The sequence below is a fragment of the Vulpes lagopus genome, chromosome 19 (assembly GCF_018345385.1).
Source record: "Vulpes lagopus strain Blue_001 chromosome 19, ASM1834538v1, whole genome shotgun sequence".
Lineage (NCBI taxonomy): Eukaryota > Metazoa > Chordata > Mammalia > Carnivora > Canidae > Vulpes > Vulpes lagopus.
Window position 1 is genome coordinate 50,298,210 of NC_054842.1, and position 144,179 is coordinate 50,442,388.

Genomic DNA, 144,179 nt, shown 5'->3' on the forward strand with positions numbered 1-144,179 from the left:
CATGTTTTACTTTTAATTTTTTTCTTCTGCTATTTTGCAGGATTTTCAGAAGATCAGGAAAATATCAAAATATTTAAAGTAGCAAATTGTTTTTTTGTTTAAAGATTTTATTTATTTATTCATGAGAGACACAGAGAGAATGAGAGAGAGAAGGAGAGACACAGGCAGAGGGAGAAGCAGGCTCCACGCAGGGAGCCCAACGTGGGACTCGATCCCAGTTCTCCAGGATCAGGCCCTGGGCTGAAGGCGGCAGTAAACCACTGAGCCACCCAGGCTGCCTCCGTATTATGCTTATTTACTATATGTAGTGAATAATTTTTGAATTCTATGACCCCCTTTCATGATTGGGGACTTGATGTTAATTTTAATAATGTTTTAGAGATTCACAGATTTTTTATTTTTCTGTAAAAATTTCCCCATATCTTGTCATGTTTTATTTATTTTATTTTTTTAAAGATTTATTTATTTATGATAGACATAGAGAGAGAGGCAGAGACGACACAGGAGGAGGGAGAAGCAGGCTCCATGCTGGGAGCCCAATGTGGGACTCGATCCTGCTGAGCCACCCAGGGATTCCCTCTTGTCATGTTTTAATATACGTGGTCTTCAAAATAAGAACATAGTACACAATGCTTCAGGGAATCATTTCATGATCATGTATATTGGATACTCACAATGTGCTAGTCACGGGGCTATATTCTGAAAATAACTATGGTTATTTTGTATGGTGCTTTATCATTTAAAAAGTGCTTTCATATATATTATTTATTCTGTATAAGTTAGGGGCACCTGGGTGGCTCAGCAGTTAAGCACCTGCCTTCAGCTCAGGGCGTGATCCTGGAGTCCTGGGATGGAGGCCCACATGTGCCTCTTTGCATGGAGCCTGCTTCTCCCTCTGCCTGTGTCTCTGCCTTTCTCTCCCTCTGTGTGTCTCTCATGAATAAGTAAATAAAATATAATAATTCTATGTAAGTTAAACACAACCATTCTTTATATGTGTGTATATCTATACAGCAGCCAGTTAAAGGGCAGCGAGAAATATGAGAATGAATGATAGGAAAATAGACAAAATATGAGTTCAGTTGGCTAGGAGATGGAGAAAATTGGAGAAAGAGGTAACAAACATTCAAGGGGGAGGTTTGGAAGTGGAGAAAGCAAGAACATTGAGTGAGATTGGATTACCATCTCAGGGTTTTGTCCCACCCTGAAATTCCCTTAGGTACCCTGACAACAAACCTTCACATTTTTGGCCATCTTTTGAAATGCTAATTAAGTGGTTACCTACCTTTTTTTGCAAGTTGTCTCAGAGAAAGAATTTTACTTCGGGCAACTAATACCACCAATAGGGAAAGAAATCTTAGATAAAATGGGAACAGGTCTGGAACCGCAAACTTTGTGAAGTTTTCCTTTCAGGAAAAGCATCTATTCTCGTAGCAGGCCCTAAGTGCTTGCTTTTTCTAGTCGCCTTAGGTTTGTGGTATCTTGGTTGAATTGAAACTCTGAATGCAAAGGCGATTACTAGGAAGAGGTGGAAATTAAAACCTCAAACTATTGGTTACAAATGAAGCCCTGTGTCCGTATTATTATGAGACCTATTTTGCCAAAATACTAAATTCATGGAAGTTATGTGAAGATAAGTGATTTTAACCTGGGAAAACAGCTTAAAGTCCTAAGTTTAAAAATTGCGTGTAAAGAGTTCTCTCTTACTTGTCCAAACCAGAAAACATCTGCATTTCAAAACCTGGAGGACTTCATTTTCTTTACCCTACTGTAAGCTCTTTTATGAGTTACCATGTTTCATTCTTACATTTTTAATTTTTATTTTTTTAAAGATTTTATTTATTTATCCATGAGAGACATTGAGAGAGAGAGAGAGAGAGAGAGAGAGAGAGGCAGAGACCCAGGCAGAGGGAGAAGCAGGCTCCATGCAGGGAGCCCGACGTGGGACTCGATCCCGGGTCCCCAGGATCAGGCCCTGGGCTGAAGGCAGGCACTAAACCGCTGAGCCACCCAGGCTGCCCCATTTTTTAATTTTATTTTTATTTATTTTTATTTTTTCCCATTTTTTATTTCTAATACACAAACACTTCAACAGCAATATTATTCACCATGCCAAAAGGTGGTGACCCCCCAGATGTCCATGGACAGATGAATGTGTAAGTAAAATGTGCTATATACCCACATGTACACACAAGAGAGTATTGTTCAGCCTTCAAAAGGAAGGAAATTCTGTCTCTGGTTACAACATGGATGAAACTTGAAGACATGCTAAGTGAAAAAAAAAAACCAGTTACAAAAGACAAATACTGTAGAGTTTCACTTATATGAGATAAAGTTGTCACATTCATAGAAACAGAAAGTGGACTCGTGGCCACCGGGCCTGAGAGGAGGGGGCAATGGGGGATTGTTCCTTAGGTAGAGTGTCAGTGTTACAAGATGAAATAAGATCTGCTGCACACCTGGGGTGCCTGGGTGGCTCCGCTGTTGAGCGTCAGCTTTTGGCTCAGGGCCTGATCCTGGGATCGAGTCCCGCATAGGGCTCCCTTCGGGGAGCCTGCTTCTCTCTCTGCCTGTGTCTCTGCCTCTCTGTGTCTCTCAGGAATAAATAAAATCTTAAAAAAAAAAAAAAAAAAGGTCTGTTGCACACAGTGTGGATATATTGAAAAATGGCTAAAATGATAAATTTTCCATCACATGTTTTAATTATTAAATATATTATATAAATACCCAGTGGATTTGTGCTATGAATTTTGTAAAGGATAACCAATTTAAAAAATCCATCAAAATTATAGCCCTACAGACAGATGGAAGAAACAGTGGTAATAGGGTCATTATACTACTTTACTATTACCTGGTGATACTTGTGGCTTTAAAGATCATTTGGCAAAGTGTATTTTGTTGTTGGGTTTTTTTTTCTTTTTTTTTTTTTGGCAAAGTGTATTTTGAATACTTAATAAACATTAAAAAGGCTAGAGCCAGTTGGCCTGGTTTGAATCTCAGTTCTCTGGTTTACTGGCTGTATAACCTTAATTTCTGTTTTCTCAATCATGAAAAGATGACAAAGGGATAATAATAGTACTCATATCACAGACCATTACAATGGGGGCGCCTGGGTGACTCCGTTGGCATCTGCCTTCGGCTCAGGTCGTGATCCCAGGGTCCTAGGATCCAGCCTGCATGGGGCTCCCTGCTCAGCCTGGGAGCCTACTTCTCCCTCTGCCCCTCCCCTTGCTCATGCTCTCTCTCTCTCTCTCTCTCTCTCTCTCTCTTGCTCTCTCTCAAATAAATAACATCTTTTAAAAAGAAGACTGTTGTATTAAATGTGCTCATATATGTAAAAAATTTACAATAGTGCCTTGGCACATGATGTGCTCTACCTGATTTACCACTATTACTACCACCACTACAACCATTATTATCAATAAGAGGCTTTTCTATCACCAGTTTTAGAAACGTTTCAAAGGCAAACACTAAAAGTTGTACCCTTCTTTCTCCTAGATGTGGAGATGGATGAATGTGGGGATGGATGGAACTGGATGAGTCAGTTCTTCCTAGCAGGATGTCAATTTAACTTCTCCTCTAAGAAGACGCTAACATTTTGGACACCTGGGTCGCTCAGTGGTTGAGTATCTGCCTTTGGCTCAGGGCATGATCCCGGGGTCCTGGAATTGAGTCTCCTATTGGGATCCCTGCAGGGAGCTTGCTTCTTCCCCTGCCTATCTCTTTGTGTCTCTCATGAATAGATAAATTAAAAAAAAAAATTTTTTTTTAAAAAGGGGGGACTAAAATTTGAAAGCATAATTGGGACAGAAGGCATAAAGGGATAATAAATAAAAATATAATAATGACAATATTCAATGATCTGCTTTAATAAAACATGATTTTAAAAAATACGAATGTATCATATATGGGTGGTTATTTTTATCATATAATTATTCCTTTATGAAAGGATTAACTACAAGATTTTAAAAAGATTTTTATGTATTTGAGAGAGAGAGTGCACAAGCAGGGGTGGGTGAGGGGCAGGGGGGTGGAGGGGAAGCTGACTCCCTGCTGAGCAGGGAACCCACCCTAGGGCTTGACTTATAGTACTGTTGCCATAACAGTACAACAAGCTCCCATATGCCCTTCACTTACAGATGGCCTTCAAGTTTTGCCAATTATCCCATAATATCCTTTATAGCATGAGGAATTCAATCCAAGAGCATGGATTTTTCTCAGCAGTCATGTCTACTCTCCTTCAATCTAGAAGAGTTCCTAAGCCCTTCTGTGACCTTCATTTTCTGAGATTACTCTGCGAATTGTGTTTTTCGAGCATTGTACCACACTTCCAGTTCCACATGCCCTTCTCGAATTGTCTCAATCTAGACCAACCTGTGCCTCAGTCCATGAACAGAATATAAAGTAGACCTGTGTAACTTAGGAGGCTAGGTTACAAAGGCCATACAACCTTCTCTCTGGCTCCCTTTCACATACAAACACATACACGCCCTGGGAGTCCTGAGCTGACATATAGAAAATGAAGAGACCATAGAGAAGTAGAGGTATCAGATATGCAGCCGTTCCAACCCTCAGCTGTACAAATCTTCCAGATCAGGGGTCATAGGTGTGAGTGCAGGAGCCTTCTCATGATTCTATCTCCCAGCCTTTGAGCCACTCTAGCTGAGACCTAGTGAGCCAGACTCTGGGCTGCATCAGCTGACAGCTTAGGACTGAGAAGGCCTGTCCCTGTTGAACCTTATCCAAATAGTAGCAAAATAAACACTGTTGTTTTAAGCCACTAGGTTTTTTAGAGTGTTTGTTACAGACCAATAGATAACTGGAAAAGTTGTAGACCCATTATTATTTTTTTAATTTTTATTTATTTATGATAGTCACACAGAAAGAAAGAGAGAGAGGCAGAGACACAAGCAGGCTCCATGCACCGGGAGCCCAACGCGGGACTCAATCCCGGGCCTCCAGGATCACGCCCTGGGCCAAAGGCAGGGGCCAAACCGCTGTGCCACCCAGGGATCCCTGCAGACCCATTATTTTGTGGAATGTTTCTCCATTTGTGCTCGCTTGAGGTTCACTCACAGTTGGGTTATATATTCCAGGCAAGATCACTTAAGTAATTTTGTGCTTGGCTCACTGCATCCATCAGATAACATATGATGCCAATTTGCTCCACTACTGTTGATGTTAACTTCAATCACCTGAGTAAGGATGTGCTTCCAGGTTTCTTCACAATAAAGTTACTCTTTCTTCATGTATAATTATTTTGTAGAGAGATAATTTGAGACAATGTAAATAACACCTGTTATCCAACCATTTTTCATCCATAAGTCTTGCTATCCATTTATGATTCTTGCCTGAATTCATTATTTCTATGAGAGCTGCAAAGTGATGATTTTATAATTTAACTGTTCCTTTGACTTTTATTAGTTGACATTATAAGGAAGGGTTTTCTATTTAGTCATTTATTTATATCATCATAGGCTGATGGCCCCTAATTTAATCAATTGATGTAATTTGTTTACCGTCATTTTTATTTTGATATATTGTCCCAGATTCAGCTGGTAAAGTTCCTTTTAAAACTTCTGTGTCCTTCTGACATGTCTCCATTATTCTCTGAATATTTCCTTACTTCCTGGCCCCAAAAGGTGTTCCTGGTTATCCCGTCCCTCCTTTGCTCCTGAAATCAGCCTTTTCTCCAAGAAGACTTGTTCCTCTTGTTGAAGAATAGTATTTAGAAACTTGGTGGCTTGTTTTGCTCACTGCTACTGGGATCATAGTGCTTCCAGGGTTTTTCTGTGGACAGAGACAAGTATATACATAGAGGGTGGTGAGTACTAATGAAAAGGAAAGGAATGTGGGAGTACAAAAAAGGAAGAGATATCTAACTCAAGGCTTCAGAGTTTTGGGGAGGGGAACAGAAATATTCTAGACAGAAGATATTTATGTGCAGAAAGTCTGAGTCAAGAGAGAACATGTCATGTTTAAGGAACTAAAGTAGTTTAATATGGCTAGAGTAGAGTGGTGGAGCAGTGGTAAGAGAGCAGGATACAACATAAAGAGGGGCTTGCCAAATCTTGAGACAAAGACCCAATGAGAAATGCTAGAAATTTTAAGTTTGTCCTGAGAGCAATGGAGAATTATTAAGATTCCAAGCAAGGGATATAGGATAAAAAAATATTTTAGAACAGCTGCCTTCAATTAAAAAACAAAATTCACATACCTTCCTAAAAGGATTTTGAAATACTATGTACTTCCACATTTTAAGTCAGTATCTAATAGTTTTTATAAGTTTAAAAGTTAATTTTTTAAATAGGAGGTTTAAAATAGTTTACATTTTTTTAAAATAGTTTACATTTTTAAAAAGATTTTATTTATTCATGAGAGACACACACAGAGACAGAGAGAGGCAGAGACACAGGCAGAGGGAGGAGCAGGCTCCATGCAGGGAGCCCGATGTGGGACTTGATCCCGGGTCTCCAGGATCACACCCTGGACTGAAGATGGCACTAAACCACTGAGCCACCCTGGCTGCCCAATATTTTACATTTTGAAAGATAAAATGGCCTTGGATTATACCTGAAATAAGAATTTTATTTTATTTTTTTATTATTATTATTTTTAATTTTTATTTATTTACGATAGTCACACAGAGAGAGAAGGAGAGGCAGAGACATAGGCAGAGGGAGAAGCAGGCTCCATGCACCGGGAGCCCGATGTGGGATTCGATCCCGGGTCTCCAGGATCACGCCCTGGGCCAAAGGCAGGCGCTAAACCACTGCGCCACCCAGGGATCCCGAAATAAGTATTTTATGATATGATACTCACCAAATCTTAAAAGTCATGTGAAATTTCCATCTGTGGATTTTTATCAAATGTCATCTAAAAATCCTGTTGGTCTCAGGAACCACGAGATTACATTTATAAGTACTAACATCACTAGTCTATGTTGCCTAAGTTGTTCTGAATTCAGGGCAATTTTCACCCTTAACAAAACTATATGAGACAGGCAAAGGACTTACAGGCGTAAGATGCTTCAACTACTTGTTAGAAAAGGTTTCCAGATTTCTGCTTTTGCCAAAGATGGAGTAACAGGAACTGGATTTATCCTCCTGCTGAAACAACAACAAAAAGTCAGACAAAATATAGGAGAAAATGGTTTTGAACTATTAGATATCAAACATTAAAGGACAGTGACTTCTGAGAAACAAGAAACAAAAGAGACTAGCCCTTTGATTGCCTTGGCTTCCTGCCTTTAGAATCTCTAAATTATAGACATAAACTTAACTGTATTAATAATCACATTAAATGTAAATGGTCTAAATACTCCAAATAAAAGAAATTGGCAGATTAGACAAAAAAGCAAGACTCAATTATTTGCTGCCTATAAAAAAAAAAACACTTTAAACATAAATATAGAAACAGATTAAAGAACTGCAGAAGATATACCATACCAACAACCAGTCAAGAAAGCAGGCATGCTATTTTATTTTTATTATTTCTTTTTTTTTTTCCAAAGATTTTATTTATTTATTCATGAGAGACACAGAGGCAGAGACACAGGCAGAGGGAGGAGTGGGCTCTCTGCAGGGAGCTGGATGCAGGACTCTATCCCAGGACTCCGGGATCACGCAGATCCGTGGGCCAAAGGCAGACGTTCAATCATTGAGCCCCCACAGGCGTCCCTTATTATTATTATTTTTTAAGTAAGTTCTGGGCCAATGTAACACATGAACTCCTGACCCTAGGTAAAGAATCACATGCTCTACCAACTGAGCCAGCAGGCACTCCAAGCATGCTATTTTAATATTGGACAAATGTCAGAGTAAATGTCAGAGTAAAGAATTACCAGGGATACAGAATGTTATTTCATAATGATAAAGTGATCAATAACGATTATTATTATTTTTTTAGGATTTTTACATTTATTTATTCATAGACGCACACACACACACACACAAACACAGAGGCAGAGACACAGGCAGAGGGAGAAGCAGGCTGCAGGGAGCTGGACGTGGGACTCGATCCAGGGTCTCCAGGATCACACCCTAGGCTGCAGGCGGCGCTAAACCGCTGTACCACCAGGGCTGCCAGATCAATAACAATTCTAAACATTAATGACTTAGTAACAGAGTTTCAAAATACATGAAGCAAAAACTGATAGAACTATAAGAAGTTGATAAATTCACAATTCTAGTTAAAGATTTTAGAACCCCTTTCTCAATAACTGATAGAATAAATGAACAGAAAATCTTCAAGAATATGTGTCTTAAAAAAAAAAGAATACGTGTCTTGATCAATATTATCAACCAACTGGACCTATTTACCATTCCACATAACAGCAGAATACATATCCTTTTCAAGTACACACAGAACATTCACCAATAGAGACTATATTCTAAGCCATAAAGCAGACCCCAGTACATTTAAAAGGATTCAAATCATACAAAATATATTCTCTGATCACAATGGAATTAACTTAGAAACCAATAACAGAAAGAGCTCCAAAAAATCCTCAAATATTTGGAAATGGAATAACATGCTTTTAGAAAACCATGGGTCAAAGAAGAAATCAAAAAAAGAAATTGAACCCTGTTTAGAACCAAATGGAAATGAATATTTGATATATCTGAGTTTGTGGGATATCAGTAAAGTAGTTCTCAAGGGGAAATTTATAGAGCTAAATACCTATATTAGAAAAGAAGAAAGATCTCAAACTGATGATCTCAGATTCCAGTTAAGAAAGATCTCAAACTGATGATCTCAGATTCCGGTTTTAAAAAACTCGAAAAAGAGCAAACTAAACACAAAGTAAGAAGAAGAAAGGAAATAATAACGATTAAAGTGAAAATCAACGAAATAGAAAGCAGAAAAACAATACATAAAACTAAAAGCTGTTCTTTCAGAGGGTCAATAAAATTGGTAAACTTCTATCTAGCCAGACTGTTGAAGAAAAACAGAAAACAAAATCACCAACAGGAATGAGAAATTTGATATCATCCTAGAGTCTAGACATTAAAAGAATAAAAAGAGAATATTATGAATAACACTTTGCCTATGAATTTGACAACTTAGACAAAACTGACAAATTCTTTGAAAGACACAAATTGCCAAAGCTCAGTCAAGGAATAAATAGATAACCTGAAGAGCCCTGTATCTTTTTTAAAATTTATTTTGGAGTTAAAAACCTTACTACAAAGGAAACTTTAGGCTCAGATGGCCTCATTGGTGAATTCTACGAGACATTTAAGAAAGAAATGAAACTGAGGCACCTGGGTGGCTCAGTCAGTTTGGCACCTGCCTTCAGCTCAGGTCATGATTCCTGGGTCCTGGGATAGAGCCCCACATTGGGCTCCCTGCGCGGCAGGGAGGCTGCTTCTCCCTCTGCCTCTGCCTGCTGCTCCTCCTGCTTGTACTCTCTCAATCTGTGTCAAATAAATAAGTAAAGTCTTAAAAAAAAAAAAAGAATAAAAGCAATTCTATAATACCAACTCTTCTGGAAATAATTCTACACAAAATTCGTCTCTGAGGTCAGCATTACCCTGATATCAAATCCAGGTAAAGACACTACAAGAAAATGGGAAGTGAATATTCCTCATTAAGATAGATGCAGACATTTGAAGGCAAGATTTAGAAAATCAAGTTCAATACATAAAAAGGAAAATATATCGGGGTGCCTGGGTAGCTCAGTTGGTTGTGCATGTGACTCTCGGTTTTGGCTCAGGTCTTGATCTCTGGGCTGTGAGATGGAGCCCCATGTTGGGCTACACACTCAGCAGGGAGTCGGTTTGAGTATTCTCTCCAAACCTGCATGCACAGGCATGCTCTCTGTTTCAAATAAATACATCTTAAAAAAAAAAAAAAAGGGAAATATATCATGATTACTTTAAGCTTATCCGGAGAATGTAGGGCTGGTTTGACATTTGAAAATCAACCAATCGGGGAGTCCCTGGTGACTCAGGGGAGGTCCCTAGGTGGCTCAGCGGTTTAGTGCCTGCCTTAGGCCCAGGGCTGATCCTGGAGTCCCTAGATCGAGTCCCGGGTCTGGCTTCCTGCATGGAGCCTGCTTCTCCCTCTGCCTGTGTGTCTGCCTCTCTCTCTCCCTCTCTCTGTGTCTCTCATGAATAAATAAATAAAATCTTAAAAAAAAAATCAATCAATGTAACTTGCAACATTAACAAACTGGAAAAAGCAAAGTCATATAATAATCAAAAGACAGAAAAAGCACTTGGCAACATTCATTCCTCATCAAAACAGGAAGGAATAGAGGGGAACTGTCTCAACTTGAAAAAGGGAATCTATGAAAAACCCACATGGTATGTATATATTATGTTTTCCCTCTAATACCATGGTTCTAGTGATATCGGACTCAGAAATTTGGGAAGTTTTGTTCCCAAAACTTCTTGAGTTTGGGACCCAACATGCCATCTAACATCTAACTGGGGATTTGCAGAGCAGTATGGATCTGGAGCTCAAAAGAGAGAGCTGTCATAGAGTCTATTGAAGGATATTTTAAAACTATTAAAAAAAATAAAACTAGTTTTTATTTTTTAAGCAAGTCCCGCAAGGAAACATAGGTGAAGAGTAAGATGAGAAGAGGATAGGGAATGGAAATATTGAAGAAAAGCAATACTTAAGCCTCCACCTGGAGGATATAGAAAGAGGAACAAGAAAAGGTGACTTAGTGTCAACTATCATAAAAAAAAAAAAAAAGACCAAGAACAATCTTATAGTGAAAGGACACCTCTTTGATACACTGTAAGAGAAATCCAGTTTCAAGGAAGAAGGAAGGGTCAACAGAGTCCAAAGTTGCAGAAGGGCTTTAGATATAAGGACGTTCTGGTTGTTGGGGATATGCTTAGCCATAAACACAGGTGACCACTAGAATATATTTAAAATAGGCATTATCTGGTATAGATGGGCTTTGGCCAATCTTTAACGTGGGCCCATCTCATTCCATTCCATTGCACTCTGGGTGGATAGTGATGCAAGCTGAGGCTCTCCTATTGGTTACTGCATTGTTCTCCCCGATTGCTCATAGAGACCTACCAAGAGAGCACAGTATCCATGGCCTTAGAAACCTCAAGTGTCCATTTCTCAGCTCAAAAAAGGGTAAGTGAAATACTTTCGTTGACCGGGAGGCCCGCTAGGATTCGGGGCCTTTGTTCCTGACAGTAAGAACTGTCTATCCTTTCCCCCATCAGGTACCTGCCACCTCCTATTCCGAGAGGCCGAATGAGCCTCGATTACTTTATTAGCGAAAAGGTGAATAAGAACACAAGTCCTGCCTCACTACCTCCGCGAAATAGCTTAGAATAAAATGAAAAAAAAATTTTTTTTAAAAGTCTGAGTCGTCTTACTCCGGCTCCTTGATACCTGGGGCCTGACACACAGCGTGGGCTCCGCAAGGGGCCGCATCATAGTAATTGAATATTTGTTAAAAGGCTTCTTTAATCTGGAAGCCGTGCCAAGTGTCATTCATTCCCCCAACCCTCATTTAGGTTCCCAGGCCGCCAAATTTATTTTATTTTATTATTTTATTTTATATTTTATTTTATTTATTTTATTATTTTATTTTATTTTATTTTATTTTATTTTATTTTTTTTTTTTTATTTTTATTTTATTTTTTATTATTAATTTTCTTTCCAGGCGGCCAAATTTAATCTCTCATCTTGGCGGTCTCCAAAGAGTAGCTGGGGGCTGCAGCCCATCTAAATAACGCTGGGTGCTGTGCAAGCAGAGCCTCGGGCCAGTGCCCCGGCCCAGCGCCCCACCAGACCGCGGCGCCCAGCCCCCTTCTCGTGCACATCCCGCCCCCGCCGTAGAACTTTTGCAGAGACGCGATCACATCTCTCTTCGACGTCCCTCGCGGTGTCACGATGACACTGTCCGTAGCAGCCTTGGCCGACCCCACGCCCCTCCACCTGGGAGGAGGCCCCGCTCCCCGGAGGCTCCCCTCTCCGCTCGCCCAGCCTCTCCCCGGGGTCCAGGGCGGCGACCAGCCCCGCCCCCGCATGCTCCCCGAGGCTCGGGTCGTTCTCAGAGGGGGAGCCCTCGCGGCGGAGGTGGGGCCGCCGCCCGGTGCGGGGGCGGGACGGGAGCGGGGCTGTAAGTCGCGGGCTCCTCCCCTCGGGGCGGGCCGGAGGCGGTGGAGGCGGGGCCTGGCCTGCGGGGGGGCGGGCTCGGCCGGCGAAGGCGGGGCCGTGCCGTACGGGGGCGGGGCCTGCCGCGCGGGGCGGGGCCTATCGTGCGGGGGGCGGGGCCGGGCGCCGCAGGCCCTTCCTCCCGCGGGCGGGCAGGCCGGAGCGACCGCAGCTTGTCTTCCAGGAGGCGGAGTCGGCGGCGGGAAGGGACCTGGGGGCGTGGCCTGCCGTGCGGGGGCGTGGCCTATCGTGCGGGGGGCGGGGCCGGGCGCCGCAGGCCCTTCTTCCCGCGGGCGGGCGGCCCGAGCGACCACAGCTGTCTTCCCGGAGGCGGAGTCGGCGGCGGGAAGGGACCTGGGGGCGTGGCCTGCCGTTCGGGGGCGTGGCCTATCGTGCGGTGGGTGGAGCCGGGCGGGCAGGCCCGAGCGGCCCTGGGCTTCTCTTCCTGGAAGCGGACCTCGGCGGCGGGAAGGGACCCGGGGGCGTGGCCTGCCGCGCGGGGGCGTGGCCTATCGTGCGGGGGGCGGGGCCGGGCGCCGCAGGCCCTTCTTCCCGCGGGCGGGCAGGCCCGAGCGACCACAGCTCGTCTTCCCGGAGGCGGAGTCGGCGGCGGGAGGGGACCGGGGCGGGGCCGGGCGTGGAGGGCCCCTCCCCGGAGGCGGGCTCGCTTGGCGGCGGCGGCCCCGCGGTGTCCGCGGTCTGGCTGCGGAGCCCGACGCGCTGTGGCTCCGCCCCGTGGCCGGCCGGGGCGGAAGCGGGAGGCGGGGGCGGGGGCGGGGGCGGGGGCGGCGTGCGCGCTGTGGCCTCCTCTCCCGCGGCGCTGGGGCCCGCGCTCCGCGGCGGCTGCTGGATCCGGCTCCTCGCGGCGCCCGCCGCTCCCGCACAGGCCTCGCCCCCGAGCCCCGGCCCGCGGCGCCCGCCCCCGGCCCCCCGCCCGGCCCCGATGGCTCTGTGCAACGGAGACTCCAAGGTCAGTGTCTGGCGCCGAAGCCCCGCGCCCTCCCCCGGCCCGTCCGCGCGGCCCCGCGAGCCCGGGTCGGGGCCTGGGGCAGGTGCTTTGTTGATCGCCGGCCGCTCGGGGTGGCTGCGGCCGCCGGCCCCGGCGTCGGGAGGGCGTCAGCTCCCCGCGGCCGCCTCGCCGGCCCTCGCCGGCCCTCGCCTCCCCCGCTGGGCGGCGGGCGCGGAGCCCGGGAGCGCGGCCGCAGGGCGGCGGGCGGCGGGCGGCGTGTGCGCCTGGGGCCCCCTCGGGAGCCTGGCGGCCTTTGTGGACGGCCCGCGCCCGCGGGGAGCGCCCGCCTCGGGTCTGCCCGCCTCCCGCTTTCCCGCCTGCCCTCGGCGAGGCCCTCCGCGTCCCCGGCCGCCGGCCTCGGGGTGCTCGGCGGCGAGGCCGCGTGAATGCACCCCCGCCCCGGGGGCCGCGCGGGTCAGTTCCCGGGGGCCCGGCTCGCCCGCGCCGCCGCCCTCCCCCTCGGCCTCCCAGGCCGTGCATCCCCCCCAGCCCCCGTGCATTCCTCTGCTCCCCCCGTGCATCCCCTCGTGGATCCCCCTCCCGGCCCCGGTGCATCCCCCTCCTCCCCACGTGCATTCCCCCCCGGGCCCCCGTGCATCCCCCTCCTCCCCACGTGCATCCCCCTCCCCCCCACGTGCATCCCCCTCCCCCCCGTGCATCCTCCTCCTCCCCCCGTGCATCCCCCTCCTCCCCACGTGCATTCCCCCCCGGGCCCCCGTGCATCCCCCTCCTCCCCACGTGCATCCCCCTCCCTCCCGTGCATCCCCCCTCCCCCTCGTGCATCCTCCTCCTCCCCCCGTGCATCCCCCTCCTCCCCACGTGCATCCCCCTCCCTCCCGTGCATCCCCCCTCCCCCCGTGCATCCCCCCTCCCCCTCGTGCATCCTCCTCCTCCCCCCGTGCATCCCCCTCCTCCCCCCGTGCATCCCCCTCCTCCCCCCGTGCATCCCCCCTCCCCCCGTGCATCCCCCTCCTCCCCACGTGCATCCCCCTCCTCCCCCCGTGCATCCCCCTCCTCCCCCCGTGCATCCCCCTCCTCCCCCCGTGCATCCTCCTCCTCCCCACGTGCATCCCCCCCTCCCCCCGTGCATCCCCCCGCCCCCCGTGCATCCCCCCTCCCCCCGTGCATCCCCCTCCTCCCCACGTGCATCCCTCCGCCCCCGCGCCGCCGCCGAGGCCCGGGGAAGTGGGGGGCCCCGGGCTGCTGGGAAAGTCGCTCATTGCCGCGGGCGCTCCGGAGCGCGGTGGGGTCGCCGGAGCGCCCCCCCCCCCCCGCCCCGACCCTCTCCTTGCGTCTCTGCTGCACCTTCGCTTTCACTTGCGTTTTTCAAATTTCCGTTGGGTCGGAGTTTCCAGACCGTCCCAGCGGGGGGGGTGCGCGGGGTCGCCTGGGCCCACGGGCGGGGCCGGGTCTCCGGGGGGGCCGCCCTGAGTCGCCTCCAGGTGTGCGGCGTTGGACGGGCCAGGTGGGAACCGGCGCCCTAAGGTCGTGGTGCCGGGTTGCGGCGCGGCCCTTTCCAGCTGGGCCGTGGGCGCCCCTCCCGCCCCCGCTCGCTGGTGCCCCCAAACCTTCCCGAGCCGTGGGCCGGACAGCTGAGAAGGCGGTAGGAGCGATCCGGCTCCTTTTAAACCGAGAAAACTAGAGTTTGGGCTCCGTGACGCTCCCTCCTCGGGGCTGTAAGGGGCTGAGGACCCCCGAGCGTGCAGCTTCTGACCCCAGGGGCAGTGTTCAGCTCCTCGTGCGGCTCTTTCCTGTACGCGAGCTCCCTTGCAAAGCACTTTTCTCCCTTTTGAGACCTACGAACTCCTCTCCGTGCTGGTAGAGGAAATGACTGTGCTCCTGGGAGGTCTCAGACCTAATTTGCAGGCTTTGAAAAATATGAAGTGAGTGATTCGAGAAAGGGTATTTTCACCGAATTAACCGGCAGCAGAAAGTTCAAGGCTCAGTTTCCAAATTTATTTGTCTCAGGAGTATGGAGCATAAAGTTTTTTTTTTTTTTTTTCCCTAGTTGATATTTTTGTCTGTTTTGTTTAACCTGCGTTGAGCCTTGATCAGTTTGATATATTTGAGCCTCAACAGAATTGCTGGTTAATTTTTTTTTTCTGGTATATGAAAATTTATTGTCCTGTTTTTACCACCAAAACTTATGATCTTGGTCTTTCCTTCTTGCCTTTGTACAAGGCCAGGAGAGAGACATTGGCTACTTTGACAACTTTAAAGCCAAATCCAGGAATGTCACCTACAGCATGACCTTTGCGACCAAATCCAGCCACCAGAACCTCATCATTTTCCTCAATAAAGTTCAAACAACCATCATTGGGTACAAAGGCTGTGATCTTTGCCGTTCAAGGTCCTTGATGTTTTATAGCCTACTCAAGCATGTGTACTTTTTTTTTTTTTTGAATAACAATTAGATGTGAACTGAATTGGAAGCACCTTCAGGAGGAGTCATCAGGGAAATAACCTGTTTCATCAAATCTATTATTATTTAATGTCCTTAATATTAAACCATGATATGTCATTGATCCTAAGAAACATTTCCGGTAAAGAGGTGGGTAAACATGGGATAACGTGCATAATAAAGTAGGTGAAATGAGATACTTCTGAGAAGTCCATCTGGAAATCTGAGTAGGCATCTCTTTTCCATAGTTTACCACCAAACCACCCTTCCCTCTGGAGTGAAGTACACTCACTGTTCCCAAGCTCACTATGTGCATCAGTTGTGGCTCTGACAGTTGTGTGTAAATCCTGGTTCATAAATTAAAGCGGAAGGAAAGAGCTGATTTTGATCCCTATTCTGGTACATTCAGTTTGTATCAGGATTTTCTAAAATGACATTTCTGCATGATACAAATTAGGAAGAGACCTAATCTATAAAAGCATTTGGGCTAATTGATTAACCAAAGCAGAGGTTATTGTTTGCTTAGTTAAGTTGATATAATGTTATTAAGAAGTTAAGATCTTATTTATTTTATTTTTTTAAAATATGGAACGCTTCATGAATTTGCGTATCATCCTTGCGCAGGGGCCATGCTAATCTTCTCTTTACCGTTCCAATTTTAGTATATGTGCTGCCGAAGTGAACACAGTTAAGATCTTATTTAATGGTTTATTTATTTATTTATTTATTTATTTATTTATTTATTTATTTATTTTTTTATTTATGATAGTCACAGAGAGAGAGAGAGAGAGGCAGAGACACAGGCAGAGGGAGAAGCATGCTCCATGCACCAGGAGCCCGACGTGGGATTCGATCCCGGGTCTCCAGGATCGCGCCCTGGGCCAAAGGCAGGGGCCAAACCGCTGCGCCACCCAGGGATCCCTAATGGTTTATTTAAAAACTTTTTTACAGCTACTCAATGTTATTATAAATACCATATAGGTCAAATATTAGACGTAGTAACTACTTTCTGTTTTATTAGAGCAGGATTATCAGAATAGTGTTCTTTGGGCTACTGGTCAACTCCCACTTTTTGGCCTTATCCAAGCCTCAGACTCTTGGTTGGAGAAGTAGGACTTGCTCCATCACTTTTACTGAGATGTTGACTACAGTAAATCATACTTGGATTAGAGATGTTTTATAAGTTGATTACATGTGATATAGAATCTTTAATGACTTGTGTTAAACTTTTTTTTTTCTTGTGTTAAACTTTTAAAGTTGGCATTTTTTACACTTAAGTTTTTGAATCCAGTTGAAAGATTACGAGATTTTTTTTTTAGCCTGGGATGCATAGAGTATTAAACAACTGTACTTTTATGGTAACCCTATAGAACATATTTTTAAAGATCAAAGATGATTTTTTTTTTGCTTCATATTAATATATTCATCTAGGGGTTCACTCAGTGAAGCACCTGACTCTTGATTTCTGCTCAAGTCATTCAGAATTTCAGGGGTGTGAGCCCTGCATCAGGTTCTACCCTGGGCCTGGAACCTCCTTCAGATTCTCTCTCTCTGCATATTGCTACTGATTAAGTGGCTCTGGTATCTCAGAAAGATAGTGCCTTAAGATGTGATATTAATATAAATCAGAATTCATGAATACAAGAAAAAAATCTCTTCTTCTTCCCTTCCCTTCTTTAAAAAAAAAATCTTGGGATCCCTGGGTGGCGCAGCGGTTTGGTGCCTGCATTTGGCCCAGGGCGCGATCCTGGAGACCCGGGATCGAATCCCACATTGGGCTCCCGGTGCATGGAGCCTGCTTCTCCCTCTGCCTGCCTGTGTCTCTGCCTCTCTCTCTCTCTCTCTATCATAAATAAATAAAATAAAAAAAAATAAAAATAAATCTTCATCTAGAATGTAAAAGCTGTTACAGACAAAAGGAATAGTTTTTATGGTTTCCTGTTCTTAAAAGATTTTGAAATTCCTCCAGGAACCTCAGATAGCCTTGTCTTTAGCTGGGCCAACTTGTTACTTAAGGAAGATAATTGTTTTTTAAGTATTTTTTTTTAAATGTAGGCTTGTTCTGTGCCTATTCAAATGTATTTTTTTTTTAAGATTTTATTTATTCATGAGACACACAGAGAGAGAGAGAGAGAGAGAGAGAGAGAGAGAGAAAGAGGCAGAGACACAGGCAGAGGGAGAAGCAGGCTCCATGCAGGGAGCCTGACCTGGGACTCGATCCCAGGTCTCCAGGATCAGGCCCTGGGCTGAAGGCGGCGCTAAACTGCTGAGCCACCTGGGCTGCCCTCAAATGTATTTGATACTTTTTAAAAGATTAATCATATTCCAAATTATGCTGTTTAAAGTGATGAATAATTATTTGCTAACCAGAATTACCTCTGTTATGGTGCTTACAGTGTCTTCACATTTCCTTCTAACCTAAACTGTTTAGATGCTCAAAATGAATGAAGTTCTTAGGGGTAAAACATAATTCTGAAGCACTTTGTGAATCAGCAGAAGAGTAATCCATTCTTAGAATTTCGAATCTTTGTATAGCATATGTAATTCTGGGTTGTGCTAAATATTTTTTCCTGCTCATTGTGAAGTAGAGCTGTTTCTATATTTGCTTAAGAATCACAGTGGTTTGGGACGCCTGGGTGGCTCAGTGGTTGAGTATCGGCCTTGGGCCCAGGGCATGACCCTGGGGTCCTGGGATCAAGTTCCGCATCAGTCCCTCCTTACTCCTGTTTCCCACTGATCCAGCCAATGGTTAGCCTAGAGGTTTGGGGCATCTTGCAAGCTGAGCAATGGTTGCGGCACTCAGGACTGGATAGAATTAGCTACCCCTGGATGCCTGTGTCCAAGATCAGGAAAGGATCTGGAAAAAGAAATGGGATATCAGTGGTTGCCTTTCAGATTGAACCTGAAGTTGGAAGTGAGAACTCTGTTCATTGCACCTGTACTATCCACAAATCTAGACACGACCATGGCAGAAGTAGAAGGATAAAGCGGAAGTGTAACAAACCCATCCTATGGTACTTTACTGCACTGACTCATAAGAATATGTTAAAAAATGAAGAATATGATATAAATGGGTAAGTGTGGGAATAATAGGTGTAAATTAGGACAGTTCTGGGCAAACTGGGCCATGTGGTCACTCTAGATACAGAGCACATATTGCCCTGAGTTTGGATCTTGATTTCAGCAGTGACATCTATTTAAAATTTGGCTGAAATTCAATTCTAATATATATATTAGAATAATTATTTCTGAGCTAATAACTTGTGTTTATAAAATTCTTAAAAATTGTCAGATTACTTTTTTTTTTTTTTTTTTTTAAAGTGAGAGCAGTGTTGAAATCAAAAGGTAAAATAATTTGCTCTAACCTACCAAAACCTTTGCAGGGGATATTTCCCAAACTTCTTCTTTTTTTTTTTTTTAAAGATTTTATTTATTTATTCATGAGAGACACAGAGAGAGAGAGAGAGGCAGAGACGCAGGCAGAGGGAGAAGCAGGCTCCATGCAGGGAGCCCAACATGGGACTCGATCCCAGGTCTCCAGGATCAGGCCCTGGGCTGAAGGCGGCGCTAAACTGCTGAGCCACCCAGGGATCCCTGGACATTGGATTTTGTTTACTCTTTGTATATTATGGATAATGCTGCTGTGAATCATCTTGTGCTAGTTTTTGTGTAGACCTAAGTTTTCATTTTTTTTTGGAGATATACCTAGAGGTGGAATAGTAATTTAACCTCTTGGTGAACTGTCAGACTTTCCAAAGTGGCTGTAATACTTTACATTTTTGTCAGCAGTGTATTAGGTTCTAATTTCTCCACATTTTTGCCAACACTTGTCCTTTTTTAAAAAAGGATTCTATCCATTCATTTGAGGGAGAGACGGAGAGGGGGAGAGAGCCAGTGCACACACATTTACAAGCAGGGAGAGGGAGAGGAACAGGCAGACTCCCCAGTGAGCGGAGCAGGAAGCTGGTTGTGGGGCTTGATCCCAGGGTCCGGGGTTCATGACCTGGACCTTAGTCAGGCAGCTAACTGAGCCACCCAGGCACCCCAACACTTGTCTTTTGGGTTACAGCCATCCTAGTGGGTGTAAAGTGGTATCCCATCGTGATTTTGATTTCTCATTTCCCTAATGACTGATGATGTTGAATATCTCTTCATGTGCTTATTGTCCATTTGTATATTTTCTTGGGGGAAATGTCTATTCAGATCATTTGCTCATCTTTGTTGTTGTTGTTTTTTTTAAAGATTTATTTGTTTATTCATGATAGAGAGAGAGAGAGGCAGAGACACAGGCAGAGGGAGAGGGAGAAGCAGGCTCCATGCAGGGAGCCTGATGCGGGACTCGATCCCGGGACTCCAGGATCACACCCTGGGCCAAAGGCAGGCGCTAAACCGCTGAGCCACCCAGGGATCCCCATTTGCTCATCTTTGAAAGCGGGTTACTTGTCTTTTTATTGAGTTGTAAGAGTTCTTTATTCTACCGACAAGTTTTTTTTTCTTTTTTTTTTTTTTTTTTTACCGACAAGTTTCTTATCAGAAAGTACACTTTGCAGATATTTTCTGCTATTCTATGGGTTTTTACTTTCTTAATGGTGTCCTCTGATGTATAAAAGCTTATAATTTAAAAAAAAGGCTTATAATTCTGATGAAGTTCAACTATTTTCCTTTGTTACTTATCTTTATCTCATCCAAGGAGCATTTTATCGGGGAGGGGGGAATTTCAGGTTTTTATTTAAATTCTAGTTGTTAGCATGGAGTGTGATATTAGTTTCAGGAGTAGAATTTAGTGATTTGTCACTTATATATAATACTCAGAGCTCATCACAGCAAGTGCCCTCTAATACCCATCACCCATTTAGCCCATCCTGCTCACCTCCCCTCTAGCAACCCTCAGTTTGTGCTTTATAGTTAAGAGTCTCTTTTACGGTTTGCCTCCTAAGGAGCATTTCCTAATGATCTTGAATCTTCTGTAATTGCCTTTACTTTCTTCTAAAAGCTTTATAGCTTTAGCTCTTATATTTGGGTCTTTGATCCATTTTGTTGAGAGACCCTAAGTTACACTTTGGTGGAACATTTTCATACTGTTGCATTATTGTCATGAACTGTGAGAGATGCCCCCCCCAACTCTGACATATGAGGGGTAAAATGAAGTACCAGACTTCCAGCTTTAGGCTGCAGAGATAACTTTTTAAAAGGTAATTAAAGGTGATTAGGAATAAAAGTGTAAACTTTTAATGGGTGGTTAATTGGATGCTTAACCCACTTAAGCAGATTTAACCTGATGGAGGCTGGTTCTGTAATGGAGTGACTCCTAGGTCGGAGAGGACGACTCTTAGGTCGGAGAGGACGTGGGCCTGGTTTTGACACTGGCAGCGCTTGGCCGTCTGAGGCCCTGAAGGCCGAGGGCAAACAGTTGCTTATTGCCGCTTTGTTTCAGCTTGTGGAGACGGTTTGAAAAAGGTCACTAATGGGTATTTTGTTTGCTTGTTTTTACTCAGTTTAGCAGAATGTCCATAGCCGAAGTGTCCCAGGTCTTCAAGTGTACGGTGGGGCTTTTGGCAAACGTGTACACCTGTGTTCCTGCGTGTCCCTTGGCTCCGCCAGCAGCAACCACTCTTCCCTTTTCGGTAGCCAGACATTAGTTTTTCTGCTTTTGAACTTTATATGAATGGAACCATACAGTGATTTTTTTGGCTTCTTTCACTCAGCATAATGTTTTTGAGATTTATCTAAGTTGTTGTATCAGTAGTTCGTTTGTATGGTTGCATCGTATTCCACTGTAGGATACACCAGAATTTGTTTATCCATTCGCATGTTGATGGCCGTGTGGCCTGTTACCCAGTTTTGTGGGCATAGATATTTAATATTCTTGGATAAGTACCAAAGCGTGGAATTGTTGGGTCAGAGGACAGCTCTTTATAGGTTTTGATATTTTCTGTTTTGTACAGTTGAGAATATTTAGGTTATAATAATCTACTCGATGCCTGGAAGAGATAAACATTGGTCAAGTAAAATAAACTTTTAAAACATTGCATCATGACACTTTATCCTTAGGAGTATTTTTAAAAGTACCTTGTTCAGCTGTATTTTAATGGAAATAGGATGTGGTTTGTGGGCAAACAGGCTACTTTTAGATTGGCTTTATAAACATGTGCCAGTAGAAATGAACAACTTCTTCATTTGATGATAGCAATCTGAATTTTATTTTTTAAATATTTATTTATTTTAAAAGATTTTATTTATTTATTCATGAGAGACAGAGGGAGAAGCAGGCTCCCTGTAGGGAGCCTGATGCGGGACTCGATCCCAGGACCCTGAGATCATGAGCTGAGCCAAAAGGCAGATGTTCAACCGTTGAGCCACTCAGGTACCCCAGCAATCTGAATTTTATTTTTATTTATTTATTTATTTATTTATTTATTTATTTGTTTATTTATTTATTTTTAAAGATTTTATTCACTTATTCATGAGAGACACAGGCAGAGGGAGAAGCAGGCTCCATGCAGGGAGCCTGATATAGACTCGATCCCAGGACCCTGGGATCACGCCCTGAGCCAAAGGCAGACACTGGGCGACTGAGCCACCCAGGTGCCCCTATATTTTCAGGTGTTTAATAACATTCTTGTCAGCTTGTCTGTGAGGCATGTTACCCTGGTATGGTCAATTAGGGGTTTACCAGGCCTAGCTCTCCAGAGGTTAATAGTGCCCCTAAGTGGTTCCTCTTTCCTGATGTTTTTCCTTTATTAATTACACCTTGGGAAAAAGATAAGTATGCATTTGTGTTTGGAATTTCCAAAGCTAGAAAATCAGTGTAATGTGTATCTTAAGGACAGTGTCACAGAGAACTATATAGCCATTTTGTGTAATTTTGCCCTCCGTTCTTCTGTACTTCTCTACATGTGGCCGGGGAATGCAAAATCCCAGTAGGTTACGGATTTAGAACCTGCCCTGGGACGCCTGGGTGGCTCAGTGGTTGAGCTTCTGCCTTTGGCTCAGGTCGTGATCCTGGGGTCCTGGGATCGAGTCCCACATCGGGCTCCCCATAGGGAGCCTGCTTCTCCCTCTGCCTCTGTCTCTGCCTCTCTCGTGTGTCTCTCATGAATAAATAAATTTAAAAATAATAATAATAAAAAAAAGAACCTGCCCTGGATGCTTGGGTGTTAAACAGTTTTTGTAAAATTTCACTTTAGCTGGTATGAAACATCTTCAGAAGGATGTGCGATACCGATTTGTTGCTGACCAGGGTGTGAGTCCGCTCAGCCTTGCTGAGCTCCTCTACTTTCACCCTTCTGGGGCCTGCGAGGCTCGTGGTTGCGCGACGGCGGAGGCGCAGGATGCAGGTGGCGGAGGCGCAGGATGCAGGTGGGGTCGATCCGGTGGCCTGACGCTCTTCTCCTTTCGGCCCTCGTTCCGTCGGTCAAACAGTCTCCTGGTTGAGCCCAGTGTCAATGAGGAAATATATTCTGCCTAACGCGGGATGAGCTGCAAAGTCACATAGAAACGGCAGAGAGGTGGGGAACAGTGAAGAGTTAGGGCCACTGGTGGAGTCTGTGACACACGGAGCATTAAGAACAGGCGTCAGGAGAGCGCAGAGCGCAAGGCCCTGACCATAACCAGCGCACCGGGTACAAGCGCGGTCAGACTCCCTTCATCTGCTGGCGTGTGCTCGCAGGGACAGTGACTTCCATACTCTCTATTTTGTACATTAAGATCAAGTGTTGCCCACTTATCCGTTTATTATCAAGTTTCTCATTAGTCTTTCCCCTAATGATCTTAACAGCCGATGCCTAGTTCAGTGCTTTCCACCAATCTGCTGGAAAGAACCATTTTTAAAAATTTCAGTTCACCAGTGCTGCTAATGCAGTAAATTTTTAGACAAATGATTGGGATCCCTGGGTGGCTCAGCGGTTTGGCGCCTGCCTTTGGCCCAGGGCGCTATCCTGGAGACCCGGGATCGAATCCCACATCGGGCTCCCGGTGCATGGAGCCTGCTTCTCCCTCTGCCTGTGTCTCTGCGCCTCTCTCTCTCTATCTCTCTCTCTGTGACTATCATAAATAAATAAAAATTAAAAAAAAATAAAAAAAATTTTTAGACAAATGAGGGATCCCTGGGTGGCTCAGCGGTTTGGCGCCTGCCTTGGGCCCAGGCTGTGATCCTGGAGTCCCAGGATTGAGTCCCATGTTGGGCTCCCTGCATGGAGCCAGCTTCTCCCTCTGCCTGGGTCTCTGCCTCTCTCTCTCTCTCTCTCTCTCTGTGTCTCTCATGAATGAATGAATAAATTAATAAATAAATAAATACTGAAAAAATTTTTAGACAAATGAAATTTAAAAATCTGTATGTGCTGTCGAAGTGAGCACTGAAATTTAAAAATCTAAAACATAGTACATAAAAGCCCCAATTCTTTTTTTCTTTTCTTTTTTAAAAAGATTTATTTATTTATTTAATACAGATACAGAGAGAAAGAGAGAGGGAGGCAGAGACACAGGCAGAGGGAGGAGCAGGCTCCATGCAGGAAGCCCGATGTGGGACTCGATCCTGGGTCTCCAGGATCACGCCCTGAGCCGAAGGTGGCGCTAAACCAGTGAGCCACCCGGGCTGCCCCAAAGCCCCAATTCTTATTGTAGATTGGGCAGAAATAAAGGTATTTTATCAACTTGTTATATAACTATGTGAATGCTTACAGAGAATTTATGTACCTTTTTTTTTTTTTTAAAGATTTTATTTATTCATGAGAGACACACGGAGAGAGGCAGAGACACAGGCAGAGGGAGAAGCAGGCTCCGTGCAGGGAGCCCGATGTGGGACTCGATCCCGGGTCTCAAGGATCACACCCTGGACTGAAGGCAGCACTAAACCACTGAGCCACCCGGGCTGCCCTTATGTACCTTTTATTATGAACTAGTCACAATCTGCATATCAGTATGGGTCCTTTCGTGAGCCATACACAGTAGCTTAGGTCTATTATTTTATTAAGGGTTGCAAAATGGTGATACTCTAATTCTGTTTTTCCTGGAATTATTTTATTTATTTATTTATTTATTTATTTATTTATTTATTTATTTATTTATTTATAAAAATTTTATTTATTTATTCATGAGAGACACAGAGAGAGAAAGAGGCAGAGACACAGGCAGAGGGAGAAACAGGCTCCATGCAGGGGAGCCTGACATGGGACTCGATCCCAGGTCTCCAGGATCATGCCCCAGGCCAAAGGCGGTGCTAAACCGCTGAGCCACGGGGGCTGCCCCTCCTGGAATTATAAAGAACTTTCATCAACTATACAGTTACTTGTGGTAGAGTTCATACTGGAAACACCGGATGCATGCTTGATTCCTTCCCATTACTTTCACCAGTTTTTAAATTTAAAAAAATCTTTGAAAGGATTTTATTTATTCATTTGAAAGAGAGACAGTATGAGCATCTGGGAGAAGCAGAGGCAGGCGGAGAAGCAGACTCTCCACTGAGCCGGGAGCCCTGCTCTGATGGGCTCTGTCCCAGGACCTGGAGATCATGACCTGAGCCAAAGGCAGATGCTTAACCATCTGAACCATCCAGGTGCCCCACTTCACCAGTTTTGTGAGTAGTTTTTTCAAGTTTTATTATTTGCAACACAATGTAGTTCAGGCACATATTACAGTAGAAAGGGCCACATATAGAGGGGAGATTGGGTTCATGAAGTAGAATAGTAGCATCTTGAAAAATGAGCCATGTGCTGAATACCTGGGTAATTGTGACATTTGCTTAAACTTAATGTTTTTTCCTTAAAAAATGTATAGATTTTTCCTAAGCTAAAATTCCTTTAAGGTATTTTAGGAGTAATAATTATGTGAGATGCAAAATTGGATCTCTTCACAAACTCAGTATATTTAGCTCTTTGATTATCTTTCATTTGCACATGAAAAGTGTTGTCTTGAGGTCCTCCAAAGAGGGGCGCTGAAATTTGGGAATAAATCTGTGTTATTTCTATTTCTCTGTTTACATTTTTGCAAAGAACCTTTGGGGCTTGTTCATGTGACTAGGTCCACATATGTGCACACATTTAATCACCTTCAAAAGAAGTAGTTTTTGTTGTAATGATTGATTGAGTCACAATAGGAATGCAGTCAGTAGAGAAAACAAAGGGTCAGTATAAAGAAAAAACTTGGGAGGAGTGTAAACTGAGATCCACACAATTCAGAACTTTTCCCTCCAGGCTTCCTGGGTGGGTCAGTTGGTTGAGCATCCGACCCTTTGTTTTGGCTCAGGTCCTGATCTCAGGGTTGTGAGATGGAGCCCTGCATGGAGTCGGCTCGGGATTCTCTCCTTCTCCTTGTGGCCCTCCTGCTCATTCTCTCTCTTTCTCAAATCTTGAAAGGAAAAGTTCTCTTTTAAAAAATATTTTACTAGTATGACAACAGTTGTCGCTGAACGTTGTCTGTGTGTATGTGTGTACACAGCCAACTTTTAGAAAAACACAGATTGATTTGGGCTAATTAATAGTGGTTTAGATTTAGTTAGAGATAACCTTGTTCATTTCTCAGTTACCTAATGTTCACCAATGAATGGAGAAACTACTGTAGTAAAACTTTAAAGGATTTAAAAATCATGAGGTAAGGAATAATATACTTTGATTTTTCACCAACGGTGCCAATTTTCTTAGTTGTTTAATTTAGAATTGGCTACATTTGTCAGATAACATTGCCATAACTTTCTGAAAAGACTTCTTTTAGGATAAGTGAAATCCAAGGGGAAAATAATTAATGATTTCAAAATGTTTAAGCATTGGTATTATAAATTATAATGTTGGACTAAGTTTTTATTTCCCTGCAAGTTAGATAAGAAAGAGAATATAATATAGCCTTGTGGTTCTATTTTCTTACGCGATGTTCATGTGTATAAATTAAATCCATTAGAACTATATTTAGTTTATCTGAGAAAATGGGCTTCCTCAGTCATTCCTGTGGTTAGGGTTTGTGTATGGGGGTCTGTCTTTAAGTGAATGCTAGAAGTAATATTGGAGTCCAAGCTAAACTGCTTTTTAATTCATTGATTTAGAGAGTTCATTCAAACTGTGTTCATTCTGTTTAGCCCTGGTGCCCTTGAACTTGAGCTGTTGGCACTTTAAATTTGTAGAAGATGATTTGCAATGACTTTAAAGAACCAAGAGACAGTTATTCAAAAGCAGATGAAGAAAAAAAAAAAAACCCCAAAAAAACAAAAGCAGATGAAGTTCTAATCAGAAGTACAAATTGATTCAGTATGAATGAAGATGGTGGTGGCTTGGTTCCATAGAACATGTAGAAACAAAGTAGGAGTGATGAATGTACCTACTAAGTGCGTGGAGTCGCATTAGGGAAAAGAATTTTCTCAATGTATGAAGTCAGTAGCAGACCAAGGGCAGTAAGATGCTAAGACAGTAGTTTATGTCACTAGGGACTTGTATTTCCCAGACCTATTGAACACTGAAAACTTGATTGATTGATTGATTGATTGAGAGAGGCAGGAGAGGCAGAGAGGATCCCAAGCAGGCTCCATGCCCAGTGTATGAGCCTGACACAGGGCTCAATTTCACAACCCCGGGATCATGACCTGAGCCGAAATCAAGAGATGGGTATTTGACTGAGCTCCCCCGGGGGCTCTGAGAACACTGAAAATTTAAAAACATTCTAATTCATCGAGGGAATTCCAACAGAAGCTCATAGGTTACATACTCAGATTGAAGGAGATAGAGAAAAATGAACTCACGAATTGAGTGATCATAATTTTTGTTCACAGTGTTTAATGTCTACAAACGTGAAATTCTAGATAAATAGAGCAGAAGTCCGTGATCATAATTTAGGCAAAATGAAACAGTTGAAGATTGGTAAGCATTGCATATACCACTAAATGTGTACGTATAGTATCGTATATTATTGTACCAGGGGATACACATATATATTATACAGCATAGGAGACTTTGGCTCTTTTGAGAATCATCTACCACTTACAGACCCCAAAAATATATGAAATGAATTAGTTTTGGTATGTTTAAGCTTTCTTTTGTGTTTAGTCTGGCTCTTCTAAATTATTTTTTTGACTCGAGTTGTCTAAGAACTGTTTTTCCACACATTTTCTATGCCACCAAGCGCTTTGATGATTCAGCATTTCTTGAGAATGCTCAGTTACTTCTGGAATTTTTTTCCAGGCCATTGACAACTCATTCTGCAAGTTTTGATGCTAGTACTTCCTTGATCTTACCAGAAGATGTCAATGGAAGTTTTTCAGGTAATAACCCGAACTCAGTTCTTCTTCAAATGGTTTTTTTTTTTTTTTTCCCCCAAATGGTTTTTGAATGTTTTGCTGACTGAAATGTTAAGGGGTTGCACTTGTCCAGTGATACTACCAGGAGTAACAACTCACTGCACCTCCAGGGGTCTTACTCAAGTGTTTATAGAATGCATAGAGAAACGACAGACTTGGTGAGTTATATAAAGCTCCAGAATGTCTATCCTAGATGAATTTCAGCCAAGCTCAGCTATATTTCTTTTTGCTGAAATCCTTGGGGCATCTTTCTGCTCTAAGGGAAATTTTCTGAGACACTCTAGGGAATCTCTTTCCCTTGGGGGATTTTATGTCAAATTGTACATAACTATGGCCATGGCATTGACAGCTGTGTCATTGAGCTAATGGAAAATTTAAGATATAGTGTGATTTTAGAGACATCTGGCTTCTTTTATTTGGCATGTCTGAGATTGATTTATCCATGCTTGGATTTTTTTCAGCCAGAGAGGACATTAGCCTCTGTGGGATCATGGAGAGTTTAAAGAGCCATTTAGGGTAAAGAGTAGGTCAAGGTCTTAAAAGGCTTGGAAGGTATTTTGGACTTAATTGAACTTTATTCTAAGGGGAAATCATTTTAGGATTTTAAGCAGGGAGAGGACTTGAAATCAGAATGTATTTCTTTATTTTTTTACTTTTAAGCACATAGGCTTGTTAACCAACTGATCAAAGTCAGGATCACCAATAATGAAAATGACATCATGTCCTTGGCCTTTTGTTACGTCAGGAATAGGCATAATTAATTATATCACCAGTGCAAGATTGTTCCCCAAAAAATGTTTATCTGGAATCTAATCATAAGACTACAAATAGATCCTGGTTGAGGTATATTCTGCAGAAAGCTGGTCTGAACTTTTTTTTTTTAATTTTTATTTATTCATGAGACACACACAGAGGCAGAGACCCAGGCAGAGGGAGAAGCAGGCCCCTTGCCGGGAGCCCGAAGAGGAACTCTATCCTAGGATCCCAGCATCCAGCCCTGAGCCAAAGGCAGATGCTCAACCACTGAGCCACACAGCGCCCTGTCTGAACTTTAAAAAAAAAAAATGTCGTGCCCTAAAAGACTGTAAAAAGGTAAATAGATAGTTCTTGTTGAAGGAGACAATGACAATGTGAGTATAGTATCTGTGGTTTTTGATAGGGTCTGGAATTAAAAAAGAAAAAAGAAAGAAACAGAAAAAATACCTCACAACAACTGAGGGGCACCTGGGTGGCTCAGTTGGTTGAGTGGTGAACTCTTGATTCTGGCTCAGGTCAGGATCTCCCGGTCTAGGATATGCTCCCTGCTCAGGGGTGTGTGTGTTGCTTCCAGAGTTTCTTTCTGCCTCTCCCCACTGCTTGCAAGCCTTCTCATGCTCATGTCTCAGATAAGTCTTAAAAAACCTATAAAGGACATTATTGGTGACATTTGAGGAAATTTATACTTTTAGTATTAAATTTCTTGGATGTAATTGTGTATTGTAGTTATATAGGGGAATGTCCCTGTTGATAGGAAGTACATGCAGAAAAGTGTTTTGGGGAGAGAAAGATCTATCATTTATTTTCCAAGACTTAAGAGGAAAGGAGTACATATAGATAGAAATAATGCAAATGCGACAAAACATTACTAATGTTGAATTTAGGTGGAGAGTGAGGTTTATTGTGCCATAGTTTATTTAAATTTTTTTTTTTTTAAATAATCTGTACAACTACTGTGGGGTTTGGCCTCATGACCCTGAGATCAAGAGTTGCATGCTCCTCTGGCTGAGCCAGCCAGGCACCCTGTACCGTATTTTCAACCTTTCTGTAAGTTTAAAAGTTTTCAAGAAAAGGAGGGTAGAACAAGCATATAATAAGATCAGGAGCTAGAGAGTCTAACTCTTTGATTTAACCCTTGTAGGCTCAAATTTCGTTCAGTGTTGTGAGATGATTTTTTTTTTTAAAGAAAATCTTCAGTGAAGTTTGTACATTTCTAAAGTACGTAAGATGTGAGATAATTTTCTTTGAAGGAAATGTACAGTTTGTCCCGAGTTAAAGGTGTTGGTGAGTTTAAATAAGTAAATATGCTACTTCCACTAGCCTTTTTGGTAATGAAAGGATTATTGTGGGTAGTTGAGTATCCCAGATGGGGTGTGTGTGTGTGTGTGTGTGTGTGTGTGTGTGTGTGTTGAGGGTGGTTCTTAAAATCTCTTTTAACCCTAAAACTTTCATTTTGGCAACTGAAATCTCTTAAAGTGTCTTTTTGGAGAGCAACTACCTGAGTAGATTTAGTACTGAGAAAATTCACTTTCCAAAATCATTTGTATGGTATATAATACTACTTTTCTCAGACATCAAAATATTCAGTCACATAAGCAAACTTTCTGAAGTAATAAAACTGCTTTTAAATACAAAAATACCAAAATTTAAATAACTTTGAAAGTAGTCTTCCAAAAAAAAAAAAAGAAAGAAAGAAAGAAAGTAGTCTTCCAAAAATATAATGCATATTTATTTACCCACTTTCCTCTTTCTGTCTTTTCCAAGTGCTAATTGTTTTGGGCTTTAAAAAGAGCTACATCTACCTCCTGCTTCTGCCATTGTGTCCCCAGGCAGGTGACATAGTATCTGAGTCTCATCGTCTTCATCTGTAAAATAGAAATACATGTCATTATGAATAAGAAAATGTGTAAAGCACATGAAATAACTAGGTGCAAAGGGAATGTTCCCTTTTTATATGAAAAATCTTTGTATTGTAAAAGAAAACATGGATACAGAAAACTATGCACAGCAAATGTATAGTTGAATGAATTATAAGTCATGCGTGCTTTTTATCCAAAGTATTGAAAGGTTTTTTTTTCTCTAAAGTTCAGTAATTTTGTTAAGCATATGTGTTGGTACAGCGAAGGTTAGCATGGCCCCTGTGCAAGGATGACAGGCAGGCAGATTTGTGAAGTGGTCCCTATTTTTCCATGCAGTGACCTGGATGGAGCTACAGAGCATATTGCTAAGCAAGAGAAGTCAGAGAAAGACAAATATGATTTCACTCATATGTGGAATTTAAGAAACAAAACAAATGAGCAAAGAGTGGGAAAGAGAGAGTAAGGCAAACCAAGAAAACAGACTCTTAACTGTAGAGACTGAACAGATGGTCATGGGAGGGGGGGTGAGGGGTGGGTTAAACAGGTGATGGGGATTAAGGAGTCCAGTTGTGATGAGCACTGGGTGTTGTGTGGAAATGCTGAATCACTAAAGTCTACAAATATTACATTGTTAACTGGAATCTAAATAAAAATGTAAAACAAGAATATTGAAATCGGTCATTCTAGGTTTGTAGTTTAATTTTGATTCCTGTTCTTTTATGCCTTGTATAATTTTCTTAGTATTTTTTTAGTTCGTCTAGAAGTCATACTTTCTAGTTTTGATGTTTCTTTTCTTCTTTTTTTTTGATGTTTCTTTTTGGCTTGCTCTTGTAGGGATGTTTATTCCTTATTCTTTTTTTTTTTTTTTGATCCTGGAGACCTGGGATCAAGTCCCGCATCGGGCTCCCTGCGTGGAGCCTGCTTCTCCCTCTGCCTGTGTCTTTCTCCCTCTCTCTGTGCTTCTCGTGAATAAATAAATAAAATCTTTAAAAAAAATGCATTTAAGTAAAAATTAGTTGATTTAAAGAAATAGACAGTCCTCACCATATAGTAGTCAAATGACCATGAAAAGATTGTGCAAGCTGAAATCATGCGAAGCAGTGTTGTTGTTTATTTTTGAAGAGTATGAGAGTGCATGCACGAGTGTTGCAGGAGGGGCAGAGGGAGAGAATCTTTAAGGAGACTTGCTGAGTGTGGAGCCTGGTACAGACTTGATCTCAGGACCTATGAGATCATGACCGGAGATGAGGCAAGGAGTCTGATGCTTAACTGACTGAGCTACCCAGGCATCCAGAGAATCTTAAGCAGGCTTCAGGCCCAATGCAGAGCTCATTGCCGGGCCTGATCCCACCATCCTGAGATCATGACCTGAGCTGAAATCAAGAATTAGATGCTTAACCGATGGAGCCACCTAGGTGCTCCTCATGCAAAGGAATTTTAATTAATCAGTGGGTTATAGGTTTTAGGTCCTTTAAAATGTTTTTTTTTTTTTTTAAAGGTTTTTTTTTTTTAAATTTTTAAAAAAATTTATTTATGATAGGCACACAGTGAGAGAGAGAGAAGCAGAGACATAGGCAGAGGGAGAAGCGGGCTCCATGCACCGGGAGCCCGACGTGGGATTCGATCCCGGGTCTCCAGGATCGCGCCCCGGGCCAAAGGCAGGCGCCAAACTGCTGCGCCACCCAGGGATCCCGGTTTTAAAATGTTTTGTTAAAACATGGGCAGCCCTGGTGGCCTGGTGGTTTGGTGCTGCCTCCGGTCCAGGGCATGATCCTGGAGACCTGGGATCGAGTCCCGCATCAGGCTCCCTGCATGGGGCCTGCTTCTCCCTCTGCCTGTGTCTCTGCCTCTCTCTCTCTGTCTTTCTCTCTCTCTCTGTGTCTCTCATGAGTAAATAAATAAAATCTTTAAAAAAATATATTTTCTTAAAACATTAAATCTTACTGTTAATTATACAAGTGTAGAGAAATAAAATACTGCAACTGTTTAGTAGAAGTTAAAACTTTAGCACAGTGAGAATTCTGTTTTCTTTGTGAAATTCTGATCGAGACTAGTTTAAACAGTGCTTCGCTTTATATCTTTTCTATGCTTTGAAAAGAGCATATGAGAGAAAAGAGAAATGTTGGTTTTCAACATTTTATCCTTTACAATTGAAAGGTCATGAATATCTCCGAGAATTTCTATAATGTGAATTATTTCCCTAGAGTCACTTTCTCTGGGACATTGACATCCTTTTCATCACAGTTGCTTTCCTCAGTGATGTTGAGAAGTTCGCCTTCACCAGGCTCCTCCGGCTGTGCATTTAGAGCCATTCAGACTGCAGCAGTGTCCACACTGCCGTGGCCACCTATTTCTCCTATAACCTCATTTACATCGGATTCTTATTTCACTTCCGGTGTGTTACTTTTCATTTCTTTGTTACAGTTCCATCTGGGTTGATCCCTTCCCCCTTTGGATTATCCATGGGTTCAAAATGTCCTGTGGATTTATCACTGGGCAACAAGCAGGTAACACAATTTTAGCTGTTGCTTTTGTGTGTCCAATTGCCAGTAAACTTTGAAAGAAGGGACACACTGGTCACTGGTCATAATATTTATTTGTGATGATTTGTGGATTGAAGAGCTGGCAGTGAAGTTTATACTTAGTGTAGAGAACTGGTAACTGAAATCTGAGCCGTGTTGTTGCAGACTCGTGTTAACTAAACCGTGATAGTGATAGAAATCATAACTCAAATTTAGGCACGTTGGTATCTTGCAAAGTGAGAACTCTGCCTACGATGTAAAAACAGTTGTACTTGGATTTGGTAAACAGTATGATAGAGATAAAGGGACTGAAATCTGAGAAATGTACACAGTAGCAAAGTAGTCATTCAAAAACACTTCTTTTTAAAGTCTTTTATTTTTAAGTAATCTCTATACCCAACGTGGGGCTCAGACTCACAACCCTGAGGTCAGGAGCAGACCAAGTCCGCCAGGCGCCCCAGCACGTTCCGTCCCTCTCTCCCCTCCTCCCCCTCCATTCCCTCTCTCCTCTCCTCTCTTTCTTTTTTAAGTAGGTTCCACGCTGGATGCGGAGCTTCCTGCCTGAGTTCAGTGCAGGGCTTGAACTCATGACCCTGAGATCAAGAGCCAGGTGCTTAACCGACTGAGCCACCCAGGCGCTCCCACATTTTCTATTCTTTACAAAAAAGTAAGATTAAGGGATTTTAGATAAATTCTTTAAAGAGTAGTGTTTGTGTGTAGACTAACGGCAAAGGTCTGAAAGGAAACTGTTTTAGCATTTCTTGCACTCTATAAACTTCTTTCTGTGATCTGCTTTTTCGGCACATTCATTGTTCAGTATTTATATGATTAAAATCTTCATTTTTGTGATCTCAGTAATTCTTTCTGGCCTATGGTTTGGTCCATCTCACAAATCCTTTGTGGATGGCTGTTATTGTTGCTTGTTTCACTACTGTAGCAGAAGTGTTAGGGATTTTGTGAGGTCTGCATTTATTTTTTTTCGTATAAATAGAAAGGAAGGAAGGGAATGGAAAGGATTACATAGGTGTGTGAAGGGCTGGCTTACGCTTTTTTATGTGCAGATTTTACAGCTGGAGGCGGAAAATCCCCAGGAATGTTTGTTGTAAACATTTAAAACCTACTGAAGGGTATGAAGAAAAAAAAATTTTAAATCACCTGTAGCTTATCAGTCTCATAAAACCTCCGTTAATATTTTTCTGTTTATTTGTCCGTTGGTATCTTCTTTATACATGCATATACATTCTTTTACTTGATGAAATATTTTAAAATGGGATAATTATATTCTTCTTACAAGTGTTTTTCCGGAGTACATACATTTTTTTAAAGTTTTTTCTTATGTAAAATATACAAAAACAGAATGGAGACTAGACTGAAATGAACACTGTGTACCTTTCATCCGACTTCAGTCATTTCGGTACATAAGTAATCTGGTTTCATCCATACCCACCTACTCTTGCATTAGTTTGAAGTCGGTTCCAGGTAGCTGTTCTAGCATACATAGTTAGCAATTTTACATTTTGCCAAATTGCTTTCCAGAAAAGCATTATCAATGTATAGTTGACAGAGATGAGATTTAAAAAGCCTTTTAAAATTCTGATGTTATGGGTTAGATGCATGTATATATAGCATTTTCTTCCAGCAATACAAAAAAAACCCAATCAGGTGAATTTGAGCATGCTTATACTCTGGCAGCAAACTTTCAGTTCCTCATCAGTGTATCCCTCATAGGAATGCTGTGACTGTTAGATAGGATGACCTTATAATTTATTAGTAAAGCTAGGATGCTTTTGAGATTCAAAGGAGGCACTATTAGTAATAATACCAGTATACCAGGCATAAACTAGGACTATATTTTGGCACAGCTGGGTTGGATACCCACTTTATCAGATAAGCATTTATGTATAAAGGTGACTGTATTATTCAGTAAATGCTGGCTTTTATTAAAGTGTTTATGTATGCCCATCTATGAATATGTATAAAAATCTTCCCTTTAAAAGGTATGCTTTGAATTGGCAACTCAGAGTCCTAGGTTAACAGTTTTTGTTTGTTTGTTTGTTTTTTCTGTGTGGTTTTGGAACTGATAGTGACCACTGTTTTTTAAAGGAGCTCTAAATTTTGTAATTAAGAGGACATTTGCCTTAATATTTGCAGCTGGAGAATGCTGGAGGAGACCTCAAGGATGGCCACCACTATGAAGGAGCTGTTGTCATTCTGGATGCTGGTGCCCAGTACGGGAAAGTCATAGATCGAAGAGTGAGAGAACTGTTTGTGAAGTCGGAAATCTTTCCCTTGGAAACACCAGCATTTGCCATAAAAGAGCAAGGATTCCGGTAGACTTTTCACTTATATTTTCTATGAGATTGAGCTTAGATTGTGGAATTTTTTTTATTAATTTGCTTGGGCACTGAATTTTTTCTTTTTTAAAGGTTTATTTGAGAGAGCAAGAGCGTGTAGGGACAGAGAAAGGGGGAGAGAGAATCTTAAGTAGTCTCCATGCTGAATATGGAGCCTGAGTGGGCCTCTATGAAACCAAGAGTCAGACACTTAGCTGACTGTGCCACCCAGGCGCCCTAGGCACTGAATTTTTTAAATGAATACAAAACCTGCAGTGGATTTTTTTTTTAAATTTTTTATTTATTTATAATAGTCACAGAGAGAGAGAGAGAGAGAGGCAGAGACATAGGCAGAGGGAGAAGCAGGCTCCATGCACCAGGAGCCCGACGTGGGATTCGATCCCGGGTCTCCAGGACCGCGCCCTGGGCCAAAGGCAGGCGCTAAACCGCTGCACCACCCAGGGACCCCCCCCCCCCTTTTTAAGTTTTTTTATTTATTCTGCAGTGGATTTACAAGAAATTTTCTTCCATCGTTCAGATTTTTTTTTTTTTAAGATTTTATTTATTTATTCATGAGAGAGACAGAGAGAGAGGCAGAGACACAGGCAGAGGGAGAAGCAGGCTCCATGCAGGGAGCCCTATGTGGGACTTGATCCCAGGACCCCGGGGTCATGCCCTGGGCCGAAGGCAGGCAGGTGCTAATCTGCTGAGCCACCCAGGGATCCCCCCCTTTTTTTAGTTAAAAAGATTACCCTAATTTTAATTGCACAGTTACAAGAAATTTTCATTTGAATATTAAGTCATTCATTCATCCCAGAGCATTTGATCAAAGGAATATATACAGTGGCTAAAAGAATTTTGTGTCCAATGAGTCTTTTTTTGCCTCCTATCCCCAAGATACTGAGTTTCTAAAATACGAAGATTTCTCAAGTCTAATATAGGGTCTAATTCAACAGCTTATATGCTCAGAACTAGTCAAAATGGTAGCCAACATATATATATATATATTCTTCCTTTAACAATTTCTGGTTAATGCTATACCTTTTCTCATGGAATTGATACTCTTTTTTTAAGAGTGTTACCAGAAGCAAGCAACTGCAGTTTATTACTTTAATTGGGTCTTAGACAATAATGCTGTATTTCTTCCAGGATAACAATGTTAATTATCTTAAAAATGTAATTTTTTTCCATTAGAGAAATGATTAACTTTTAAAGGCTTCATGGACATGTTTATCCTGTGATTCTTGTTTCTGAAATAGAATGGATTGGAAATCAGAAAAGACAGATTGAAATTTAACTGTGTCCTAGTCTTAGGGTACAGTTAAAAACAGTCATCTCCTTTAAACTGTAGAATCTTTAGAGTAAGAAGGGACCCTTGAGTTACTCTAATTCGACTGTCTCAGTTTGCCAGTGAGGAACAGCTTTAGGGAATCAAAACACATGAGAATTCTGAATGGCTCTATGTCACATCTAAACTCCTTTATTTCCTTCACCCCAAAAAGAATATCTCCAGCAAACTAATGTAAGCTAAAATGTTAGAGAATAAGAAGCCAGATACTTGGCAATAGAACGCTAATTATTTTTCCTTGCCACCTGATCATAAACAAATCTTAGGTCCTGCTTGTGTCTAGAGGTTCTTTCTGTGTAGGAGTATAGAACTGTTTTGCTTACTATAATCCTTTCTGCTGGGATATCTATTTGACCATCCTTTTCCTAGAGTATTAGATATTATGAGAAGAGAGACATCTTAACCTACATGTGTCTGGAAGCTTGACCTGCTTCAGATTGGTATTTGGAATGCCTTGTGGCTTATTGGCTTTATAATTGCAAGTTAGTTTCAAAATAATTGCAGGGTAGAACTAGGAGATTCAGAATGAATGATTAGCTCTTCTTAAGAGTTATTGAGATAAGAATTTTCCATAATTGGCTTAAGTACTGCTTGAGTTACAGCCTTGACTAAGTCCATTGCCTTTTCTTTTTAATAGTATTAAGAATCTTATAGTCCTGAGTTGTTTAGCAGATTAATGAGGGATGTTGGGCAGCCCTGGGGTGGTTATCTTTTATAAAATTAAGTGTAACATACTGAAATTCTAGAGGTCTTGATAATTAAGTATGTTTTAAAGAATTTTAGCCTATGCATTTTAAAAGATTTTATTTATTTATTAGTGAGAGACACACACACAGAGAGGCAGAGACACAACACAGGCAGAGGGAGAAGCAGGCTCCACGCAGGGAACCCGACGTGGGACTCGATCCCATGACTCAGGATCATGCTCTGGACCAAAGGCAGACGCCCAACCACTGAGCCACCCAGGCGTCCCTAGCCTATGCAATTTTTTTTTTTAATTTTTTTTTTTTAATTTTTTATTTATTTATGATAGTCACAGAGAGAGAGAGAGAGGCAGAGACACAGGCGGAGGGAGAAGCAGGCTCCATGCACCGGGAGCCTGATGTGGGATTCGATCCCGGGTCTCCAGGATCGCGCCCTGGGCCAAAGGCAGGCGCCAAACCGCTGCGCCACCCAGGGATCCCTAGCCTATGCATTTTTAAAGAGCTAAGTTGCATATCTACCTTTAGGGCCAACACTACACCCCTTTTGGATTGTTACCTTAACGATGTAAGATTCATCATGCACATCATGCGGAGGTTGTCTTTAGTTTCTTTTGTAGGAGGTGGGCTAACGAACATGATAAATAGCATAATTCATGTTAACAATACAAAGTTCAAAAAGTGGGGTCTTTGAGGTCAGTGGAATTGTTATACTTTTTAAAAACATCCTATCTTGTAATTTTTATGAATTTTTTATTATATCATTCTTAATGGATTATAAACCTGCATTTTAGTTTGTGTGTTTTTATATGACAGGCAGCTGCTAATATAAAGTGATTTGCTTAAATTTGGAAGAAGATTTTTGGTTAGATCTTATAATGCATTTTCCTTTAGAAATGTAAGATAAATCAGGATTCCTGCAAAACTCAGACCTAAAATGAGCTAGAGGATACCTTAAATTAAGTGACAAGCATAGATACTCCTGTATTGTAGAAGAGGGCATGTATGGCAAACCGGGGAACATGAGTAGTCTGAAGGTTCAGGTCTCTGTGATTCCAGTTATTCTTAGCCATGTGAGAGTGAAGGTCAAGTGCTGTCAGACTTTTTCTCCCTTCTTTCTAAAGAAAATCCAGAAATCTGGATTTTTATGTAAAATTCGTAATATGTTAGAATGTTCTCAATCTTTGGAGTGTATGCTGAGGGCCAAATTAGATGTATCAGTGGCCGGGTGAGGAGCATAGGCCTCAGTTTCAGCCTTTCCTATAATAATGGTTCGGTTCCCAAGTTAACCCACAGAATGCTCTGTAAATTATAGTGAAGTTACCGTATTGCTTGGGTTCTGAGAGAATGCCATATGGGCAAATTCATATGTTAGCTGCCTTTCCAGAGCCCTAGGGAAAACTGTTGAGAATGTTGGACAGATTTTCAACAGGCAGAGTTAGGTTATTGTTCATATCCTGTCTTCCTTTGTTGTATTTTGCTTTGAGTCATCCAGGGTCTTTTGTGACCTGCTGTACTCCTTGCTTTTCAGAATCTCCGTCTTCCTTTAGAATTTTCATCTATGTCCTTCATTAATGAGGAAGACAAAACAAATTCATGCTAAACCTTCGCAGTTAGAAACATTAGAATTTATGTATTGGAAGCTTGTACTTATTAACAAGTGAATTTTGGTTGAATTGATGGACTTTCACATGTTGTAATAGAATAGAGATGATTAAGCTGTGTGAAGGCTGCTACAATATACTGAAAACTTAACAAAATCTCTGAATCCGTGCTGAGTCTCCCTCCATGCTTGAAGGGGGAGAGGGCATAAACTTTGTGATAAAAACTAGCCATTAGAGGATTTTTCACTGACTCTCTTCCTTAAACCCACAGTGCTATTATCATCTCTGGAGGACCTAATTCTGTGTATGCAGAGGATGCTCCCTGGTTTGATCCAGCAATATTCACTGTTGGCAAGCCCGTTCTTGGAATTTGCTATGGCATGCAGGTACATCTGTGAATTTGCCTGAAGAGTGGACTTAATTTATTCTGTTTGTGACTCTCACTGTATTAATATTTTCTGTCTTTAGAGTATCTAGCACGTTTAGTTTTATGAGGTAATTTGTGCGTGTTACAGCTGTTTACAGATTGTTTCAGTGTGGCAAAACTGACCTGAGTGGAAATCTGTTTTAGAGCTGTAACTATATCACTGCATACAACATAACACTGTCAAGAAAAAAAAAAAAGACATTCAAATTTACATGTTACAGAAATAGTATATGGAACTCCTCTATATTTTTTCTTAATTCTTTTATTGTTGATATATTCTTAAAAGATTTATTTCAGAGAGAGAGAGCACAAGAGCGCATACATGTGCATGAGCCAGGGGCAGGGCAGAGGGAGAGAATGATGGGGGGAAGGGCGCAATCCCATGACCTCAGTATGGTGACCTGAGGCAAAATCAAGAGTGATGCGTAACTCACTGAGCCACCCAGGCCCCCACCCCTTACTCTTTAACCATTTGAGAGTAAGTTGCACACATGATATCCTGTTACTTGTATTTCCAAAGGACTAGGGCTCTATCCTGTGTAACTACAGTATAGATAGCAAAATGGGGAAGTTAACATTGACTCAGTTTTGTATTTAATGCACAAATTGCATTCACATTTCATTGTTTGTCTCATTGATGTCCCTTGTAAGTACTGCATTCAATCCAGGACCATGTGTTCTACTTAGTCGTCACTTCTGCTCCTTTGTTTTGGAACCATTCCTTAGTCTTCTCTTTCATAACCATGACAGTTAAAAAAAAAAAAAAAAGTCATTTCAGTGACTTTGTAGATTATCCCTCCATTTTGGTTTATTTGATGTTTCCTCATTGTTAGGTTCAGGTTATGTTTTTTTTTGGTTGGAGTACCACAGAAGTGATGCTGTGCTCTTAGAGCCATCTCGTTTGGAGGCATGTGATGTCAATGTGTGCCATGGCAGGTGATGTTAATTTTGATTATATCAAAATTATTGATACAGTATGTGACACAATATTGTATCAAAAACAATAAATAGGGACTGAGGTCTAGAGATAAAACTATTCTTGTATGAGTTAAATGTTAAGAACTCTATTTTGGCTACTTTGACACTTTTTTAAGTTACTTTAAATAGTACAGGTTTATTAGACAAGTAGAATATGATTACTGAATAAGATGATAGATAATACTGAGCCAGAAACGTGCTGAATTCTCACTTAGAATGATTTATTCAATAAGATCTATATACTAAGGAGGTGGGAATAGAAATAAATACATTTAAGAAAAGTTATCTCTAGTGCTTCTAAGCAAAATGATTTTTTAGTTGAGATAGTTTAACAGTGCGTCTTACTTAACCATATCATTTGAAAATTGAGTTAGCTGGGAAAGGTACTCCCTGAGTAATTATTAATTGACATGTTATAGTAATTTGCCTTTTTCTACTGTCAGAAGCGAGATACTTTTTTTTTTAATATCAAAGAAGTTTAATACACTGCAGCAAAATAAGCGCCTAGAAAAAGCTTGTGGAATAGATGTCAGTGTTAGAGAAATCCCTCTCCACACATCCTCTAGCTCCATACCCCAATCCCTCAAAACCAAACAAGAAAATCAGAAACAACAAAGGAAATCCTTCCAAGCTTGAATTTCAGTGAGGGCCCCTTTACCAATAAGAACACAGTTTCCTACATGATCTAATAGGAAAGCAAAACACAGAAGCACATAAAGTCCACAGATTTCAGTATTTAAGGAACTCGGTATATGTTCAAAGGTAAAATAACCCCAACTTTTATAGCTGTACATATTGTTTTAAAGTAAATTAACATATTTTAAAATTTCATATATATACTCTCAAAGGTTCTTCGGGTGAGGTATGTAAACATTGTCTAGTGAAAATTTTTCAGTGTCTCAAACCAATAAATTCACAGCATACATTTAATTTTGCATCCATTAAAGACACAGTATTTATCTACCCTCATTAACATAATGGAAAGCCAGGCCCAAGAGAAACACACCAATCATCCGGATTACCATTTGCAGAATTTCTCAATTCACTGCTTTTGGAAAGCCCACCCTTGCACAGGTTGGGAGCACACACTTGGTATCAGGAAGGGGCGAGGCCCTCTGGAGACCCACTCCTTGGGAATCTGGATCACTGGCTTAAGACTCACAAGACAGCAAAAAGGAGCTCACCTGAACAACTACAAAATTGACCTCGGCAATGACAACACTGAGAGGAACCAGAAAGACCTTAAAGGGATGGTAGAGATTCATTTTAGAGCTCCCTGGATCCACAGCTGGATCAGCAGCCCTTGCTCTAATCTCATTCTGAAGGGTCGTGACCTGAAAAGGAATAAAAACCCCACACAGTACCTGAGCTTCAGGTAAATTGCATGGGCTTCCTGTGCTCCCCGACTTTTTTTTTTTTTTTTTTAAGATTTTATTTATTTATTCATGAGAGAGAGGCAGAGACAAAGGCAGAGGGAGAAGCAGGCTCCCTGTGGGGAACCCAATGTGGGATTCCATCCCATGATCCCAGGGTCACGAACTGAGTGAAAGGCAGATGCTCAACCTCTGAGCCACCTGGGTGTCCCCGTTTCTTAATTTTTTTTTAAACTCAGAATTTTCTACTATGATAAGAATGGGTGATGTTAATTTTGACTGGATTCACTTGTTTGTGAATCATTTTGATCTCTTTTCTCTTGTGCCTCCCGTTAGGCTTTAGCATGTACTAAAGTGGAAGGGAGGACAGGGTCAGAATACAAGTGGAATTAATCTAATTACGAGATTCTACTGACTAAATGGAATCAGTGTTAATTGAAATATCAGCTTTTTAATTTCCTCATGATACTCTGGTCCTCCTTAATTGATTATTGAGAATTATCTATTAATTTTTGATTTCTTGTATATATGGCTTAATAATTAAGATAATGTGTACTTTCTCCCAATGACTGAATTGTTTTAAGTCTTTGGGTTGAAGATAATTTGAAATTTTAGTATGTGGAGCCTTTTTTTTTTTTTTAATTGGTTGCAACTGTTCTTTACTATGAATATTGCACAGAAGGAGGCTGTTTAAAAGGTAGAGAATGAGCAGACCAGTATATTTTCTTTTAGCTGGCTCTGGAGCATCCAGTGAAGGAAAAAAGCACAAGAAATGAAATAGAACTTTTGAAACTCTTTCAAGTGAGAGGCAGCACTTTTGAGTTGTTATTCATTCCTTTTTTTTTTAAGATTTTATTTATTTATTCATGAGAGAAACAGAGGCAGAGACATAGGCAGAGAGAGAAGCAGGCTCTATGCAGGGAACTCAATGTGGGACTCCATCCCAGGACCCCCGGGGTCACGCCCTGGGCTGAAGGCAGATGCTCAACCCTGAGCCACTCAGGCTTCCCCATTCCCTTTGTTTTCTTTCTTTTCTTTTCTATTTTGTTTATTTATTCATGAGAACACTGAGAGAGATACAGGCAGAGGGAGAAGCAGGCTCCATGCAGGGAGCCTGATGTGGGACTCGATCCCGGGTCTCCAGGATCACACCCTGGGCCGAAGGCGGTGCTAAACCGCTGAGCCACTTGGGCTGCCCTCCTTTGTTTTCTTTGTAGCTTTATACCTAAGTTCATATCCCTAATTAATACGTTATTTAGTTTTTGCCCATTGACCCTTATGTAAATGAAATCCTGTGTGTATTATTGTCAGCTTTGGTTTTAAGATTCATTGATCTTAATACATTTAATTGTTAGTTACTCATTTTCACTATTGAATTTATTGTTTAGCACAGATTAATCATATATTCACTGTTAGTATTGATGGCTTTTTTCCAATTTTTTTGCTATTTTTTAAAAAAGATTTTATTTATCTATCTATCTATCTATCTATCTATCTATTTATTTATTTATTTATTCATGAGAGACAGAGAGAGATAGAGAGGCAGAGACACAGGCAGAGGGAGAAGCAGGCTCCATGCAGGGAGCTGGACGTGGGACTCGATCCCTGTCTCCAGGATTAGGCCCTGGGCAGAAGGCAGGTGCTAAATTACTGGGCCTCCCGGGATGCCCTCAAAATAGAATATTAAAACAAACTGTAACAAGAAAGCAAATTGTTTCATTATACATAAAAGTTCTCTCTTCCTCCACAAACACAAGCTTAGCTAGGTGTTCAACTCTTTGCATTTCAACCTTAAGTAGCATAATTAAGAACCAGAAATATACCTGGAAGCCTCCTGAACAGGTGAGATAGCTTTAAATTTTACTGCAGCCCTTGGCTTTGTCAAAACATTTAATTTGGATTTTGTGGACTTTTATTTTTTATTAATTTATTTTTTAATGATTTTATTCATGAGAGATGGGGGGGTGGGGGTGGGTGCAGAGACACAGGCAGAGGGAGAAGCAGGCTCCGTCCGGGGAGCCTGATGCGGGACTGGATCCCGGAACTCCAGGATCACGCCCTGGGCTGAATGTGGTGCTAAACCACTGAGCCACCCAGGGATCCTCTAAGGACGGCAAGTTAGGGGAGGTAGAGGTGCATAAAGTTCAATAAGTGCTTTTAGAAGAAAGCACTTATTTTCCAGCAACTTTTAATGAGTGCTTTGCGCTACATACTTTGTTACCCCCTGGGACTGGGAGGAGACCTGAAGACCTGGGGGAGAGAACACAGTGTATTTTGGTCTATTTTGGCAATTACATAGCTTGCACGGCTGGAGTAGAGAATGGAGTAGAGAATGATGGGGAAGAAGAGCGGCAGGGGGGACGGTCGCAGTGTTCCTAAACTGGGTGGTAGTTCATGTCCTGCAGAACGTGTTGGATACCGGGTTTTCTGTTTGGGAAATACTGGGCCAAATGAATGAACAAGTTTATTTCCTACTGAACTTAACCCAAGCTTTTATCTCAGGAAGCTTTATTGTGAATGACTTGAGCAGAATGTAGAGGGCAGCATTTATTTGCTGATGGTTTTGAAGAATATTCTGCTGGGCATTATAAGGATGAGCATTTGTTTAGCCCTCTGCCTGCTTTTTTTGTCAGGAGCAGGGTCAGCCTGTATCCCGTATGGTTAAGGCAGGTATCTTAGGACACCTCTGTGGAACAGACGTACTCTGAGATGTGTCACGGTGAATACATCAAGGCAGAAATAACTGTAGAATTTTTGTGTGTGTTTATTTGGTGTTGGGGAGGGGGTCAGGCAAATGTGAGTAATAAATAAGAAGATTGATCCAGGGAGGGGCAGAATGAAGAGACCATTTGGAATAAGAGTCCATAGGCATATGGGATTTGTGAATGAATTTAATTGAAAGACCAGATCTTCTTGGGGCACCTGGCTGGCTCAGTCCTCTAACTGCCTGCTGTTGGCTTGGGTCATGATCCCAGGGCTCCCTGCTCAGCAGGGAGTCTTTCTTCCCGCCTCCTGCCCTCCACCCCCACCTGTGCTCATCTCTCTTTCAAATAAATGCATTAAATCTTTTTTAAAAAAAAAAAGATCAGATTTTCCTGTTTATGCTCTTCCACAACATGGCCTTCTACAGGCTTTCACACTGTTCCTTTGGGGCCAAAGGTTACATCACTTGGAGAAGTTTATGCTTGTCTAGTTTTAATACCACAGCTTTTCATATCGCCTGCTTTAGTGTTTTCTAAGCTCAGAGTACCTTTTAAAATGCTCTTAAATTAAAAAAAAATAAAATAAAATGCTCTTAAATTAAACTCAGGTGTAAGTATTAAATCTCTATTTTTAAAAGATGAAAATTAAAGTACACTCAATGGAAAATCTGCCAGTGTTTAATAGAAATTAACCTCAGGTCAGATTTCTAATCTAGTTTTGCTTTATAACTATTCCTCATGATAATTGTATAATTATATTTAATAATACCAAGTTGTCTGTGTTTGTTTAACTCATTATTTTTGGAGCAGAAACATAGCAGATATCTTGAAAACAAAGGAATATAAGTTATTAGCATAAGAAAATGATTGGGTAATTTTTTTTTATTTATATTAATGTCAATTTATTTTCTCTTCGAACAGATGATGAATAAGGTATTTGGAGGTACTGTACACAAAAAAAGTGTTAGAGAAGATGGAGTCTTCAGTATTAGTGTGGACAACACTTGCTCATTGTTCAGGTATAGATATTTCTAGATGCATATGCATAGTTTAGTAGAAAGACAGATTTAAAGTTGGGATTGTTATTCTTCAAAATTAGAGATTCTATAATTCTTAGATGAATTAAGGCCATATTCATGGTCAGAGGTATAATTGTCATATTTGTTTTCCATTTGAATGTCAGAATCGCAGAGGATGATGGTGATGCTAAGTGGGGGGTAAGGAAAGCGCTTGTGACATAACTTGAAAGCACCCGTGCAGTCTTGGATCTATCTCTATTTGGGATTGCATACTGTGATGCCAACATTTGTAGTTTTTCCTTTTTCACTCTTTGAAGTATGATTCTAAACATTAGTGTGCCAGATGTGGCAAATGGATAATTTTTTTTTGATAATGTTTTAAATTATCTTGCATCTACTGAATGTGTTTGTGTATCTCTTCCCTTGTATTTTTGCTGGGTGCTTAGCAAACGACCAATTTGTTGGACTCATTACTAAATATGTGTTAGGTTTCCCTCCTTCTCACTTTCTCTGTATTAAGCATAACAGTACCTGGTGTACTATCTTTCAATATAGTGAATGTATTAATTGGTTTTTGGTCTAGGTAACAATAAGGTGCTGTAGCTTTAATCTATTTAAAAATTGGCAAATGAGCTGTTCACTACCTTCCTGGAGTCATTTATCTTCTACTTTAAAAAAATGGCTGCATTTTTAATCAGTTTATGAAAAGACCGGAAGCTTTCTGTTTTGGGGTTTTCCATGTTTTGAATAAAGCTCATTTTGTTGGACTATTGATAGGGTTCCTCACTGGCCTGTTTTTTTTTTTTTTCTCTTTTAAAATAATCTCTGTGCCCAGTGTGGGACTTGAACTTACAACTCCAGAATTAAGAATCGCATGCTTTATTGACTGAGCCAACCAGGTGCCCCTGACTCCCTTCATTTTGACTTAAATTTCATTTTTATTTTTTTGTTTTTTAAAAGATTTTAAGTAATCTCTGTACTCAATGTAGAGCTCAAACTTAAAATCCTGAGATCAAGAGTTCCATGCTCTACCAACTGAGCCACGAAGTGCCCCTTAAATTTCATTTTTACTTTAAAACTACATTCCCCCCTTACTGCATTAAATCTATAAAATGCAAGCTGATGTCAGTGAGCCACAGTTACTTTCTTTTTTGGATGAATCTGAGAAGTTTACTTTTATCTATTTATAATTGAAGTATAGTTCACACAGTGTTACATTAGTTTCAGGTGTACAACATGGTGATTCCATAAGTCTATTATGCAGTTATTTTGTTATATCTTTTAATTGTGCTAATTATTTCTAGCTACAGGTATGTTTTGTTGATTACCATACTTGTGCGCCTAAATTAATTTCTAATGAATAGTTTTCTTCATGTTGGACAGATCAGAAATTTTAAAACCCAAGTTATAAACTTATTTTTATCTCAATGGAGATATCCCTGTTTAGACACAAAATGGCTCCTCTTTAATTTTGAGGAAGAGCAAAAATAAGTGTATCTGTTCAAAGATTCTTGTTTTTCAAAGGAAGATTAATAAAGCCAAGGCGGCTCAAAATAATCTTAGGAACTGAAGTTACTCATTTCCAAAATATATTTCAAATCCAATGCGTGTTCCACTTAATAACGGAGAGGTGTTGCTTACATTCATCTCTAAAGTGGCTAGACTTGAGAACCATTTTAAATTCATGGTGGTATGTGATATTGCAAGAGGCTTTAAATCTAAAGATCTGGTTAAAATGTAAAGTTTTTCTGTCTTCCTAGCTCTAAAATTCTGGGACTCATTCACAACCTACATTAATCCTAAGCAACAATGACAGTAGTAGTAAGTCTGAAACATCCTTTTGGCTTTAATGTACTTTATCTTCTTGCTTTATTTTTAAGTTACCTTTAAATTTCTTAATATTTAATAATCAGCCCTCTCAGATTTTCTCACAGTGTAAAAAATATCTTTTTATAGTTGATTTGTTTGAATCAGGGTCAGGAAAAAGTCCACGTATTGCATTTGATAAATGTTACTTGTATCTTCTTTAATCCATGCCTTTAACTTGTTTGGCAGGAGATGAGAAGTAGAGGTCCACATTACTACTGGGTTGTCTTTGTTTCTAGGCCTCTTCAGTGAATGAAGTTAGTCAGTATGTATTCTTTTAGAGGGAACAAAATCAGTGTACACCTTATTTCCATTTAAAATCAAAGTTTATGGGGTTTTTATCTCTTTTGATTTTGTGTATCCTTACTCTGAGGCTGAAAACCTCAATTCTTAAATATTTAGTATTTGTTTTAACCTATAATATGCAGGATTTTATATTATATAAAGCTGCTAAATAACAATATCAGTATTAGTACTATTTCTGATATAAAACTACTGAATGTTTAGATTTCTGCAGTGCCTTCTGTTCTTAAGACAAATCCAAGTAGAGATAAAATTTTAAATTATTATTTAAATTATTAAATTGTAATTATTATTAAATTATTATTATTATTTTGTAACTTTCTGAGATTAAGTTTTATGCATGCATGCCACCACTTTTAAATATATGCTTGTCAATTTTCAGTTTTTCCTGATTGCCTTCTTTGAGATTTAATATTCTTAGTGGGTTTATAATGCATAGAATAAGTTTAAATTCTAGCAGTGTTGTACTATTACATACATACTTTTTTCTGTTTTTTTTTTTTTTTATTTACTCATATAGTGAGTTAGTATTTCTAAAGGAAAAGAACAAACTTAAGATCCCCAGAACGTCTTTATCATCTTAAAACTAAAATGTTCAGGCATGATGATTACAGTTAACAACACTGTATTGTATACTTAAAAGTTGTTAAGAGAGTAGATATTAAATGTTCCCCATACACATAAAAAATGGTAACTATGTGCTGTATGTGTTAACTAACCTTACTGTGGTAATTATTTCATTATATATATCAAATCATCATGTTATACATCTAGCTTAATGTTATATGTCAGTTATATCTCAATAAAGCTGGGTAAAAATAAAGCATAAGATCCCATTGATCATGTCTTTAATTAAGATATTTGTATGTTGTGTGTGTTTTTGTTTGTTTTTTTGTATGTTTAGGGGCCTTCAGAAGGAAGAAATTGTTTTGCTTACCCATGGAGATAGTGTAGACAAAGTAGCTGATGGATTCAAGGTTGTGGCACGTTCTGGGAACATTGTGGCAGGTGAAAACTCTAAAACTTTTGCCAATTCTGTTTTAAACTTATCTGAAGAGTCTAAGAATATGTTTCTGCATGAGGTACTGTTTTTTTTTTTTTTTAATTTTTTAAAAAGATACTGTAAATGTCATGGGATCACCATTAATTTATGAAGGGAATTTAATATTAGATTATTTAGAAGTCACTTACTGGTTTTCTCTGAAATATTTTTAAAAGCGTTCACTCTAATAAAAGTTCTCCAGATGTAAAACACTACTTTTACATCTCAGGAAAAATTTGAGAATGGTCTATTTTTCTAGTGTGCTTATTAATTCATAATTAGATTTTTAAATGCTTTTCTTAGATATACATAGGCTTGTATCTTGGACATCGGCAAAACACCAGACTGAGCCCTCAGGACATTTCTCTGAGCCAGGGTTAGCAAAATGTGACCTGTGGGTCAAATCTAGCCTATAACCTATTATGTTATTAAAGGGTTATGATAAAAGGGATTGTATGCTTGTGTTCCACAGAGCCTAAATTTTTACTATTTAGCCCTTTGTAGAAACATTGTCTAATCTGTACTTTATTTTTTTCAAGTTTTATTTATTTTTTTAAAGATTTAAAAAATTTATTTATTCATGAGAGACAGAGAGAGAGGCAGAGACACAGGTAGAGGGAGAAGTAGGCTCCATGCAGGGAGCCCGATGCGGGACTTGAACCCTGGACTCCAGGATCACAGCCTGGGCCAAAGGCAGGGCCTACACTGTTGAGCCACCCACATGTCCCTAATCTGTACTTTATTTTTTATTTATTTATTTAAAGATTTTATTTTTGTATTCATGAGAGACACAGAGAGAGAGAGAGGCAGAGACACAGGCAGAGGGAGAAGCAGATTACATGCAGAGAGCCCAACGTGGGACTTGATCCCGGGTCTCCAGGATCACACCTTGGGCTGAAGGCAGGTGTTAAAACGCTTGGCCACTGGGGCTGCCCCCTAATCTGTACTTTAAAGCCATTTTTATTCTCTTCTTTTTGAGGAAGAGGAATTGATTTTCTGGCAGTTGTGATTTTTTTAACCTGCTTATTTGAATAGTTATTATGTAAATAATTACCAATAATCCTGGAAGTCAGTTAAAGAAAAAAAGTGGATTTACCAATAAAGTTCTTTTTGTTTGAAATGCACACCTAAACAATACATGGTAAAAAAAGATTTGTCATGGATAAACTGAATCGAGTACTTTGCCTGCAATTAATATTAGAATAGATCCAGAATGGTTTTCATATCGAAATGTTTTTATTTAATATAAAAGATAAACAGTGGTAGATGGATTATGTATTTTTATTCACTTAACAAATGTTTGAGTGCCTACTTTGTGCCAGTGACAGTTCAGGTGCCAAGGGAAAGTAATGAAAAGTGGACAAAACTCTTTTTCATTCTAGGTGGGAGTAGGGATGGGACAGCTAATACACAAACAAATACAGAATATGTCAAGTGTTAGACAGTGTTTAAATACATTGAAAACAATACAGGAACTGTAGAGTGTTGCAGAATATGTGTGATTAAGGTGGTTACTCTTTATTTAGGATATTTTGGGCAGGGTATTCCTATAAAATGGACATGAAGTAAGTGCTATTAACCCTTTTGGACATTGGGAGGAAGAGGAGATAGCAGTACAAGTCTAGGATGGGACCATGTTTGAGGAACAGCAAGAAAGACTGCATGGTTGGAGCTGGTAAACATAGAGGAAGATTGGTAGAAGATGAGGTTGGAGAGTGTGTCAGGGTGGCCAGAACACAGACCACTATGAAACTGTTGGCTTTACTCATGATCTAATTTCAGGATTACCTTGGTTATTGGTTACAGTGAAGTGAAAAGAGAAAGGGTCAAATGTAGAAGTAGGGAGGGAGGTCAGCTAGGAATCTATTGCAACAATCAGGAGCAGAGGCAATAGTCTAAGGAATCAGGTTCTAGAGGTGGAAGTAGTCAAGAGTGCTTGGTTTCCCATATGGAGCTTGTATGTATTTTCTTAGATTTATACCTTAATATTTCATTTATTTGGCTGATAATCGGTTTTAATTTCATATTCCACTTGTTCATTGCTATTATGTAGGAAAGCAATGAACTTCTGTAAATTAACCTTACATCCTACAACTCTGCTATAATCACTCACTAGTTTCTAGAATTTTTCTGTTGATTTTTGTTTTCAGATTTCTGTATAGATGGTGATGTCATCTGAGAACAAAGAGAGTTTTATTTCTTCTTTCTCAACCTGTATGCCTTTTATTTCCTTTTCTTATTGCAGTAATTAGGACTTTTTTTTTTTTTTTTAAGATTTTACTTATTCATGAGAGACACAGAGAGAGGCAGAGATACAGGCAGAGGGAGAAGCAGGCTCCATGCAGGGAGCCCGATATGGGTCTCTATCCTGGGACTCCAGGATCACACACTGAGCCACAGGCAGGCGCCAAACCGCTGAGCCACCCAGGGATCCCTAGGACTTTTTATATAGTGTTGAAAAACAGTGGGGAGAGGGAGCATCCTTGCCTTGTTCCTGATCTGAGTGGGAAAGTTTTGAATTTCTGTTATATGATTTTAGCTGTAGGTTTTTAGAAGATATTCTTTATCAAGTTGAGGGAGTTTACCCCTATATTCCTAGCTTACAGAGAGTTTTTATCATGAATGAGTGTTGGATTTTTTCAGATGCTTTTTCTGCATCTATCGAATCAGATCATATAATTTTTAAAATCGGTGGAGGCCTATTGAAATTACCTGTTTCTTGTGTGAGTTTTGGTAAGTTGTGTCTTTCAAAGAATTGGTCCATTTCATCTGTGTTATAAAATTTGTGGACATAGTTATTCATAATATTCTTTAATTATGTTAAAGTCCCTGGGACCTGTAGTGATGTTTCATTTCTCATTTCTGATATTAGTAATTTGTGTCCTCTCTCTTTTTCTTAGTTAGCCTGGCTAGAAGCTTACCAATTTCGCTGATCTTATCAAAGAAATACCTTTTGATTTTTTAAATTTTTGTTGTTGAATTCCTGTTTTCAGTTTCATTGATTTCTCTTTAATTTTTATTTGTTTTGATTATTTTGGATGTAATTTGTCCCTCTTTATTCATTTCATAAGGTGGAAGTTTAGGTGATTGAGTAAATCTTTTCTTCTAATACATGCATTCAGTGCTGGAAATTTTCCTCTAGGCACTATTTTTGTTGTCTGTTGGTGTTCTGAGACCAATTTCCGGTGTGTGGGAGAGTTGAGGAGGGTTTCCTACACCAACAAGCAGTTCTTACACACCAGTATGGTATTTGAGAGGGCATCGCTCTCTTTTTTTTTTTTTTTTTTTTTTTAAGATTTTATTTATTTATTCGAGAGAGAGAGAGAGAGAGATAGAGAGGCAGAGACACAGGCAGAGGGAGAAGCAGGCTCCATGCTGGGAGCCCGACATGGACTCGATCCCCGGTCTCCAGGATCACACCCTGGGCTGAAGGCGGTGCTAAACCACTGAGCCACCTGGGCTGCGCTTGAGAGGGCATCTCAATTCAGCTCAATTCTGATATTATGTACCCAGAGTGTACATAGCACCAGATTTCTGGGGTTGAGGGCTGCATCCCACAAGACCAGCACCCCCTTCCCTACCCACACATACTTCAGACACCAGTTGCAAGCCCAGGTTATCACTGTGCCTCTTACTGACCAACTATAGATCGGAGGTTCCAGTGATCCCCCTCCTTGGATTTCAGACATAAGTCGGAGGTCCAGGTTATGTGTATTCTGACTGGCTGTAAATCAAAGATTCCCATGAGCTCTTCCTCAGTTCAGTTAATTCTCTAGAGTGGCTCACAGAACTCAGAAACATTTTACCACTAGGTCATTGGTTTCTTATAGAAGAGTGTAATTTCAGTGGAATATTACTCAGCCATTAGAAACGACGAATACCCAGCATTTGCTGCTTCAACGTGGATAGAACTGGAGGGTATTATGCTGAGTGGAGTAAGTCAATCGGAGAAGGACAAACATTATATGGTTTCATTAGTTCGGGGAATATAAAAAATAGTGAAGGGGATTAAAGGGAAAAGGAGAGAAAATGAGTGGGAAATATCAGAGAGGGAGACAGAACATGAGAGACTCCTAACTCTGGGAAAAGAACAAGGGGTGGTAGAAGGGAAGGTGGATGGGGTGTGGGGGTGACTGGGTGACGGGCACTGAGTGGGGCACTTGACAGGATGAGCACTGGCTGTTATACTATATGTTGGCAAATTGAACTCCAATAAAAAAATACACACACAAAAAAAGAAGGGTATAATTTGGGAACAACCAGATGGAAGAGATGTATAGAAGGGCAGAGAACGGGGAAATGGCGTGGAGCTTCTGTGAAAGTTCCAAGCCTCTAATCACATGATTGTCTTGGCAGCCAGCCCCCACCCTTAGGTGCATTTCAAAAGCTCTCATCTCTTAGAAAATTCCAAAGGTTTTGGGATCTGTGAGCCAGGAACTGTAATGAAGACCAAATAGAGGTCTCTTATAAATTATAATATTGCACCCTGCATCCTCCAAATTTTAGAACGTTGGTTCATTTCACTTTTGTTTAGTTCAAAATAATGCTTCATTTCTCTTAAGATTTCTTTCATCATTGTTACTTAGAAGTCTTTAGTCTCCAAGTGTTTTGAGATTTTCCATCTGTCTTTTGGTTAATGTGATATCTGGTTTAATTCCATTGTAATCTGAGAACAGACATTGTATGAGTTCTGTTCTTTTAAATTTATTAAGCTGTGTTTTATGTCTCAAAATGTGGTCTGCCTTGGTGAGTGTTCCGGGAGCCTGAGAACAATGTATGTTCTGTTGGATGAAGCAGTCTATAGATGTCCATCACATCCCAGTTGATTGATGGTATCGTTGTGTCCTTACTGATGTTCTGCTTGTTGGGTCTGTCCCTTTCTGATAGAGGGATGTTGAAATCTCCAATTATAACAGCGGATTCACCTATCACTTTTTGCCTCGTGTATGTTGATGATCTGTTGTTATGTGCATATACATTACAGATTACTGTCATCCTTGAGAGTTGACCTCTGTATCATCATATGTGCCCCCTCTTTATTCCTGATAACTTTCCTTGGCCCAGGCCTACTCTGGCTGACATTAGTATAGCTCTTCTGCTATCTTTTATTAGCGTTAGCATGATGTACCTTTCTCCATCCCGTCCCCACCCCTTTTTTAAATTGAAGTATAGTTGTCACAGAATGTTATATTCGTTTCAGGTGTACAACATAGTGATCTAACAACTCTGATCAGCAACTCTCTTCATTACCATGTGCCAGCTACAAGTGTAGCTACCGTCTCTCATCATACAAAGCTATTACAGTAACACTGGTGTATTCTATACCTTTCATCCCTGCGATTCCACAACTGGAAGCTTGTACCTGTCACTTCCCTTCACCCATTTTGTCCACCCTCCACCCTCTTCCCTTTGTATTTTTGAGTCTGTTTGTATTTTTTTTTTTTTTTTAGATTCTACTTATAAGTGGAACCATTCATCTATTTACTTTTAATCTCTATGTATCTTCATTATTTTTTAAAAACGATTTTATTTATCTGATAGAGCAGGGGAGAAACCATGAGCAAGAGGAGGGGCAAAAGGAGAGGAAGAAGCAGGGAGCCCAATGAGGGGCTCTGTCCCAGGACCCTGGGATCATGACCTGAACTGAAGACAGATGCTTAACTACCTGGGTCACCCAGGTGCCTCCTGTATGTGTCTTCAAAGTAGATTTCTTGTAGGTAGTATATAATTAGGTTTTGTTTCTTGATCTACTGTGACAGTCTTTCTTTGAATTGGTGCATTTAGACCACTGACATTCAAAATGATTATTGATAACTGGATAATCCATCTTGATAAAGTTGGATTAATATTTATCATATCAGTTACTTCTGTATTTGTTGCTCTTGTTCTTTGTTTCTATTGTCTTCCATTCTTCTACCTTTTGTGGTTTCAATTGAACATTTTATGAGATTCAGTTTTCTCTCTTAGCACGTCAGTTATACTTCTCTTAGAGAAAGTTGTCCTACATTTTGCGATATACATTTACAACGAACTCACATTCATTTTCAAATAAATTACCCAAGAAGTTGTATAGTGTTAACTTGATAAATCTAGATAAACCTAATTTTTCCCTCCCATTTCTGTCATCCATTTCACTTATACGCCAGCATGCGTATGTACACATGTGTATGTAACCATATGTAATTGAATACATTATTGCTGTTATTATTTTGAAGAAAGGGTTATCAGCTCAATTATGAAGAAAAAAGTTTTTATTTTACCTTAATTTATTCCTTCTCTGATATTCTTTTTTTATGTACACTAAAGTTTCTGACCTTTATCATTTTCCCTCTCTCTAATGAAATTTTTATCATTTCTTACAAGGCAAGTTGGCTGGCAACAAACAGCCTCAGCATTTACTTGTCTGAGAGAGTCTTTATTTTTCTTTCCTGTTGGATGATAATTTCTCAGGGTACAGAATTCTAGGTCGCTGGGGTTTTTTTTTTCCCTCAACATATTTTTAAATTTAATTTTTTTAGCTCTTTTAGGATGGACAACATTGTAAGATATTTAAAGTATGCAGTGTGCTGATTTGATATAGGTATACATAATAAAAGGAGTTAACTGACACATCCATCACCTCATATTTGCCTTTTTTTGTGTGTGAGAATATTTAAGTTCTCTTAACACAGTATTGGGTAATTAAATTTGCTATCAATTATAGTCATGATACTATTAATTGGATCTTCAGACTTTGTCTTACAATTGAAAGTTTCTACCCTTTTACCAGCCTCTCCCTATTTCCCCCCACCAGGCCCTGGCGATCACTTTTCCATTCTCTATTTCTGATTTCAACTGTTTATTGATTGATTGATTCTACATATAAGCAATACTATGCAGTATTTGTCTTTGGCTTATTTCACTTAGCTTTATGTCCTCCAGATTCACCTCTGTTGCTGCGAATGACAGGAGTTCCTTCTTTTTAAAAGCTGAATAGTATTCCACTTTGTGTGTGTATATTATGTTTGTGTTTCTACCTATGTATTTTTCCTTGATCCCTTTATAGACACTTGTTTCCCATGTCCCGTCTGTTGTGAGTAATGCTGCAGTGAACATACAGACATCTCTTTGAGATAATGGTTTCCTGTCCTTTGAATGTGTATCTAGACGTGGGATTTCTGGATCATACAGTAATTCTAGTTTTAATTTTTTGTGGAGCCTCCATACTGTTTTCCATTGTGACTTTTATATTCCCACCAGCAGTTTAGAAGGAGTTCCTTTTCTCTGCCTCTTTGCCAGCAATTATCTTGGCTTTTTCATAGTGGACATCCTAATAGGTGTGAGAGGACATCATCATTGTGAATTAGATTTGCATTTCCCTGATGATTAGTGATATTGAGCATTTTTATGTACCTTTTGGCCATTTGTAGGTCTTTTGAAAAATATCTCTTCAAGTCTTTTGCCCATTTTTAAATTGGGCAGTCAGTGGTATTTGTTGTTGTTGTTGATGGTTTCCTTTACTGTACAGAAGCTTTTTAGTTTGATATAATCTCACTTATTTTTTGCTTTTGTTGCCTTTGCTTTTGATGTCAAATCCAAAAAATCATTGCCAAGACAGGTGTCAGGGGGCTTTTTTCCCTGGGATTTCTTCTAGGAGTTTCGTGATTTCAGGTTTTACATTCAAGTCTTTAATCTGTTTTGAGTTGATTTTTGTATATTGTATAAGGTAGGGATTCCGTTTCATTCTTTTGTTTGTGGCTGGCTGGTTTTCTGAGCACCATTTTTAAATTTTATTTTATTTTATTTATTTATGATAGTCACACACAGAGAGAGAGAGGGGCAGAGACATAGGCAGAGGGAGAAGCAGGCTCTATGCACCGGGGAGCCTGACGTGGATCCCGGGTCTCCAGGATCGCACCCTGGGCCAAAGGCAGGTGCTAAACCACTGTGCCACCCAGGGATCCCCTCTGAGCACCATTTTTGAAGTGACTACCCTTTCCTCACTGTATGTTCTAGGCTCCTTTGTTGTAAATTGGTCATATATGCATGAGTTTATTCTGGGCTCTTGATTCTGTTCTTTGGTTTGTGTGTATTAGTCCAATACTGTACTGTTTTGATTACTATCGCTTTGTAATGTAGTTTGAAATCAGGACCTCTGATACCTTGTGCTTTGTTTTGTTTTTTTGTCCTCAAGATTGCTTTGGCTCTTTTGTGGTTTGATACAAACTTTAGAATTCCTTTTTTTCTGTCTATGAACAAGCCATTGGAATTTTGATAGAGATTGAATTGAATCTGTAGATTGCTTTGGATAGAATAGATATTTCAAGTTTTCTTCTAATCTATATAGGTTATTCATTTATTTGTGCCTTCTTCAGTTTCTTCATTTTCAGTATATAGATCTTTCACCTCTTTGGTTAAGTTTGTTCCTAAATATTTTATTCTTTTTGATGCTATTGTGAATGGGAACATTTTCTTAATTTCTCTGACAGTTTTTTAATTTACAGAAACATAACTGACTTTGATACATGGATTTTTCTATGTCACAGTGTTGCTGAAATTTGTTTTTTGTTGTAACAGTTTTTGGTGGAGTCTGTTTGAGAGCTTTGTTTTTTTCTTGATGTAATTATTAATTGCCATAAACTTCCCTCTTAGAATTGCTTTTGCTACATCACATTATCTTTGGTTGTTTCCATTTTTATTTGTCTCAGATTTTTTCTTTTCATTTATCCTTCGACCCATTCATTTGTCAACAGCGTGTTTTTTAATCTCCACGTATTTATGAATTTTCCAGTTTTGTTCTTGTAATTGATTTCTAGTTTCTTAACCATTGTGGGTGGAAAAGACATTTGATAGGATTTTAATCTTCTTAGATGAGATTGGATTCTGATATATTTTTGAAAGGAGAGACAAAGGAGTTGCTGTTGGATTGCATGTGGAGTTGGAAAAAGGAGTATAGTTGAGTTTTAACTCCCGTATTTTATGGTCCACGCATCCAGAAAGTTGAAGTTTCTGTTCACCTGATGGGAAAGAATGCAGTTATGCAAGTCTGTATACAATTCAAGATGCTGGGCGCCTGGGTGGCTCAGATGGTTAAGTGCCTTCGGCTCAGGTCATGATCCCAGGGTCCTAGAATTGAGCCCAGTATTGGGATTCCTGCTCAGTGGAGAGCCTGCTTCTCCCTCTCCCCCTACCCCTCCGTCCTGTTCATTCTTTCTCTCTCCCTCTTTCTCCATCTCAAATAAATTAAAATCTTAAAAAAAATTCAAGATGCCTTATTAAACATAGAAATAAAGGTATGAGTAGGCAGTTGTCTAAGTCTAGACTGTAGAGTAGAAAACTGGGCTAGAGGTATAAAGTTGGGGGTATATTATCATATGGATACAATGTAAAGTCATGAGAGTTTTTTTTTTTAATTTTTATTTATTTATGATAGTCACACAGAGAGAGAGAGAGAGAGAGAGGCAGAGACATAGGCAGAGGGAGAAGCAGGCTCCATGCACTGGGAGCCCGACGGATTCGATCCCGGGTCTCCAGGATCGTGCCCTGGGCCAAAGGCAGGCGCTAAACCGCTGCGCCACCCAGGGATCCCCAAGTCATGAGAGTTTAGATCTCAGTGTATGGAGAAGAGATTTAAGGGCTGAGTATTGGGCAACTTTCATGTGTAGAGATGGATAAGATGAGGAGGAACCAACAAAGATTAAGAAGGATCAGACAGTGAACCCAGAGAGTGGTGTCCTAGAATCCAAGGAAAGAAAATGTGGGGTTCCTTAGTCTAGCAGAATGACTATGAGTTTGGGAGCCTGCTAGGCCTGATTTAATTACTTAACTAGCTGTAACTTTTCTTGGTATCTCAGAGCCATAAACAGGGGTAACGCATGCTCAAGTAAACATCTGGCCTAACATCTGTTGCTTAGATAATAATTTGTCAGAAACACATTAGTCAAATCCACAAAGTTACATTTGTGGTTGATAGTATCTAAGAAAGGGATACTTAGCATATTCTGACAGGCCTAATATATGAGGTTCTTCTAATACATAAAATTGATAGCTGCATATTGCATGAGAAAGCCATGTGGGATTGAGAGCCAAAATTGAGTTATCATTGTGTTAAATAGAGAATCTGGGTAAAGAAGTGAAAGTACTAGGAAATAATCTCTGTAGGACTTAATTCACTGTCCTGTGTAGTTCATTAATTGCTATATAAGGACTTTTAAAGAAAAAGTGTGGCAATGCAGTTTGTTTTGTGTGTCTTTTTTCCTGTAAAAATGCACTAATTTGTATCCATTTTCACATTTATAGAGGAAATTGTTAGGAATTACTGTGGGTACTTAGTTTAGTCTTCAAACATGAAAAAAATTTTAATTTGTGATTATTTTCTCTATAAAGGTATAGCAAATGAATCTAAAAAATTATATGGAGCACAGTTCCACCCTGAAGTTGGCCTTACAGAAAATGGGAAAGTAATACTGAAGAATTTCCTCTACGATATAGCTGGATGCAGTGGGACCTTCACCGTTCAGAACAGAGAACTGGAGTGCATTCAAGAGATCAAAGAGAGAGTAGGCACATCAAAGGTCTTGGTAAGGAATTTACATCTGAAAGTCTACAAATTTATGTCATTGTTAGAGCTGACTTTGTCACCATAGCTCTTCACTGTTGACTGGCTGATGGTTGTGTGAGTTGTACTGTTTCGAGGTGCTTTTTCAGTTACTGTGTATCCTTTTGGTAAAAACTTTTTAATGGTAAAGGTTTAAGAAGATAGTTTTTATTTTATTTTCTTGCTTATTTTACTCAGCTTGATTTTTCTTTTGATTTCATCTTGTAGGTTTTACTCAGTGGTGGAGTAGACTCAACAGTCTGTACAGCTTTGCTGAATCGTGCTTTGAACCAAGATCAAGTCATTGCTGTGCACATTGATAATGGCTTTATGAGAAAACGAGAAAGCCAGTCGGTAGAAGAGGCCCTCAAAAAGCTTGGAATTCAGGTCAAAGGTATTGATGAAACCCTTGAGTGAGCTCATCGCCTTAACCATGTACAGGTTTCTAGGGCGCCTGGATGCTCTAGTCATTTGAGTGTCCAATTTATGATTTTTGGCTCAGGTCAGGATCTCAGGGACATAGGATCAAGCCCTGCCTCCTGTTCCACCCAGTGGGGAGTCTGCTTGAGGTTCTCTCTCCCTCTGCATGTTTTTTACTTTTACATTATAATTATCTGGTTCATGAGGGGTCCCAGGATAAATTTTAAAACTGTTGATAACTCTTTTTTTTTTTTTTTTTTTAAGATTTTATTTATTCATTCCTGAGAGACAGAGAGAGAGAGAGAGGCAGAGACACACAGGCAGAGGGAGAAGCAGGCTCCATGCAGGGAGCCTGACGTGGGACTGGATCCCTGGTCTCCAGGATCAGGCCCTGGGCCAAAGGCAGGCCCTAAACCGCTGAGCCACCCGGGGATCCCCTGTTGATAACTCCCAATGTTATATGCATATCAGTAGAATTCCATCTACCATCCTGTTCTCTTCTACTCATTCTCTTTTTGAATTTTCTTTTCCGATCCATAATATTATTTATGCATGAGAATTTCTAAGTCTTCCTACAATAAGTATGGGTGTACAGATTATTTTATAAACTGAAAGACTTTACAGAGGAGTGAAGAGTTTATGGTCACTTTTTTTTTTTTCTAGTTTTATTGAGGAATAATTGATATACATTACTGTATAAGTTTAAGGCTACAGTATGATGATTTGATTTTTACATATATTTTGAAAGAATTATCACAAATGTCTGAGTTAACTTCCATATTCTCATACAGGGACAATAAAAAGGAAAAAAAATTATTATGTGAACTCTTAGGGTTTACTTTCAACTCTTCTATATATCAACCAGCAGTATTACCTGTAATCGTCATGTTTAATATAGCGTTTTTACTTATTTATCTTGTAACTGAAAGTTTATACTTTTTAACCACCTTCTTCCAATTCCCCTTCTCCACATCCCCCACTTCTGATAACAAGTCTGATTTCTTTTTCTATGAGTTTCATTTTTTAGGTTCTTTTTTTTTAAATTAATTTATTTATTTTTAAATTTTTTAGGTTCTAAATATAAGTGAGATCATACCATATTTGTCTTTGTCTTATTTTACTTAGCATAATGCCTTTAAGGTCCATGCATGTTGTCACAAATGGTAGGATTTCCTTGTTTTTTTTTATGGATGAATAATTTTCCATAGTATGTGCGCACGCGCACACACACATATGTACACCACATCTTTATTCATGCATTGATGTACTTAAGTGGTTTCCATATCTTAGCTATTGCAAATAATGCTGCTTATGAGTATGGGAGTGCAGATATCTTTGAGTGTTTTCATTTCCTTTGGGTATATCTCCAGAAGTGGAATTACTGGATCACATGTTATTTTTATTTATAATTTTTTTAGGATCCTTTGTCTTAAAAAGGATTTCATTTTATTTATTTTTAGAGAGAGATTGTGAGTGGCTGGGGGCAGGCAGAGCGAGAGGGGGAGAGAGAATTCTAAGCAGACTCCACGTTGAGCATGGAGCCCAACATGGGACTCTATCTCACAACACTGAGATATGACCTGAGCCGAAATCAAGAGTCTGACACTTAACTGCCTGAGCCACCCAGGTGCTCCCTGACACTTTTTCCTGTAGTGGCTTTACCAATTTACAATCCTGCCAACATTGCACACGGATTCCGTTTACTCCACAGCCTCGCCAGCTCTTATTATCTCTTATCTTGATCATGGCCATTCTAACAGGTATGAGGTGATATCTCACTGTGGTTTTAATTTGCATTTCCCTAATAAGTAATGATATTGAGCATCTTTCTAGGTACCTATTGTCCTTTTGTATATCTTCTTTGGAGAAATGTCTGTTCAGGTCCTCTGTCCATTTTTTGATTGAGTAATTTGTGTTTTTCCTGTTGAATTTTATAAATTCTGTATATACTTTGGATATTAAACCTTAATCAGAAATATGGCTTACAGATATTTTTCCCCATTCTGTAGATTTTCTTTTTTTTAATGTTTTCTTTTGCTGTCCAGAAATTATTTTACTATTAAAGATTTTGAGAGAGAGAAAGCATGAGCAAAGGAGGAGGGGCAGAGGGAGAAGCAGACTCCCCACTGAGCAGGGAGCCTGATCCAGGGCTCAGTTCCAGGACTCTGAGATCATGACCTGAGTCGAAGGCAGATGCTTAGGCTACTGAGCAATGTAGGCACCCCTGCAGAAGTTCTTTAGATTGATTATAGCCTCACTTGTCCATTTTTGTTCATACTTTAGGTGTCCTCTAAAAACTCATTACCAAGACCCATGTCAAGGAACATTATTCCTATATTTTCTTCTAGGAGTTTCATGGTTTCAAGTCTTATGTTTAGGTTTTTAATCTATTTTGAGTTAACTTTTCTGAGTAGTAGAAGTTATGGGTCCAGTTTATTCTTTTACATTGCATATCCAGTTATTCCACCATGATTTATTGAAGAGACTGTCTTTTCTCTATTGAGTATTCTTGGCTCCCTGTCAAGTATTAGTTGACTATATATGCTTGGGTTTATTCTGGGCTCTTGATTCTCTTCCATTTGTTTGTATGTTTTCATGCCAGTACCATACCGTTTGGTGATAGTTTTACAGTATAGTTAGAAATCCAGAACTGTGATGCTTCCTGCTTTGTTGTCCTTTCCCAGGTCTTTTGTGGTTATATATACATTTTGGGAGTGTTTTTTTTCTATTCCTTGGTATAGTGATTATGTTGACTCTATAAATGGCTTTTGGTAGCATTGACATTTTTTTTTTTTTTCTTTTTTTTTTTTAATTTTTATTTATTTATGATAGTCACAGAGAGAGAGAGAGAGAGGCAGAGACACAGGCGGAGGGAGAAGCAGGCTCCATGCACCGGGAGCCTGATGTGGGATTCGATCCCGGGTCTCCAGGATCGCGCCGTGGGCCAAAGGCAGGCGCCAAACCGCTGCGCCACCCAGGGATCCCTAGCATTGACATTTAAACAGTATTTTTCCTGTCCATGAACATGGATATCCATCCATTTATTTATGTTGTCTTTGATTTCTTGCATCAATCACTTGCAGCTTTCATAGTAGACATCTTACACTTTCTTGATTTTATTTCTTTTTTTTTTTTTTTTTTTTTAATTTTTATTTATTTATGATAGTCACAGAGAGAGAGAGAGAGAGAGAGCGCGAGGCAGAGACACAGGCAGAGGGAGAAGCAGGCTCCATGCACCGGGAGCCCGATGTGGGATTCGATCCCGGGTCTCCAGGACCGCGCCCTGGGCCGAAGGCAGGCGCCAAACCGCTGCGCCACCCAGGGATCCCCCTTGATTTTATTTCTAAGTATTATTACTTTTGGTACTGTTGTAAATGGGATTGATTTCTTTTTTTTTTTTTTTTAAGATTTTATTTATTTATTCATGATAGTCACACACACAGAGAGAGAGAGAGAGGCAGAGACAGGCAGAGGGAGAAGCAGGCTCCATGCACCGGGAGCCCGATGTGGGATTCGATCCCGGGTCTCCAGGATCGCGCCCTGGGCCAAAGGCAGGCGCCAAACCGCTGCGCCACCCAGGGATCCCAGGATTGATTTCTATATTTCTAGTTTTAGAAAATTTGTTATTGGTGTATAGAAACACTACTGATTTTTATATGTTAATTTTGTATCCTATAACTTTACTGAATTCATGGATCAGACCTAACAGTTTTTGGTTGAGTTTTATGGTTTTACGGTTTTCACTCTATTAAATTATGTTATCTGCAAATACAATTTAATTTTTTCCTTTCCAATTCTGATAGCTTTTATTTCTTTTTCTTGCCTGATTGTTCTAGCTGGGACTTCAGTATTTATGTTGAATAGGAGGAATAGTGAGAGTGGGCACTCTTGTCTTGTTCCTTGTCTTAGAGGGAAAGCTTTTACCTTTTCACCATTGAGTATGATATAACCTGCGGGCTTGTTGTATTCTTTCTTTCCTTCTTTCTTTCTTTCTTTCTTTCTTTCTTTCTTTCTTTGTTTCTTCTTTCTTCTTTCTTTCTTCTTTTCTCTTTTCTTTTCTTTCTTTCTTTCTTTCTTTCTTTCTTTCTTTCTTTCTTTCTTTCTTTCTTTCTTTCTTTCTTTTAATATTACTTATTTATTCATGAGAGATACAGAGAGAGAGGTAGGAACACAGGGAGAGGGAGAGGCAGGTTCCCTGTGGGGAGCCCCATGTGGGACTTGTTCATAGGATCCAGTATCACGCCCTGAGCCAAAGGCAGTCACTCAACCACTGATCCACCTGGGCATCCCATATATGGCCTACCTTACGTTGAGATGTGCTCCTTCTCTGCCTAATTTGTTGAGTATAATCACTTTTTTTTTTAAGTCCACTGGTAAACTACTTAGGTTTTAACTATATTTACATTTGTAGCTTTTATACTTTTTTTTTTAAGTTCATTTATATATTTTAGAGCATACATGAGCCGGTAAGCCAGGGGAGGGTCAGAGGAAGAGGGAGAGAAGCAGACTCCCTACTGAGTATGGAGCCCAGTGTGGGGGCTTGATTTTAGGACCCTGAGGTTCTGACCTGAGCCAAAATCAAGAGTCAGATGCTTAACCCACTAAGCCACCCAGGTGCCCCTGTCTTTCATACTTTTTAAAAACAAAGTGTAATCAATAATATATTGAAATCAAGTCCATACCCTAATGATACAAACCATACATATTATTGAATTAGAATTGATGCCAGAAGGTTAAATATAAAATGAACGCTTGGAGTTAATCATAAAGTGAAGATGAGTCTCTTTTGAAACATCACTAAAATAACATTACAGGTGTAAAACAAGTGTAATGTAAGAACAAGGAATAGAGGAGGTGATAGTAGTCTGATGGTCTAACAAAGTGTTGGAAGGTGGAAAGAAGATAATACGGATTTTCTCTGATAAGTAAATGACCCTTGACCCTTAAGTTTCAGGATCCCTCACTAGCCTTCACTAGGGTTTTGGAAAAAATCCTGTAATGGGTCCTTATAGTGTCTTTACATAGTCATACATTGTTAAAGATGCAGATAAGATATTTTAATAATCCACAATTTACTGTATTTCTCAGTGAAGTAGCCAGCTGTATTTCAGTGAAGTTCACTAGTTGTTCAGCCTTACTACCAAATAGAGATCTTACATTTAAAGTACTTTGCTCTTTAAAAATAAAAGGATAGCCAGCAATTGCTAAATATATGTTGATAAACATCAGTTTTTAAGAGACTGGTTAATTCAGTGGACGGTTCTGAGGACTTTGATTCTTGTATATGAACCACTGCTTTCAGTTCCCTTGGGGCTGTGCTTGTTTGTTCCTTTGGCTTTTGCTTGGTGCTCTGGTATGGCGCTGAATCCAGGGAAAGCAACCAGCATAGTGTATGATGTCATGGCCTTAGATTACTAAATGCCACAGGATTCCAAAGACAAACAAACAAACAAACCACCAAAACGTAATGAGTACCTGTGTCTGGACTCTGTTAATCATGATTTATTAGTAGTTCTGTAATATGTAGGGAGGGTAAGGGGTGATCGAAAGATCCACCCAGGTTTTCTTTCTGTAGTTTGACCCATTATTTATGTTTTTTAAAAAATCTTCTAGTTTTAAAACATTTTTCTTGGGGCAGCCCTGATGGTTAAGTTGTTTGGCGTTGCCTTCAGCCCGGGGTGTGATCCTGGAGACCCGGGGTCGAGTCCCAAGTCCCTGAATGGTGCCTGCTTCTCCCGCTGCTTGTGTCTGTGCCTCTCTCTCTGTCTCTCATGAATAAATAAATAAAATCTTTAAAAATAATAAAATAAAACATGCTTCTCTTTTCTTCCTCAGTGATAAATGCGGCTCATTCTTTCTACAATGGAACAACGACTCTACCAATATCAGATGAAGATAGAACTCCACGAAAAAGAATTAGCAAAACACTAAATATGACAACAAGTCCTGAAGAGAAAAGAAAAATTATTGGGGATACTTTTGTTAAGGTATCTTCCTAATATCTACAGTGTGTACTGTTTTTGATGCGAATTTTAATATTTATTATTCCTTGTCTTTATATCAAATAAACAAATTTGCTGACTAATTTTTATTGTTTTTTGGTTAAGAATTTTGGTGTATGTTACTATGACACTAACTGGTAGAAATGGTTTTATGTTTTAAAAAACATGTATACTTGGTAGGCTCTTATTGTAACTACTTAAGAATAGCAATTTCAGTTGATATAAGACTTTAGTTCTTTGGGTATTTCAATGGCTAGTTATCAGGCTTTTGAATATTTGCCTATCTTTATGAATCTTTTTAAAGCATATGTTCTTAAAATAATTTATTTTGGGAGTTGGTGTAGATTTTATCTCTTGGTCAGTATTGCAAAAGGATTCTGAGAAATCTTGCAAAAAGCATAAAAAAGACTTTGCTATCTTTAAGATTCATCTCTTAAAAGACTTTTACTCCTCTTGATTATAGATTGCCAATGAAGTAATTGGAGAAATGAACCTGAAACCAGAGGAAGTTTTCCTTGCCCAAGGTACTTTACGGCCTGATTTAATTGAAAGCGCATCCCTTGTTGCAAGTGGCAAAGCTGAACTCATCAAAACCCATCACAATGATACAGAGCTTATCAGAAAGTTGAGAGAAGAGGTAAAAGCTTATAAGACTTTGCCATAAAATCTTTTTTCTCTCCCATCCTCCCTGAATCATTTTTAAATGTACAGTTCAGTTATGATAAGTGTATTTGCATTGTTGTGAGACAGATCTCCTCAAGTTTTTCATCTTGTAAAACTGAACCTTTATACCCCTTGAACAGCAGCTGCTTTGTTCTTCTTTCCAGCTCTTAGTAATCACCATTCTATTGTCTGTCTCCGTGGATTTGACTACTTTAGATACCCTGTATAAGTGAAGTCATACAGCATTTGTCTTTTTGTGACTGGCTTATCTCATTTAGCATAAATCCTCAAGGTTCATCCGTGTTGTAACACGTGACAGGATTTTCTTCCTTTTTAAGGCTAATATTTAGTTGTATGTATATACACATTGTTTATCCACTTACCTGTCAGTGGACATTTGGGTTGCTTCTACTTTTTGGCTATTGTGAATTGCGGTGCTACAAACGTGAGTTGATAGATATGTTTTGGAGACCCTGTTTTCAGTTTTTTTGGCTATATACAAGAAGTGGTATTGCCAGATCAAATGGTAGGGTTTTTTTTTTAAGATTTTATTTTTGAGTAATCTCTACAGTCAACATGAGGCTTGAACTTACAACCCCAAGATCAAGAGTTGCGTGCTCTACTAAGTCAGCCCAGCACTCCTTGGTAGTTCTATTTTTAATTTTTAAAAGGAACTTAATGTTTCCATAATAGTTACGTCATATTATAATCTACCAGCAATGTTCCAGTTTGTCCACACTTCACCAACAATTGTTATTTTCTCACTCTCTTTTTCTTTCTTTTATTATTATTATTTTTTTTGTGATTCACACCCATTAAAATGGCTACTATCTGTATAGTGGCATCTCATTGTGGTTTTGATTTGCATTTTCTTAATAACTAATGATGTTGAGCATCTTTTTATATGCTTATTGGCCATTTGTATATCTTCTTAGGAAAAATGCTAGATCTTTTGCATATTCTTAATTGGTTTATCTTTTTATTACCGAATTGTAAGTGTTCTTTATACACTCTATAGGTTCTTTATCAGATAGGAGTAGGTAGTCTTTTCGCTTAATGGTATTATTTGGAGAGCTTTAATTTTGAGTCACTAGTATATTTTCTGATGCCTTGTATTCTAATGAGAGTTAGATCAGAGATGGTGGGTAGGGCGGCTCCTCTGATTTATATTTGAAAGGTTTATATTTAAAATGTGTTTTAAAGAGAAGTATGGAGATCAGTAAAATATTCATCTAATTTCTTATGAACACATGGAAGAAAATACTTTAAAATATGAAATTTTAAAAGTTTTTTTTAAATTTAAGGTGAGAGACAGTAGGAAAGGCCTATAATTTGTTACTCTTTATTTTCCATGTCCTTTCCATTACTAATTTGTATTAATTGGCTTTTTCCCTCTGTAGGGAAAAGTAATAGAACCTCTGAAAGATTTTCATAAGGATGAAGTAAGACTTTTAGGCAGAGAACTTGGACTTCCAGAAGAGTTAGTTTCCAGGCATCCATTTCCAGGTAAAAATAAATAAATAAGTAAATAAATAGAATTGATTGCTTGATTTGTCATTAAACCTTCATGTTGAAGAAAAATCAATTCAGACAATTTTGAAATAACTTTTTTTTATCTCAGGGAATATATAACTTTAGAAAAAGGTGTAGGTAGGGTACAAAAGTCTTCTTAGTATCTATTGTGTATACTTCGTTTTCTTACATAATCATTTTCCATTGTATTTACACCACCCCAGTGAGTCTGGGCTATGATGTTGCCATCAGATAAGAAAACCAAGGCATGGGTATTTTAGTAACATTTGCCACACAGTTTTTTACAAGTCTTAATTTACTTCTTATTTTAGAGAGCAAGCATGTGCTTGCCAGCAGGGAGAGAAGCAGAGGGAGAGAATCTTAAGCAGGCTGCATGCCCAGTTTGGCAGCCCAGAGTGGGGTTAGGATATGACCTGAGGGATCCCTGGGTGGCGCAGCGGTTTGGCGCCTGCCTTTGGCCCAGGGCGCGATCCTGGAGACCCGGGATCGAATCCCATGTCGGGCTCCCGATGCGTGGAGCCTGCTTCTCCCTCTGCCTGTGTCTCTGCCTTTCTCTCTCTCTCTCTGTGTGACTATCATAAATAAATAAAAAAACTAAAAAAAAAAAAAAAAAAAAACTAAAAAAAAAAAAAAAAAAAAAAAAGGATATGACCTGAGCCGAAATCAAGAGGCAGACACTTAACAAGCTGAGTCACCTAGGTGCCCCACATTGTCACACAATTCTTAGTGTTAGATCTGTGATTTATATGTTCTTTCTACTATACCATGATGGCTTCCATGGAAGTCCAGGTTAAAATGTGTTTCTCTGAAATCCTGATCCAATGGTTGACTTGTCTGAATGGATGAATTAACTTTTTTTTCATAGTACTATATGTAAGTAATTCATGAACAAATAAAACATATTCAGTTTAAGTAGTCATTTGCTGCAATCATGTAGAAAGATAACTAGCTAGAGATAGTATTTCTTTAAAGTTAAGACTGAGAGTCGTAACATTGTTTTCATTATAATTTCTTGAGTTTGGTTAAGTCTTAGACCTCATTTTCTGGCTCTTTATAATAGTCATTATGTGACGAGTTGAGAGAATGGTCTAATTAAATTAAACAACATAGTAAAAGTTAACATTTCTTAAGTACTAGGATGTGTTAGGTTTTCTGCTAAGTATTTTACACATACTGTCTTACTTGATCCTCGATAAAACTACCATCTATTTATAGATGAGGAAATTTTGGGGATGGAGCCCAATTTGCCAAAAGTTAATGCAGATAGGTTTGGAGCTGGAATTCTAGCCTTGATAATCTCTCCTCAGAGCTTGTACTCGTGAATACCATGTTGGTCCTGTAAGCAGCGTGACAGAGGTATATAGCTCATGTAGTAGTTAGCACTGTTTGTATCAATAAACTTCAAATCTGGGAATTTAAGATGTTCTGTCTAACCATTGTGTTGGCAAAGAATTGTGTGTGAATGTAACGGAGAGAGCCCAAGTGGTCCTGTGTCCTTGGTCATCATTTCACTAGATTCACTTGTCTTTTAAAAGCCTATTTTATATATAGGATTTTTTATTAAAGATTTCTTTGGTAAAAATATTTAGCTGCTTTTAAAAAGATTAGGCATACTATTTACCTTTTAAGCTATTTATTCTACAGATGAAGAATAGAACTGGGGAGGTAATGGAACATGGCTAAGGTTTTGTCTATAATCAGCTGTCTCATGGGATGCCCTTTCTGTTATAGTAAAGAAGCAGAATAATTTTTTTTAATAGATCTATGTTATTTTGTATTCATCCTTCTAAGAAGTTGGTGAAATAGAAATATCAGTTCACATTTTTGGAATTAAACAGTCTGTTGTCCTTTTTTTTTTTTGAACAGCAGATTCTTCTTCCTAAAATTAGATTGGTATTTGAACCCGGGTGGTGAATAATAAGGTGGTTCATTACGTTGTTCTCTTTATTTTTCTATATATTTAAAAATTGTTTTGATAAGTCTAAAAAAATGAGCACCTATATTGTGAATTAATATTTATTGGAGAATTTTGTGACATTTCATACATGGACTATAAAAAATGGAAATCATTGATGTAGAGAGAAAGCATTTAAAAAAATGATCTGTTAGGGGATCCCTAGGTGGCTCAGTGGTTTAGCGCCTGCCTTTGGTCCAGGGTGTGATCTGGAGTCCTGGGATCGAGATCCGCATCGGGGTCCCTGCACGGAGCCTGCTTCTCCCTCTCCCTGTGTCTCTGCCTGTCTCTCTCTCTCTCTCTCTCTATGTCTATCATGAATAAATAAATAAAATTAAAAAAAAAAGATCTGTTGGATGGGAAAACTAATGGTTACATTTGAAATTAAACACTTAAAAACTTTAAAGTAGTGGGGCTCGGTTGGGTCTCTGACTCTTGGTTTCAGCTTGGGTTGTAGTCTTGGGATCCTGGGATCAGCCCCCTAATTGTTCACCGTGCTCAGCAGGGAGTTCTCTCTCTTTCTATATCTCTCTCTCTCTCTCTCTCTTTCTCTCTCTCTCTCTCTCTCTCTCTCTCTCTCCCTCCCTCCACCCCTCCCCCCTGCCCATGTGCTCCCTCCCATAGATAAATAAATCCAGAAAAAAAAAAAAAAGAAAACGTAAAATGGTTGTATGTCAATTGTATGTCAGTAAAACTGGAAAAAACTTTGGCAAATGGAGTTTAATTTTTGGAAGGATTTTATATTGGAAACAGTGATATTTTTGTATTAAATATAAAACTTATATTAAGTACCATTGTTACTATTCTCTTTAGGTCCTGGCCTGGCAATCAGAGTAATATGTGCTGAAGAACCTTATATTTGTAAGGACTTTCCTGAAACCAACAATATTTTGAAAATAGTAGCTGATTTTTCTGCAAGTGTTAAGAAGGTAATAATTTGCATTGAATTTGTATATTAGAGGAGCTTTAAATAAACACAGTCCATCAGTATAAGGAATTGAATAGATAATTGTAGTATTCTAGTATTTACAATGAATTTATTAGTTTCATTTTTTGAAAATTCAGAGTAATATAACATGTTAAATGACTATAAAGAAAATATTCTACAGAGACTTGTAAATCCAGACTTCTCTTTTCAGCCTTACAACAGATAAGATACCTGGAATCCCTAAAAAATGCTAGATATGAAAGGGTGTTTATTTTATTTTTATTTTTTTTTAAAGATTTATTTATTTATTCATGATAGACACATAGGGAGAGAGGTGGAGACACAAGCAGAGGGAGAAGCAGGCTCCATGCAGGGAGCCCGACGTGGGACTCGATCCCGCGACTCCAGGATTGCGCCCTGGGCCGGAGGCAGGCACCAAACCGCTGAGCCACCCAGGGATCCCCCTGAAAGGGTATTTAAAAATATTTTAGAGGTGCCTGGCTGGCTCAGTTGGTAGAGCATGTGACTCTTGGTCTTGGGTTATGAGTTTGAACCTCATGTTGGATTTAAAAAAACTTAAAAATATTTTATATGTAAAAAAAAATTATATGTAGCGCAAGAAAATAAGGGAAAACTCTTTTTTTTTTGGAAAACGTTTTAACTCCAAACTGAGGATGATGAGTGTTAGTCTCCCAGTCCTTCTATAGATTTGGTGCCTAAATTCATAATCTTTGTGGTCTGAAAAACTTAAAGCTAAGAATTTAAAATGGACCTTGGTTGGTAGTGCCTCCCGGTGTCAGGATTAGCAATGTAAATTCTTTCCAGAGTATCTTTAGGCCTTAAAATATCTCTACACATAGGGTTCCAATGAATATATATGAACTTAAGTTGCAAAATACATGTAGAAATAAGGTAACATGAATGAGAAAAAACTGACAGGACAAGACCCTACCCAGACGACAGGACAAGACCCTACCCAGACGACTTGGGCAGCTTTGAAAAAAATTAAGTTCCGGGAATGAAAATAACTGAAATTAAAAACAACTAAAGAAACAAGTAATGAACTAAAAGACTGATGATAAATTATCCAGAGATCAGAACAAAGCTTTAAAGAGAAGATAATTACAAGAGAGGTTAAAATAGAATGAAAAGGTCCACTTTAACATATGCCCAGGAGGAGATAATAGACAAACCTGTTTGAATTCTTCCGCAGGATGAAAGACACCATGCCTCAGATTCAGGAAATGTAACCCATCTCATTTAGGCTAATGGGAAAAAAATTGATACCTAGTAGGCATACCTAGCAAAACTGCAGACTGCCGAAGACAAAGCAGCTGCAGAGGAAAGATTGATTACCCTTTGAAGGAAAGACTGTCAGACTGAAAGCACAGTAAAAGCAAGAATATTTCAAAGTGCCATGAAAAAATAATTGTGAATAGTGAACAAATGAACTGTCTCCTAAGAACTAGGGCTAATGAAGACATTTTTAGATAAACCATTTACTACCAGTAGTCCAGTACCTGAGGACCTAAAGACAGTAGTTCTCAACCTGAAACCAACATGGGCTATATAATAAAAATAATCTCTATAGTTTATAAAGATATTATAACAATATACAGCTAAAAAAGCATAAGAGCCACAAGTAATTGGAGGTAAAGCATTCAAAAATGCTTGTACTGTTTGCTAGTAGAGAGAGATTGATTCTCTTTTGTTAAGTATCCATGTTAACACTTAAGGGGAACTGCTAAAAGAAGAAAAATACGGGTTTTAACCTCAAAACCAGTAGAAGGGAGATAAATGAGCTGGGAAAAATAATTTAGAAGAATGTAAGAAGTAAGAGAAGAGAAAGAAACCTAAAAACTGGGACAAATAGAAATTGCTGAGTAAAATGGTAGGATGAAATCCAACCATATTATTAACACACAATTATTTAAAAGGACTCACGTCGCTAGTTATGACATAGATTGCCAAACTAGATTGAAAAGTAAAATCTTAAGAAAAAAAAAAAGAAAAGAAAAGTAAAATCTAATTCTAGTCTGTTTACCTAAGGATAGAAGGAGTGAAAGGAAGAGTGGAAGGAAGAGCATACCAGGCAAATAGACAAAAAAAAAAAAGAAGTGGGTAGAGATCTATTAATTTTAGATGAAAGTGACTTTATGGTAAAAAGTTTTATTATAAGGAAAAGATTTAACTCACGTGAGGTGTGTCCCTACTGGTAACAATTTAATCCCTGAAGTAGGGATTGAACTTCCCTTCTCATTGCCCTGGCCCTCCGGAGTGAAATTCTGATGTGTACTTCGTAGCACACACAAGTCAAAGAGGAATGTCTAATAGGATCCGTTGCTGGAAGCCTGGAAGTGTAGCTATGTAAGACAGTCATGGGTACCAAAAGAATACCTTATTTCTTGAAACCTTAAGAAATTAATGTCTGTCTGGTTTTCTCAGCCGCATACACTGTTACAAAGAGTCAAAGCTTGTACCACGGAAGAGGATCAGGAGAAGCTGATGCAAATCACAAGTTTGCATTCATTGAATGCCTTCCTGCTGCCAATTAAAACTGTAGGGGTGCAGGTGAGTTGTGGGAGTTCATTGATCTGTGACATAGCTTTTTGCACTTTACTCTTTCCACTAATATTGAAATATGAAAGTATATATACCAAACTTAGAAACGTAAAAAGGCAGTGTTTTGTAGAGTGTCTTTTTATTTATTTTATTTTATTTTATTTTATTTTATTTTATTTTATTTTATTTTATTATGTAGAATGTTTTATGGAGTGAATTAGATTATAGGAACTAAACATTCAGGCTGAGATTTTGTAAGTTTGGGAACATCTGTCATCTCTAACCAAAAGTAAAAATTCAAACAGTGGTTTGCTCTAGGGTTGGCTTGCTTGCTTCTGCCTTGAAGGGCAGGCTTCTTGGTCTAAAAATGTCCTGTGACTTTAGAAGTGGTTGTTAAGTACAAGAAGGTGGCCCCCGGATGAACATGTTACACTATTTAGGTCTTACTCTCAGCTTGTGTGTTCCTTTCTGCGTCTTCAACATGTTCTGTGTGTCTGAGCTGTGATCATGTACAACTAGCATTTTTATATTTATTGTTCATTCTTTCTAATTGTAAGAGCGTGTGAAGATAATACAGTTTTCACTTTTAAAATGCTATTTATAAATGAAGTTCTTTATATGCTTCTCAGGTGATTTTCTGGGGAAAAGCTTGGAGGGTAGGGAAGTTTCTTTTCTGTTAGGATTTTTAGTTAAATGTAAACTAGAAAAGGTGTCAATAATTCAATGTAAAATGGTATGAATGCCAGTTATTGGACCTGCCTTATTTGTGGCAAGAAATTAACTCTGTTTTAGAGATTACTCCTCTGAAACTTGGTAAATAAACTCTTTTTTTTAAACACATGAAGTTGAGTCTCCAGTTTAAATTCTTCCTTCTCCTGCATCCATATAGCTCTGTCTGTAAATGAGACAATAGAAATTCATTGTTACCTGTAAAGTATTCTAGTTCATAGAAATGATAGTTGCAGTAATTTTGAACATTTTCCCTCTTCCTCTTTATTTGTAAAGGCCATATATGAAAGCTATGTATATTCTTTTAAAATCACTATTTTTTTTTTAAATCACTATTTAAAGTAGTAATAACCTTCTCTGGAATTGTAGAAATCACTTTCTTTCCGTGGTGTTTGGTTATCTCATCATACGCAGATTCATTTTCAGATAGATGCTATGTTACTTACAGGCGTGTATTGCCCTACTATAAAAATAGAAGAGCAGATAAGTTACTTAATTTGTGAAAGTTTTTCCAGTTCTCTTACAGAGAACTTCCAACTCTGTGTACTAACTCCTGCTAGGCAAGAAGTTGAATCGAATTAGTTCCCCACTCCCCTTCTTAAATAGGCATTCTAGATAACGTTAGATGAATAGATGTTGGAGGTGGTTTGTTAGATGAATGACTTTTTAAAAAATGAGGCTTATTCAGGTTCTACTACTTTTTGCATCAAAGTAAGTTTCTTCTGTTGTTAGATGTCTTACTTTATTCTAGTCTCTTATGCTATTGAGGGTGAGACTCTTGCAAGCCCAGAAAAAAAATGATAATTCGTGGTTAGCATAACAATGCAGTTTATTTCCTAAATACCAAAATAAGCCATATGTGTCAAAAATAAGTAAATAAATAAAAATTCAGTACATTTAGAGTAATTTTACCTTTGCGTATTCTCCAGTTGTGTTGTAGGTCTTTCCAGAAACATTAATAGATGCCCATTGTCATCTTTGTCCTTTTAACTTGACATCGCAAACTTCTTATCTTTGCGTGCCATTACAAGTAGATTATTATTCTTACTAACCTACTGTGTGTATTCTGTGTATGGCTATACCGTAATTTAATCATACCCCTCCCTACCAATGGATATTTTAACTGTTTCAGTTTTTCATTATTATAAGCATTTCAGCAGGTAATACCTTAATTCTTTAAGCAGTTATTCATGCTTCTCTAAGATCCTGTCCTGAATTAAAGAGCATCATTTTAAACTTTGATAGATACTATCAAATTAGCGTTCATGTAGCCTGAATTCTCATATGCTCGGTATAGTGGCTGGTAGGTAATTAGCTAATGAATTTTAAAAATTGCTTATTTTAGTTTAACTATTTTTTTTTCGTTAAGTGAGTTACTTGGATTAAAGACGGTAAAGGAGGGGCCCCTGGGTGGCACAGTTGGTTAATAAGCATCTGACTGTTGGTTTCAGCTCAGGTCCTGATCTCAGGGTTATGAGACATAGCCTTGTGTTGGGCACTGCATTCAGCACAGAATCTACTTGAGACTGTCTCCCTTTGTCCCTCCAGCTATGTGTTCTCTCTCTCAAACAAATCTTAAAAAAAAAGAAAAAAGGACAGAGGAAAAGAGGGTCAATATTATTTATTGATTTATTTATTTTAAAGATTTTATTTATTCATGAGAGACACAATCAGAGGCACAGGCAGAGGGGAGAAGCAGGCTCCCTGTGGGGAGCTTGATGCGGGACTTGATCCCAGGACCCCGGGGTCACGCCCTGGGCCAAAGGCAGATGCTCAACCACTGAGCCACCCAGGTGCCCCTCATTTATTTATTTATTTTTTTTCCCCTCATTTATTTTTAAATTAATTTTCTTAGTTCATTTTAAAAGAAATTGATAGTAAATGCTTATGAAAGTATTTTTATCTCTGACTTAAGAATACTTTATCGACCTAATAAACCTGGGCAGAACTTTTCTCATTTTAATAGTTTGTGTGTCTGTATGTGTGTGTAGTTGACACACAGTGTTATGTTATTTTCAAGGGTTACAACATAGTGATTCAGGTTCTCTATATTGTTATGCTGTGCTTATTACCACAAGTGCAGGCACCATCTGTCACTATAAATCCCTATTATAGTATCATTGACTATTTTCCCTATGTTGTGGCTTTTATTCCTGTGACTTTGAACATTTTCTAACTGGAAGCTTGTAGCTTGCGTTCCCCTTTGCCCACTTTGCCCATCCTCCCACCCCCCTTTCCTCTGGCAATCATTGACTGTGTATTCATAAGTCTGATAAAGCTGTCAATATTTGGCTTTTAGATTTCATATGTGAGTGAAATCATATGGTATTTGTCTTTCTCAGACTTATTTCACTTAGTATAATATCCCCTAGGTCTATCCACAAAAAGAAAATCTTCTAGGTCTATCCATGTTTTGCAAATGGCAAAAATCTCATCCTTTTTTATGACTATATTCTGTGTCTGTGTGTACGCACAATTCGTGTGTACATGTGTACATACCACATCTTCCTTCTCCATCTATTGATGGAAGTTAAGTTTCTTCCATATCTTGGTTGTTGTAAATAATGCTGCAGTAAACCTAGAGGTACATATATCTTTTTGAATTAATGTTTTCATTTTCTTTGGGTAAATAGCTTTTAGTAGAATTATTGGATCATATGGCATTTCTATTTTTAATTTTTTGAGAAAATTTTCCACAGTGGCTGCAACAATTTACATTCCCACCAGCAGTACACAAAGGTTCCTTTTTCTTTACATCCTTAACAACACTTATTTCTTGTTTTTTTTTTTTTTTTTTTTTTTGATATTAGCGTTTCTGACAGGTGTAAGAGGATATCTCATTGTGGTTTTGATTTTTATTTCTCTGATGATGAGTGATGTCAAACATCTTTTCATGAGTTTTTTGGCCATCTGTAGGTTGTCTTTGAAAAATCCATTTTTTAATAATTGTTTGTGTGTGTGTTGTGTGACTTCTTTACGTATTTTGAATATTAACCCCTTTTTGGATATATCATTTGCAAATATCTGCTGTCATTCAGTAGTTTGCCTTTTGGTTTTGTTGAGGTTGCCTTCACTGTGCAGAAACTTATTTCAGTAGTTTATTTTCGTTTTTGTTTTCCCTTGCCTCAGACATACCTAGAAGAAAGTTTACTATGACCAATACCAGAGAAATTACTGCCTGTGCTCTCTTCTAGGATTTCTGTGGCTTCAGATCTCACATTTAGATCTTTAATCAATTTGAGTTTATTTTTGTGAATGGTGTTAGAAAGTGGTCCAGTTTTATTCTTTTACATGTAGCTGTCTGGCTTTTCTAGTACCATTTCTTGAAGACTGTCTTTTCCCCAATGTATATTTTTGCCTTCTTGTCATAGATTAATTAATCATATAAGTGTGGGTTTACTTCTGGCCTCTCTCTTCTTTTCTGCTGATTTATGTGTCTGTTTTTGTGCCAGTATCGTACTGTTTTGATTACTATAGCCTTGTGTAGTATATACTGATACCTGGAATTGTAATACCTTAGCTTTGTTCTTTCTCAAGATTGCTGTGGCTATCTGGGGTCTTTTGTGCTCCCATCCAGATTTGAGTATTATGTCTTCTAGTTCTGTGAAAAATGCTGTTGATATTTTGAAAAGGATTGCATTGAATGTGTAGTTTCCTTTGGTTAGTATGGACATTTTAATAGTAATTCCTCCAATCCATGAGCATCGAGTATCCATTTGTTTGTGTCACCTTCAATTTCTTGCATCAGCGTTTTAGAGTTCTCAGAGTTACAGATCTTTCACTTCTTTGGTTAAGTTTATCCCTAGGTATTAAATTCTTTTTGGTACAATTGTAAGTGATAATTCTTTTTTTTTTTTTTTGTAAGTGATATTCTTAATTTCTCTTTCTCCTATTTCATTGTAAGTGTATAGAAATGCTGATTTCTGGGTACTAATTTTGCATCCTGAAACTTTACTGAATTCATTTATTACTTTTAGTAGTTTTTTTGGTGGAGTCCTTAGGATTTCTTATGTATGGCATTGTGTTGTCTTCAAATAGTGACAGCTTAACCTCTTCTTTACCAGTATTGATACCTTTTACTTTTTTTCTTCTCCGATTGCTGTGGTCAGGGCTTCTAGTACTATGTTGAATAAAAGTGGCAGGAGTGGACATCCTTGTCTTGTTCCTGCTCTTAGAGGAAAAGCTCTCAGTTTTTCACCATTGAGCATGATGTTAGCTGTGGGTTTTTCTACTGGCCTTTATTATTGTTGAGGTAAAACATGGGCATATGTTTGGAATGAGATCCCAGTGGGCCCCTGGCATGTGTTGAATAAATTTTTAAAATTACCATGACACTTTTCTAAATCTTTTAACTGAGTTTTATATGGGATTTTAATTTAGGGTTTATATCATGAGAGAAATATTTGTTATATGCTTTTATTTTTTAATAATTTTTTTTAATTTATTTTTATTTTTTATTATTATTATTTTTTTATTTATGATAGTCATACAGAGAAAGAGAGAGAGGCAGAGACACAGGCAGAGGGAGAAGCAGGCTCCATGCACCGGGAACCCGATGTGGGATTCAATCCCGGGTCTCCAGGATCGCGCCCTGGGCCAAAGGCAGGCGCCAAACCGCTGCGCCACCCAGGGATCCTGTTATATGCTTTTATTCAAACATGTTTTTGTTTTAAAAAAAAACAAAAAAATTATTGTTAATGGTGTAATCATGCATGAAATATTTTCCAATCCATCTTTGGCTTATTTAAAACCATTAAAAATTGATTGTATTTTTATTTTCAGGGTGACTGTCGTTCCTACAGTTACGTGTGTGGAATCTCCAGTAAAGATGAGCCTGACTGGGAATCTCTTATTTTCCTGGCTAGACTTATACCTCGCATGTGTCACAACATTAACAGGTATGTTCTGCAGAGGACAAGGTGTAAAGTGAAATAGAAGGATGCATTTTTTTAAGATCTTTTTTCTTTTGAGAGACCAAAGGACTCAAAAGTATAGATACATGTTATGCACATAGGTAACAATTGAGCAGATACTTAATAATACCTTGTGTTTTGTACCTTCATCACTGTGTAATCATCTGCTTATTAAAAAACTTTTTGTTGTTTAAATGAAAAATAGGAAGGATTTTTTTTTATTAAGTATAGAATATTAAAGGCACTTTTAAAATCTGTCTTCCAGGTTAGGAGCTTATGCTACCTGTTGGTTTTATGGCAGTATGGTTTTCTTCCAGGATTTCTGCCAGGAGTTCTTCTGCTGGAAGGAATATGTATGGTTATAGAATTTCCCATAGAGACTTGGTTTAATTTAATAATAATCTCGGGTGAAATTAAAAGAAATAGGCATATGCCAGATATCATTAAAATAACTACATGTAGAATTTATTTTGAATTTAGTTTTTTCAGATCCAGTTTTTCTTTGCATGTTAATTTCTTTTTTTTTTTTTTTGCATGTTAATTTCTTTTTTTTTTATTTTTTATTTTTTTTTGCATGTTAATTTCTAATGTTGGTTATAGCAACAGCTGATTTATGATCTTGGTGTAATACTCCATTGCTTTGTCCCATAGAGAGTTAAAAAAATCTCCTATCAGATTTCAGATTAGATGTAGTAGTTTCACCATTGTGTACTCTTTTTTGTTTTGTTTTGTTTTCTTTATGAGTAATAAGCAATTAACCAAAAAGAATGACTTGAGGTTTCAGTTTACTCAAGTTTGCTGCAGAAATTAGGAACCTACCTATTGGTGTTCACCCAGCAGGGTGTGCATAGTTGTAGAACTGCCTGCTGGTGTCTCCTTTGAAACAAGGAAGCAAAGGGAAGCCAGTTTTTTTACTGGTGAGAACATGCCCGCTAAAAGGTTTATTATTGCGATGAATCTAAGGCCTGCAAATACAGAAGCACCTTCAGTACACTGAAAAGAGCGGATTATTAATAACTAATGATAAATTTGTAATTGCCTATTTTGAATGGAGATAATTGCCTTGGTTAAATATGAATGGTTCATAATCTGTCTTTTAGAGAATGCTTAATGTCTAAATAAACTTTTTAGGTCATACAGAAAATAACCTTTCCCTAAGTTTGACTCAACTGCTTCTGTTTTTCATTTCATAATATTGTTACAGTTTCATCTCTTTCTTTCTTTTGCCACATGCTCTCACCCTAATTTAAACTTTTTCTCTGCCCTTTTATATGCTGGCTTCTCTGCCTGTTTTCTTTTTTGCTTGTTTGTTCCTCCCTTCTTTCACAAACATCCCTCCCCCAGTATAAAAGTTTAACAGCCATAAAAAATAAATAAATAAAAATAAAGATTAAAAAAAAAAAAGAATCTAGCAAGCCTTTAAGATTGTTGGTGAATTTTAGATTTCTTTGCCAGGGTCTGTTTTAGGAATTGGAATTTAAACAATTAAAAACACTTTTTCTGTTTTTGCCAAATTTTTTCCTAATTTGCATTGTGAAATCTTTGTATAAAGAAGGAGTGCGCCAGTTTTACTGTTCTGTATAATGTGAAAGCCTACACTCGCTCCTGTACATTCTATGAACATTCTTATTTGTAAGAAATAAGACAAAAGGCAAGTTCATGGCATTCTTTTTTCCTAGTTTCCTAGTTGCCTTTTCCTCAAAGAATCATTTATGAATTCCAGGGACTGTATTGCGTAGTAGAAGTGTGGCTCTTTACACGAGACAAAAACTTGCTATAGTATGTTTGGGAGGAGGCAGTGAATTAGTTGGCAGTGGTGTGATTTTGATCTGATGCTGTTTTCTTCTGCATGTTTCTATTCCAAGTACAGTTAAGAAAAAAGAAAAACATTAAACTTCACCAGGGATGTTGCCACGAGAGATAGGGGGACAGATAGGGCTAGGGAGAGGGGACAGAAGTATGCTGGCTTGGGTTCCAGTAGAGAGAGCTAGGATGCATTCCTGTCTATATCCTGACTGCCCCTTGTTTTCGGGGTGAATGTTATGGAACAGAGGCTCCTAACCAGTGGTAAGAGTCCTCTTGAGTTGTAATTACCTGATACTCTTAAAGTTTGGGAAATGCACTATAGCCTTATCTTGGAGGTTTCTGGTGCATATTAGCATATATAGTTTCTGAAGTTCTAGCATAAAGCAACCTATTTATTCAACTCCATGTTTCCCCAGGTTTATGTATTGATTTCTTAGGGGCAGTATAAAAAATTCTTACAAACCAGGAGGCTGAAGACAAATTTACTTTTTCACAGTTCTAGAGGCTAGAAGTTTGAAGTCAGGGTCTTAGCAGGGCCATGCTCTCTGTGGCATAAGGCTCTGGGTCCTTCTTTGACTCTTCCTAGTTTCTGGCATTGACTGGTAATCTTCCGCTTGCGGCAGTCTAGTTCCAATCAGTCTCTATTGCCATCTTCACATGGCCTTCTCTCTGTCTGTTTCCAAATTTTCCTCTTTTTAGAAGGTTACCTTCAAAGATTAACGCCTACCCTGATCCATTATGACCTTATTTTTTTTTTAAGGTTATTTATTTATTTATGAGAGACCTAGAGAGGCAGAGACACAGGCAGAGGGAGAAGCAGGCTCCCCACAGGGAGCCTGATCGTGGGACTTGATCCTGGGACCCCAGGATCACAACCTGAGCCAAAGGCAGATGCTCAACCGCTGAGCCACCCAGGCGTCCCCATTATGACTTTAATTCGATTACATCTGCAAAGACCCTGTTTCTCACCCATAGATTTTAGATGGACAGGAAGTTTGGGGGATTGTTATCACAACCCATCCATTGTGATAATCCCATGTATCTTTGTACATTCTGAAATAGAATTATCCTATATTATACTTTGAGGAAGGTACATAGACCCTTATGTAATCTTCTATCCTGGGGCACCTGGGTGGGTCAGTCGGTTAAGTGTCTTGATTCTTGATTTCAGTTCAGGTCGTGGTCTCAGGGTTGTGAGATTGAGCCCTACATCGGGCTTTTTGCTCACCGTGAAACCTGTTTAAGGTTCTCTATCTCTGCCCCTCCCCCTTCACATGTGCATGCTCTTTCTCTTAAGAAAAAAGTATATAATTTTTTTTTTACTTATTTGAGAAAGTATGAGCAGGGGTAGGGGCAGAGGGAGAGGGACAAAGACAAGCCAACTCCCCAATGAGCATAACCTGAGCTGAAGTAAGATGCTTACCTGACTGAGCCACTCAGGCACCCCTATATATATAATCTTATATCCTATCCTACCCATGTGGTGATTTTAAGTGGGTAAAAGAGGGGCCTCAGAATAAATGTAAAGAATGATACTCTTATGTTCCTTAATTCTCCTACTAAAATGTAATTTGTCTATAATTTTCACCTTCTCCTTTTCTAGAGTTGTCTATATATTTGGCCCACCAGTTAAAGAACCTCCTACAGATGTTACTCCCACTTTCTTGACAACAGGGGTGCTCAGTACTTTACGCCAAGCTGACTTTGAGGCCCATAACATTCTCAGGGAGTCTGGTAAGTTGCTCATTTTGTTTATTAGTACATGCTCTGCCTAGAATTAATTAATTAATTAGTATTTTTTTGAAATTTCATTTTATTGGAGTTCAATTTGCCAACATATAGCATAACACCCAGTGCTCATCCCGCCAAGTGCCCCCCTCAGTGCCCGTCACCCAGTCACCCCAACCCCCCGCCCACCTCCCCTTCCACCACCCCTAGTTCGTTTCCCAGAGTTAGGAGTCTCTCATATTCAGTCTCCCTCTCTGATATTTCCCACTCATTTTCTCTCCTTTCCCCTTTATTCCCTTTCACTATTTTTTTATATTCCCCAAATGAATGAGACCATATAATGTTTGTCCTTCTCCAATTGACTTATTTCACTCAGCATAATACCCTCTAGTTCCATCCACATCGAAGCAAATGGTGGGTATTTGTCGTTTCTAATGGCTGAGGAATATTCCACTGTATACATAGACCACAGCTTCTTTATCCATCATCTTTCAATGGACACCGAGGCTCCTTCCACAGTTTGGCTGTTGTGGACATTGCTGCTAGAAACATCGGGGTGCAGGTGTCCCGGCGTTTCATTACATCTGTATCTTTGGGGTAAATCCCCAACAGTTCTGCCTAGAATTTAGAAGTGTGGTATTATGATTTCTAGTTAGGAGGATGCAAGTTTGAATTTTTAGATGCTTTTATTTTTATTATTTATTTCTATGGATTGTTTTTCCTGCCATACAAAATTTTTCACCTTTTTGGTCATTTGTGGATATGTCCATACGGGCAAAAAAATTTGAGTTGCCTGACTCGCATTTGTTCCCAGCTGAGGTTATACAAGGTGATACTCTTTGTTCACTCTTACTATAAACAGGTGTCCTTTCTGTAGACTATTCGGACCATATTTTCTGTGCTTTTTTTTTTTTATTTCTGATTTTACTGTTTGAAATGTCCCCCAGGTATAGTCCTGGGAGTACTGCCTGGGTTTCTAAGCACAGGAAGGCTGTCATCTGCCTTATAGAGAAAACATGTGGGTTAGATAAGGTTCATTCGTGTATGAATTTTAGTGCTGATGGCTATGAGTTCAATGTTAACGAATCCAGAATAAATAATAAGGTATCTTTAAACAGAAATATACATAAAACAAAGTTATGTATTGACTGGTTGAAAAAAATGTTGTGACCAGGGGCTTGCAGGAATCTATTTCCTGTAGGGACACTGGTTTAGTATTTGCTAATTCAGTGTTTTCAGTATAGACATACCTTGAGTAACAAGAATGAACTTTATATTTATTGCATCACTGTGACATCACTGCAATCATCAAATTCTATTACTTGTATTTGTGATTGAGTTTACTTCCAGATATGGACGTAGTTGAAACAATGCATGGATGGTAACAACCTTAACTGATACGTTTATGTATGTGATTAGATATTGTCTGGGAGGATTTAATGGAACTGGGCTAGAGTGCTTTTTCCTTGGTGTGGTGATTGGTTCTTCCAGTTGTTTACTTCTTTTTCTAGGCTATGCTGGAAAAATTAGCCAGATGCCAGTGATTTTGACCCCATTGCATTTTGATCGGGACCCACTTCAGAAGCAGCCTTCATGCCAGAGATCTGTGGTTATTCGAACCTTTATTACTAGTGATTTCATGACTGGTATACCTGCAACACCTGGCAATGAAATCCCTGTAGAGGTAATTTATATATTTTTCTCATGTACATTTTTAATATCTCATACATTTTTATAATGCGGTGAATGGAACAGGCTAGGACAAAATTGATATTTCTGGGGTTGGTTTTCTGTTTATAAGAGAGGCTTTTATTTATTTTTTTAAAGATTTATTTGAGAGAGCCATGCATATGTGCAGGGGGAGGACCAAAAGGAAGGGGGGCGGGGGAGAGGAGCAGACTTCTTGCTGAGCATGGAGCTTGAAAAGTAGGATGGGGCAGCTTGAGGCTGGGCTCTATCTCACGACCCTGAGATCTTGACCTGAGCTGAAATCAAGAGTCAGATGCTCAACCAACTGAGCCACCTGGGTGCCCTTAGGCTTTTATTACTTTTTAAAATATCCACATAATTGATTAAATAATGTACTGTAGTAGAAAAGACCTTACATTTATTATACCCCTCCAAATGTCTGATTACTATGTGGAGAGTAACCACCTCTGATTTATAATTCTGTGTGATCTTGTCAACCTCTACCTTTATAAATAGTATTTTCCAAGTAAAGGAGAAGACCCTGGTAGTGAAGAACAGTTAATTAGAAATACAGATGAGATTGATACCATGATGGCTAGACACCCATGAATTGCTTAATGCTGTGCCTACTACCAACTATTTTTGATCACCATCTCCCTCTCCTGTTTTCTCTCCCCTGGAGTGTTCCAGAGCAACCATTTGCATGATAGTAAATGGAAATCAAAGTGAGACTTTATTAGGCGGACCACTGCTCTGTACTCTACTGCAGCGTTCTGGTTATAGTTGGGGGGTGTGGCTTAGAATCTGTTTTCCCTTAAGCTCAAATATGCCAAATCTCTGTCATTCAAGTGACCAGGCCTTCTCCTGGTGTACACTTGGTAGTGGTTGTTACTGCAGTGCATCATGTGCCACTGTCCTGGCCTCCGACTCGTAGGTTTCAGCCACAGATAATATGTGAAGCATTGGCTTTGTTATATAAAACCACATGCTTGGGTGTCAGAGCAGTGTCAAGTTGGTGTAAATATTTCTAAACACTTGTTACTTGACAAGTAACAAACATAATTTGCAGACTGGCAGCTGTTTGCAGACTACACTTTGAGTAGTACTGAGTTAACTCAAAGCTTTAGAGGGAAATTAGGTTTGCTACGTAAAATTTAGAGACCATACCATAGAAGACAATAATAAAAAGAGATCACATTTTAATTGTCAATGTAAGCCTTCTAGGTCTGTTGGACATGTGCTGGGTGGGTCCTGGCCCTTCTATTTATGATCTTTGTTTTATAACAGGTGGTGTTAAAGATGGTCACTGAGATTAAGAAGATTCCTGGTATTTCTCGAATTATGTATGACTTAACATCAAAGCCCCCAGGAACTACCGAGTGGGAGTAATAAACTTCTTGTTCTACTAAAGTATTGTGTTCAGTTTAAATTGATTAGAAACCATTTCCAGTATTGACATGCAGTACTGTGAAAGAGTTACTGGAGCGGCTACATCACACCTGAGTTCTCTACAGCAAAAACCTACGGCTTACGAGCTGAGTTTGGGGGATAACTACAAGGGACTGAAGAGTTTGTACGGGTATAATCAAAGCACCATTGCCTACACTCAGACAGATTGACACTGCTTTTGCCTTTGCCTCACTTGTTCTTTATGTATTAACACGCTGTTGCTATTCACGTCTCTGTCAATGAAGGTGTATGAAGGTGGGTGAGTTTGGGCGTAGCACTAAGCTTCTGTCCCTTTGCCAGTTTCTAAGGGTTGTTAGTAAACAGCCATTATTCACCAGCGTGACCTAATATGTATGTCTTTCAGAGAATCTGAATTTCCTGTAAGTAACCTTACTCCTCCAAAGGTGGGGTGAGGGAAGAACATATCAGATAAAGGTATAGGCGGGCTGTTCCAGCCACTTCTGTGGGACTCCGGGGCTACCGAATGTAAGCCCCCTTACGATGGAAAACACTGGGGATTTGTTCAGAATTGTCTGATATCACAGCCAGGGTGGGAAAAGAAGCTGTGAATGGTCTCGGTTTAAGATGTGTTCAAATCCTCTTCCACATCGATGTCATGGTGTTCACTGTCAACCTGTCCATTAGTAAGGAGCTTTATCAACCCCCTCCCCCCAGATGTTGCCACCTCCTGCAGCCTGGCGAAGAAGTTTCTGTTCTCTTCTCCAGAAGAGGCTGTCTCTGGTGTAGCATAAAGTCAGCGTTTTGATCTCGTTTGGTCAGAGGGCCAGCTCTGAGACCACAGTAACCACCCTGCAGTTTACATCATCCGGTGAAGAGTTGTAAAGTGAACGCTTAGGTGGAACCTGTAGGCGGGCTTATCACCCACTTCTCAGAAGACTGACCAGTCTTGATCCATGCGAGATATTGCCAACCTTGTAATCCTTCTACCATTGTAGGATTCAAGAACTTGTATAAGACTCCTTCCATTGCCACTGGTGTCTACCAAGATCGTTTATACCATTCATATAAGCGCTATGAAAATAGCACTAGACTTCAAATTCTACAACCATTTCTCAATATTTTAGCTAATGTTACTTTTTAAGGACCTTCATGATTTTTTTTTTTTTTTAATTGAGGTGTAATTGAGCTTTAACAGATTAGTTTCCGGTGTCATGTTTTTCTCCCACCAAACCCATTTCAGGTTGCTGCTGCTTATTTTCAAGATCCTTTGTGTTAATCAGGTACAGAATTTTGTTTGGGATTCGGTGTTAGGAAAACAGTAAAATTATACATGGCAGAAATCTACTTTTTATTCTGGCTGGCCCAGAGGAGGAGAAAACTGTATTACCAGACCAGCAACGGAAGAGCCTCTGTCTATTGAACAGGTATCTGCAACTGAAACGAGTATCTGATCTCCGTGGAATTTGACGGGTCCATTTTCTGTCCTGATGATGAGGTATTTGCACTGGACTTTGGAAAGAGGATATGTAAGTGATCCAGCTTCCAACAGATTTGGAGTCCTGTTGTCTTATCGCTGGAATAGATGACCTCTTCTAAAAGGCTTACAAATATTTACATTTATGTGGGAAAAAAAAAAGCCTCTTCTAGAAGGTAGAAGTTTCTTAGGATTTTGTTTCGGATCCAATAGGAAAGTAGGAAGAATATATATAGTGAGAGTGTTTTCTTTCCAATGTATGTTCCATGGAACACTGCTGCCCTGAGCTGATCCTGGGCAAAGGGGCTGGATGATCTGGAGGTGGGGAAAGTGCTGTCTGTCCTAGAAAGTCATGGTGTATGTTAGATTCAAAGCTCTGAGAAATTTCGATGTGAAACACTGATTGTTAGACTTGCTTGATCTAATGTTTTCCCGATCTTTGCTAACCTCTTCTTATAATCCTTAATACTGGAAAAAGTGGTCTCTCCAGAACACATCCTGACATGATATAGTTTTAAAAAAAAAAAGTTAATCTTTTTGGAATTTAGAAATTCCCTAATATATTGGGAATCTCTTCTTCCTTCACAAAGCGCTTTTTGCTTCGCGTCCTACAGTATTACCGTGTATCTTCACAGTATGTCATCCAAGCATCTGAGAAAAGTTAAGTTTATCGTCTATTTTTCCTTAAGGAAACAAGCTCATCTTAGTAATGGTTACGTAGTGAAATTCAGAATCAGATATGATCCTTGGTAGGTTATGACTGCATTCCCATCAAATTAAATATATTTTATTTCTTCCTACCGGTTTAGAAGTAGGTAGACAGGTCAGTGAAAGCATCATTTATTCCCCAAATTGGCAGGCACAAAAGAATTTTCAAATACCCAGTTTCACCTTAATGGTACATCTATAATCATCAGCCATTCTAGAAATAACACAGCTTGGCATAATTTCTGAAGGTAGATGTATCTGGGAGATAGGGTCACACTGTTTTCCATCTTGTGTTGCCCCTTGATCCTGAGGGGCATCCTCATGCTCATCCTGAGCCTGCGTGTAGCCAAACAAGCATCATAAAAGTCTGTTTCCTCACTGTTTGGGCTTACCTTCTGATAGCCTATTTTACTGTATAATTGAATCAGATCCCTCAAGAATGAGGGCATTCAGGTTAGGGAGATGGGGCTGGCCATCTTCAGTGCTTCATCCTGCCATTAAACAGCTGTACAAACCTGCTTAAATAATTTCTTTATCTGTACGATGAGGCCGTTGGATTAAATTTACATCAAATCTAGCCATACATTTTTCTTAAATAACAATAAAAAGCGCAGTAGGAGACAGAATGGAGGAATTGAGGTGTTTTTTTTGTTGTTGTTATTGTTTAAAAAAATTTTTTTTTAACATCGCCTATGACCTTACAGTAAGCCCATGATGTCTTTTGACCATAATACATTATAATACATTATAAAATCAAATATTAATTATCATGTTTTTTGAAGCAGTAGTAGAGATCAGCAAAATTTGACCACTTGAGAATCTTCTCTTGTGACCAGGACACTTGGAAAATACTCATCAATATGTTCCTGGTAGGAGCCTCTTTACTGTGGGTTTTTATAAAAGTTGACAGAGAATATGCTTTGGCGTGGAGATGAATGACAATTGTTGGCAGAGCTGGAGCTAGGATCCAGGCTTTCTGTTCTCTGTGGAAGAGGTACCACGCTCAGGCTCTTCCCGGCAAGACTTAACAGGAAGTTTTCTGTGTAAAATTGACCATCAAGGGTCAGTGTACTTCCAAAATGTATCAATCATCTCCTTACTTACAATAAGAGAGTAGTTTCTGTCATGCCCAGTGTTAACACCCCCCTGTTTCTTTTTATTATTCCCTATTACTTCCTCTCCACTACTCTCCATACCCTCCTCCTCTCTCCTGTTTCCTCAATTTCCATTGGACGTGGTAAGGATACACTTTAGCTCCTACCTCCATGGGCACTCCTTTCATCGGCCCCAATTCAGAAAGTAATAGGGAGCTGAATATAAGCTGACGTCTCTACCTTTGAAAAGGACTCACTTTGTTCTCACTGAGGTAGTTTAGCCACACAGATGATATAGGGAACATTGTTTGTTTGTTTAAGCCACTGTAAGGCTTTGGCAGTAGTAATGTTGGCATCCTTGGCTTCTGTATTCCTGACCATTTCATCTGATGACAAGTGAAGACATTGGGAATCCCCCCTCCCCTCAAAAGCATGCCAAATGCCAGCTCCCAGCCTTAGTCTTACATATAGAAGAGGCCCAACTCTGACCTTTTGTCAGTGGTTCTCAACCCTGGATTCCTGTTCTTACTACCTGCGGAATTAAGTGTATAATGTGTATACCCCACAATCAAGTCAATTTAATTAGACTGTTGACAGGGCCCGATAATTGATAATCTTCAATCTCTCTGCTCCAGAAACAAATATTACAGAGGAATATACCTGGCCTGTCTAGTTATGGCTTAAAATCTTAGTCATATCTACAAGAGAAGGCCACAGCCAATGTCTTGCTAAGATACCTTAGCTACATTACTTCAGAACTAGAGGCCAGACTGGAATTGCTGTGTATACCGTATTGTAGGTATTGTAGGTCAGGGCCTGTTTGGTAATAAATGAGGGCAGCTGACATAAATGTTACTCCGGTTGAGGTCTCTACAACTACTCCATGGGTATATCTCCGCCTCTTACTCCTCTTGCTTTTTGTCACAGAGGAGAAATCCACCTGTGGATTTCATGCTGGAGCCACCTCTCCAAATTTGACCCTAGCTACCTGTAATCTAAGTTCCCTGAAGGAGAATTTTTTGAGCAGCTGTGTTTAAAGTTACTTCCCCATTAGTGTCTTTGTTCACTGGTGATCCCATGATGTCTTTTGACCATGGTAAGGGCTCCTTGATTAGCAAAATTGTGAGGCTTTGGGGAAGGGTTTGGCTATGTCTTGGGCATACTAAGTTCAGGAGCTCCAAAATATTGAGTTGTCCAGGAAGCCTGAACCTTAAGTAATCCCAGTGGGGTGATGCCTTTGGAGAATACAGATGTTTAAGGTAAGTAATTTTCTGTCTACGAACGTACTGTGCCATTGTTAACAACCTTATGGTATTAAGTGAAGAATGTAACCTCCTTTTTGAACAGATCTTTTTATAAAGAAGTATTTTGTTAATTGGAGTAAGTAGCGTAGTTGTGAAATCACTGTGTTAATTGTTCACGGTATACTGAAATATCTTGTATGTTGTGATGATGTTGGCATAAAATAGCATTGCTAAACTAATATGAAGTGACTTTAATGCCTTTTGTTTTCGATGTGCTTCATAAAGGAGGAAATGATGACTTTCATAATTTGTCATGAAGTGTTAGTGTTTATGAGAAAGTGAAGGAAGAGCAAAGAGGACAGACCTTATTAGGTCTAAATTGGAAGTAAATTGTCTATATGGTCAGGGGTTTCTGGATAATACATTCAATCTATTTTTCATATATAACAAGGAAAGCTGTCTGGGTTTTGCCCAGAGTTTAACAGTGGATATGGTAGACATAAAATATTGGGTAGCTTCTTAAATGAATAGCTAAAAGGGTGTGTGTATCTGTATATTTCTTAAAATATATATTACCTTTATTGGTTTGATACAAAAGGTGGATCCTATTTGTTAGGAACTATGTTATGAGAGTTGATCAGACCCATCAAAGTAAATGTGTTAAGTCACTAGTAGGGTGATGAGAGGAAATAACCGTGTTCAGAAATTGAATTCAGTGATTACTTTCAGGTAGCTACACGGCTGTGGTATGAATTCTTACTGATCAGTGAGCTGGCCTTGGCCTGGCTTTCTGCTATCTGAGACGACTGTGTTTTGACTTAAATGTAAAGGTTTTGGCTGTATAATCAAAACAAAACTATCACTGAGTTTTTACCTTGAACTCTCAAATCTGTCATTCTACTTTTTTTTTTTTAAATACTATCATCAAAAGCTGTATTTCACACCATAGCTAACAGGTAACTTCTTTTGTTTTTAGTAGATTGTTAGTGAATTATTCTGAATTATAGACCTTAGATATTAAGAAACACAGCTAAATGTCTAACTTTAACCTTACTGTTATCCAAATAATGTGTTGAATTTTAATTAAATCCTTTTTATTTTTATTTATTTTTTAAAAAAGATTTTATTTGTTTATTCATGAGAGACCAGAGAGAGAGAGAGAGAGAGAAGAGAGGTAGAGACACAGGCAGAGGGAGAAGCAGGCTCCATGCAGGGAGCCCGACGTGGGACTCGATTCCCGGGTCTCCAGGGTCACGCCCTGGGCTGAAGGCGGCGCTAAACCACTGAGCCACCCGGGCTGCCCTTAAATCCTTTTTGTACTTTAGAATGCTATTCCGTTTATAATTGTACATTACTGTTTTTTTAGACAAAGCTAACCTGCCCACATGTTCCTTTTTTTTTTTTAATACCATAGAGAAAATGCTGTTTTAAGATTTTCCATTTAATGTGGTTACGTTAAATAGTGGAGAACATGAAGGCCTTTTGTCAAGGTGCCTTTACCTAATTGCATTAGAATGATTGATACTTGTTCTTAAGAAAGTTTCAGTCGACTAAAAAATATTTAAGTGCAAGAAAATTCCATCTTCTCATTCTTTTCAAAAGCAACTTTTGTTACAATGTGGGTATAATGAATTGAACTTGTTTATAGTGCTTATTATAGTTTTGGGGAGTAAGGGGAAGAATTATATGTATCATGACCATTTTTTTTGTGTTAAAGAAGCTCTTTAAAAATTTTTCAAGCAACACAAAAGTGAAGTAGTACAGCTAGCACCCTCTACATATCCTTAATATTCAGATTCAGGAATTAAAATAGTGCCTTTCCTTAATTATTGAATAAACTGTTTAGCCCATAGTTGAAATTACCCTGAAGTCGATAATATGTATCCAGAGATATTTAAGTAAATGTGATATCTTGGGTTTTTTTTTAAGATTTTATTCATGAGAGAGAGAGAGAGAGAGAGAGGCAGAGACACAGGCAGAGGGAGAAGCAGGCTCCCTGTGGGGATCCCAATGTGGGACTCGATCCCAGGACCCTGGGATCATGCCCTGGGCTGAAGGCAGACACGCAACCGCTGAGCCACCCAGGGTCCCTCTTGGAATATTTTTTAAGAACAATGTTTATATTTCTGCCCTAGCCTGTTTTCAGATTTTTGCTTAAAGAGAAATTTAAGGATTTATCATTGATTAGGAAACACTTTGGAATATCTCTTTTTTCTTTTATCTTTTTTTTTTTTTTTTTTTCCTTTTCTTGTCAGGTTCTTAAAACACCAATGTGAACTTAGCCTGGAGCTTTTCAAACTTTCTCCTTTCACAGTTCCAATAGTGTTGTCTGTTTGTTTGTTTTTAGTAGCAACCCTAGGCCAAAGTAAATAATAGTTATTTTATTTTATTTATTTTTTTAATAGTTTTTTAAAATGATAGTAATGTTCAAACAACTTAAAATATATTTATGCCCTAGCGACAGAGTAGCCACTTGAAAAAAAATAGTATCCATTGAAAGAAACAGTATATTTCAATCTTGAATAACTGGAATAAGTTACCTAATGGGATGTATGCATCTTTTGGGGGCTTGGGACTTACTCTACTTTGGTATGCATCGAACACTGCCAACTTCATTTTCTATTCCATGCTGCTCTTCGCATAGGACTTTTTATCACAGCAGTCACTGAAAACTCAGTTTTGCAAAGATACATGACAACTTCGTTGAAAGGAATGTAGCACGATGCTATGTTGATATGTGAGTTTGCTGTGCTGACTGGCTCAGAGTCGCTGAACAGTTTGAGAACCATTGTGTCTTGGGTATTTTGATTTTTTCCCCCTTCTCAACTTCAAAGGATGCATCTAAAATATACTTGTGTCCTTAGTATTGAACGAATTGTCTTTCTTGGTTTTGATGTTAAGTGTTGGAATATTTTGCAAAAACATCTAAAAAATCTCAACACATCTTAGGAGTGGAGAAAATAAGAATTACCATATGTTACGTAAAGTGTACCTGCATGGAATATGTCTAGATGCAAGTGTGATCTGTGCTTTTACTCACTTTGGAGTTTGCTTTGTCTGGTAGCAGTTTATTACTACAAAGGCATAAAACTCTACTATGCTTTTTAGGATGTAGAGTATATACCCTTTATACCATAGAAGTGAATAATTTACTGGATTTACACCATGCCAAATATGCTGTCTACACATTTGTTACTATATTGATGTCTCTTTGTAAAACAAGGGGAAATAGTTGCATACCACACACACTTTAAAAACAAAAATCTTTTTGGTAAGTAGACAGTGATGGCCATGCCTTGAATGTTTTTAGAGTTTCAAGATGCGGTTCATGAAGACAGAGGGAATTAGCATTAATCACATCAGTTTGGGAATAAATCGAATTTGAAGCTACTGAAAGAACATGACTGTCTTGTATATAGTTTCACCTTTGTGTGACCTCTCTACTCTAGATCTCAGAAAAGAGCCATTGTAGAAATTGTAAAAATTATCTGAGAATTTGGGAATAGAAATCTTTCATGAAATCTTAAGAGTATTAATGACACAGAGTAAGATCCCTCATTCTATTGTTAGGTGTAATTTTGGGAATCAATTTTAGAAATATTTCTTCCTAATTCTGATAAAACATCAGGCTGATATTCAATAAACTTGATATATTTCTGACTCCATGTAGCCGTGTTACCTTGGGCAAGGCAGCAATCTCCAGGACCATGGTTAACTCAAATGTATTGTAGGAATAATACTACCTGGGTGGATCAAGTGGGAAAAATGTAGGAAAAGGTGAATACATTATGAAAACATGCTTTATCTGTAAAATGCCCTTGTACGCATAGTCTGTTATTTAAAACAGACGGCACCCGGATGAAACGAACGATGTCGGCTTAGTCCCATTGTGCTCGGTTCCCTGGGACAGTTCAGATAAGTTTACACCCTGTCAGGTAATGCAGATTGTGAGGGAGGGGTAGAATGGGGTCACCTGCTTTCCACTATGCAAGGGCCACGTATGCCACTTGATAGGAACTAAGAGGGGACGCAGCTGTGCCTAATCTCCAACCTGGCACTTGGAAAGTACACGAGTTGGGTGTCTCGTCTTTGTTCTGATTCTAGTGGTGTGGGCAGGAACGCAGCAACTGTCCCCTGTCAGTCGCATGGTTGGGGGAAGAAGCTTGGAACAAAATAGAAGTGACACGTCAGCATGTGATAACTACGGGAATACTCGGTGGTGCTCTGTGAAGTTGGAGAGGCGAGGGGGAGCGCCTCAAGCTCAGGTGACATCTGGGGGTTTCACGGCTCCCCCTGGATTGGAGCGGAGTCCGGGTGGGAGGCCCCAGAGACGTGTCCGTGTGGACCACTTCAGGTACTGGAGGCCCCAAAGTGAATGTAAACTTGGACTGGGGTGAGTTGTTTGGGGGGGTTAGTGCAGAGCTGGGGGGGCCTGACTCAGCCGAGGGATCGGCTGTGTCCAGGGAGGAGCGTGTGCTGGACAAGCCCGCGGGCCCGCTCCCTCGTGAGGCCGCCCCGCCAGCCGTGTTCCTGGGCCCTGGACGACCTTAGCACCGCAGGGCTCCGCTCTAGCCAGCCAGTCGGTCACGTACACTTCACGGCTGCCGGTCATAGGGCTCAAGTGGCTTGCTGCCCGCCTGAGCCCAGCCACGGCCCAGCTCTTACCCCCCATCTGGCCTGCCCTCTGCAGCCAGGCTCCCCCACTGGTGGGCCCTCAGGTCCCTTGCTGGTCCACCTCACCTCTGCCCCTACTACGCTCGCCCCCCTCCGTCCTCATGCCCCGCTCTGAACGGTAAAGCAGCGTTGAGCACTTTGAGGGGTGCTTTTATGAAAACTTAGTTCAGCCTCGTGGTTGAATGGAATACTCCTTTTCTAAGCTCCCACTACCTGTTGAGTTCCATAATGATTTATTTATTTATTTTTTTAAAGATTTTATTTATTCATGAGAGACAGAGAAGCAGAGACACAGGCAGAGGGAGAAGTAGGCTCCCTACGGGGAGCCCGATGGAGGACTCGATCCCAGGACCCCAGGGTCACGCCCTGAGCCAAAGGCAGACGCTCAACCACTAAGCCACCCAGGCGCCCTATTTCTTTCTTTATTTCTATTTGACTTGTTTATATTGTCTACAACCAGACTGTAGACTCCTTGAAGGCAGGATCAGTGATCTACTCATCTTTGAAATCTTAGAACCTGGTTCATAAAACGTAAAAATGGGATGCTTTTTAAAGACCTGCAGGAGGACCACGCTTGCTTCACAGGAATAAATAATATTATTCCAAGCATCAGACACCTAGTGAAGTACTAAGCTCAGCCAGATAACCTAGCCTGTACCCCTACTTTCATACTTGACATCCCCATATAGGAGACCACTTATATTTTAACCTATGTGTGGCTTCAGCTATCTGTGCTATAGGCCTAAGTGCTGTTAACGTGCTTTTAAAAGTTATTTTAACTTTAGGCAGTCTTTTTTTGTTTCTGGCAAATTCTATTTGAATTGTAAACTAAAATGTGAATGCTTGGAGAAGAGCATGCAATTGCTAGGGATTTGTTCAATCTTTTCTTTTAATGAGGTTGGGTGGTTAAGGGCCTGCTTGTGGTAAGCAGAAAAACACAGAATTCAAAGAAGCGGGTGGTAGTTTTGACGTCAGGTGGTCTGAACAGTTTCCATGGTGCTTCTGGCTAGACTGGCCAACTGGCAGTTGGGGTTTCTCTCAGACACTGATCCCCGCCTTTAGCTCTTCTTGGACATCTTGTAAGGACTCTTTGACAAAGCTAAACGCAGATTTTGAGAAAAGACGGTTATAAGTCTCAGGATCTCAGTGTTGTTTTTCAGCTTTTGTTGCAGGAAACACTAGGTCATTTCAAAAAAGAATTAGTGGTATTTATCTTGCAAGGTTTATTTTTGAGGACCAAGGCTGCCGAGGGCCTGGCAAATGGGAGGCGCCCATGGGCTGCATTTAGTTTGTCGTTTAATGGTAGAGAAGCGAGAGAGATGAATTATCTATCATCATAATCACTCTAAACATTTTGCATTTATTCAGCAAGAGGAAGGTGTGATAATCTGACGTTTACCAAACTCCCAAGCAAACAGGAGGTCATTCATGGCAGGAGCCGTGGGCTGAGCACCTTTTCTGTGCCCAGCACTGTGCCAGACTCCGGAGAAGGAGGCCCCAGACCTGGAGGAGGTCACGTCGTGTCCGGTTCCTCTGGCCCCTCGCCATACCCAACCCTCCACATGCAGATCCAGTTTGCTTTTATTTATTTTTTAAAGATTTTATTTACTCATGAGAGACACAGAGACACAGGCAGAGGGGGAAGCAGGCTCCCTGCGGGGGGGCCCGATGCAGGACTCGATCCTGGGACCCCGGGGTCACGACCTGAGCCGAAGGCAGGGGCTCAAGCGCTGAGCCCCCAGGCGTCCCTCCAGTTTCCTTATAAGTGACGTCGTCCTTCCAGGATGGCTCTTGAGTCCGCTCCTTTCCACTCCCGGCTTCCACCGCAGTCCAGGCCCTCTGTTGTCCCTGCGCCGTGTTCTCGCCGTGGCAGCCGAGGCCTTTTCTTTAGCCTTTGATGCTTCCCTCTCCAAACTACCACCTCCATTTCAAAACACAGATTGGGCTCAGAAAGTTCTGATCACCTTATTTGTTCAAAACCCATCAATAACCTCCTATGTCCAGGGAGTAACACCCTGGCTGCTTTACCTACCACATAATTATTTTTCCAGCTTTATCTTCTAAAACTATCTTCTAGGCACTCCTCAAACTTCAGGCCCCTTTCTGCTTCTGTGTGGGTGTCCTGGCTGTACTCTGTGTACCCAGGCTGCTGTGACTTCCAAATGACGTGAAGCCAGCTCACGTTTTAGGGCCTAGCTCAGGTCACTGCTAAAGACTCCTTTGGTTCATTTAAGTCGGAATTTGCTTTCCCTATATTCCTGTAGCACTTTATGTACATCTTTATTATGGCATTTATTCCATCCACTTGCTTTGCAGTTTGCTTATTTCCTATACTCAGTTGTAAACTCTGTGAGCGGAGAGGATGGGTCTTGATTTTGGTGGCCCATCAACACCCATAAGGGTACTTGTCCTATAGCAGGTGCTCAGCAAATGCGTGGTCAGTGTTCTATGCTTTGTATGTGTTTTTAGTTGCTTACAGTTTGTTTAGCAAACTCTTAGTTTTTATAAATTACCACCGTCTTTGCTTAAAAAAGAAACTGGACTATCATCATCCGAACTTACAGGGGTTGAGTAAGGAAGGTCAAAGGTAGCTTGTAGGTGACAAGCAGGTCAGCAGCAGAGTAGAAGCAACATGGCAGAGGGAGATTTTTTTTAAGAAAAGAAAAAATTTTTTTAACCCATTTATTCATGAGAGACAGAGAGAGAGGCAGAGACGCAGGCAGAGGGAGGAGCAGGCTCCATGCAGGGAGCCTGACGTTGGATTCGATCCTGGGTCTCTAGGATCAGGCCCTGGGCCAAAGGCAGGTGCTAAACCGTTGAGCCACCCGGGCTGCCCAGAGGGAGAGTTCTTGAAATTGCTTCTCCAGCATCATCAGTTACCAGCTATATAATCTTGGGCAAGTTACTTAATCTTTCTGAACCTTTTTCCTCACTTGTAGTGAGATGAAAATACTACTTACCTACTAGGATTGGCGTAAAGATGAAATACGATGTTTGAAATGTTGCACCTAATGCAGCGCTGACACATAACAGTTTATCAGCGAATGGTCGTACGTACAGCTTCTGCTGCTTCGGGAGACTGGTTTTGTTCTTCATGACCTTACACATTCCAAGCTACGGCTGATGGGAACTGAGCCGGCAGCCAGTGACCTGAGACGTGGCCTGGCACGACGGGCTCCTCCTCAATAGTTGATCAGTATTTCCTGCCTTGGGAAATTCAACTAGGGGATTGTGAAGGAATGAGTTACGTAGGGGTGCGGGACCTCAAGGTAAATTAAAGTGGGGTTTTGAGAGGCCGTGCTGGCCCAGTGTAGTTATGAGCAAGCTGGGCAAGTGGTCAGGTGAGAACAGAAGAGATGTGCAGGTGCAGGGGTATGTACTGGGGCAGAAGCTGGGGGAGGAAGGCCGGGAAGGCATGAGTGGCCCTCTGTCTTGCCACAGAAGGCAGAAGAGGTGGCATCATGTGGCATGTGGGCTTTGTTGCTCACTTCCTATCCTCCTAGGGTTGTGGCACCTACCTGGTCAGGCAGGCTCATGCAGGAGCTGCACAGCTGACACCTGCTGTGCTTCCCAGGTAGGGAGCCCCTGAGGAATGGTCTGCATTGTGGCCTCTAGGTCCGCTTGCTCCCAGGACTCTGGGCCCTCCAGCACTGGCGAGGCATGGGAGGAGCGGTCTTTGTTCTCCCCAGGAGGCTCAAGTGTGAGCACAAGGGTGCAGGGCACTGGTAGCCCCCCCCCACCCCCCCGCCCGTGACTCCTGTGATGGATCGGAGTTGGCACTGGAGTCCCCAGACTGTGCCATTTACAACCAGCGTTCAATACCACAGGTGTTGGAAACTTGAACAACGAAGGGAAAAGTATCTTGGTTCAGTTTTGGAGTTCAGGCAATGAAATTATGGGCCGATACGATCCATCCACTCTAGTCCAGTAATTCAGAGATAGTAAGACTGACCCAGCGGTCCTCTTTGTGCAGTGAAGGTTACTCACGCCCCAAATCTCCAGCTCCCCTCCCTCCTTCCAACATCCAAGTTGAGGCACAACACTCTTTACTGGCTTAGTTTGGGATTCAGCCGGGAGAGGAGTTCCTATTTTAATTAATTCCTTTCCCTTTTCATCCTTTAGCATTGGCCTGTCTCAGATATATTTGCAATCAGATGTCCGGGGGAAAAATGATGTGAAGTCCATTTTTCTTTGTTTTTAGCAACCGATTGCCACTCTTCTGGAGCTCTTTGGCCTCTAGGAAAAACACAAATAGGGTGTATGAACTGGTGGGTGCAAGCTGTTGGAGCTCATGTAGTGACTTGACACAACCATAATGTTTCAGTGCTTATCGACGGGCTCCCTCAGCTGCGCAAGCCTGATTATGCTCTGCTTCCTGTCCTCTTGCCGCCTGATTTTATAGCTACTGACTGGTTAATTTTATTTCTTCATAACTTGAGCCTATAAAGGGGTTCGTGGGAGAGGAAATACTATTGGCCTCAAGGTTGTATGAGATTTAGCTCTAATTCATTCCGATTTATAGAAGAGAATTGTATTTGGGAAATACAGGGATTTCTCAAATATAAATGGGATTTGGGAAAACAGTTGTATTTTATCCCAAAGTGCTGCACAGGCTCCAGCAGCAGGAAGGTAGTACTACACCTGGTTAAAGGTGGGACTGCACAGGGGAACCCCTGGGTGGCTCGGCGGTTTAGCGTCTGCCTTCGGCCCAGGGCCTGATCCTGGAGACCCGGGATCGAGTCCCATGTTGGGATCCCTGCATGGAGCCTGCTTCTCCCTCTGCCTCTCTCTTTCTCTATTTCTCATGAATAAAAAATCTTGAAAACAAAACAAAACTAGAAACCCACCCTGCTTCCTCCTCGGAGGCGGGACCAGAGCTCTAGCAGAGAGAGGGAACCACCACCCCGGAGAACTTTTCCTCTCTCAAGCTAACTTGTATCAGATCATAGACACTGATTTTTCAGTCTTTAGAGGTCTTTTGGGAAAGCAGAATTTAACTTTTTAAATGTTTGAAGAAAAGACATTTAATGCCTTCAAAAGTGAATGCATTTAATTATTTATTCAAGCAATGTTTGAATGCCTGCTCCGTGGTCACCTCATGACACTTGAACAGAAGCGGATCATAACATGCTTCTCAGATACTTGGATTCTGCTTCCTGTTTTAATTTTTTCTAGATAGAGCTACGAAGAAAGTGATATTTCTGTTTTAAACTTACACAGCTCTTTTTGATGATGATTCCTGGGATCTCTGGTAGGCCTGGATGAGACAGAGATAAGCTTCCACCAGCAGGGCCCGGGTGAGTACACCTAACAGGGTTTAGGATTATCCCCCGTCTCCCCATGTCCACGAGCGTCAACCTCAGAATCAGAGGGGATCCCAGACTGAGGCAGTGCCCAAGAAGGAGCAAGGCCCAGCTCCGGTGAGTAGGACTGTGAGAGAGGCGGCAGCGTTCAGCGTTAAGGACACCAGGCTGCAGTCAGGGCTGAGTGCACTGCCATGCGCTACACTTACCACAATTAAGGAACAAACACTAGTACGTTACTATGAACGTTTTTTATTCCTGTCTCACTGGCTTGTCCTTAATGTCCTTTTTCTGTGCCACGATCCTTTCCAGGATACCACCGTACATTTAGTTTCATGTTGGTCAGCTGCCTCTTGTCTGTGATAATATAGAAGACTTTGTTTTTCATTACCTTGATGATTTTGAGGTGTGCTGGTCAGGTATTTTGTTAAATACCATTTATTTTTTTGATTTTTGTTATTTTTCGATACTGGCTTCATTGTTATAGAGTTCATATACCATAAGATCCGCCCATTTAAAGCATGTAGTTTAATGATTTTAAGTATAGCCACTAAGTTGTACAACTGTTTCATGGTCAGTTTTAGAACATTTTCATTAACCCCCAAAATCAGCTTTAGAATCAGCCATTTCTTTAAGGAGTCTGGTTTCTTTTGTTGGAGGATGGTTTTAGACACCAAGATCTGGGTGCTGGGGGTGCTTGTTGCTCTTGGGGTGTGTGTCACTATTTCTAGGCCTTCTCAGTGGACAAAACTAGGAAGTATTTATATATCGTTTGGCCCAGGTGTACACATGTGTCTATAATTATTTTGCTATCTATCCCAGTGTTGGACATGACTTTGAAGTGAAGGTCACTTTTAAAGAAACATACTATGAGATGGGCAAACCCCTCAAGAGGTTTAATGTTGAAATGTTATGACTTCTTAGCATAGGATAGAACCATTTTTTAAAAAAGATTTTATTTATTTATTCATGAGAGACACAGAGAGAGGGGGGTGGGGTGGGGGAGCAGAGACACAGGCAGAGGGAGAAGCAGCCTCCACGCAGGGAGCCAACGTGGGACTCGATCCCGGGTCTCCAGGATCACACCCTGGGCCGAAGGTGGTGCTAAACCGCTGAGCCACCCGGGCTGCCCGGATAGAACCGTTGGTTCCATAAATGGAAACAGTGATAAAGAAGTAAAGAATCCTCTACCAGACATAATTACTGCCTCACATTTAACCACAAATGCAGTCTTGTCCTACCCATCCTGTCATACCGTGTAGCTTCTGTTGCAAGGGTCTCCGGTCATTCATTCTCTCCAAAGTGCAATTCTTCAGGGTCTGGTTAAATTTGAGGACAATAACATACTGGCTGAATGAATTAAAGCACATCCGTGCAATCTTTAAGAATATTTTTCAATGCAAAACATTTCTAAAGGAAATTTTTTCTGTAAAAATGTGCCTATGGAAAAATTATAAGGCTATTCACTAAGGTGTTATTGTTGTGTTAACTCAGCATCGTGAGATTAGAGGCGATTGGTTCCACACTCTGTTTTTTTGAATTTTCTAAATTTCCCACAATTAACACACGCTACTTTCATAGTAAGAAAAAAGCTCCCCCAAAGTAGAGGCTCCTCTTAGAGGAAGGCCTACTGATACTTTAATGAGACCATAAGTTTGCTTAACTCTGAACTAAAACCAGGAATAGGACTTTTAAATGAGATTAATGGGATTAATGGTGATTTTTTTCAGAGCCTGGGGGAGTATGAGAAAGGACAAGTCATGATAAAAGCAACTTTCTGATACTTGGCAAGGGAGGATAAGGTCTCTGAAAGTCCAAGAAAAAGTGGGGTGGGGGGGGGGAACTACAGAAAAGCAGTTGCCTAGCAGGAAACCTCCAGCCAGTGGCTTGGCCTGATGCCCTTGTGGAACTGGGTCTTTGAAACCAAGTGCGCCTGGGGAAGCAGGGCACTGTGTGAGGTGAAATGAGCTCCGTGGTATTTAACTTGCATAACTGTAAATCCAGGGCTACAAGCCACACATCTGGGGGCCTGTATTAGAGAAGGGAAGGCTCTGAATCACCCACCTGTGGGAGCTGCTGCTCCATCCGTTTCATGGGAGGTAAACACAGTGGGATGGAAAGGTGTACATGAAGAGTGATGGAGGGGAGGGCACTTATGTGCAAGGCATACTGGGACGTGCATTGTTCTTGGTCTTTGGTTAGTTTGATTCTTTAATTTTAATGTTGGATCACTGTCACTAATTAACATGTGCTTAGTAATTGCCCAAACCAGGGAAGTTTATTTAGGAAAGCACAGACTGGTTTATAACTCATCCAAACCGACCTAAGGCTGGACAATTTGCTTTTCTATTTTAAATACCAAATTTGATTGTCAGATAACCAGTTAAAAGGAAGAAGATTTCACGATTTCTCAAAATTATTTTAAAAAGTCTTATTCTTCACTTAGATTTTATATTTGAGATTTTAAACCAAGATTCCAATGAATAAATTTCTGTATCTTAAATTTCAGTGCAGCACCCCTTAAGAACAAGCACTGAAAACTTGCAGCTGAGTAAAAAGGGTAGTTAAGTAGAAATTTTAGGTACATCCCACCTCAATCATTCTTTGCTGTAAATTGGGAGAATGAATGAACCAGTAGTGAAAAGAAGCAGATATTGAACCAGTTGTAAAGGAGATGAAGCACGGCGTGAGATATATGGCCTCAGACAAGTTATTTAGCCTCATATAACCTGACAATTCCATGAAGTAGGTATTATTATCCCTATTTACAGATGAGGGGTAGGCAGACTGCAAGGAACCTAGAGTCTGGGCTGTGGCAAGTTCTGTGAGTTGGCTAAATAAATAACATACATTAAAAGGAGGATTGAAAGACCATGCTATGTCTGTGTGACCTTGTCTGTTTTTGATTCTTTCAGCTTCTGAGATATCATAGATGATTAACATCAAGTTATTGTCCAGACTAATAATTAAATTCAGATCCTCAGTTGCTTCTTGATCACTCGATACTGCACATTCTTTGATAAATACAGTCTTGGAAGAATCCCCAGTTTGGTGATGAGGACTATAGGAGAGGAAAGGATAAACTAACCCCCGTCTGATCTCTACCTTGGCTTAAATATGAGCTGCATGTAGACAAAAATGCACTTTCCAACACATTTTGTGACAACATTCTAGAAGTTTAGAGGATTGCAGGACAAGGATGTTATTCTATGAAATTCAACTTCTGATTCCTAAACTCTGTAAAGCTATTTTCTGTGGTGCACAGAGGCATTTCTTTCATTGCAAATTCGGAAAATAGGGGATCTGAGGAACGTTTCGGCTGTCATATTTTAAGTAGGAATTCTTAAACTTCACAAATTTATCCATATCTTTGAACTTTCAAAAGTTGGGAAACTTTGTTTTAGAACACGTGTTGACGACTGTATTAGTAATACGTTGCCCACTGAGCTTCAGAAAGAGTAAAGATTTTATCTCTCTGCCTTTCTCCCTCACAACTCTTCCCTATTTCTCCCCTCCTGTAGTGTCTTCCTTACGCATGCTAGAGAAATTACATTTATTTAAAAAATTCCATATATTTGATAAAAATTGTGCTTTTTGGTTTTCATTCTTTTTTGGGGGGGGGTCTTAATTCTATTGAAGCATTTCACATTCTCCTTATAAAGGAAAATTATTAAGGTGACTTTATGCTTCAGTTTATGTAATAATTCATGGCACATGATCCTTACATAAAGAATATCATGGTAGACATGTATTTAATAATACAAGATAGGAAAAAATTCATTGTCTATCCAGAAAATGTCAAAATAGAGTTCATGCATCATCTAGAATTCCTATAGCTGTTAAAATAAAACGCTCTGTGTGCTGATATGAAAAACTTCTATATAGCTTAATGCTTATATTTTAAAAGATGTAATTATGTAAATGTATAAAAAACTGTAAACTGTCTAAAGTAGTTTCCTTTGAGGTAGGTCAATGGGGGGGGTCATGCTGGGGTTTCAACATTTTACTCTGTATTCTGTATGCTTGAATTCTTCAAAGAGAATAAATTAACGTATTGTTTCTATTTCTGTATTATTATTCAAGTCCACACTAGGGGTACAATGTTTTTTACCTTTTGTGGAGGTGGGTAGCATACTGCAGATCTCTGAAGAGAAGTTTTTCTTCCTCCGGAAATCCTCTTCCCATTTTCCTTTCTGAGCACGGATGCTCCTCTTCTCCAGTAGCTTCTGAAGAGCCTCCATTGTGATGTTAATACTTAGAGTTGCTGCATTGGTCCCATTAACATTTATCTCTTTCTCCTGGACTTTCCTTCCTATAGGTGAAAATGAGACTCTAGTACCAACAAAAAACAACCTGAAAATCCTTTTGGAAGCAAAGTATCATTCAATAATATGTTGAAGAAGAACCGTATGTTAGCTGATAGTGCTTAAAAATACGAACTTTTCTCAGTCTACTTAAAAATTCCGTGTAATGTGAACGTTTGGTTCAGATTGGGGCTTGGTGATACTCTAGTTGGCCCTGTCCAAACTCCAAACCCAAATACGGTTATGAAATCTCCTCTTTGCCCCCACACCCTGCAATGTTGAGTGATCCTCTTGACCTTTTCCATGCCTAAAGGCATTTGGATGGCAGCGTCTTCCTGAGGTGGCCAAACTACTAGATGTGCCACGATATGAGTCACTTGCTCCTGTGATGATGGAAGGTTGGTAGCCAGGTGTCTGAGCATAGGCCATCCAACTTTTTTTTTTTTTTTTTTTTTACTTCAGAAATGGCAGCCACTGACAAATTATTCTTGGAGTGGGAGATTGGGGTTGGGGAGTCTGTGGCCCATCAGAGACCTGGGAAGTGGCTCTCACAGCTGCCCGCGTATCCTTTTCACCCTTGCTATTCAGAGTAGGTTCACTTTTCTACCTTCATCAAGGATAGGGATCCCTGGTAGCCAAATTCTTGGATGTATGATCTATCCTCACTCTATTGATAGTGCTTAATTCATTTTAAAAGCTTGATGTCGACTTTACTAGCAACTTACAGTTGTGGTCTCCCAAGTATTGCCCCCAAGCAATGGCCTGAAGTGCAGAGGTGGACTCTTACTTATATTTTATCTCCAGAGCTTAGCTTAACATGTAGTAGGCATTCCATAATAGTGAAAAGAGGGAAACAAAGGAGTAAATGAGAAGGAAAAAAGCCCTTAATTTCTTTGGCTCTCTCACATGTATGACACTGTGCTTTTCTCTTGTCTCCTTGTGCTTCCCCCTCCCTTTTTAAAATTTATTTATTTGTGAGAGACACACAGAGAGAGGCAGAGACCCAGGCAGAGGGAGAAGCAGGCTCCATGCAGGGAGCCCGATGTGGGACTTGATCCCTGGACCCCGGGATCATGCCCTAAGCCAAGGGCAGACCCTTAACTGCTGAGCCACCCCAGCATCCAGCTCATTTTGTTTCCAATACCACTTACCCTTCTTCTAGTATGCATTTTTTCCCTTCTCCCTCCCTGTATCTACATTTCTTTTTATTCTCAATGTCAACTTCAACTATTTGTTTGAAGCTTCTTATTTTTTTGTGTGACAAACTTTTTTTTTATATGAATCAGACCTCATGGGAAGCTTCTCACTGACCACCCATGGAGCAGAGCCACTGACCCAATTAGTTCTTTCCCAATCCTGTCCTTTTGGATCCAACTTCACTATCTAGGTGTTATCCTGACCCACTTTATCTCTGGGCTCCTCTTGATTCACCCTAAAGCCCTTCCAGTTACCATCAACAAAGGAGCTAACATTTTGAGGGGCCCAGATCCTCACTAGTTATGGGCATGGATTAGCTAGCTGGTCCCTATGAATAATTGGCCATCCAAGTTTTGCTCTACCATTTGACTCCAATCTCATTAGTTGCCCTAAAGCTCTTCCAATCACTACCATCAACATTTTCCAGTACTCTGTTCCTTATTCAATGTAGACACAATCAGAATTGTTTCTATGAATAAACAAATTGGCTTAAGTTTTTTTTTTTAATCTATTTCACTGTAGCCTCCTTTACAGCCACTGTAAAGCACTTCCAATTATCATCCACAAAGGAGTTACACGCCCCGCCCCCCCCCCCCCCCCCCCCCCCCCGGGCTCTACCCCGCACCAGCTCCTCATTTAATGTGAGCACTGCCTGGGGTGTCTCTCCACGAAGATTGGTCACCCATGTTTTGTCCTACCGCAGTTTCACTCTACATCCTTCTGTACTCTCTGCTTCACTCCTGAACTTACCATTAGCAGGAAGGGCCAACATCCTCAGTGCTCACTGATGTGGGCCTCACCGGGCTTCCTGGACTCGGGCATACTGTAATAAAAAAGCAACTCCTGGGACCCAATTCTTTTCCTAATTAAGATGCTAGTTCTCTACATCCTGGAGAAGACACCTTGTCCAACACCTCAGTTTCTGTCCTCCCGTTCCTACCTGTTCCATGCTCAAAAATCCACTCACCAGTATTATTGTCAGCCTAGTGTTCCCAGATCTAGTTTGGATTCCAAACCTCTGGACATCCTCCCAATAGCCCCATAGGTGACACTCAGTAAGGGGTAAAGCTAAGACCCTTGTTAAATATCCATTGTCTGGCAGCTTCTCCCTTTCCTGGTACCTTCATGTCTCATCACATTGCTTCTTGATATTCTCATCTTTTTCCCTCCTTTTGTCTACATGGTCTTAGAAATGACACCAAAGACTCCTGTTAGAGTGAAACAAGTGCCACTCTCCTCAAATTCAACAACAGTTCCTCAGGTTCTGGTCTCAGCCTTAGAATAGAGTGGTCACCTTTCCAATGGTCTTGGATTGCTGCCTGCCTCAACTGTTTCTTTTAATCTTGATGGCCATGGGTGTCCCCTGTCCCCTTTACCTTCTCTTTCTTATGAGCAAAGAAAAAAAAACAACACTCCATCTTCCCTCCGAGCCCAGCCTACTTCACCGAATCTGCAGTTATCTTGTGGCCTTTGCATTCCACACATCTACCCTAGACACTTGAAAAGGTCTGTCTGATGAAGAAACCCTGAGATTCTGGAGCATCATCCCCTTTACCCTGTCCTAAGACTGGCAGTACTTTCCCTTCGGGGAGGGAAACTCCTTAACTTCACCCTGTGTGCTGTCTCATTTTTCTATATGTCTCGATACCCAGCTCAGCCCTCAGGATTTTTCTTCCCTGCGTAGAGAACAGGCCCCTAGAAATCTCAGATCTCAAACAAAGGTAAGTATCTTTCACGGTAGCCAGAGCCAAAGCAGCCAGTTAAGGAACTGGCCATCCAAACATCCCAAACATACCCAGATTATGAAGCAAACAGAGATGAAAATGTATCTCAACGAGTTCAGTCCCTTCCAGGAGTCTCCTTCCCCGCTGCAACAGTCTTCATGGCATTCTGTGGGTTGGGTTGGGCCCAAGCTACATCTAGTTCCAACCGCATTTATCAGCTCAAACCCCACAAAGTTTCTTAGTTGCATGTGCTGCCTACCTCCTCCCTACTGTTATCTACTGATGAAAAATCAGTCTCTACTTTTTCTGTTACCCCAATAGAAAATGTGACTGGGGAGTTCACCAGTGATCTCAAGACCTGCCCTGCTTCAGTCCTGAAGCCTGTAGTGTTCCTCCTGGCTTCTGAGCAGACAGTTGAAGAGCTTCCAGGCAGGGGACCAAGGGCTTTCTGTTGGAGTTCCCAGGGGTTTCAGCAGGTGGTGCTGGGGGGCAGCCGCTCGATCTTCCAGGAAGCTAATTTTACTCCTGCCCCTAGTAGTGCTTTCCTCAGCCAGCTAGGTCAGTTCAGTCATTCAGCAAAACTTTAAGGGGATCCTAAGAAGCTTAGTTCTGGAAAAATGGTTATAGGACATGGTATCAGCCTCCAAATACCCCACAGTCCCTTTGGGGAGGACTTTCTCTTACCTTGACTTATAAAACCACAGGCCTGGGATCCCTGGGTGGCGCAGTGGTTTGGCGCCTGCCTTTGGCCCAGGGTGCGATCCTGGAGACCCGGGATCGAATCCCACGTCGGGCTCCCTGCGTGGAGCCTGCTTCTCCCTCTGCCTGTGTCTCTGCTTCTCTCTCTCTGTGTGTGACTATCATAAATAAATAAAAATTAAAAAAAAAATAAAAAAATAAAACCACGGGCCTATCTTCAGTTCTCAGGGGGCATTTCTCTGGCTCCCGGGTTCCAGCATGTTCCACAGCTTTGGATTCCACTTTGAGCTTCACGTGGCCGAGGCAGCTCCTAAATGAGTTCCTTGCCGGGGTCCTAGTGTGAGGTCTGTCAGAGTTGATTCAGTCTCTTGGTTGCTGTGGAGGAAGCAATCGTCTTTCAGGTTTCCCTTTGAGTTTTTTTCGTTGTTTTTCTGTTTTTGTTTGGGGTGTGTGTGTGTGTGTGTGTGTGTGTGTCCCTGCGCACACTGTCCTCTGAGACAGGAGAAAAGATCCTGGGATTATCTTTGCCTCTAGGGAGTGCTTAGATTTCCCTCGAGGTGCTCCAGGGCCCCTACGGTAGAGTTCAAGGAAACAATCATGGAATCTTAGGATCTACAGTGATCTCTCAAGTGTGAAAATGTGGAGGAGGTCATTCAGCCGATCACCAGCCCCATTTAGCCCCACCCCACAAGACCAATTTACTTTCCCCCTATTTTTTTTCAGGCCAGATGTGGACTCCCATTGACAGCCGCCCAGTGAGCGGATGCTTTGAAAGGACACCTTTTGTTATCCGGAGCTCTTCTTCCTTATGCTGTGTAATGGGGAAAATTACAAAATTTAGCATTAAATGCAAAGAGAGGGACATCTGGATGGCTCAGCTGGTTAAGCATCTGCCTTCGGTCATGATCTCAGGGTCCTGGGATTGAGCCCCGAGTGGAGTGGAGGCAGGTTTCCTGCTCTGCGGGGAGCCTGCCTCTCCCTCTGCCCCTCTCCTTGCTTGTGCTCTTTCTCTCTCAAATAAATCTTTTTTTTTTTTAAATCATTGAATGAAAACAGCAAAATATAAAATTATATTTACCCAATGTCATGCCTGGAAATAACATGGATACTTAGACACCAAATCTGGAAGGAAATACCGGCCTGAACCCTGTGATGGGCTAGGAAGGTGGGTTGGTAAGTGGTTGTATCGCACAGATGGATTCGCCTTTGGTGATTCCAATTTTCCATTAATCTGTGCAAGGCCTACACGATGTAAGTGGAAAGTAAAGGGACGAAGTGGGAGAAGGAGCTGAGACGGGAGGGAGGTCAGGAGAACTGCGGGGCCGGCAGGTGTGACTCGGGCCCAGCGGCGCGAGAGAGCCAGGGCCCCCCTGAGCTGCGGAGCCCCGAGTTGGCCGTGGGGGTGTCCCGGGGGGCGCAATCCGTTCCACCCAGCAGTGCCGACAGGGCCGTCCGTGTCCGCGGTGCAGGAGACGAAAACGAGGCCATCCTGTGATCACGTCTGAGCGCAGAGAGGACAGGCCACGATGGGGAGCACCCCTGTCCCCGCGGCCTGCGCCCTGGTGGGTCACGGCAGGTGTCCTGCTCCGTTTGCTGACTGCTGGGGACCAAAGTCAAAATGGCCAAGTGCAGAACAAAGCCAGGGGGCTCCAAGTCTCCTCCAGCATCCTCAGAAACCGGCTCATAGAATCAGCCCTTCCTAAGAAAGGTACTGAGTGGGGCCCGTGGCTTCCGTCTGGCAAGGAGTCCCACTGGCCCCAGGCTTTTTTTTTTTTAAAGATTTTATTTATTCATGAGACAGAGAGAGAGAGAGAGAGACCCAGGCAGGGGGAGAAGCAGGCCCCCTGCAGGGAGCCCAAGGCAGGACTCGATCCCAGGACCCTGGGGTCACGCCCTGGGCCGAAGTCGGCCCTAAACCGCTGAGCCAGCCGGGCTGCCCTAAACCCAGACTTCTTTGATTTAGATCCGTTCCTGGTTGTCTTTGGTGGCATCTAACACCCTCTGGGCTCTGGAGCCAGGCATTCCCGCTTGCCACCGTGCGCTTTTATCCATTCAACGGAGAAGGAGAGAGTCTCTGCCAGTAAACATGAGAAACTGCATGTGAAAGGGCGTAATAAACCAGGCAGTGCTGCGTAGACCCTTCCCGGGAGACGGCGCCACTGTCCCTGCTGTAGGCCGCGGCCCCTCTGCCTGGAGGGAGCTTCCCCGGCTGCCCTCGGAGCTCTCAGCCCTGGTTTGGCTCTAGGTGCGGAGGGTATTTGTGCATTTTCATTTTTCGTCGCTGCTGCGGCAAATTATAAATGTGATGGCTTAAAACAACACAGATTGGTTATCTCCCAGTTGGGGAGGTACGAAGTCGAAAATGGGATTCGCTGGGCAGACAAGCAGGTTGGGGCGGAGCTGCGTTGTTGCTGGAGGCCCTGGGGGAGAATCCCTTCTCCTGCCCGGTCCAGTTTCTGGAGGCCTCCTGCATCCCTGGGGGGGGTGGGGGGGGCTTTGTCTTCATAGCCCCGTGGGCCTGTTAAATCTGCCGTCCCATCTCTCCAACCTCTGCATCTGTTACCAGCGCACCCCTCTGATTCACCTGCCCTCTCTCCCCCTTATAAGGCACTTTGGGATTCCCTCCAATCCTATTTCCTATTAATCCAGCATCATCTCCCCATCCCCTGGTGCTTGACCAATCGCGTGTGCAAAGTCTCTTTTGCCACGTGAAGCAACATATCCGCCGGTTCCAGGGACCAGGGCGTGGGCATCCTGGGGGCAGGGGTGTTAGTCTCCCAGTGAGGAGAAGGAAATGAGCGTCCTACGGTCTCCTAGTGAGAGCCGGGCAATAAGCAAACACGAAAATTTGTAGGGACAGATGGTGCTGCTAGGAAGAAAAATGGAGCAGGGTGAGGGGCTAGAAGGTGGCTGAGGGTGCTGTTTTTAAGCGGGTGGCCAGACAAGGCCTCTGATTTTGTGCATCTCATCCCAATTTCACATTCAGTGATACCCACTGACAGCTTGAAATTCGCCTGGGAGTCTTCACGCCACGGGGATGGGGATGGGGATGGGGATGGGGAAATGCTCTATACGTGAGCGCCTGTCCCCCCGGGAGAGCTGGTGGGGACAGTCACCCGTGGTGGCCATGTACTGGTAGCAGAAAATGTAGAGACAGCAACGTGGGGTCTGGACCCCAGAGCCGGGCTGCCTCGTTTTGAATCCTGGTTTTGCCACTCCAGCTTTGCTATGGCAGGCAAGTTACTTAAACCCTCTGTGCCTCAGTTTCTCCATCAGTTTAGTGGGGAATAATAATAATTACTGCAGAGGGGGCAGTTTTGCTGAGAAAATGAGCTCATCCGTGCAAAGCGCTGGGCGTATCTCACGGAAAGCATAGGTGCCATTCCAGGCGCTCTGACAACTAGTGACTGGTTTGTGGTCGTTTCGTATTTTCTCCTTGGGGTGAATTCCTGTCGGGATCTCGGCTGCTGAAGTCTGTTCCCAACAATGGCAAGGGGGTAAGTGTTCAGCTTGAGTGTGTGTACCCCCTCTCTGGCCCCTCCTTGACCGACTGCTCTGCTCAACCCTGAGGACCGTGCATCCTGTGAAGGCGCGGGCACCCCGAGGCACACTGGCTGGGCCTCCAGAGCTCTTGGAACAGAAGGGAACAGATAGCTGCCAACATCTGTATGAACATCTGTCAAGCATTTGCTTCCTACTTTCCATACAGTAGGCGAAGGTATGCCTAGAGCTATCTGTTCTTGTAGAAGGAGGGAGTCTCTACTCTAGAAGCACCCATCTAGCATCCAGGTGGGCCCTACTTAATCGTGAAACCCTATTCTTTTTACTATAAAGTTGTCGGGACTGAATGATACACAGGAGAAAGCACCGTACCAAAAGCCAAGAATTCCTCTCTCTGTGACTCTCATGAATAAATAAATAAAATCTTTTTTTTTTTTTTTTTTAAAAAAAAACCAAAAAGCCAAGAATTTTAATACTTGAGTCCTGGTTCACCTACTCCTTGAGTTCTTTTTTTCTCTTTTTTTTTTTTAATTTTTATTTATTTATGATAGTCACAGAGAGAGAGAGAGAGGCAGAGACACAGGCGGAGGGAGAAGCAGGCTCCATGCACCGGGAGCCTGATGTGGGATTCGATCCCGGGTCTCCAGGATCGCGCCCCGGGCCAAAGGCAGGCGCCAAACCGCTGCGCCACCCAGGGATCCTCTACTCCTTGAGTTCTTGACTAGAGTTTGAATATTTGGTGGTTGAATTAACCCAGATTATCTTAAAAGTCTCTTTCTCCTGGGACATTTTTAAAGAAAATCATAAGTAGCTATTCTGGTTCCCTCAATCAGACCATTCATTTGAATTCAAGGTGCCGGGGAAGTTATAACAAAAATAAACAAGAAATATTTCTTTTGGGATGCCTGGGGGGCTCAGCGGTTGAGCGTCTGCCTTGGGGCCCAGGGCGCGACCCCAGGGTCCTGGGATCCAGTCCCACATCGGGCTCCCTGCATGGAGCCTGCTTCTCCCTCTGCCTGTGTCTCTGCCTCTCTCTGTGTCTCTCATGAATAAATAAATAAAATCTTAAAAATTTTTCTTTTCTTTTTTTTTTTTTAAATATTTTATTTATTTATTCATGAGAGAGAGAGAGAGAGAGAGAGGCAGAGACACAGGCAGAGGGAGAAGCAGGCTCCATGCAGGGAGCCCGATGGCCGGACTCGATCCCGGGTCTCCAGGATCACGCCCTGGGCTGAAGGTGGTGCTAAACCGCTGAGCCAGCCGGGCTGCCCTAAAAAATTTCTTTTAAGAAAACCTTAAATGACAGTCATTATCCTGCAGCCTATGAGTTGTGAAGATATGAAATTACTATGCGGTGATAAATGGTGTGTGGGCCTCTGAGTGCGAAGGCGAGGGACATGCTTGCAGGATTCTGTGCTTTTTTTCCCCCCTTTTCAAAATTTTGTTTGTTTTTACTGAGCTCTATGACCAATGTGGGGCTTGAACTCCGGACCCCCAAGATTAAGAGTGGAAAGCTCTACAGGCTGAGCCAGCCAGGCACCCCTGTGCTCTTTTTCTCTTGTTAATGCAAACTCCTCCTTCTCGCCCTGTCCTCTTCCACTTCGGAGCCCCAATCATTGTTTCTGTGTTCTTTCCCCCTTTCCCTCTCCTTTCCTCTTCCTCCTCTCTGTGCCTCTCCTGTACCTTCTAAGCCTACGGTGACTCATTTTTGTTTATAGTATATAGGTTCTTTCAGTTATTTGGTGACCTGGGTTAATGAAGGTTGGCCTTTATACAGTTAGCATCCTTACTGCTTCGCTAGGACTCCTGTAACCCGAACCAGGTGACCTAAGTGAGAGAAATTTGTGGTCTCATAGCCCTGGAGGTTGGAAGTCCAAGATCAAGGAGTTGACAGGGTGGGATCCTTCTAAGGATGTCAAGAAGAAGCTCTTCGAGTCTCTGGAAGCTTCTGGAAGCCTCTCTCCCAGCTTCTGATGTCTTGCTGGCTATCGTTGTGTTCCTTAGCTTGTAGAAACATCATGAAACACATGGTGTTCTCCCTGTGTGTGTGTGTGTGTGTGTGTGCCTGTATCTGCGTCCAAATTTAATCTTCTTATAAAGATGTCCGTCATAATGCCTACCCCTAAAATGACCTCATTTTAACTTGATTTCCTCTGTTGAGACTCTCTTTCCAAAGCAGGTCACATTCTGAGCATTAGGACTTTAACATATATATATATTTTTTGGCGGGGGGTGGGGGGCACAGTTCAACCCATAACAGTATCTAAGGGAATATGTATGTGGCAATCAGGTGTCTAAATGGTTCAAACAAAGGAATTACTACTGTTACTGAGCATTCGTGATATGCTGGGCCCTTTTTTGCATGTTATCTTTTTAAAATAATAAGGTTGGTGCTATGTTGCTCCTCATTTCACAGAGGAAGAAGATGGGGCTTAGAATAAGTGACCTCCTCAAGGTCAAACAGAGTATGTGGCTACACCAGGTTTCAAGCTTAGGACTACAGTGTCCCAACGTGTACTACCTCCAGGGGGTACCGCTGGGCCCAGGAAAGAAAAACGCTCCATGCTCCTCATTTCATTTATATTAAGTAAAGTCTGTTCATCTCTTTTTCCATTTCTGCCAGTAAAATTGAACTCTACAGGGCAGCTTCCCTCCTCTGACTGCTTAAGGTATTATTTTGATAAATTTTAGTAATTTTATTACATGATGTACAAAATCATGTAACCATCAGCACAATCTATAGAACAGGTCCTTAACCTCAGAAGTTTCCTCCTGGTCCTTCATGAGCAGCCCCTGTCCCGTGGCCACCCTCCACCAGGGCCAGGCAGCCACTGATCTGTTTTTTGTTATTATAATTTTGTACAGGCCTGGTTTTAGTTTATAAGTGTTCAGATCCTAAAAAAACAACAACTCTCCCCCCGCCCCCCAGTCTTCATTATTAACCAAAAGAGTTTGAAAAAGAGAAGTGGCAATTTTTTTTTTTGTCTCCTGTAGTTAAAAGGGGAGAAATAACTTTATTTTTTGTACAAGAAATAACTTTTTGTTAAAGTTGTTAAAATAATCTGGACTTGGTAAGAGTTAACTTGATAATATTTACCAGATTATTAGTTTTCCTACTCTGTTTAAATAGTTCTTTCATCTGGTTTGCAATTTGAGTTCACCTCTTATCCATGCATAATTTTATAACATCATGCATTGGTCATTTGGAGAATACTGGCTTATTCTTAGGTCTTCCAAATGTGGCACATTTCATTATACAATAAAAGAAAATCACCACTGATCTCATCAGAAAAGTCTTTGGGATTGAGAAATTGTCAAGTTCGTGGTGACCATCACAAGTTTTCAAAAGTCCAAATTTCAGCTTCAAAACCTGAATTTTATTATTAGCAACAAATACTGTCAGATGTTTGTCTTGAAGTGAGAGGCTCACTGTTCATTTATGAGAAAATGTCTACCAAACCCAAATGTCAAAAACCTAGTTTATCTATCAGCTATTCTTTTTTTAGATTTATTTATTTGAGAGAGAGAGAGGGAGGGGGGCAGAGAGTGGAGGGAGAGGGACAAGCAGACTCTGCTCTGAGCACAGAGCCCAAGGCGGGGCTTGATCCTCTGACCCTGGGATCATGACCTGAGTCAGACGCTTAATCTACTGAGCCATCCAGGCGCCCCTATCAGCTATTCTTTCAAATAAAAATGGAATTCCATGTGAAAAGCAGTTCAGCTTGCACAGCAAACTGATGCACACGTGTTTCTCCTCGAGACAGCCATCAACCTTGGCTAGGAGGCAGAAGGCCTCTCTGTGTACCTTCGTTCCACGCCAGAGAATACGCAAGAGACGTAAACTCAAGGAGCGAGATATCATAAAATGTAATTGTATTTTACTCCTTCTTCCAAGACTTTTGTAAGTGGAACTGGCTCCTCCCCATACACCTTCACCCCCCAGGGGTAAGAAATGCAGGGACTACTAGTCTAGTTTGCTGCCACTATCCTGATTCACGCTAAAGAGCCAACGGTTTTACTCACTATTGCCTCTGCACCAGCATTGCCAATGTTAATACGCTTTACAAAATGCAAATAGTGTTTTAATGTTGCTATGAAACTCGTTTTGACCTCATGAAATTATTTTCTTTTTTTAAATATTTTATTTATGTATTCATGAGAGACACACAGAGAGAGGCAGAGACACAGGCAGAGGGAGAAGCAGGCTCCATGCAGGAGCCTGATGTGGGACTCGATCCTGGGTCCTCGGGATCACGCCCTGGGCCGAAGGCAAGTGCTAAACCGCTGAGCCACCCAGGGATCCCTCATAAAATTCTTGAAAGGGGCTTGGTCCTCCCAGTGATTTTTTTTTTTTTTTAAAGATTTTATTTATTTATTTAACAGAGAGAGAGAGAATGCACACAAACAGGGAGAGCTAGAGGGAGAGGGAGAAGGAGAAGCAAGCTCCCTGCTGATGCGGGGCTGATCCCAGGATCCTGGGATCATGAGCTGAGCCGAAGGCAGATGCTTAACCAACTGAGCCATCCAGGCACCACCCAGTGATATTTAAACCACATTTTAAGAACTATTCTTTTAGTGGGAAAAGCAAAAACCAGAGTGACCCAATAATCAAACAATATATCCTCAATACATACGATAGGCTATTTTATGTATTTTATTTACATAAAATAGATGTATCAAAATCCTCTGAACACAGAAACGAGAGAAAACATTAAGTCACCTTATATCCATGAAAATGTGATTAATTGAAGTAGAATTTTCAAAGAAGAGAAACCAGAACCTCTTACCTTAGCGGTAGAACTTAACCTCAGCAATCAAAATTCAGATCGTACGTAGTATGTGACTTGTCTTATATAAGACATATTTAAGAGTTAAGACCCTTTGGACATGTTAAGACTTTTAAAGAATCTTATCTAGTGAGAGACTAAGGAGCCGCCATGCTTCATGAGGATCTTCCAGAAAGATCCTCTGATCTGATCAGAAATCAGTTGACTAAAAAAAAACAAAAAATAGAAATCAGTTGACTATCCTAAAATTTTTAAGAGTCATTTAATATCCTATTTATATACAAATATATGCAACATAGATGCAGGTTCTAAGGCATAATAATAAAAGGAACGCTGATGGATCCACAAGCCAGTTTATGAAATAGAGTTTTGTCAATGCCATTTAACCCATCAGTGTCCTTCTCTAGTCTATTGCTCTGCTTTTCCCTTTAGAAGTAGACATTATCCTATATTTTAGATTTATGAGTCTCTTGCTTTTTTAAAAAAAAGTGGTTTTATTACACTTATGTGTAGCACTACATCATATTTTTGTGCTTTGTAAAATTGTTTTTGTATTCCATGTATTTTTTTAAAACATGTTGTTTTTTTTTTTTTCCAGTCAGCTTTGTTTCTAAGATTCATCCACATTGCCTCAATCATGGTTCATTTTAACTGCTGTCTAGTATTCCATTATATGAATACAGAAGTTATTTATCCAATCTTTTGTCATTGGTTCTTTGGGTGTTCCCAGTTTTTTGCTGTCATTAACACTACTTATATGAAAATAGTTGTGCATGTCTCCTGGTGCATGTGTGTAAGAATTTCTCTTGGGTAAATGCTAAGGGGTGGAATTGTTGGTTTGTAAGATATACACACGCTCGCCTTTACAAGATAATGTCCAATTATCTTCTATAGTTTCAGTACAAGCTTTTAATTTTACGTAGTGTATAGGAGTATATGTAGTATACTTGCCCGTGTGCATACAGGGCTATAGGATTTCCCATTGATCTACTTCCTTCTCAATACTTGCTATTGCCAGTCAATGCAGCGAGTATACAATGACATTTTGATGTGATTTTAATTTCTATTTTTTTTGAGAAGATCAAATATTTTTCTTTATTTATATTCACCATCCTTGCTTCCACTTCCTTGAAATATCTGCTCATGTCTTTTGCACATTTTTCTACTCTATCCTTTTTTTTTAAAATTGATTTGTAGGAGTTCTTTATTCTTTGTGTTGATTCTTTGTTAGATACACATGCTGCTAATTATCTATGTTTTGATGGGTCACGTAGCTATAAATTCTTAGGTACTATGAGAATAACTTGATAATGCACCCAGTGGGCCTATGTTACCCAAACTCCAGTTTCTTTTCAGAAATCTTCAAATGATAAGGTCTATTAAGTTAAAAGCTAGAAAGAAATGTGCTTGTAAGTTTTTAAATAACCAGGTGCTACTGACTGTTGAATGATATTACAGGCTGTGATCCCAAAGTCCTATATTTTCTCAGTGTTTCACTTTCATCACAAATGAAGAAAATTGTAAGACTTAGAAATGTCAGTGTCAAAATGTGGACATGATCCAGTATCCTTATAAAATAGCTCTGGAAGATTAAAATACTTACTGTTAACAACTGGATGCCCATAGGATTCCCTTTCTCCCCTAGAAGCCCGATGGGAAGTAAAGAAGAATTTTCAGAAATAAAAATAAAAAAAAGAAACTTGTAGATATTTACATGGACTGCCCTTGTGCATGCTCTGTGTTTCTCTAGCTGTCTAGGAGAACCCGACCCTTCCTTTATGGGCAGGATTGTCTTCAGAGCGTCAGGACCAAACCACCGTTGTGGACAGAACCGTCCGGTGCTTTACTGACTGCTGTTTCTGTGCTTCACGTTCACTCTGCTGCTGGCTCCTCGACTTTACCTTAGAAGGTGACAAGTAGCAAGGGGAAACACGCTGAGTGAGTGAGGGTCAGTTACTCCACCTGTTCAGAGATGGGGATAAATTTACTAAATGGGCAGGATTAGGAGCACAGTAAGGATGGACAAACTAAAATAAATGGGTACAAAAAAGATGCAAGAATTGCTTGTTCTGGCAATGACTAGAGTACAAGGCTTCAAAAGTCAGCTCAAAATATTAAAGAGGATACTTTGTGATTCAAAGAGCTTGGGCAGCCTGGTGGCTCAGCAGTTTAGCGCCGCCTTGGGTCCAGGGCCTGATCCTGGAGACCTGGGATCGAGTCCCAAGTCGGGCTCCCTGTGTGGACCCTGCTTCTCCCTCTGCCTCCCTCTCTCTCTGTCTCTCATGGATAAATAAATAAAAAATATATATTTTTAAAAAGCACAAGCTGGCAGAGAGAAAGTAAGAATATGCTTACACTATGCCTAGAAATTCCACGCCTGGAGAAACTGCAACATCCAGAGAACCACCTGCCTAGGGTTTTGCGAAAAAAATGACCGCAGAAAGCCGTAGGAGAATGTTCATGGCCACATTACGTGTTCTGACGGACAAAAAGGTCAGAAATAGCGCAGGTGTCCGTCTTTAAGGAAATGCAGAAGTAGGATGTGGTGATGCATTTTCATAGGATACTAGGATACAGCCAGAAGCTTGATATAAATAAGATTTGCATGTCACAGTACAGATCTACATATTTGCAAACGAATATGTAAGAAAGATGGTGTGAAAGATCAGACTTGGAATACACTGGAGAGGCTATATACCTGGCGAGAGGTTGGGATTGGGAATAAAGAGAATTAAAATAAAACAGCTTGAAATAGAATGCGGCCTTGCGGCGCCCCGATGGCAGGTAGCCGACTGTGAGCGGAGGAAGGCGCTCGTTCAGCTCTGTAAACCCAGAGGTGTACAAAACAGCAGCAAAGGAGTTACCATTTCTTTGTAGTGTGTTCAAAGAGAACGTTTTTAATCTTTTTTTCTTTTTCAGCCTGTGGCCATGGGGTGGACCCCATGATCTGGTGTGACTCGAGCGGCTCCGCTGCGGGACACTAGCCGGTTTGCTGCCGGTCCCTGTGGCCTAGGTGGGCATCGCTGGTCTTCCAGTTTTGCTGCTTTCTCTGTGTTCATTTATCTCCACTCGGTAAAGTCCTCCTGCACATAACTGCCGGGTGACCTACACCACTGTTGCCTAAGCAGTGCTTTTGTGGAAACCAGAGGGAAAATTCTTGCAAATTAAACTACCTTAGTGCTGCTGGATTTGAAGTGGCAGATGGTGGTTGGATTTTACAAGGCCCCTTTGCCCTCTTCTTTCATTTTCTGCCTGTTTTTACATCAATCTTCTCTGTGCAGATCTGGCGAGGTATGTGAAGCACCCTCCAAGGAACTGCCTTAATGATAAGCCTGAATCCGGGTCTCTAAAGAGTCCTACTGCCTTTCATTTGCAGAGTCTGGGGAGCCCCTTCTGGCCTTTTCCATATTAAGGTTTTGCAGCCACTGTGATATTTAGAGAGAACACACATGCAGGATGGGGAGGCAGGGCTTGCCAGGCTTCTCAGCAGAGGGCCTCCTGGCAGGCTGGATTTATTAGATTTTTTTGCCCTCTTCCTCCATTTGGATTTCCAAATACTTTTTACTAGTTCAGCTTTAAAGCTGAGAAATTCAGCCAAATTGTAATAAAACACTGCAGGCTTAGTCCCCTGGAGTCCAAGAACAATTGCTGAACTTTTCCAACTTGGCTGCAAAGCAACATCTGCTGAAGTGTCCTACTCCACCTCCCCAGCCGAAGGGACATCACACCCAGCGCTGAGATTTTTGTGGTAAACAATTTGTTAGATACACATGTTGCTAATATCTATGCTAATACCACATCTCAGTTTTTAAAAATATGCTTCGTGTTCCTGCTTCTAGTTTAGGAGTAAAAGATTTCATAATGCTTATCAAAGCAAGATTTTGTTCCTTAGTTTTGAGTCATTCATTCATTCACTCGTTCATTCACTCATTGTTTTTTGAGCATACGTGTCAGATGTGTTCAACATGCCTCTAACCCTAGCCGGGTGATTGTTAGGTGGTCCTCTTTCTTTGCTGGTACGATTTGTATTGTGGTGATTGGACTGATCTGATCATAGTTCTGTGAGATAAATAAGTTGCCAGCTTGCCAATTTGCTACATGCCCTTCAAACCGTTAAATAGAGAGTTGATGTTCTTGGAAACAGAAGGAAGAGATGTGGGTGTCTTGTAACTCTGACTTAAATTTTCACTCAGCAGTAAGCTTCACTGCTAGGTTTTAGGGAATATCACCTGCTTTCATGTCGTGCTGGAGTGAGGCGTGGTGTGGCGTGGTACGGCGTGGGGGGGTGTCGCAGGGTGTAGCATGGCTTGGTATGGTGGATAGTACAGTACAGACTAGTGGGTGGATCCCAGACTCAATTAATAGCTCCAGCTTTAACTTTTCCATTAGCTTCCCTTGTTATCTTGGGTGAGTGCCTAACATTTCTGGGCCTCAGTTTGCTTAAAATTATATGAACGTTTGTAATTGGAGCTACTGGAAAAAAATGGAGGTCTATTTGTTCTCAGCACTTAGTAGATGCTCATTAAATGTCAGCCTCTCCTGTGGCATTCTAAGAAGAATGTACAGTGGGTACAAAAAAAGCAAGTCCTAGTCCTCAGGAACTAATTGTCTAGTTAGGGAGATGAGACGTTAGACCTTACGTAAAATCACCAGAGAAAGTGCCTCTGAGGAAAACCAAAAAACAAAAAAAAAAAAAACATGAATAGCACGAGGTAACTTACTCTTCCGCCAGTACCGGAAGCGAATAACTGACTTCTCTTTAAAAACATATTTATACTTGATGTGCAGAAGGCTCATCAAGACACACTCACACATATGAATATTAGTGACTTAGGGTTGACATTCAGCTGAAAGTTGTGTAAATGTTTGATCCATCTGGTGACAGCTCAAAGAACATGTTATTTCTAGTGTTTGCAAATAACTATCTAAATAGAAATCTACTTGAAGAGAGTTTATTTATTTTTTTATTTTAATTTTTTAATTTTTTAATTTATTTATGATAGTCACAGAGAGAGAGAGAGAGGCAGAGACACAGGCGGAGGGAGAAGCAGGCTCCATGCACCGGGAGCCTGATGTGGGATTCGATCCCGGGTCTCCAGGATCGCGCCCTGGGCCAAAGGCAGGCGCCAAACCGCTGTGCCACCCAGGGATCCCTGAAGAGAGTTTATTTAATGTGTATACCCTGAAAAGCAATTTCCTTTGCCATATTATATATTGAAAGAATTGAAAATCTTCCTTACATTCGCATATCTCCATGCTATTTGAGGTACAGTCATGGCAGCGGACCTTGAATGTGTCCTTTGACAGTGCTGGGTTAATGTGGGCACGATCTCCAGCAGGAACCTCTTTTTGAGGTAGTTATTTTAAATTCTCATTGGTCTTATACCAGCAGGTTCAGTGGAAAAAAGCAAGAGCTTTGAAGCTAATGAGATTTAGGTTCTAATCTATATCCTTCAGAATGAGGTGTTCAAAATTCGCTGGGATGGTCATAGTCACACTTGCATAGGGGACGTGGAACCATCTAGGATCAAGGATTGGTACTTTCCCCTTTTCATGTTAACTGTTAGTAAAGCATCTCTGATGATTGAAATCATCCCAAATGATGAGCAGTGTAAGAAAGGCGACTAGAGATCTCCCTCAGGGGCATTTACTAGGAAGGTGACCCTCACCCCATGCCAGTACCTCATTATCTTGGGGAATGAGATGGTTCTGGACACAGCTTGTGTCTGAAGTCGGCATATCAAGACTTTTTCTTCGGTGGTGAGCTTAGCAATGCTTTGGAGAAAGTCTTAAGGACCAGCTATGCATCTTCTGACTTTACATCTCACAAAGTTACTGGTGTCACATGGGGGCAGCGTAGCTGGAGATTCTTTGGTGAACACCTTCTGGGGACAGCTGTGCTAGTCCGAAGCTTTGAGGTGGTGCTTACGAGCTTCAACTTCATTAGTGAAGTTGGGGGTGAGGGGTGTGGGATTGGGAGGGTAGAGGGTTGGAAATACGGGGATTCCAGGTGTGGTGGCCGTCAGAGAAGGGGACTGATGGACTATGTAAAGGAGTTATGGATTGGGAAGCACTAATCATTCCTCCCCTTGGAGAATAAATTAATTAACAGCAGAGCTGGGACTTGAATGCAGGTCTTGTTCTTCCTCCGGTTCTGACCATCTCTCCGGTCTGACCATCCCTAATGAGGTGATATGCTTAGGGTTCTCGGGGGTAGCTTCTCTGGCTAGCCCTCCCCTCTATGCTGGATCGTCCATTGCGAAGGTGTCAGTAGCCACCATTCCTGAACCCCCCCCACACAGCTCGATTGGAGCGCCCCTCTAGGAGCTCCTGCATCCCCAAGTGTATTTCTTGAGGAGCTAAATTTAAACATTTCGCCCTTTTCTTGACTAATCTCCCTGTGTTAGAGTATTCTCAGGGTGGATTCAGAGAATCCAGAGAATTTTCTGGATTCAGAGCTCAGAGCTCGACATGGCATTTTTCATAGTTCCCTGAATGAACTTGCCCAAGTCTCAACCTCAGTGGATGTTGGGGGACAAAAATACTTATTTTACTTGCTTTCCCTGTTGGATGCTAGATTATAGTGAGAAAATGCATATGGAAGTACATTTCAGTAAAACCCTTTATTAGAAATGGAAGCACACAAAGCATGCAGAGGGAAGCATTTTTAAGGATTCCTATAAGATCAGAATGAAATTTAATATTCCGTCAAGTAAATAATTTATTCCTCATTAAAGTCCACCAACAAAAGATCATCAGGAACACACTTACTACAGTAATAAAGAAATTAGGTTCATTTTTCTGGCGGTAACCAAACTCCAAAGCACTCCAAAAGAACGATGAGTTGGGTGCGCGCTGGATGATTCAGGGTGAGTTTAAGGGAGTGGAGGCCAATTCTGAATTGGACATTTCAGGAAGCAGGAGCAATTTTGTGATTGTGTATCTTAACCACGTTTACTGATCAGATAGGAGGACCGCAGTGTGATGGGTGTTCTCCTTGGTAAAGTAAAGGAGCAGCAGTCTCTCTTCTTAGACAGAAGAGGGGGATGTTTCATCATTTTTGTGGTTTCATCATTTTTGTGAGTGGCCTTATCTCCATCTCCTTCCAAATATGGTCAAGGAGTGGCCTAGTTTAGACTTCGTTTCTCTTCCCTGAGTGTGCTTATATTCAATTGGGAACAACATGGCCTAGCTGCCAGCAGGGCTGCTCTCTCACCTGGTTTGGGGTATATTTATTCACTCCCTTTCCCAGGACACGAGGAAGTCATATTCTAGAGAGTGCCAAGGCTGAGCACCAAGGCAGACCGTCCCTTACAGGGTTTGGGAGGCTATGTGAAGAACCAAAATTAAGTTTCACAAGCAAAAGTGGGAACAACCACTACCCCCCAAAGCCCAGAAGTGGAGCCTATCGGGGGAGGGGGGTGTGAGTGAATGGAGTGTGGGCCTGAAGCAATTTCAGAGCCAGAGTGCAGCTTCTCCTTGGGCACGTGTCTGTTCACAGGTACTTGTGAGGGGTCTGCAAAAGCAGTGCAGGATTCCTATTTCCTGACTTTATAATTTTTTTAGATGTTATTTATTTACTTATTTGAGACAGAGGGAGAGAGAGAAAGAGAGATAGCACATGTGCTTGGGAATAGGGGGAGGAGCAGAGAGGGAAGGAAAGGAATGAGAAAGAATCTCAAGCCCACTCCACGCTGAGCATGGAGCCCGACTTGGGCCTGGATGTAGGGCTTGACCCCAGGACCCTGAGACCAGGACCCTGAGACCAGGACCTGGGCCAAAACCAAGAGTCAGACCCTTCACCCACTGAACCACTCAGGCTCCCCAACCTATTCCTGACTTTAAATCCAGTGACCAAACTTCCTCCTCAATACCAAGACAAAGTTTATCCCTTTTTCCTCCCCCTTACCTTCCTATGGTCCTTCTCTAGTCTAAATCTATGTACATAATCTTCATTTTAATTTTTATTTTATGTAGATAAAAATGAGAGTGGTAAACTATTAACTTCCGAGTTACTTCTGGGACGTGGTACTTAAGGATTTATTTTTATTTTTAATTTATTTTATTTTTTAAAGATTTTATTTATTCATGAGATACAGAGAGAGAGAGAGAGAGAGAGAGGCAGAGACTTAGGCAGAGGGAGAAGCAGGCTCCCTGTGGGGAGCCTGATGTGGGACTCGATCCCAGGACCCCAGGATCACGCCCTGGGCCAAAGGCAGCCACTCAACCGCTGAGCCACCCAGGTGTCCCAATACCTAAGGGTTTAGGAAGAAGTTGTCACTCTTTGCTTTATACACTTAGATATTATTTAAATTGCATGGGTTAATTTACTTTTTAATTAAGCTGTTAAAAACAAAAAACAAACAATGTAAAAATGGCAGTGATGGTGGAATGTGTGATTTGCCACTGGTCATTCTTTCTGAGGGGGTAATTTTAGATTTTTTTTTTTTTTAAGAAGAGAGATGTGAAATTCTCTTTCTCAAGGGGATGATGTGGATGTCTCGGATTTATTTAAAAGATGATTTTAATAAGAAGCTAAAAATCATGACTTGTGAATATCAATGAAAAATGGCAATGATTTTATTTGATTTGCTAATTAATGTAGAATCAGTGAGATGTGTAACTGAATGATTTCTAGAGAATTCACAGAGTAAACATGTATAGAGACAGCCAGGAATGGTGAAATGAATTTGCTTAATAAATGTAAAGCTGGCTTCTTGGAGAGAGAAGTGTACCAGTTTGTACCTCTCCCTGACAACATTCGTTTGCGGTGTACAGACAAGAGGCATTTGCTTCTGGAAACTTAAAGTAAGAAGGATATACTGGAGGTGGCATCAGTTCGAGTCTTCCCTGTTTGCTTCCTCGGGGGCAGTGCCCATCCACATGTCCAGAAGTGGACCCTGAAATGTACGGCCAACTAATATTCGATAAAGGAGGAAAGACTATCCATTGGAAGAAAGACAGTCTCTTCAATAAATGGTGCTGGGAAAATTGGACATCCACATGCAGAAGAATGAAACTGGACCACTCTCTTGCACCATACACAAAGATAAACTCAAAATGGATGAGAGATCTAAATGTGAGACAAGATTCCATCAAAATCCTAGAGGAGAACACAGGCAACACCCTTTTTGAACTCGGCCACAGTAACTTCTTGCAAGATACATCCACAAAGGCAAAAGAAACAAAAGCAAAAATGAACTATTGGGACTTCATCAAGATAAGAAGCTTTTGCACAGCAAAGGATACAGTCAACAAAACTACAAGACAACCTACAGAATGGGAGAAGATATTTGCAAATGACCTATCAGATAAAGGGCTAGTATCCAAGATCTATAAAGAGCTTATTAAACTCAACAGCAAAGAAACAAACAATCCAATCATGAAATGGGCAAAAGACATGAAGAGAAATCTCACAGAGGAAGACATGGACATGGCCAACAGGCACATGAGAAAATGCTCCGCATCACTTGCCATCAGGGAAATACAAATCAAAACCACAATGAGATCCCACCTCACACCAGTGAGAATGGGGAAAATTAACAAGGCAGGAAACCACAAATGTTGGAGAGGATGCGGAGAAAGGGGAACCCTCCTGCACTGTTGGTGGGAATGTGACCTGGTGCAGCCACTCTGGAAAACTGTGTGGAGGTTCCTCAAAGAGTTAAAAATAGACCTGCCCTACGACCCAGCAATTGCACTGTTGGGGATTTACCCCAAAGATTCAGATGCAATGAAATGTCGGGACACCTGCACCCCGATGTTTCTAGCAGCAATGTCCACAATAGCCAAACTGTGGAAGGAGCCTCGGTGTTCATCGAAAGATGATGGATAAAGAAGATGTGGTCTATGTATACAATGGAATATTCCTCAGCCATTAGAAACGACAAATACCCACCATTTGCTTCAACGTGGATGGAACTGGAGGGTATGATGCTGAGTGAAATGAGTCAATCGGAGAAGGACAAACAGTGTATGTTCTCATTCATTTGGGGAATATGAATAATAGTGAAAGGGAATATAAAGGAAGGGAAAAGAAATGTTGGGAAATATCAGGAAGGGAGACAGAACATAAAGACTCCTAACTCGGGGAAACGAACTAGGGGTGGTGGAAGGGGAGGAGGGCGGGTGTTGGAGGGGAATGGGTGACGGGCACTGAGGCGGACACTTGACGGGATGAGCACTGGGTGTTTTTCTGTATGTTGGTAAATTGAACACCAATAAAAATTAATTAAAAAAAAAAAGAAAAAAGAAAAAAAATGCCCCTGTCGAGGGGGCATTTCACCCTGCTAGGTGAAAAGGGTAAGTTTTTTTTAAGCCCTCTTCTTTGCTGTGAAAGACCTCCCTTCCTCCGCCTCCCCCCAAATTTTAGAAAACTTTTGTTTATTAGAATACTGTTTACACTTCCTTAGATGTGGACTCTGCTAAGCAAAAAAAGTAGACAGTATTATTTCTAAAGACGGATACCCTCCAGGGGAACAGCTCTGGCTCTGGTTCTAAATGCTATAAAGTCTCCTAGTTCAAGCTCTGCATAGTTTAAATTCCACAGGGACTAGTCTGAAGTTTGCTCTGCAAACCCTTTCTTCATAGATGGTGAAAATTAATACTATAAACAAGACCCTGGTAGTGTCTGGGGTGGGTATGAGTAATATTTATAAGAGCAACTATATCCCAGGCATCTAAGAAATATCATGAAAATATTTAGTTACATTTAACACATATTTGTTATTTAGACTGGTGAGTTCTAAGAGAAAAATGGAAAAATTGTACATTCTGGTGTGGGTTATTGGAATTGCACATCTAGCTTGTTTTGAGGATCTCTCTCAACGTAGTTGGAATGAATCAACTAATGAACAAATGGGTATCATCACCTGGTTTGAGTTTTTATATGTATCTCACTAAATTAAATAAGATTTATTTTATGCCCCAAATATCTCCATAATGGTGATTTCTAAAGAATTGCATTTGGTTCAAGGCAGCTGTACCATAATCTTCTGCTATTCAAGAAGCTTTGATTGAGAGTGCATGACCGTGAGCCAAGGAAATTTATTAGGTTGTTTTGTTGACCTGCATTTGCACAATGAGATAAATTATTTTAGCTAGGCTTCAAAGTGCTTCCTATCCATTCAGAAGTGACTTGGTCAATAAAGCCAGAGTAATCAGATATTACTGAATACCTGACGATTGTACACAGAAAACTATATATGGCTAATTTCACTTATTAAATGGTATAAAAAAGACATTTGTCAATGCTAATAAAACATAGTATTAAATAGATTATTTAAAATGTGCATATACTTTTTTAGATATAGCTTCTCGTTGGTTTTAATGTGCGTGTGTGTGATACACCCTACATTTTCACCTAAGCGTTTTGTCAATATTTTTTATTTTTAATTTTTTTAGAAAGGGAGAGAGGAGGGGCAGAGGGAGAGGGGGAGAGAGAGAGAGAGAATCTTAAGCTCCATACTCAGCACAGAAGCTGACGTGGGACTTGATTTCACCACCCTGAGATCACCATCTAAGCCCAAATCAAGAGTGGGACACTTAACCAACTGAGCCACCCAGGCGCCTCTCAAGATTTTTGTCGATTTGAACTATGCCCTTTCTCAGACAGCCAGAAATGCAAGCTTCCAAGGTCTTAATAAATAAATTCTACCCATTGCAACATAGCCTCCCAGGGTTAGTCAGGCATCTCAGCAATGACCTTCTGCAGGGAGATCTAAAACACTGGAGGTAGACTTTTATTATTATTGCAGGAACAGAAAATAATGGATATCCTTTGTTTAGCAATTCTTTCCCACGTTTGAAATTCAATAATGTGAGTGAACGACTACCTGGGTAACTAAGGGACAAAGAAACACTTAGTCTCTAATGTTAGCTGGGTACTTCATAGTGTGCCAGTGACTGTGATGCGTGCTGTTTAATAGTCATGCTTAATCCTCACAACAAGCTCAGTATATTGTCTCTATTTTATACATATCAGGAAAGTGAAGTGTAGAATAATTAAGTGACTCGCCCAAGGTCATGCTGTTGGGAAGTTGTACAGCTGGGGTTCCAAACCCTGGACACAGAACCTGATATTTAACCACTGCCATTGTAAAGAAATGAATTTTTTAAAATTTTTATTTATTTATGATAGTCAAAGAGAGAGAGAGAGAGAGAGAGGCAGGGACACAGGCAGAGGGAGAAGCAGGCTCCATGCACCGGGAGCCCGACGTGGGATTCGATCCCGGGTCTCCAGGATCGCGCCCTGGGCCAAAGGCAGGCGCCAAACCGCTGCGCCACCCAGGGATCCCAGAAATGAATATTTTGAAATAATTCTTCATGTACTTTCCTTCTAGTCATTAAATTTAAAAAAAAATTTTTTTTTCTTTAATCCTTCCACCATTAGGGCCAGATCATGAGGCTTTTTGTGCTAAGGAAGGGAAAAGATATCCACCTGTAGAAAGGAAGCTCATAGGTTGGGTAACGTATTAGAGAATTGTCAAATCAGTATGTTGTACACCTGAAAATAATGTAACGTTGTCAATTATACTGTGATAAAATCTTTCGATTAATAAGAAAAAAGGGAAAAGCTCATTGGATAAGTAAGAAGGAGGCTATGACATAGAATTCCTCCCAGAAGAGAAAGTAGAAAGTCCTTCTGGTGCTGTGGGAAGAGAGGAGTTGAGAAAGAGAGGAGAGCCAGATGAGAGCTTCTTGGTTCTCTGTGTCCTTAGGGTTGAACAGGAGGTGGGTGTGGTGAAACACCCACACAGGTTTGGGGCTGTCAGAGTGTCCGGGCTGGGAAGGCTCTAAACTCTTGAAGGAAGCCTGAGTTTGTTATGGCACCTTGTTCAACACAGTGCCACTGCATGGGCCTAGTTTAGAAGTAACGTCAGGGAGAGGTGTTTCTATGGACAGCCCTAAAACAGTCCCGTAGCCACTGGAGGGTCCCAAGTCCTTCCCAATACGCTTCCAACTCTGCTTGAATGGCCATCAGCGGAGATGGAGCCAGAGCAAGCTGGAGCAAGGTAACGGTGGTGAAAAAGAAAGTGACACTTAAAAAAAAACAAACAAAAACAAACAAACAAAAAAAGAAAGTGACACTTAGTACACGTTTGAATCGCTACACATTCTGATTCTGCTGTATCACATTGAATTGTATGACAGTATTGGAAGTTGAGCGGTAACTTCTTCAAAAACAAACTGACCAGCCTGGCCCCTTAGGGACTAGAAATTCCTTGAGCCTTGAGCAGATGTCAGTTGGCAATTTCCAGCTGCATTTTCCTCTTCACTGGAAATTCCCAATGGAGAGGGGGACCAATTGGTGATGTTTCCTACTTTTTGTCTTTACAGACAGTTGGGCAGCTGGGATATGTGTGCTCCCATGGGCAGGTCATTGGGTGGAAAATGAATCCAAGCCATTAAGGACCTTTGTGACCTTAAGAATATTGGTTCACCTTTCTGAGCTTTAGGTCCTTCATGTATAGAGTGGAACTAATAGTAAAATAGCATTTGCTGCATATAGTTTTTGTAAGGGTTGATGAACAGTGAGACAATTTTTTGGGGGAGGGTTAGACAAATATACTATGGAATATAATACTATTATTATTGTTAATACTATTATCATTGCCATTAGTGTTATTCTGAACTAACAATTGGGGGACCTGATATGTGTAAATAATCTAAGCACATGCAAAGCTATGTGTATGGTTTTAAGAAACACCATATTATCATTCTTTTAAAATCCAAGCAGTATACCTTAACATGTAATTGTACATTGCCTCATTTTCTATTTTACTTAGTTTTATTGATTCTCTCCACCTAAATGATCGTTTCTAGGCAGGCACTGTGTCTTGTGGTGAATAAATAGTAGAGGTTCTAAGATGATATGTATAGTACTTCCAAAGGTTTGAAAAATGTGAACTGGAGATCAGAGATACTAATTTTCAACCAATTTACAAGATAGAAAAATTCTTGAAAGCAATGCTGAACAAATAACACAGGAAAAGATGGATGCATATAGATTAGAAATTAAGAAATGAAATCCAATCAAGTTTTTAAAAATTCCAAGTCCTTGTCCTTTATTTTCCCATTTATTTTGTTGCTAAAGTTTATTTTATTGGCTTTTCTCCCTTATTATTACAAAAACAATGAGCCTTAGGCTTATTGCAGAGAAAACAAATAAAACAAATGAAGAAATTAGCATAATGAATACTGATTATTCTATGTACTTTAATAACTTGATAGTCTGCTGGATAATTTTTAATACATTTTACAAAGTATTCTCGGAATACTTTTGTTTCAAAATACACCTATTCTCTTGAAAATTATCAGAAGCTGTATAACCAATTCCATCCTGTGGACATTTAGGTTGTTTCCAACTAACCATTTTATTGAATATCCAGGTTGTTTCCAACTGGTCCCTTTTTTTAAAGAAAGGTTTTACTTATTTATTTGAGGGAAAGAGAGCATGAGTGGGTTGAGGGGCAGAGGGAGAGGGAGAAGCAGACTCCCTGCTGAGCATGAAGCCTGACTGGGGCTCCACATGGGGCTGGATCCCAGGACCCTGAGATCATGCCCTAAGCTCAAGTCAGAGGCTTAACTGACTGAGCCACCTGGGACCCCTCCAAATGTTGGATATTAGATTATTTCCAATTTATTACTATTGTATTACTTACTGATGTAACATATTACTACAAATATAGTAGCTTAAAAATAACTACAACCGTATTCTCTTATGGTTCTAGACATCAGAAATCTGAATCAGTTCATTGGGCTAAAGTCAGGATGTCAGCAGGGCTGGTTCCTTCTGGAGAATGTGAGTAGACAATTCATTTCCCTGGCTTTTCCAGCTTCTGGAGGCCACCAGCATTCTCATCTCTGCTTTTGTCACATTGCCTTCTCTTTTGTATAGCATCCCCCCTAGTTTCCTGTTATGAGGACACTTGTGATTATATTATTGGGTCCACCTGGATAATGCAGGATACTCTCCCCATCTCAAGACCCTTAATTACATCTGCAAAGGCCTTTTGCCATGTAATGTAGCATATTCCTAGGTTCTAGGGATTAACCCAGGCACATCTTGAGGGGCCACTATTCATCCAGCTAATAACAACCAGCATAAACAAGGTGGACAGGTAAAATAGTTTAGGTAAAAAAGAATCCTGAAAAATTTATGAAAAGTGATAACAATGTTTAAAGACCTATAAACTGTTGGAAAACTGCCACAGTTTCTAATACTGCCTAAAATAGGGGCCAGTGGTGTCCATTTTAACCAAGACATTTCAACCGATTTGAGGTCTTGACTAGCCTGTTTTCCACAAGTTCCCTAAAGTCTACTATGTAAGGACAAAGAAAAATAAATAAGGTAGGCTGTGGGGAGTTGTGTACCTCAGGATATGATTCTCCGAGGAAGTGAAAAGTAAGCAAATATATGAAGGGAAAGAAATGGATCAGGTTATGGGGCCTAAGAGAGAAAAATCTGACACAGGGAATGTGCTGCATATGTGAGTTAGGAGAGACCAGCTGATAAAAGAGAGTGTCCTGTGTTTCAGGAACTGACGTCAGATTTATGTGGCTGGTAGTGTATTTTGAGTAGGCAGTGGGAGAGGGATGCTGCAAAGGAAGCTGGCTAGTTATCTAGGGGCTGGATCAAGGTGGACCTCAGGCCTGTCGTATAAAGATTTTACCTTAAGGCAATTGCAGAGCCCTTGAAAATGACCTGGATCTTCTGAGACATGAACTTAATATTGCTATTATGGCAACACTCCCCACATTGATCTATATTAGTCTCTCTCTCTCTCTCTCTTTTTTAAGTAAACTCTGTGCCCAATGTGGGGCCTGAACTCATGACCCTGAGATCAAGAGTCACCTGCTCCACCAACTGAGCCATCCAGGCACCCCTCTATGTTGACTTAAAGCTTTCACACAATCCCTGTTGAGATTCCACCTTCTTTTTTTTCCCCTCTAAAAATTAATGAGGTGATGATCCTAAAATGAAATGGAAAAGGCTCAGAATTGTTCAAACAATCTTGAAAAGGAATAAAACGTTTGGAGGACTTCAATTTCTTGATTTTAGAACTTCCTCCAAAACTAGAGTAATGAAATAGCACAACAGTGGCTTTAGATTAGACGTAGAGACCAAAGGAATAAAAATCCTTGGATTTACAGCCAATTGATTTTTGACAAAGGAGCCAAAATAATACAATGGGGAAATAATAATCTTTCCAACTAATGGTATTGGGTAGTTAGTTATTTACAATTTAAATAACAACAGCATGAACTTAGACCTTACCTGATAGCATCCATAAAACTCAACACAAAATGTATCTAGAAGAGAAGAGATAGCTTTCTTTGAGTCATTAGCTATTAGGGACAGGCAAATCAAACCCCCTTCATATCCATGTTATAACACCCACTAGTGGTTGTGATAAAAGACAACTAATAATAAAAAGTAGTGGAAAAGATATGGAGATACTAGGACTGTCATACATTGCTGTGGGGATGGTACAGCCATTTTAGAAAACTTTGGCACTTTCTCAAAATGTTAAACATAGGGACGCCCGGGTGGCTCAGCAGTTGAATGTCTGCCTTCGGCCGGGGGCATGATCCTGGAGTCCCGGGATTGAGTCCCACATCAGGCTCCTTGCATGGAGCCTGCTTCTCCCACTACCTGTGTCTCTGCTTCTCTATCTCTCTGTGTCTCTCATGAATAAGTAAATAAAATCTTAAAAAAAAAATGTATTAAACATACAACTATATGTGACTCAGCAATTCCTCACAGGGATCTACCCAAGAGAACTGAAAATGTATACCCCAACCAAGCCTTTTACAAGAATATTTCCAGGAGCATTGCACACAACAGCCAAATATCTGACGATCTGTGTCTGACCAAGTGATAATAATCCAGCCATGAGTGGAAAGAACCCAAATGCCCATCAACTGATTAATGGATAAATAAGATGTGGTAAATCTATACAATGGAATGGGCAATAAAAAGGATATAATAAAAGGGAGTTAAGTACTGATAGAAGCTAAAACATGGATAACCCTGAAAACATCATACTAAGTGAAAGAAGCCAGTAACAATAATGACGTATAGTCTGATTCCACTTATATAAATATCCAGGATAGGGAAAATTTTAGCAGCAGAAAAGTAGATTAGTCATTGTCTAGGTTTGAGGGTAGATGTGGAGGAGAGTGGGGAATGATTGCTAATGCGTACGGCTTCTTTTAGGTGTGATGAAAAATGTTCTACAATTAGATTGTGGTGATGGTCGCATAAGTCTGTAAATAGGCTAAAAACTTGAAATGCACACTCTAGGTGAATTTTATGGTATGTAAATTGTATCTCAATAGAGATGCATAAATTTTTAAAGAATGTACTGGGGATTGACATACTCAATTTCCATCGGTGTGGGAATGGAAGTAGGAGGGGAACAAGACTGGAGGCAGGCAGGCATGTTAAATTTTTCAGGCGTGAGTTTAAGCAGGCCAGGTTGTTTTAATTTCAGATTTTATTAAAAATAGATGCTTATTCTCTAGAAGTCTGTAATTATAACAGTTTCCCCAGCTCTAGTCAATTGACCATCTTTACAACCTTTGCTATAGCCACAGCACATTGGAGCTGTGTCCCGTGTGGTGCAGTCAAGGAGAAAGGATGCTTTAGGTTTTATATGGTAAGAGTCTGCTGCTTAGCGACTCTGCTGATTTAGAGACAGGGGATTAATCAGGCTGTCAGATTGTTCCCCTGAAAATAGATGCAGCAGGAGAGATAGTAACCTGTGGCTTTCTCAATTCAGGAAGGCAGCTGGTTAACATTTTTTATGGCTGCAGTGTCTCAGTGTCTCTCTCCTTGACTGTAATTTAGGGCTTTCTCTATTTAGATGTACAGGAGACTTTGTGTAACGAGTTGTTAGTATTGATGTGTTTAAAAAAAAAAATCCCAAAGCCTGCTTTTTATGTATCCCAAGGCCGCTCATCAATAATTTGCACTTCACAAAGTAATAGACTTATGAAAACGGATTTCTTTTTAGTCTTCCTTTCTTCACACAATAAAGATACAGGCAAGCCATAGTGTCATAATGTCACAAAATTCAATACAAGTAGTAATTCTTTAACTGTTGGAGACATACATAAAAAAAGCCTAGTATTTATTTTATAAAGCAAAAACAGCAATTTAAAGATATTTAACTAGGTGTTGCATTCATTTCTTGACTGTTTGGAAGGACAACTCTGCATGAGAAATGAGAAAATAAGGTAGATTAGTGTGTGCATTCATCCGATGGCATGGCATGGGTGTTACTTAAGATTCTAAATGATTATAAAGCTAAAGGGATGACATAGAGGAATAAAAAAGTCAAATATCTGACAATCTGTGTCTGACTAAGTGACAGTAATCCAGCCAAGATTTCACCGATGGCTATAATGCGTGGGCTTTTCAGAAGCGCACAGAAGTGTCATCTGCAGTTGATTTGAGTTTGAACTTTTCCTGTAAATCATATAAGATCCTTTAAATACTCTTTTTAGCCTTTGTTAATAAGTTGGTTCTCATAACCTTTAGAGGCTCAGGTGTTTTCCTTCGCTTGAAGCCAGAGACAAATCTGGACAGACTATGTCATTGTTCCTCAAAGGGAGCCTGACCTTTACCGGGACCCTTGGAGAGCCACTAGGATCAAACACTTTTTTTGGGCGGGGGGCGGGTGGTGAAAATGAACAGATTCAGATATAGGAGTCTGGGTGTGGACGCGTGAGACTAAATATTCATGGCCATCTGCACTAACATTCATCTGGTGTCTTTTGCCTTGATGGAGAGTACCTGAAATTAGTCCTATGGAAATGATAATTAGGTTCAAAGTATTATTGAAAGAACAGTTTCATCATGATAGTTAACAGAACGACTTGTTACTGCACATGCTCAAGTTATCATTGAATATGGGCCGTGGAAAGGCTCACCCAGAGCTAGGACAGCACCGACTCTTGAGGACCCGTGGACTCTGTAAAAGGCCTTTGCGTCCAAAGCCCCCTGTCTGGGGAGGAGGGACTCGCAGTCCAGGGAGATGAAGAGAGGGCTGAGTAGTGAAGAAGCCCAATCTAGGAACTCACCCTTAGGGACTCGGCCTGTGTCCTGTCTCCTACCGCATGGGTCTTGTCATCTGCATGTTAGCATGTGCTAGCCGTGAGCACTCTTCATTTGTACGATGAACAAAAGAAAACCAGTCATGTAGGATGTTATGAGTGTTGAGCTTCCATCACTGCCTTTAATAAAAACCCTCTCTGTGCAAGAGCCCCGATGTTGTGTTCCTATTCTTTGCCTCCTCTCTGACGAATTCTGCTACATTCGGAGACTGTAGTCATTGTGGCGCTGCTGAAATATACTGTCATCCTGGGAATTACAAAAACATTGGGTACCAGATGCTGACCCACAAATCAGAAGCCTCATCGACATGGAGTCTTGTTCCTGACCTAGAGGAAGAATAACAACCTGCAAAATGTAAAATGCTATAAAAATGCTAGTTTTTGTTATTCATGTAACTTAATCTATTTTAGTGATTTTTTTTTTTTTTTTTAGTGGTCCCTAGCACAGCTTTTGCCTGGAGGATTAAGACAGATCAGCTTGGTAATAAACATATCTTTGTGCAAGGGTAGCTCTTGGCAACAAGAGGGTAATTGCTTAGAAACAGCTGCTTTCTGGTAAGAAACAGAGCAAACCCGAGTGAAGAATAGTCCCAAAATGTTCCGAGAAAAACCAGGCACTAGGCCTTTACAGCTCAAGAGGAGTATTCTCAAGCTGTCGGTGAGGAGTGGTCTGTAACCCCAAAGGCCAGTTGGTTTGGATGAAGCCAGACTCTGAAGCATATCAGGGAAAAGAGTCTCTGGAAATCTTTTTCCTTAAGTCTTTTTGGTCTCATTTTGAAAGTCTGAGGGTAGAACCCATGGACCATCCACATTTCAGAAAACTAATAGGACTAGTCAGACGTTCAGCAGATGGAAGTGTCACTCACCCAAAGGCCAGTGGTGTGGTAACCCGTGGTGGCCTTGTTGGCTGTGGGGAGACTAAGCCAGGGGTGATAATAGTAATGGGAGAGACTGTCTTTTGGGATTCCCCAGGGTCAGGTAGATATTGCACTTAACCAACAAACGTGCTGGAAATCCTTCAGTGGGTCGAGGTGAAGGAATTGACTTCTGTGTGGAAGTTGGTGGAACCCAGGTGACTGACAGTGCTAATGATATGGGGGTGGGGGTGTGTGGCAGGGCTGGTATGGGAGGTGAAGGTCTATGTGTGGAGGAGTTGTAAAAAAAAAAAGGTAGGATTTTTTTTTTTTTTTTTGCAGTCTCATGTTTTCTGTTTATAAAAGAAATACAAGAATATTGTTGAACATTTGGAAAACTATAGAAAAATATAAAGAAATTTAAAATCACCCACAATCAACCACCAAAAAGTAATTAAAAATACTGTTATGCATGTCAATCTGGACTGGAAATGAACACAGAATTATGACTATTGGCTTGTTAAAATGGTGGGGAAAAGGATTTTTTGTCTTTTTTCTATTTTTTGAAATTTCCATTTGCAGTGTTTTTTTTTCGAGTGCTTTTAGATAAAAATATATGGATGAAAGAGAACTATGACATACTGGTAAACTTTATAAATTTAGAACGTGAGTTTATACAGTGCCATCAAACTCAGTTTGATGAGGGATCTGATGACTACATGGGCCAGAAGATCAATGATCTTAAAAAAAAAGTCTTAGGACAAATATGCTCAAAGGGAAGAGACTTAATATTTTTGACCTTAAGGCAGTTCGTGTAGAGGCACCTGAAACAGAGACTGCACCTTCACTCTGGGATATAGAATGTGCTAGGCAGTTAGCCAAGGTAAGTGAACAGTTGCCTCAGAATGGTTTTGGAGAGATGATCCAGTGGACGAGAGAGGGGAAGCTGTGGGAGTTTCCAATGAACAATGAAGCAGATTTTGATGATGATGATGGCTCAGAATTTCATGAATATATATATTTATTTCTGGATAAACACCTGAAAGATTTTCCAAAACAAGGACCAGTTCGCCACTTCATGGACTGGTGACCTGCGGCCTTTCCGAAAACCCATACCTGAGTGTTAAACAGAAGATTGAACACATAGAGTGATTGGGAAAGTATTTTAATGAAAAAGAAAGAAAGTGGCATACAGTTTAATTGAATATCATGGAAATTTTTATTTCAAGCTGTTGGAGATGGATATTATAACCAAATGTGAAATTATCTTCCTAGAAAAAAATTTGTTTTGTTCTCTGTTATCTTCACTTTAAGCATATTGTGAGTTTTTCCCTTGTGAGTATTTTTCTAAAATATGATTTCAATAGCTCCTTTGTGAATCTATTCATGTGAATAGATTATAATTAATCTTAGGAATTCTCCATTGTGTACATTTAGTTCTATTTTCACTATGATAAATAAAACCGTACTTAATATCCTTGTACACAATGTTGGTGTGGATCTCCGTGGCTTCCTTGAGATCACTATTTCAAAGTAAAATCACATGATCAAAGGGTATACACATTTTTCATGCTGCTGATACATATTATTGGATTGTTCTCTGAAAATACTCTAAAATTTTATACTCCGAGAGGAGATGTTGGAGAAGCATCGAAAAGGGACCCAGAGAAAGAAATTGGGGGATATCTCTGAGAGGGGCCTAGCGAGAAGGCAGGAGAGGGGCTTCTCAGCAAGGAATCTAGAAATTCTCAGACATTTGTGCCTGAACCGGTGACAAGGTCAGCGAAGAGAGCGGAGGGCAGCACGTCATCTTGAAGAGGAAGTTAAAGAAAATGACGCATGTGAAAAATGTTCCTTGGACTCTTATGAGCTTTACAAAATTATTCTAGAGTAGCTTATGATCCTAGTCGCGGAGGAGGCCCTGAGGCACAGGGGTTGGGTGGCTTTCCTACCATCACACTAATGCAAGTGATAGAACGCAGATTCCAGATGACGTCTTCCAAATCCTCTATGGTTTTCTACTTGACTTTTTCTGTACCCCGAAGTAAAGAGGCTGGCCTGGTGTCATCTTTTTAAAATGCTTTGTGATGCAGTGGAATGCCCTTCCTCACCTTTGGGGCAGGAGCTGCTCCCCCAAGGGTGACTGACGTGAAAATGAATGAGGCTGACATGTAACCAGAAAGAAAGGAACAAGTTCTACAAAATGAAACGACTCTTTTAAACTCAAAACTCACTATTTTGTCACTTATATATTATTGCTAAGCATAAAAGAGATTTTTATGAGGCTCTTTTCAAAAGGATTACTCAGCTTCTAGGCCAGATTCATACATTGCAGGTGAGTGGGAGGCTCTGTGACGGATTGAGGCCTGACCATTACGTAGCAGGTAGTGGCAGGTTGAGGCCGCTGCGACGTTGCATGCACACAGTAACTAACGCGCTGGCAAGGTGCCTTGATAAAGCTTTTAACCTTGGTCGTTTCTCCCAAACCCACCTTATTAAAATGGCCTGCAGAAAGACATGCTTGGTTCTAGGATTTCTTGCTTTTTTTTTTCTGGGCTGAATATGGCATCAAAGGCAAAGAAGAGAAAGAACACCCTCATCATTTGCTGAGCAAGTTTGAGCTGAGTGGGTATGTAGATGCCCCAAATCATTTGCTTGTTATCGGAGGACAGTTTCCTATTCACTGCAGGACCATCCTGGCAGATGAGTGTATTTTGAAGCCAGTATCAGCAAGATGCAAAGGGTAGGCTGCTCTTCTTGTCTTCTTTTTACACAAAGCATAAGTGGTGGGGATGGAGGAGTGGGGGGTGGGGGGTCAGAGTCTGGAACTGGAGCCATGACCCTGACACTATTTAGGGTAGGAAAGGTACTTCCTGTTGCTGGGTCTCAGGCTCTTCAAAGGTGGACACCCTAGGATTGCTTAGAAACAAGAAACTGGGTCTCAACTGGGTCCTTTCCTACTTCTGTACCTCAGAAAGGAAAAAAGATGGGTTTTGTACAATATAGCGCAGCGCTCTTCGGATGGTGATCTGTGGACCAGCAGCAGCAGCAGCAGCCCCTAAAAGCTTGTTAAGAATGTGGCATCTCACGCTGCATCCCACCTTGCTGAATCCGAATCAGCACTTTGACAAGACCTGCTGGGGATTCGTGGGCACAGTCAAGTTTGAGAAGCTCCAACGCAGAATGATGCAAATGATGCAGCGGTGCAGCTTCATTGTGCATAGTTACTGTGCTAAGCTCTCCTCCAGGGAAAATACACAAGTGTGGGGCTGCCCATTTATTTCTGAGCTGAGATTCATAGTGAGAGTCTTTTCCATGGAAGGTTTTTGCCCTCCTGTCCTTCTGCCGAAATTGTCACCTGAGGACACGGGATCCACGACCGATAATCTGAATTTACTAACAACGCATTCTAAGAAAGGTAAACAAGGTTTAGATGTGAGTGTGTGTGTGTGTGTGTGTGTGTGTGTGCATGCACACCCCCCACTTCAGCTATGAAAAGAATGCCAGAAGTTAAAACAAAGGAAAACAACTATCCACTACTTCGCTACCATAACAAAGCAGCTTTTTCCTATGTTCTTTCTCAGCCCTCTGTATAAATGCAGCCATAATTTTTGCGTAGTTCTGACCACAGTATGGACACAATTTTTTAAATAAATTTTTTATTGGTGTTCAATTTGTCAACATACAGAATAGCACCCAGCGCTCATCCCGTCAAGTGCCCACCTCAGTGCCCGCCACCCAGTCACCCCCACCCCACCTCCCCTTCCACCACCTCTAGTTTGTTTCCCAGAGTTAGGAGTCTTTATGTTCTGTCTCCCTTTCTGATATTTCCCACTCATTTTTTCTCCTTTCCCCTTTATTCCCTTTCACTATTTTTTATATTCCCCGAATGAATGAGACCATATAATGTTTGTATGGACACAATTTTATTTTGGGCATCGCACATTATATAGTAAGCATTTCTATGATGCTGCCTGCTAATCATGATTATAAATGCATGCTGTAAAACTTTTAGCAACTTCTTCTTTTTTAAGATGATTTGTTATTTGAGAGAGAGTGAGACAGACAGAGAGAGGGAGAATCTGACTCCTTGCTGAGCAGAGGGCCCAACGTCAGGCTCGATCCCAGGACCCCAGCATCATGATCTGACCCAAAGACCCTTAGCAACTCCTTGTACAATTAAATCTTTACTGATCACAGCTCTTTTCCTTTGATCTTATTTCATGCTACATATCTGAAATATCATTGGAGGGATGGATAAATAGTAATGTTGGCAAAAGGAAAGTCTTGCAATAAATCTCTACTTATCTCTTTCCTGGACCTCCTCATTCTTACAGGGAAGCAAAGGAAAGAGGGATGAGAAGGGCTCTTGCTCACGGCCACGTTGCTGTAGAGTCAGTCCATTATTTATTACCGAAGTTTACACATTCAGTCTCTAAAATATAGAATGAAAACTAGAGTTTGTCATAGTACACTTATGTTTTGTAAATACACTTAATTTCTTCCTCACCATTCAACAGAATTTCTGAAGGTTATCTTCCTGGCAAGGCTTATTGGGAAAAAAAAGCCAATCCATAAGTTTTTAAATAAAAATCCACCCCCCCTTTCACGTCCATTGTGGTTGAAATCCTGGTGTTCTTTCCATAACTAAAGTGTGTGTGTGTGTGTGTGTGTGTGTGTGTGTGTGTGAATGAGAGAGAGAGAGAGAGAGAGAGAGAGAGAGAGAGAGAGAGAGAAGTAAGTATGTCCCATTTAAAAAATAATTTGCCATGAGCAGCCTGGGTGGCTCAGGGGTTTAGTACCACCTTCAGCCCAGGAAGTGACCCCAGGGTCCCGGGATCGAGTCCCACGTCGGGCTCCCTGCATGGAGCCTGCTTCCCCCTCTGCCTGTGTCTCTGCCTCTCTCTCTGTGTCTTCCATTTACAAGTAAATAAAATCTTAAAAAAAACATTCTCCATGTAAGGGATATTTTGATTTTTCCTACGTAGCCCATCTGTTCTTATTTAATTTTCAGAGTAATTGGTAGTCGCTTCACTTGTTCTGTCCAGCGAGTTTAATTATAATCAGTGGCAGAGAGAAGGTGTGTGCTGATTCCGTTTTTAACCTTAATATGAACTCTGAGGCGTCTTTGAAGGATTTCTTCAGCATCTTCTGACTTTCAGTGTTGCTGCTGAGAAGTCTGATGACATTGTGACTCATGATGTTGTGTGTGGAGCTTGTTTCATGTGGTCCAGGGCATCCCCAAAGTCAGTTCCTTGTCTCCAGTGTGGCTCAGTAATGCGAGGCCTCATCTTGGGGGTTCTGCTTGTCTCCTAGCCTTTTTGACTGAAACCCAAATTGCTCATGTTTATGCCGTACGAGGCTCAAACTTTCCCCAGCACTTTAGTCCGTCTTGAATATGTCTATACATTTTGGATATTAACATTCTGTTTTAAAAACTGATATATGGCCTTCAAAATTACAATTCACTGTCATCCATACTGTCAGCAGTCCCCTCTCATCTCCGTCTCCAGTGTTCTCCAAGACCCTTAATGCTCCTCCCTGTGATGCAACTTGCCCTCCCTGTGAGAGAGTCTCACTGGGACTGGCTCGGCCTAGGATGTGCTCAGGGTCCAAACTGGTTCTAATCTGGTAGTAATTTCATTTTGGCATCGTTAACCTAACTAGACCCGGTGTGGAAATTCAAGCTGGGTTTGGAGAAGTTCTCCAAAGTTAACAAGATACTAGTTTTGCTTGGTCATCAGCTACATCGAAGAGGAAGGCTTTTCTTTCTTTCTTTTTTTTTTTATGAATTTATTTTTTATTGGTGTTCAATTTGCCAACATATAGAATAACACCCAGTGCTCATCCCATCAAGTGGAGGAAGGCTTTTCTATTCTGAACATGTTGCTCAGACAAGAGAAAGGCAGTGAACTGGAAGGAGAAAGAGAGTGTTTTAATTCTTGTTTTGGTTGATCTAAATGAAGTTATGATTTAGAGAAATTTTCTGGGGTGGGGAGAGGAGATATATGGTGTACGATGGACTGTGAATATCATAATGGAAATCAGAGAATGAAAGAAAAATTGCCCCAATTCCCACCCTTCCAATAATTCTCCTGTGCTTATTTTTTTTTAAAGATTTTATTTATTTATTTATGTGAGACAAACACACACACAGAGAGAGAGAGAGAGAGAGAGAGAGAGAGAGAGAAGCAGAGACACAGGCAGAGGGAGAAGCAGGCTCTATGCAGGGAGCCCAATGTGGGACTCGATCCTGGGTCTCCAGGATCATGCTTTGGGCCAAAGGCAGGCGCTTAACCGCTGAGCCACCCAGGGATCCCCTCCTGTGCTTATTTAAAAAATTTTCCCGTTGGGGACACCTGGGTCATGCAGTCCATTGAGCATTGGGCTCTTGGTTTTGGCTCAGGTCGTGATGTCAGGGTCATGAGATCAAGCCCTACCTGAGGGCCCTGCCCTCAGTAAGGAGTCTGCTTAAGATTCTCACTGCCTCTCTCTTTGCCCCTGCCCCCTGCTCTCTTCCTCTCTCTCTAAAATAAATAAATCTTTAATAAAATAAAAATAAAAATAAAAATTTCCCTGTGATACTTGTCCAAATGTTCATATAATTTATATGTAGTTTTAATTATAGGACAGAAATAACATTGCATATGGCCTGTTTCACTTCATAGTATATGCGTGCTGCTGTGTGATCTCTATAATTATAGTTTTTTAATGATAGAAATGTTCCCATCAAGTCATTATACCATAATTTATTATCACTGAGCATGTAAGTTCTTGCATGTAAGTTTTTCAATATTATAGATAATTTTGCGATGAACAGTTTGGGGGTATATAGAGCTTTTTCCTTGGGGGAAGAACAGTTTGCTCAGATAAATTCTCAGGGGTAAAATTATTGACTCAAAGCAGGTGAACATTTTTCTAGCTCTTAAAATATATTGCTATATTACCTTAAACAAGATATTGCTATATTTATTTCAAAAACATATATGCTGATGCATATCGCCCCCTGAGTCAATTTGGAAACCAACTACCTTAGGATGATGAAGCCCTTCGTGTTCTGGCACCTTCTGGTTCTCCAGTCTCCATTTTCCTGTGCCATGCCCACTCCCACTTTATCCTCTCAAAGTACCGATCTTTCCATTCCTAGAATGTTTCATGTTGTCTTTCTGAGAACGTGCCTTCACACCTACTGTCCCCTTTGTCTGCAGCTCTCATCCCTGTTATGTCATCCTTCAAGCCTCAGCTTGGCTGTTCTGTCCTCCAGGGTATGATCCATCCTTTCTATCTTACGGCCCCTACATTCATTCTATCACTGTTTTTATGATTTGGTCACTGCTTGGGTATTTTTCTGTTTCTTCACGTGTACACGGCAGTGTCTATCTTGTTCTGTGTTGGACTTACCATGTCTAGCACTCATAGAACTCAGTAACTACTTAATAAATAAAAAAACTAAACTAACCTCCCCCACCCCCCACACACAAAGAAACATGGAGGAAAAATCTAATTTGCCAGCAAGGCAATTTGCTATTAGACATTTAATGAAAGACATTTATGTAGAAGATATGGAGTTAGATACTATAGCTACAGAAACTAGTAAGACAAAAATTCTTGGGGTCCTTGCCTTTATTTTATTTTATTTTTTAAAAAATTTTAAAACATTTTTAAAGTAGACACCACACCCAGTGTGGAGCCTCATGTGGGGATTGATCACCACCATGAGATCAAGACCTGAGCTGAAAGGCACTAGGGTGGGTCAGTGGTTGAGCGTCTGCCTTTGGCTCAGGTCATGATCTTGGGGTCCTGGGATCAAGTCCCACATCGGGCTCCCTGCATGGAGCCTACTTCTCCCTCTGCCTGTGTCTCTGCGTCTCTCTCTCTCTCTTTGTCTCTCATGAATAAATAAATAAAATCTTAAAAAAAAAA

At 40.7% G+C, this 144,179-nt stretch overlaps 1 protein-coding gene and 2 non-coding genes across 4 annotated transcripts; 2 read left to right on the forward strand and 1 right to left on the reverse strand.

Moving 5' to 3' along the window:
* Positions 1 to 12,566: 12,566 nt before the first annotated feature.
* Positions 12,567 to 85,571, forward strand: GMPS (guanine monophosphate synthase). 2 transcript variants are annotated; one of them, XM_041734116.1, is made up of 17 exons: positions 12,885 to 13,108; positions 27,710 to 27,789; positions 35,114 to 35,292; positions 39,220 to 39,334; positions 45,350 to 45,447; positions 48,521 to 48,624; positions 59,024 to 59,217; positions 59,463 to 59,628; positions 65,490 to 65,641; positions 66,120 to 66,293; positions 67,720 to 67,825; positions 70,620 to 70,735; positions 73,180 to 73,305; positions 78,808 to 78,923; positions 82,348 to 82,478; positions 83,984 to 84,156; positions 85,449 to 85,571. In XM_041734116.1, the coding sequence occupies exons 2-17, from the start codon at positions 27,769 to 27,771 to the stop codon at positions 85,548 to 85,550; spliced, it is 2,073 nt and encodes a 690-aa protein (XP_041590050.1). In that variant the 5' UTR covers positions 12,885 to 13,108; positions 27,710 to 27,768; the 3' UTR covers positions 85,551 to 85,571. The 2 variants fall into 2 exon arrangements, with proteins under 2 accessions (XP_041590049.1, XP_041590050.1); XM_041734115.1 differs by lacking the exon at positions 27,710 to 27,789 and having other exon boundaries at positions 12,567 to 13,108.
* LOC121479177 lies at positions 16,128 to 16,234 on the reverse strand. Its single transcript, XR_005984679.1, has one exon. It is a non-coding gene; the product is annotated as a U6 spliceosomal RNA (small nuclear RNA).
* On the forward strand, positions 30,663 to 30,768 carry LOC121479149. The gene has a single exon (XR_005984665.1). It is a non-coding gene; the product is annotated as a U6 spliceosomal RNA (small nuclear RNA).
* Positions 85,572 to 144,179: the final 58,608 nt, after the last annotated feature.

Excerpts from the sequence above, each read along its gene's own strand:
- GMPS (XM_041734115.1), top strand. The coding sequence starts at position 13,082 with ATGGCTCTGTGCAACGGAGACTCCAAG. Across the intron at positions 59,629-65,489 it reads GCTTGGAATTCAGGTCAAAG|TGATAAATGCGGCTCATTCT; the intron begins GTATTGATGAAA and ends TTTCTTCCTCAG. Across the intron at positions 66,294-67,719 it reads TCAGAAAGTTGAGAGAAGAG|GGAAAAGTAATAGAACCTCT; the intron begins GTAAAAGCTTAT and ends TTCCCTCTGTAG.